At 39.8% G+C, this 116,681-nt stretch overlaps 1 protein-coding gene across 1 annotated transcript; it reads left to right on the forward strand.

Moving 5' to 3' along the window:
- Positions 1 to 49,876: 49,876 nt before the first annotated feature.
- Positions 49,877 to 98,670, forward strand: LOC126457937 (ribosome biogenesis protein BRX1 homolog). The gene is made up of 7 exons (XM_050094657.1): positions 49,877 to 50,119; positions 50,198 to 50,353; positions 57,561 to 57,681; positions 67,035 to 67,159; positions 84,320 to 84,455; positions 91,918 to 92,012; positions 98,198 to 98,670. The coding sequence occupies exons 1-7, from the start codon at positions 50,018 to 50,020 to the stop codon at positions 98,486 to 98,488; spliced, it is 1,026 nt and encodes a 341-aa protein (XP_049950614.1). The 5' UTR covers positions 49,877 to 50,017; the 3' UTR covers positions 98,489 to 98,670.
- The last annotated feature ends 18,011 nt before the right edge of the window (positions 98,671 to 116,681 follow it).

Consider the following 116,681-nt stretch of genomic DNA (forward strand, 5'->3'; position numbering starts at 1 on the left):
ATTGGTGATAAATCTCAAAAATCTTCTGTATGAGGGCAGTATGGAATCATTTGTTTATCAACTTCTCTATTTCGTTCAAATGCTTTAAGTATATTATCACTTAGTCCTTCGATTCCTTGTTTCACTTGTTCAATAACATTGGTAACAGAATGATCTTCCTTTTCGTGTTTCTCATATTCTATTTTCATATTTTTCATATTCATTTCATGGTTATTCTTTGAAAAGCCTTAATTGTCCTTTCAGTTCTTCAGTTTTCTTTTGTTTCTTTTAGCTTTCTTAACAACCTCTGGGTCGTATTTTGGAAACATATCGTACAGAAGAAAAAACAATAATGGATTCTTTTAATAGTTTCACATTTATGTTTAGTTTTTTTAACATTCAAGACGAGCTACTCGCAAATGTTATGTTGTTATGAAATTCGGTATTCTATTTGTGAACTTGTCATCATTCTGATTGTTAGTCATATCTATCATAAAATATCTAAATTAATTATTCCAAAATTTACTACTCATTTCTATAAAACCATCAAATTTTAAATCACCACCAACAAATATGATTTACATGTGTGCAACTTGGCCAAATATTTAAAGAATTAAGGTTGTTTTGGAATTGTTAAGTTATCTTGTGCTAAGTAAAATCTATCTATTCCCTTACATCTTCCTCTTGTATAATATTCTTTAACGATATCTTAATTTTCAAGAATGAAGTCATCAGATTGGGCTACTGAATTATCTAGACATTGCTATAATGGAATGATTTCTTAATTATTATCAGTAATCTTCCATTTTCTTTCACCTTTTTATAAATTCTGAGTATTTTGGTTGATCCAAACTTTTGGAGTAAACATACTAATGATTAGTAAAATTCCAGTTCAACCATCCTTGAGTTAGAATATAATTATCAATCATTAGTTTAGTTTTTCTACAACCGTCCTGTTATCGCACTAGGAATAGAATTTGGTAAAAGTTTTCATTGTTCTGTTTTATTTCTTTTCTGGAATCCTTGCTTTTGGTTTCCAATTTGTCATTTATTTAAATAAATTTTTCTTAGTATAAATGATTCATCTATTTCAGTTGTGTGATATGTCCTGTTCTTGAAGAAGGATTAACTGTTCCAATAACATAAAATTCTGATATCAGTTGGTTTTTATGCAATTTCATTACCTCCAAATATTACATCAAAAAATAATAAACTACATTGTGGATGGAGAATTTGAAATGGGAAAGATGTTTGAAATCCTCAGATAAAATATGTATCAAGAAAGATGGGTTATTGACAATATGCATAAGAATGAAGAAGCAACAAATAGAATGGAAGAGAGAATATGTACAAGAACGAAGAATAGGGATAAAAGATTGTGAGAGAAGACTCAGATTAAAAAGACTGGTATATAGTGATACAGTCTTTGTCCTGCACTACTCAACTTTGACACTGAAGAAGCAATGAAGGAAATAAAAGAGAGATTCAGATGTGGGATTAAAAGTATGTCAATGATAAGATTCACTGATTACATTATTATACTCATTGAAAGTGAGTGAGGATTACAGGATCTGTTGAAGATTGCATTGATATACTCTGTCGAGAGGAAGGTTCGATAAGTATCATTGGCTCTGGCAGGAGACTTAATGTTAATGGCTACTGTCATGTCATTTTTCAATGCCTATATTCACAGTTATGTTGTTAGTTGACCAAGCCAACAAATGTTAAGTAAGAGGAGGGGAGGGATGTGGGGGTAACTTTTTATAGTGACACATAATCTGTAGCTTAGCCCAAGGTATAGCCTAGGTCGGAAGATTTTAGTTTGATTGTGAGTTTGTGAAGTCAACGAGTATATTACTAAAAAAACCTGGTTGCAGTGATTGATTTATAGCTTTATCCAATATCTAGATTAGATTGGAAGGTGACTGTCTGCTTGTGAGTTGGCGAAGCCAATGACTCTGATACTTGAAAAAAACTTGGTTGTAGAGGTAGACTGATCTGTAACTTAGCCCATTTGTAACTGTAAGCAACATGTCATTTGCAGCACAGCTAAAAAACCTAAGGGTGGAATCATGTGAGTAAAGCAAGAAATCTGTTCTTCGTATTAAAAAAACAGGTTTTGAATATTGAACTATACAGATTGCATATGGAACGAGCAAATCACATAAAGTATCCACCATTTTTTTGATGAATTAATGTACAGATTTGGAACATACATAGATACCATAATAGGCAGGAAACATACATCCAGGAAAAGAAACTCACCAAAATGATAAACCACGAAAACACCTACAAATCCCATCACAAATACAACAAACACACATTTCACAAAAGAGTGATAATCTAAGAGACATAAAATTATCTGACTAAGAAAGCAGCCTGCTTGAAAAGCGTCCCAAACATAACATAAATACAATGGTGTCACACAGGACAATAGAAAATATGATAACAGAAATTGAACACATCATAAAGCAACAAGAAAAATAAAACACACCTGAATTCAGTGCAAATCTAACAAGAGAATTGTTGCTGAGGAAGTAAGAAACATAATCAAAGAGAACAACCTTAAAAGGAAACACCGCTGAAGAAAATACCTATAGAAAACTACACAACTAATTAACACATGAAAGTGCCATTATCACAAAATACGAAAAGGGTAGTTCGATCATAGTCATAAACAAACAGGAATTCATTGTGAAAACATTAGAATTCATCGAAAGCAACATCAGAGCTTAAGAAGTGATCCAACAAACCGATACCAAAGTAACTTACAGAAAGCTCTGAAAAACATACACTCAATTTTTACAGAAGCACAGAGTGACAAATGATACAGACAAGTCCCAAGGCCCCCACGCTAAAATCACTGCCTAAAGTTTACAAACCTGGAATACCTATACATCCATAGATAAACTGTACCAAGACATCAACATACTACTTAGCAAAACACACACACACTCTGCTACAGACAGCATACAAATACAATGAAAACAGAAGTCTAAAGAACTCAAGTGACTTAATGGATAAAATAAGAAATGAAAACATACCAAACACAGCAACATTAATTTCATTTTACATCATTTCCATGTACACACACATCCCATAAGAAGACACCATCAAGTTCAGAGAAAGTAACCTCCAAATATAAGGAAACATACCCACAACAAACGTACAAGAAATATAAGCCACACTCAAGCTCATCACAGAGGTAAACTAATTCACATTTAACAACACATTTTACTACAAATGAGGTGGACTACCCGTGGGATCCCCAATCAGTGGCGTCCTAGCTGACATTTTCCTCGACAAATAGAAAAAGAAATCTTTGACGAAATAGTAATACCAAAACAGTACCAAATAATATATGGGGAGAGTATTGTAGACAATATAATTTACTTAAAAGATTAAGCACAGCCTCGCATAAAAGAACTTCATGACAACATCCACCCACAAATACAGTTCACCAATAAAACACAAAAGATGGTGAACTTAATTACTTAGATCTCACCATATACAAGAGAAACAACAAATATGAATTCACACTTTACAGGAAACTCACAATCATCAGCGCTATTACTCATAACCAACCCAGTCACCCCATAACTCACAAAGAAGCCAGCTTCAGATAGTTACTACACAGACTAAACAAAAGACCCATCAACAAACATGATCACACACAAGAACTCAACACAATAAAATAATATAAAGATGGTATTTGTTCCCGAAAGAACAGATCCCACTGATAACTGTGCAGCTTTTCTAGAACGAAATGATAATTAAATCTAAAACCTTAGCTGCCAACAGGTGTTGTTGATACACATCGATGGGGACAGGTGAAAATGTGTGCCCTGACCGGGACTCAACAACACGTGTCGGCAGCTAAGGGTTTCGATTTAATTATCATTTCATTCTAGAAAAGCTGCACAGTCTTCAATGGTATCTGTTCTTTCGGGAACAGATGCCATCTTTGTATAGTTAAAGGTTACCCAGTCATTGACCTTCTTCCGTGCGAATGCGCAAGCTTTGCCCAAACTCTTTTGGGACTCATCAGCGTAGTCTGGCGCAAGTACTGAGTGAATGGTCAAATATCTATTAGGAACTCTACGAATGTAGGTTGTGGACAGTTGAGAACGTGGGTCTCACGAGAAGCGTGCAAGGGATAAGTCCCTGCAGTCGCACTATCCTCTGTGCCCTCGGTGGCTCAGATGGATACAGCGTCTGCCAAGTAAGCAGGAGATCCCGGGTTCGAGTCCTGGTTGGGGCACACATTTTCAGCTGTCCCCATCTATGTGTATCAACAACACCTGTCGGCAGCTAAGGGTTTCGATTTAATTATCATTTCATTCTAGAAAATCTGCACGGTCTTCAATGGTATCTGTTCTTTCGAGAACAGATACCATCTTCATAGAGTTAAAGGCTACCCCGCCATTGACTTTCTGTGCGAATGAGCACGCTTTGCCCGAACTCTTACGAGACTCCTCATCTTAGTCTAGTGCAAGTAATGAATGAATGGGCAAATATCTATTGGGAACACTACAAATGTAGGTTGTGGACTTTTGGGAATTTGGGTCTAAGGGGAAGCGTGCAAGAAATAAGTCCCTGCAGTCTCACTATCCTCTGTGCCCTCGGGTGCTCAGATGGATAGAGCGTCTGCCATGTAAGCAGGACATCCTGGGTTTGAGTCCCAGCCAGGGCACACATTTTCAGCTGTCCCCATCGATATGTATCAACAACACCTGTCAGCAGCTAAGGGTTTCGATTTAATTATCATTACAGTAAAACAAACTGCACAGGAGAATGGATATGATGCAAAGAGAGTAGCAAAAATAAATCACAAAATACATAAACAAGCAACACAAACCATGAAACACACACACAAACGAACACAACACAATACATAACAAATCGTCAGACAGTAAGCAAGAAATGGCACATTATGACTTACAACAACAAAGTCACACACAGGGTGGGTAGTATACTGAAGAAACAAGGACTCAGCATAGCATGCAGAACTAACACAATACAAAGCAGGCTGGGAAGAAATACCACCAACACTGACAAATACAGCCAGTCCGCTATACACCAACATACTTCCAACTGCCATCAATCTGTATATGTGGGTCAGACATGCAGGAATTTCAGAATCAGTTATACAAAACTTTTCAGAGCACTGAAAAGCAATAGCTCACGCTCAACATTAACAGATCACCTGATAGCACACAATCACCACCCAACAAACATTGAAACTGACTTACAAATCCTAAAAACTAGTAGCAGCTTATACCAAAAATTAATTATAGAAGAAAACTTTCACATCCAAAAAGCAATAACCCAAGTAAAGAAACTACTAAATGAATACACATCACTGTGCAATAAAACCCTCTTTGTCTCAATTGAAGGACTATACAAATAACACACACACCAAAACAACTCATGAAAAAAAACCTTTTCTCTCTCTCTCTCTCTCTCTTTGCCCCAGTTCTGGACACACACACACACACACACACACACACACACACACACACACACACACACACACATACACACACAAACACACACACACACACACACACACACACACACACACACACACACACACACACACACACACACATAAACCAAACGCCACAAATGACAAGAGCCTCATCCCACCACGCCATCAAACAAATTAATACTCCACACCTACAACAACTCATAATGGTGGCGATAACTCTGCCCATGTTTGAAAATTCGCAGAAAATGCGTTCTCAATGACCATAAGTCACAGAAATCAGCCAAAACATATCATGAAACACTATAACGTCAAAGCCATAAGATATATACTCATTTCCGTTCCTTAAATGCATAATAAACGTAAAAATTACGTTTTGCTGTTAGCAGATGGCAAGTTGTAAATTGTGTAGCAGACTAGCTACCAACATAAATACCCAATAGCTTCATGTAAGGTTTGTCAATTAACCCATAATTCACTCTTTTCCCAGTTGATCAATAACTAGAACTTTAGACATAATGTAATAAACAACATACAGTGCCTCAGGTCGTTAATACATATCTCAACTGTGACCTGTAAACAAATTTTGTATAATTTTTTCTACAATTATTCATTCACAGTTGTAAATATTTTCCATCAACAATTTCTACATATTTTAATATGTAACAAGACTTTTACAGTAAGAGAATAAAAAATATCCAGTGAAGATAATACAAAACGGGTAAAAACGAAACGAAATTAGTGTCTTGCATAAGGCGAACTACCTCGTCCCATTTTAATAACAAACACTGACATAGAACTGCAACACCACAAGATGATTATAAAATATTCTTTTCAAGTCTTATTTTGAGTGTTGTAAAGGAAAAAATACACGTTATTTACATTTCATGAAATACGAAAATGTGAAGAAAATAATTTATTCGCAACTTAAATAAACTGATTAAAATAACAAAGCATGTGCTTTGTCATTGAGATTCCAACTGTGTATACAAACTGCGATTGAATACATTTGCTCCTGGAGTACCCCAGCCCGGGTGTGGGCTGGCCACACAAGCAATGTGGATCATCTATCATCAAGTCACTGCTAGTCGAGCTCTAGCCACTCAATTAATGATGATGGGATCATATGCAAGAAGGATAGCTACCTGGACTTCGAGATGGACTTCGAAAAACCCCAGAGAGTAAAATGAAATAAAGAGAGTAACATCAAGAAAAACCCCTTTAGGTTTTGTTCATATGCCACTGAAGGTTTTTGGATTTTTGAGAACGAATTTTTTATTTAAATTAATTCTAACTGCCCAGTTAAATAATAAAATATACTGAACTGGACTGCCAGTAAAATTTTAATATGAATTATTCTTTGTGAGAATGAATTAAATTTTTTTCTTACAGGCTTGTTTTATTAAAAAAAATATTTAATTATATTCTTACATTCACTTTTTGTATAAAAAATAATTATTTTACAATAAGTGAATGTGAGAAAAAATATATTCACTTCTATTTATTTTCTAAATAATTTAATATAAAACTGAAGTTGTTTTAATGAAATTATGTGAGTTAGACCTGAAAAAGTGGACTATAGTATGTATATTTGGTAGGTTCCGGGTAACTTGGGTCGGTTCTGGCGTGAGCCAGGACTGAGCCAATTGAACTAGAACCTGCTGAATGTTCCTACTAACAGCCTTCTGTGCCGTGATGACTGAGCGAGGTGGAGCAGTGGTTAGCTCAATGGTCTCGCATTTGGGAGGATGATAGTTCGAACCCGAGTCGAGTCATCTCGATTTAGGTTTTCTGTGGTTTCCCTAAATTGCTTCAGGCACATGCTAGGATGTTTCCTTTGAAAGGGCATGGCTAATGTCCTTCCCCATTCTTCCCTAATCTGACGGGACCGATGAGTTCGCTGTTTGGTTCCCTCCCTCAATCAACCAACTGTACTTCACATGTCGCATCTTATACACATTCCGTTCAGTTCTAGCAACCTTTATAGTTATGTCATGTACATTCATTTCAGTTCCATCAACCATTACAGCTAAGTCAATAACTTTCTTTCTCAGAATGATCTGGATGTATGTATCTAGTTTCTTAACCTGAGCATCTAAGTCGTTGCTCAGTCCCAGGAGGTTCTGGGCATACGTCTCTAAGTCCTTAACTTTATGTTCGTTAGGCTGAAATTTTCCATTTATCTATAGATGCTTTCTCTGTCTATGCACACCTTTATCTTGGGCAGAGTACCTGACATACATGCGAACTTGTCCATTGTGTGATGAAAATACCGTACTCACCACTTTTCTCGCATCTGTATATAAAGAAACTCCTGAAAATTCCGTCTACACATACTGTCATCAGTTTTCTTGATTTATCAATAACGAGAAACCCATACTGTATGTAATTCCAGCAATCTGCATATATCTGTACGAAATAATTGAATGATATATTGGTTCCTACATGCATCAGCTAAATGTGTTTTAAAGTGTAATTGTATTGTTTGAAAGATATAATGAGATCTGCACTATCTCTCGCCAAATTTTTCAGTGTTCTGGAACATCTTGACTCAAATAAAACACAGCAACACACATATTATGCCCAAACAGAAGCATTGTAGAATTTTATCCCAGTTTTCCATGGCAACATCATCAAACATGAACATGGTGTTTAGCTTTATTTTGTTTGATGGAGGGATTTGGCTGTTTTGACTGAAAATTGTGTTTGTTGTACCATCTATACCTTGCATTATCTTTTACAGTAACTGCAACATGGGCTGAAACACCGTTTTTGAAAACACCCCTAAGTGATCAAAGCAGGCTCCTTCCAGGTATGTCAGCAATGACATGAGAATATTTGCCTTGCTGCAGTTGGATGGACCTACCTTTATCGTTCGTATTTTGTCAGGTAAGAGTATCTCTTCCTTCTCTTCTCCTTCTGGTCTTCTTCCACTCCATCACAGGACCAGTCACTTAACAATGAAGTCCAGAGGTTTCACCACCTTGCCATGATACCAACGATATCGGTATTTGGTATGAAATGGGCTTTTATAGAAAAATGAAATTTGTAATAATAATAATAATAATAATATAGTAATATGTGTAGCTGCTATAGCGCTATCATCTTACTGATTGAGGTGCAATGGCTACACCTTAAATTATGTAATGATGCGGTAGTTAAATAAGAAAAATAACAAAGATTTGCAATAATATTTTTATTTACACATCAGCAGTGGTATACATTAGTACAAATTTACTGCTTCAGTCTTCACAACAGTGTAGTATGTAGCACAATAGAACTTACTTGTATGCACAGAATTCAGTATTATTTCTCTCAAACTGATGGATATTTCTTTTGTTTCTTCTTTTGACACCACATTATTGCAGTGTTCTAAATCGTTTTCATGTGTGCTGTATGTTGGAGATAATTCATAATGTCCTTAGACACAGTTTCAACATACAGCAACCCATGATTTAGTCTTTCCAACACAAGAGACAGCACCATCCATAGGGCAAACCAGTTCATAACAGAGCTCACCAGAGTGTCACGCCATCGGACAATGATATTATAGGCAGCACCAGGCCAGCACAGTAAATGTTGTGGGGTGGACAACATGGAGAATACTTAGAGGCCATCTTTTGACTGAGGTAATTTTCTGCACGACACAGTTCATCACGTTCCAACCCAGTAAACAGCACTTTAACACTTGTTGATACATTTTCAATCTCTAACATTCACTGGTGCTACTACATCAATATTTAAGCGCTTTGAACCATTTTTTTGTTAGTTATAACTTAAAATAACAAGCACTAAAGCAGTGGGAGGAAACGGCAGCTTCTCATCCACCACATCAACACCCCTGCAGTAAAACCAGAACGTTCTGGGATGGTGCACATATTCGAGACCAGTACTGTCCTCCACTGGGTGGTGCAGGGACCCCAGCACAGTTCTTCTGAGTGCCGCTGTCTGGCTGGGTGTCTTCATTACACAAATCGATGAACAGAATGGAATAGCAGCTCGTTGTCCTGTTCCAGTGTGTTGGTAAGGTGCGCTATAGGATCCTTTAGTGCTGCTGCTGGCCACTGCAGGCCAGAGGTTGCTGCGGGTCTGGGCTTGCTAGTGGGAGCTGCCAGTCTGATCATGCTGGAGGTCACTGAATGAAGAGGAAGAAACAATAAGCATCCACAGACAGCGACATGTAGTTGAGCAAAGACAAGGAACTAAACCACCCGTACATCTATGCTTCTTCTGTGAGACAGAGGCAGATGAGACCTCAGCTGCTGTTGTCACTTCATGGTTCTTCCAACTGACTGATTGACTGACTGCAACTGAGAACACATCCGTTTTGTATCCCCTGACATCGTAACGACATGCCTGGATGTAGGTTTCAAAGACTGCTATTCTCCCTCATCAATTTTCAGTTAGGGGGTGGGGGATTCTGCATTCCTGTTGGTTCGTGAGAGAAGTGGTGGGGGAAAAAGAACCCATTTAAAATGTCCTCTGTGGCAGTTTTGTGTACTAGCTCAGTCGAGGCCCATGCACCAAGGTGAACACTTCTGGTTCTTTCTGTCTGGGATAATGGAGTAAGACAATGTTGTTTCTTGCACTGTGGATTGATCGACCATTTCAAAAAACACGATCAGTTCCAGCCCAGGCAGTAGTCTCTATGAGTTGTGAAATGCATATTTAGCCCATCCTGCTGCATCATCATTATTTGCTGAAAAGTATTCATCCCACCCTCATTCATTATCACCCCTTCCATTCATCTTGCAAGAGGAACATAGTTCTGAAGTGACCTACAATATCCAGCAAAATGTATACTATACCACAATATCTTACAGTTTTTTTCATCATGATCACACGAATCCTCCATAATGAGATCCTTCCTTTCTGACACCTCAACACAGACTGTGTGATTTAGGGGTGGGAACTAATTGGAAAGCTGCTGTCACCTGGCAGTAGTGCATGACCTCCACAGTGTGCGGATTCAGCATCCAGACAACAGACACATGTATGGATGACCCAAAACGGTGGCTGATACACCACACTTCAGTCCATTCCTCAGTACTTACAGTTATTACGTCATGGAAAGTGGGGTTGAGGGTGCAGACATGCGCTGTAACCAAGTGGGGGAGTCCTGTCTCCCATAGACTGATTAAACAGAGGATATGCAGCAATAAATTATTGACATTGATTTGTATTTCATGTCATGAGATCCTTTCTCTCCAGAACAGGCAGTCTTTTTTATGACAATTTCCAGATGGTTGAGGGGATGGGGAATTGGGGGAGGGGAGGGCTGGGGATTGCCCAGGAAGGGGAAATATGGCCCTGAACGGAATTGGAGAGGGGTGACAAAGCAACATGTCCCTTTTCCGAAAGGGGGGGGGGGGAGAGGAGGAGGGCGAGGAGAAATGGGTTTCTCAGAATTAACTAACAGGGGCTCGTAAATCAACTAATTCAACAATAGAGTAAAGAGTAATGGAGGGCGAAAATTTGTCCCAAAATCTATGCATGCCCCTCATTGTATGCTACCCGAACAAACAATATGCACTAGAAGCGGCTTTAACCTGCAACTTAAGTCAACTATGATATATTTGCCTTTGGTGCTCAAACAGCACTTGCCTAAAGAAAAGTAATTAACATCCTTTTCTTGGAAAAACTCTATGCCAAACAATCATTCTGCTAGGAGACCCTTCAAAATTAGGATCAGACATAACATAACTCTATTTTAAATTACGTTATTTACTTGCATTTGCCACTTGACAGATTACGACTTGGCATCTAAAGCTCCAGTTATACGGCAGTTTTCTGTTGGGTATGTTGGCACTTTGTATATCTCCTGAATCAACTTAAACAGAGTCAGCTGCGTAGAAGAACTGAAGTAGGAATTTTCCTTGCTATGGCCTTGATTCAAGATTGAACTATTATCTGCAGGTTATTAGAACATATGTTTTGAACAATAGTTTATTTGTCTATTATTTCAGTTCCTTCATTTTAACTTAACAGGCCACCACGATTGCCTTGATTGCCTCAAACCCATAAAATGACCATCACTGGAGGGCTTAATGATGTCAGAATTAGTTTGCTGAAGCTTCGTTATTGTTTTCAGGCTATGGCTCATTTTTGACCTCAGTCATAATTATTGACAGGCACTGATTCTGCCAGTTACAGTCCAGAGTACCACTGGGCATCCGATCATTTCTTTATGTGAATAACATTTTCATATTTCCTTGTTTCTGATTTGCATTACATGAATTCCAGTAACCATTGCTGTTACACCTATAGATCTGTTCGCCTCTGTTACCCTGGTAACCAGGATGATACCGTTTGTTGTATTTTCTTCTTTTCTTATTATTCTGTTTCGGCAGGCGCCTGTCAACATGCCATACGTCACACCTTGGTGTGATTTATGCTGACCATTAAATTACTCTTGCTATTTAGTGCACTGTTCTTGCACAAAAGTGTCAATTATTTTTTCTAACTGTAATTGCTTTTAAATTTTTTTACTATGAAACATCACCTGCTAAACTATTATAATGCACTGAAAAATTGTAGAAATTAGCAGTCGCTAAATCATTGGGTTGTTCTTAAAAATCATTGGATTGTTTATATTACTCATTGTACTGCTTTGTAATTTTTCTTTTTGCACTGATTGCTTCAGCAATGCCACTGATAAGTTGTTTTCAATTGGTTTAAAGTTTTATGACAATAAACAAATTGGATCAGTTGGCTGATCTCTTATTAGCACGTTAGGTACATGTGAAGTATCATTCTATGGAATATTTACTTTACTGGAAATGTCACCTTGTTGAACAATACACTATGTGAAGAACTGTCTAAGTCAACATCAACTTCATATAAAAATAATCAGTTAAAATATTTGCATCACTTTAAGTGTGTAACTCTAGTTTTGTCTCATAGATAGATACTGTGGTATCGATAGCTACGATGCCACGGCGTAGGTACAAGTTCTTAGGTTGGCACTACATACACCGACACCTATGACAGCGCCCTCTAGCCGGCGCTGGGCAGCTCTGCAAGCGAAGCTTCAGATTCAGCCCAGTTGATCAAGATCAGACGATCAAGCAACTTAGCTTCTACTTCATAGGGGGGCTAGCCATGACAGACTTTGCCTTTGTTACTTCAATGATAGTTTATCCAACTATTATTAACTGTTAGCTTTGATACATTAACGGCTTCGCACCTACACACTTATCTCATCAAGTTAAGTAATACTATAATTTGTATTGTTCATACACCACTAGAAGAACTTTAAACTATACACAGTACCGGAGTACTTCACCTTGTCCTGCTCCTACTCTCGTCCTTCACTCACAGCCTATTTTGCAGAAGCAGTTCACAGGAGCAGATCTACGCACCTCTGATCTTGGCAGGATACAAAAACTGGCGATGAGGTTGTGTCTTTTTTGCACAGTACTGCTTTAGCTTTGTCAATTTGCCTGTGTGAACCAGTGTATGAATGCTCCCACCATTCGCTATAAGGTTCCCTTTTGTGTAAACCATGGCTTCGCCACAGGAACAGGCTTCACTGTCCGATCTTGTACGTTTTCAAGCTCAGAAAATAACACAGCTGCTTGCTGCCATATATGGACTGGTCACATTACAAACTGCAGCTACTTCGGCACCTCCGACGTCTCCGTCTGTACCACCGCCGCCGACGATTCCGGCGCCGCCATTTCGTGCCTTCAATGCTGACGTTGAACACTGGCCAGTATACATCGTCCAGCTCGTCGCACACTTCGCAGTATACAACATACCAGGTACAGAGCTGCTTGCCTTTTTCATTGCCAATGTGGGTGTTGTGTTATACCGTGTGCTCGTAAAATTGTTTCCCACCATCCACCTAGAAACTAAAACTTACGACAAAGTGATTGATGGTTTGAAATCCCACTATCGTGACAGTGTAAAAGTGGTAGCTGCACGCTACAGTCTCCGGCGTGGTCCTACTCAGTCGAATAAATCTTGATTAGCGGACCTTCAGGGACTAACGTCTGATTGTGACTTCAATTGCTCATGTGGACGCTCATATGCGGATATAATGATTAGAGACACTATTGCGCAGAATGTGGCAGATCACCGCATCCACAAGGAAATCCTCAAATTTAAAAACCCATCTTTGCAGGAAGTAGTGGACTTGCTATACAGACAAGATATATTAGTCATGGCTACTTCCGCGTTCGACATGACTCTGGGTGTGTGTACTGTTAGAGCAGCACAACACATGCCCTCCCGCCCGGCCCCAGCACAGCAGGCCATGCCACGCCGCAAGCGCTCAAGTAAACAATTTTCAAGCCAGGCACCCACTAACAAACTGAAATCATGTCTGAACTGTTTTCGTGCCCACTCATGAGACAGTTGCCCTTCCCGTCAAGCACAGTATTATATTTGTAATAAGAAAGGCCATGTGCAAGCTGTGTGTAGTAAGACATTCTAATTCACAACTTGTCTTACGTTCGCGTGACTAGCATGGGCGTCACCACAATGGAAACCGCCGTGATCATGATTCACATCAGCCTATGGAAATTAATGCCATTTATTTGAAAGGTGGCTTTCAGTTGTGACGTTCATTTCGCAGATTATTCTGCATGTTTGAAGTAAATAAAGCCATATAATGGTTAATTAGTCTTATTAGGTGCATTAGAAAAAGAGATACGTGATGATTACACACTTGTCTGAAATAATACAGGCTTTGGTAATGCCAATATTTAGTTGCATGCTGTAGGTGTAAGCAAAGTAAATTTGCCAGTGGAGGCGAGGAGGGGATGGGCGACGCCGGGGAGGCGAAGTATGGCGAGCGCCGGAAGAGCATTGTGCAGGGGCCGGGGGTCCCAGGGGATGGGGCCAGTGACCGGCAAACATCAAAAGGAACACCGCCAAGTGCCAGGTGAGAGAGAGAGAGAGAGAGGGGGGAAATGTCGAGCAGACAGAGAGCATCCAATGTACGCGCTGGCGCCGCGCGGTCCCGCGCTGTTTTAGCGGCAAATGGCGTGAGCTCTGATTGGGCAGTTCATAAGAAAGTGCGGAAAACGCTGAGGGTCAACGCCCGCTGTTTGAACAGAGAAATTTTTGGATAGGTGGGGAAATTGTATCACTCCGCGAGGCAGATGTGGGAGGCCTTTGCAGCATCGGGATTGGCTGATCAGAGTTTGGCGGCAAGATTGTCGCAAGAGCATCGTGCAGAGAGCGACAGGTAGGAGAGCGTCTTGTGCCGTGAAAGTGGACAGTCGCAAAGTTCGGTAGCTCTGAGATAGGGACTTAGATTCTGAATACTGTGCTGTGTAGGATCTTGAGTCTGCAGCTACAGTAGGACATCAGCATCCACGATAGGCATTGCATTGACTACTAGTATAATTGCAGTTGATTCCGCCTTATAGGCTGGCAATCACCATTGAACTTAGTCAACCAGTGCACAGAGCTATCATACTGATATTGCACGTTAGTACAAGACGCACTGGGCTGCACCTTAAAGGTTGTTGAGCCAGTCTTGAAAGCGTTGTATACCATTTAGAGAAAATATAGGGCTTGTGGTCTTAGCAGTTTCTGAGTGGTTTATTCTGCTCAAGATATTTGAGAGACTTATCTTAATTCAGCGACTTTGCAGCTGCAGTCGTCGCCCCAGCAGTATCGATGGAGCCTGCACGCTGGTAGACGGTATTGTGAAGCTTGCAGCAGCGGCAGTAAAGTTCAGAAATAGTTGTTGGGTCGTGTTCTTGCCATCCACTGAGCACCCGTGCAGTTTTGCTTACGATTCGTTATTGGTTATTTCTCTTTTTGCATGTTGTTTAGTTTGTTCCTCAGTGGTGGTGTCCGAAGTGCGTATTATTTCAGACACAAAAGAGATTATAGGAGCGCAGTCAGATTGCATTTACCATTTGCTTATACAGGGGCATAATTAAATCTAACTTCACATCAACTTAACATTAAGAGTTGAGAGCCAATCTTAACAGTGTAGTATATCTAAGAACAGTGCACAATTTGTTTAATTTGTTTTCATTCATGATTTGTTCAATATGATCTAATTTCTATTTGGTAGGACGGTGTGGGAATGACATGGAGACTTTTAAAAGCATTGTACGGGAATTGAAATTTGCATTTAGAGAGCAGCAAGTTCAGGAGAAAAGAACAGCAAAGGAGGCTCAAAAAGAGAGAAGTAATGAAAACGAAAGTAATAATCAGAGTCAAAATTGGCCAGCCAGTGCAGAAAATAGGCAAAACAACTTTGGCGGAAACAGAATACGGAGATAGTCAAAATTGGGACTGGAGGAATAATAATAGATGTAGAAATCAAGAGCCACAGAACCGTGGGTGGCAGCAACAAAATAATTTCCCATCACGAAACTTCAACAGAGGATAGGCCGCAAGTCGAGCAGAATTGGAGATCAAAGGCACACCAGAATGTATATGAACTGGAAGCAATCAAAAGTGGCAAATCACTAGGGGTGCATCATGTCAGTCAAATGGCTCTGAGCACTACGGGACTTAACATCTGAGGTCATGAGTCCCCTAGAACTTAGAACTACTTAAACCTACCTAACCTAAGGACATCCCACACATCCATGCCCGAGGCACGATTCGAATCTGCGACCATAGCAGTCCCGCAGTTCCGGACTGCAGCACCTAGAACCGCACGGCCACCGCGGCCGGCTCATGTCAGTCATCTCAAGCCGTTTGTGGGGTAGGTTTGGATGACAAGACACTGGCACAAATGAACATATAGAGTAATTAAGTGTAAGTAAAATAAGATGTTACGTGTAGATTTCTTTAAAATAATATGGTATTGAATAATATATGTCTTGCTGAGGGGAATTCTTAATAAACATTTTGAATTGAGTCATAATTTAACATAAAATTACTGGAATTGTAGCGTAACATATGTTAACCATTTAAATTGTTTGTCATGTGGTGAATTGAGGTAGTGGGGTGAGTGTTAATTGTGGTTGGCGTGCATTGCGTCTCACCGTAATTGTGGGTTTGATTTGCGTCTGTAGAGACGATTTTAGGTGGCCTGTCTTACCGCTGTGTAATGACGCACCAGTTCGAGGATGTTCGTTTGATTTATGTTACCGTCCTTAGAGACGTAGGTGGCCAGTTTCAAGCAAGAGCGAAGAAACGCACCATTTTCGAGGGTATTTTGAGTGTGTTGTTGCGTCCACAGAGACCTTCGGTGATCTGTCTAGTATGGAATGTCTGGACGCACCGAATTCGAGGCTTTAATATAGTGATGTGGGTTGTAGTGCCCAGTGGTTTATTTGTATTTGTCTGGTATGTTCCACGTGTGCTCATGTGAACGCCGACAAGGTTGAAAGAGTAGGTTATCGAGATAATCACAAGACAAACATTCTCAAGGGTGCACAAGGCTGAAGAACTTGATTACAAATATGTAACAACTGTAAACATGAATATTAAAAATTTAATGCAATTTTTCAGGAATCAGCGTTATTAAAATTTTTTACTGTACAAAAAGCATAAATACTAAGGAAGATTGGGCATGAAGAAAATAAGCAATGGAAAGGTATCAGGAAGAAAAGCAGAGATGTTGGTAATTAATAACTGTAACTAATCTGGGAAAGAATCTTTTTTTTTTTTTTTTTTTTTTGTTCACAGGAAATGTGGGGTGTCCAACGTTGACAGCAAGGATGATGGAACGAAAGATAACTTCCCTTCCATTTTCCTTAGTCCTAGTTGGCCAACAATTCCCAAACACATCCTAGAAACACTATATTATGTCTGCTTGATGAAGTATTGAAGTAGAAACTAAAAGTCATTTATATAGTATCCATAGTAGAAAGTGAAACGTTGTAGTAAGAACTGGTGGTGGTAAATATTCTAACGAAATGTTTTCTTTCTCTACAGCAAAACGAAAAAAGGAGAATGATGTTTTTTGTTTAAATGAGTTAAATTGATACATTTGGGAGATATTAATATTGACAAGAGTAAATGTATGTAAAATATGTAATTTATGTCTAGAGTAGAGAGAGTAAACTTTGTAAAGGATCCTATAAAATGTAATGTTTTACTTTACATAAAACTAAAAAGGATGGAAATTGTTGTAAACAGATGGACGTGGATGTTAGGTCTCAGGGGACTGGGACGCAGAAGAGGGAGAGTGTTTGGCATAAGTGGAGTACCGGCCGCAGTGGGACGACAGCGAGGAGAAATCACTGTCACTTTCCGTGGCCAAAGTAGGTAGCCAGCCAGCGGGCTGAGGGCACAGGGAAGGCACCCCTTCCACGGCCGGCGTGGCGAGAAGTAGGATCCGTGCGGCGGCCTGCCGTCACAACAAGCGGCGGGCGACACGACAGCTGTCCGTCATAGTGGGGAGTCCAAAGCTTGAATGGCCCAGCGGAGAGGAGGGCGGCTCAAGGCCGACTGACCATTCTCTCGGTGCAGACAACGAGGTTGTAGTGGGCGAACACTGACTGAGAGGCAGCAGTAAACACAGCTCGTGTGGATGCATCCAAAGCCTTCTACACTATGGTATTGCAGCTGTATACATAAGAATATTAACATCACCTGATCCTAACTGTCACAAAAATTCCCTATACAAAAACAATAGTCGATGAAACGTAACATGAAGAAAGAAGACTAGGTACACATTTGAGATTGGAAGAACATGAAGAATGAAATAGGAAACAGTGACACAAGTCCTTAGTCGCCGAAGAAGAGTATAGGTTCCTAAAGCCCTGTCAGTACACAGCACAACATCTGTGCACTACTAATTAAATCGTCATCTTACACCTCTTGTACCAGCTATAGTTCTGGCAGTTCTGCAGCTAATTGAAGAGGCCTATTGCACGTCAGAGCAGATTCTTGAATGATTACCACTGTTGCTGAACCACCATCGAGCCATGGGTCCGGAGGTCCATCAGCACCTTTCAACAACGCCACAAATGCATTAAGCTACAAATGCATTAATCTACAAGTGTTGTGATAGTGCCAGTAAAAACAACATGGTTAGGTTGGTGAATATCAATGCCTTTCTGTAACTAAATTTAACTGATGTGTGTTCTAAAACTTTTTCAGGATCAGCAAAAGAATTATAAAAACGACAATAATTTATCCATGAAATAACATTTATGTCTTATTGTATTTTGTATTTTATCTTTTGCTTTCATATTATTATAGATGTATTTTTCTATTATGTTTTGTGTCTTAATATTTCATTATGCAGTGTCTATGTATGTTTTATATGTTTATTTTTGTGTGATTCGATAATGATTTAATGATGTGTGTTCATGATAGTAGAGCAGCCATGAAGTATTAAATTGATATTTATCTTGTATTTCACATGTCTACACACGATACAGGTACTGGGCCTGTTCAGAACATATTAAAAAGTATTGTATGTTTGAATTTCAACACAAACATCAGAACAGAAAAACGCCCAGAAACAATAACAGGTTTTCTTGAAGTTAACTCAAATGAGAATGTAACTACTTGTTCAAAATAATTAAATGCAGGTGGCCACTATAAAAAAAATTTACTTGCGTAGGGAAGGATAAATGAAGAGTGAGAAGACCTAAAGTCTAATACTAAGATCTGCCGTTTCATAAGGAGTTAAATTTCGTAACCATTGTTTGCTTGCTTTTTCTTGATCATTTTTGTCATGTTTGATGCAAGTCGTAACTCGATATTGTGAAAGAAAGAGAGGCGACTTTAAATGTAAATGTTCTCATGCCAAATATTAAAATCTACTCATGATTGAATGGAGGAATGAATGAGATTAGGAATGAGATGGGCTCATAATTGTTCTTTGCTCGGGAAAATGAGAATTTTTCCAGGAAGGAAGGGGTTATGAAAGGTGGCTTTCATTTGTGACGTTCATTTTGCAGATTATTCTGCATGTTTGAAGTAAATAAACCCATATAATGGTTAATTAGTCTTATTAGGTGCATTAGAAAAAGACATATGTGATGATTACACACATGTCTGAAATAATACAAGCTTTGGTAATTACAATATTTAGTTGCATGCTGTAGGTGTAAGCAAAGTAAATTTGCCAGTGGAGGCGAGGAGTGGATGGGCGCAGCCGGGGAGGCGAAGGATGGCGAGCGCCGGAAGAGCATTGTGCAGGGGCCGGGGGTCCCAGGGGATGGGGCCAGTGACCGTTAAGCATCAAAAGGAACACCGCCAAGTGCCAGGTGAGAGAGAGAGAGAGAGAGAGAGAGAGAGAGAGAGAGGGGGGGGGGGGGGGAATGTCGAGCAGACACAGCATCCAATGTGCGCGCTGGCGACGCCCGGTCGCGCGCTGTTTTAGCGGCAAATGGCCTGAGCTCTGATTGGGCAGTTCATAAGAAAGTGCGGAAAACGCTGAGGGTCAACGCCCGCTGTTTGAACAGAGAAATTTTTGGATAGGTGGGGAAATTGTATCACTCCGCGAGGCAGATGTGGGAGGCCTTTGCAGCATCGGGATTGGCTGATTAGAGTTTGGCGGCAAGATTGTCGCAAGAGCATCGTGCAGAGAGCGACAGGTAGGAGAGTGTCTTGTGCCGTGAAAGTGGACAGTCGCAAAGTTCGGTAGCTCTGAGATAGGGACTTAGATTCTGAATACTGTGCTGTGTAGGATCTTGAGTCTGCAGCTACAGTAGGACATCAGCTCCCACGATAGGCATTGCATTGACTACTAGTATAATTGCAGTTGATTCCGCCTTATAGGCTGGCAGTCACCATTGAACTTAGTCAACCAGTGCACAGAGATATCACACTGGTATTGCACGTTAGTACAAGACACACTGGGTTGCACCTTAAAGGTTGTTGAGCCAGTCTTGAAAGCGTTGTATACCATTTAGAGGAAATATAGGGCTTGTGGTCTTAGCAGTTTCTGAGTGGTCTATTCTGCTCAAGATATTTGAGACTTATCTTAATTCAGCGACTTTGCAGCTGCAGTCGTCGCCCCAGCAGTATCGATGGAGCCTGTACGCTGGTAGACGGTATTGTGAAGTTTGCAGCAGCGGCAGTAAAGTTCAGAAATAGTTGTTGGATCGTGTTCTTGCCATCCACTGAGCATCTGTGCAGTTTTGCTTACGATTCGTTATTGGTTATTTCTCTCTTTGCATGTTTGGTTTGTTCTTCGGTGGTGGTGTCCGAAGTGCATATTATTTCAGACACAAGAGATTATGGGAATGCAGTCAGATCGCATTTTTACCATTTGCTTATCCAGGGACATAATTAAATCTAACTTTGCATCAACTTAACATTAAGAGCTGAGAGCCAATCTTACCAGTGTAGTATATCTAAGAACAGTGTACAATTTGTTTAATTTGTTTTCATTCATGATTTGTTCAATATGATCTAGTTTCTATCGTGAAAAGCAGTAGTGGTAGTTAGCCGTCACTGTCACATTAATATATTTTATTCCTGTTTAATATCGGCCACTACCCCAATATGAACCCCTCCATATTCAAAGCCTTCTGCTTCACGTGCTTCTACAGATCGTGGTTTGAATCAAGTTTTGCCAGACACTTCCTCTCGCATTCAGCGCGATGCGAGGAAACTTTTTGTGACTTTGAACATTTGTGGACGTTCTGTTCGCATGCAGCTGAACACTGGTGCGTCAGTTTCTGCACTGAACAACTCTACATATGACTTGCTTGGTTCGTCCCCGCTTCGCCGTTCGCATTAACTGCATTTACTGTACAGGAAATCAGTGCTCGACGTGTGTAGTTTGCAAGCCACGTACAGTGTCTTTCCATGTGCTTCGCTCTAGTGATGCTACGAACATTATTGGCATGGACGCTTTTGAACTTTTTGGCCTCGCAATTCAGGACAATGTACTTTGCATCAGCGCTGGTGACCATGCAGACAGTGTTGCCTGACTATGTGCTGATTTTGCTGAACTCTTTTCTGATGTCCCTGGTTGCGCCAAGGACTTTGCAGCGCATGTTGTAGTCAAATACAATGACAAGCCTATTTTCCGGTGCGCACGCCTGGTACCCCACGCAGTGCGCGACGCCGTAGCTGCTGAACTTACGCATTTGCAAGACAGTGGTGTCATTGAACCTGTTTCTGCTTCGCAATTGGTTTCACCTTTCGTGTGTGTGAGAAACCCAAACGGTCGTCTCCGTATTTGTGCTGACTTCAAGTCAACAGTGGTAGCTACGTTTCCCTTACCGCGTCCTGAAGACATTTTTGATAAGCTTGAGGCGGAATAATTGTTTTCCACGATTGACTTCAAATTCCGCTCGACGAACTGTCTCAGCGCTATTTTGTGATCAACACACACCTTGGATTGTTCAAGTTTCGCCACCTTCCGTTCGGTTGTGCTTCGGCTCCTGTTATTTTTCAGTCTTACTTGCAGCAGTTGTGTGCCACTCTCTCTGGCCGCTCAAATTATCTGGACGATATAGTTGTGTTGGGTCGAACGCCTGACGAACATTTGCAGAATTTGTGTGCCTTATTTACTGTACTTTGGCATGCAGGACTCAAGTGTAACAGAGAAAAGTGCAAATTTTTTCAAACTGAGGTTCAGTATTTAGGACATATGATTAACGGACAGGGTATCCACCCCTCGCCGTCACATCTCAGTACGAGTACGATTAGAGACTTGCCAGCACCCAGGAACTTGAAGGGACTTAAGTCGGTTTTGGGCAAAATTACATACTACACTCCTGGAAATTGAAATAAGAACACCGTGAATTCATTGTCCCAGGAAGGGGAAACTTTATTGACACATTCCTGGGGCCAGATACATCACATGATCACACTGACAGAACCACAGGCACATAGACACAGGCAACAGAGCATGCACAATGTCGGCACTAGCACAGTGTATATCCACCTTTCGCAGCAATGCAGGCTGCTATTCTCCCATGGAGACGATCGTAGAGATGCTGGATGTAGTCCTGTGGAACGGCTTGCCATGCCATTTCCACCTGGCGCCTCAGTTGGACCAGCGTTCGTGCTGGACGTGCAGACCGCGTGAGACGACGCTTCATCCAGTCCCAAACATGCTCAATGGGGGACAGATCCGGAGATCTTGCTGGCCAGGGTAGTTGACTTACACCTTCTAGAGCACGTTGGGTGGCACGGGATACATGCGGACGTGCATTGTCCTGTTGGAACAGCAAGTTCCCTTGCCGATCTAGGAATTGTAGAACGATGGGTTCGATGACGGTTTGGATGTACCGTGCACTATTCAGTGTCCCCTCGACGATCACCAGTGGTGTACGGCCAGTGTAGGAGATCGCTCCCCACACCATGATGCCGGGTGTTGGCCCTGTGTGCCTCGGTCGTATGCAGTCCTGATTGTGGCGCTCACCTGCACGGCGCCAAACACGCATACGACCATCATTGGCACCAAGGCAGAAGCGACTCTCATCGCTGAAGACGACACGTCTCCATTCGTCCCTCCATTCACGCCTGTCGCGACACCGCTGGAGGCGGGCTGCACGATGTTGGGGCGTGAGCGGAAGACGGCCTAACGGTGTGCGGGACCGTAGCCCAGCTTCATGGAGACGGTTGCGAATGGTCCTCGCCGATACCCCAGGAGCAACAGTGTCCCTAATTTGCTGGGAAGTGGCGGTGCGGTCCCCTACGGCACTGCGTAGGATCCTACGGTCTTGGCGTGCATCCGTGCGTCGCTGCGGTCCGGTCCCAGGTCGACGGGCACGTGCACCTTCCGCCGACCACTGGCGACAACATCGATGTACTTTGGAGACCTCACGCCCCACGTGTTGAGCAATTCGGCGGTACGCCCACCCGGCCTCTCGCATGCCCACTATACGCCCTCGCTCAAAGTCCGTCAACTGCACATACGGTTCACGTCCACGCTGTCGCGGCATGCTACCAGTGTTAAAGACTGCGATGGAGCTCCGTATGCCACGGCAAACTGGCTGACACTGACGGCGGCGGTGCACAAATGCTGCGCAGCTAGCGCCATTCGACGGCCAACACTGCGGTTCCTGGTGTGTCCGCTGTGCCGTGCGTGTGATCATTGCTTGTACAGCCCTCTCGCAGTGTCCGGAGCAAGTATGGTGGGTCTGACACACCGGTGTCAATGTGTTCTTTTTTCCATTTCCAGGAGTGTATATTCGGTTTATACCAAATGCAGTGCAGATTGCAGTGCCATTCCATTGCCTTCAGTGTAAGAATGTTCCTTTTGTTTGGTCTTCTTCCCAGCAATATTCTCAACTCGAGGAAGAAGCCTTAGCTATTTTACATGGAGTGACAAAATTTCATAATTTTTTTTTGTACGGTCGCAATTTCTATTTGGTCATTGACCATTAGCCTTTGACGTCGTTGTTTCACCCATCAAATCCAGTTCCAGCCTGTAATGCACAAAAGTTGCTACATTGGTCCTTCTTTTTGTCTAACTACAATTACGAAATTTTTTCGGCCTACAGCCCAGCATGGCAATGCTGATGCTTTGTCTCGTCTACCTATCGGTCCTGACGAAGTGTTTGATTCTTCCTAATTGTCATGCATGTTTATTGATTCACAAGATAAGGAATTAGGTGATGGTTTTCCGGTGGATTTTCGTCGCATTGCTTCTGAGACAGTCGCCGATGCTTCTTTGCAGATTCTTTTGCAGTATATTCGTTCTCAATGGCCTCCATCTGCTACCCAGATTAGTGATCCTCTTGTCTGGCGTTACTTTGCGCAACGTCACAACCTGTCTGTACACCTTGGTGTTATTTTGTTACGAACTGAAAATGATCAATCTCGTGTGGTTGTACCTAATTCGTTGCTGTAGGAAATCCTCCGATTACTGCACGCTGGTCACTGGGGTATAGTGCGGACGAAGAAATTAACACATTGTCACTGCACTTGGGTCGGCATTGATAGAAAAATTGAGAATTTGCTTGCTTATTGTCGCTCTTGCGCGGAGCATCATTCCGGTCTTTGCATGACCGGCTCTTACTGCGCCTCCATATTGATTTTGCAGGTCCTTTCTGGGACACCCGCTGGTTGATAGTCATTGATGCGTTCAGCATCTTTCCTTTTGTTGTACCTATGTCTTCTACTATATCTGTCAGTGCTATTCGAGCTTTGACATCTATACAGGGCTATTACAAATGTTTGAAGCGATTTCATAAATTCACTGTAGCTCCATTCATTGACATATGGTCACGACATACTACAGATACGTAGAAAAACTCATAAACTTTTGTTTGGCTGAAGCCGCACTTCAGATTTCTGCCGCCAGAGCGTTCGAGAGCGCAGTGAGACAAAATGGCGACAGGAGCCGAGAGAGCGTATGTCGTGCTTGAAATGCACTCACATCAGTCAGTCATAACAGTGCAACGACACTTCAGGACGAAGTTCAACAAAGATCCACCAACTGCTATCTCCATTCGGCGATGGTATGCGCAGTTTAAAGCTTCTGGATGCCTCTGTAAGGGGAAATCAGCGGGTCGGCCTGCAGTGAGAGAAGAAACAGTTGAACGCGTGCGGGCAAGTTCCACGCGTAGCCTGCGGAAGTCGACGAATAAAGCAAGCAGGGAGCTAAACGTACCACAGCCGACGGTTTGGAAAATCTTACGGAAAAGACTAAAGCAGAAGTCTTACCGTTTACAATTGCTACAAGCCCTGACACCCGATGACAAAGTCAAATGCTTTGAATTTTCGGCGCTGTTGCAACAGCTCATGGAAGAGGATGCGTTCAGTGCGAAACTTGTTTTCAGTGATGAAGCAACATTTTTTCTTAATGAAGTGAACAGACACAATGCGCAAATATGGGCGGTAGGAATCCTCACGCATTCGTGCAGCAAATTCGCAATTCACCAAAAGTTAACGTGTTTTGTGCAATCTCACGGTTTAAAGTTTACGGCCCCTTTTTGTTCTGCAAAAAAAACGTTACAGGACACGTGTATCTGGACATGCTGGAAAATTGGGTCATGCCACAACTGGAGACCGACAGCGCCGACTTCATCTTTCAGCAGGATGGTGCTCCACCGCACTTCCATCATGATGTTCGGCATTTCTTAAAAAGGAGATTGGGAAACCGATGGATCGGTTGTGGTGGAGATCTCCCGACTTAACCCCATGCGATTTATTTCTGTGGGGTTATGTGAAAGATTCAGTGTTTAAACCTCCTCTACCAAGAAACGTGCCAGAACTGTGAGCTCGCATCAACGATGCTTTCGAACTCATTGATGGGGACATGCTGTGCCGAGTGTGGGAGGAACTTGATTATTGGCTTGATGTCTGCCGAATCACTAAAGGGGCACATATCGAACATTTGTGAATGCCTAAAAACACTTTTTGAGTTTTTGTATGTGTGTGCAAAGCATTGTGAAAGTATCTCAAATAATAAAGTTATTGTAGAGCTGTGAAATCGCTTCAATCATTTGTAATAACCCTGTATTTTGCATTGAGGGCCTTCCTGAAGTTATTGTCTCTGACAATGGCCCCCAATTTATGTCCTCAGAGTTTGCTACGTTCTGTGCTGCTAATGTCATTCGCCACCTGACCTCAGCCCTGTTCCACTCCCAGTCGAACGGCGAGGCTGAACACTTTGTGCATACGTATAAATCGCAGATGAGCAAGTTGCGCGCCACTCACTCCCACGGCCATGCACTATGGATTTTCCTTGTTTCCTATCACTCCCAGCTGCACGGCACCCGTTCCCCAGCGGAATTGCTACACAGCTGCACCCATCGGTCGCTCCTGCAGGTATTGCACTCGCCGCCGCGCGCTCCCGCTGCTTCGCCTCGATCTGGCTTGGTGCCGCATGATTTGGTGTTCTATCGCGTTTTCTTTGGCAGGCAGCGCTGGGAGTAGGGGCGCATTCTTCGCTGCGCCTTATTTGTCATTTCTGATCTCTCCAGCACTGTCGAGTGACTCCGGAACCAGATCCGTTTGTGCCCCCCCCCCCCCCCCCCGGTTTTCTGTAGCTGGTTCTTTTCCGGCAGAATTGGATGCTTCCCAGCTTCCGACGCCTCAGCCCACGACTCCACTGACGGCGCCTCCGCCACTCGCGCATCTGCCAAGGGCGCTCCTGCCGCTGCCGCTGCCGCTATTGCCAATGGGGGTTGTTGCTCCGCCTCCTCATCCGAGCATATCCAGTGCCAGCGCGCGTCCTGGGTAGGTTTTCCACAGGGAGTTTTCCTCGCTCCCTCGTGAGCAATTCAGGGACGTGGGTGGGCAGCACGCCCTGGCAGCTCCGCTGACCACCCCCCTCAGTTGCGCCGCCCCTGCATTCCTCCATCCGCCGTAGGAAGCCCTACTCAACGACTGTGCGCCGTTTCATGGGGAGGGGTGTGGTATCGTTAGCTAGGATGCCACGCCCTAGTACTGAAGTACTTCACCTTTTCCTGCTCCTAATCATGTCCTTCACTCTCGGGCTATTTTGTAGAAGTAGTTCACAGGAACAGATCCATGCACCGCCTATCCAGGCAGGATACAACAGATACAATTTTTTAACTTGTAATGATTGAAGATCTCGGTGTCAAAAGTTCCATCCACTTTAAGATAAAGAGAATAATTCGACTATCTTTACTTTAATTAGTGGGGTTGCTGTAATTTTTAATTAGAGTTGTTGCTAATTTTTCTTGTTTTCCTTTCAGTACTTCCATTTTCCTGTTATGGAGTGATTCTCCCATTTCTGTTGTGAAAGTTTTCTTGGCTCCATTTATCTGTATTGGACACAAAACACAAAAGAAACAGTGTAAGACATTAACAAGCTGTGTTGCAGCCTCACAATTATAATTCTATCTCTCTTTCATAAATAATTAAGTGTTGTTTGCTCCATATGATTATCAAAAAGAGAAGACAATTATCTTCTTGATGGGAATGAGCTTACAAATAAGCACAATCTGTGATTGTTCATCTGCGTAGTTCTGCTGTGTAACTAATAATTTTAAGGATAGTAATGGAAATTTGCTAGCACCCCACAAGGGGTGCAACAATAGTGAATTTGCTCAAGAGCGTATGTCTCAGCTAATGTATGCACAGTGACGCACACTCCAAACAGTTAGGCTTGTGATTTTTCGTATACACGAAAAATTTGTAAGATACAATGTTGTATTGGTAGTTGATATTTGTGCTAGTCTTGAAATTATTCACCTCCTCTTTTATAAAGACAATGTTACAGCGTCCAGCTTGCTGTGCTGAAATTAGTTCCTTCTCCAAAGTAGTATATGTACCATTGACACAGATAGGTAGGTCAAGTTAAATAGTGACATAAGTGATATTGACTTCCTGCCATAAAAATTAACGTATTTCACACTATTAGCAAACTAAACAGAAATCCGTGTCCTCTCTCTATCATGGATGGGAAAAGACATAGCACAAGATCGATGAAACATCCAGTATAAAATGTAAGAAAATTAATATTCTCAATTTTTTTCTCACCAGTTCCACAGACTTCGTTGCTATGAGCATACCTCATTTTAATCATTGCCTTAAACTACTTAGGCGAATAAATGGATAAAAATAAACAGAGAAAAATAAAACATACACCATATAGATAAACCATCATAAGTCCCAATACAACGCCCCCCCATACTTTATACTAGTGTGGTCCACGCTTACTGGATGATAATATACAGTAAAGGTGCCATTTCTGCATACTATCATAACATATTACAATTTATTTTTAGTTATAACTTATATTGTATCTTTTTCCTGACCAGGGTTTAACATAACTTTATTGATGGCCAATATTGTTTTAACGTCTACCATAGACATGCCAGTTCTCTCTTATTTTACTGTTTTATTTACATATTCTGAAAGTTTAATTTTCCAAGTCCATGACAAGACAAAGGACATGTTCAAAGTCAGAGTCTGCAGCTCCATTATTGTGGAGTAACTGCTACACACATTTTCCAGGGCTAGGCTCACACATGTTAAGCAATGTTTGTTGTGCACGCACCTCAGAAGTCCGCTGATGCAACATGGCTAAGAAGTATGCTTTGTTTCCACATTTTTTACATAACGACGAATTTCATGTCGTCAAAATGTCTGTGCAGCTGCTCCATGGGATAATGAGTATAGGCAAATCCGTGATTGAGAGTTTCCAATGCTTCCATGGGAGGGTCTGTCATTTCTGACCTGTGGTCCAAGATCAGCCCATACATTCAGCATCACGTCAAAATCTCACCAAATTTATTTCAAAGGTGTTCACAAATGTTTCCGCCCTATATGGTCCCTTGTAGCAAGGTCTAGCGTCCCCCACCACTACAAACTAAAAACATATGGGTCATTGTATGCACTCAACTTCCCAACAGGTGCAAGTTTAACCCTCTTAAAACACACAGCAAGCATTTGATAACTGAATAGTTCCTCTTGATGTCTATTTTGTCAATACATATTAGGTTTCACATAACATACAACATAAGTGTTACAGTTCAACAGCATTTGATTTGACCTATGCATATATAGCCCTATATCTACATCTTGCTGAAACATCGCGTATATATATGGTACAATTTATACATATTCACTTCTAGATTCATTATAAAATTTATAACTTGGGCTGAAAACAACACTGCAATACCACTGTCTGTTAAGATTTTACTTTCGCCCTTAGGACGCATATAACATCATCTTACAGTTTCAATACACAGTACTTAATATGTTCTTTGATCATTCAACGGCTGTCTCTTGCTGATCTGCCATGAGCAGGTAAATCTCTTAATCTTTGAGCTCATGGAATAGTATTACCTTATCTAGAATATCTGGCAGCGCAGGGATTGAGGAGGGGAACGGGAGGGGTCGACCTTGTACCGCTGGTTAAAAAGGAGGGCACCCTCCTTCAGGAGACGGTCAATGGAGGGGGCGTGCTCAGAAAAAACCCGCATAAGGCGGGTGGGGCCGGCAGCGTTATGTATGCGGCGAACCGCACGCACCTCCAAATGGGGATGCGCCTTGAGCTCCGCCAACACCTCCTCCTCCGTGATCACTGGACTAAACCGAGTGATCACGGCGGTGAGAGTGGGCGGGCGACGCGGAGGTTGGGGTTGGCGGGAGGGAGGTGGTGAAGGAGCAGGAGTGAGAGAGGCATGAGGGCCAAAGCGGGTGACAGGGATGCGGGAAAGGAGGTATGTGTGGAGGGTGGGGCTGGGGGAGGAGATGAGGACCGAATCATGGCGAGGAGTGAGGAGGGAGATGGGGGCACCAGGACAATGCTGGCGAAGGAAGAGGGTGAGGTTCCGGGCTTCAAGGAGAGAGGGATCAGGACGGGAGAGGAGGTAGCGGTAGGAGGAGGGGGTAGAGGAGGAGGATGAGGGGGCAGGGACAGGCGGGGAGACATCCATGGCATCATGGGTGGGGGAAGGAGGACGAGGCGAAGCCTTTTTGGAAGTAGAGGGAGCAGGGGTGCCACTGGGGCGCTTGACGGCGGTGGAGGAGGTGTGGGGGATGGGAACAACGGGAATGTGGCGGGGAGGGGCAGGTCCCGGGGCCGGAGTCGGCGCCGGAGATGGTGACGGTGACGGTGAAGGCGAAGGCGACGGCGACGATGACGATGACGGTGGCAGTGGCGGCGGTGATGGTGAAGGTGACGGGGAGAGCTGGGCGTGGACAGTGGCCCGACGGGCCACCACCTGAGCCGGAGCTGCAGTGACAGGCAGGGGAAGTGGGGGGAAAGGATCAGAACGAGAGGAGCGAGAGGAAGAAGCGGGAGAGGGGGCGACAAAGATAGAGGGTGAAGGGAGAGTGAGGAGAGGTGGGATGGAAGAAGGGGGGTGGGACTGGGCACACCAAGTTATAGTGGTGGAGGCGGCGGTAGGGGAAGTATAAACTATGGCGGTGGTGGTAGTAGTGACGGTGGTGGTGGGGGCGGACATGACGGTAGAGAGAAGCAATAACGAACAGAACGAAGAGGAAGGGACAGAAACTGGGGACAGACAAAGACGAAGACGGATGAAGACGAAGACGGCCGTAGACCAGGGTCAGGACGGCGGCGATGGCGGCGACCAGGCGGCACCGGATGGCGGCGGCGGCGGGCACCGGCGGCGGCGGCGGGCACCGGCTGACGGCGGCGGCGGCGGCGAACAGACGGACGGACGGACAGCAGACGGCAGCGAACAGGCAGACGGACGGACGGACGGACGGACGGACAGCGACAGCAGGAAGCGACGGGCAGGCAGACAGACAGACAGACAGACACAACCGCCGAAGACGGAGATCACAACCTGAGAGCAGCCCAGGCGTTGCAACCTGACGTCGTCGACTGAGGGGATCCAACCCTCTGATGCTTCACTAATATGGTAATATAACTTTTATATTTTGGCTATATAGACCACTGCATGTAACTCACGGCGGAAGCGCCACCTGTCTTTTTGATGTATGTATCTACGTTATTGTTCCTATACCTCCCACAATGTCATAACGGGAGTTAAATGCTTGCCATTTTATTTACTATCACTCTATTTAAGAACGCATTTAATATTGATGTTTCAAATGTTACTTCAGTACGCCTATCGGCACATAGTTCGCGACATGAGCGCCACCTGCCCTGGCCGTTGTGCTACTACGCTGGCCGATTTTACTCAGTCGCTTAGGCGCTCTGCAACTTCTATGTACCTATTTTATTTGTCTGACAAACCCTGTTTTCAGTGCTATATTTTATATGATTAATGTAACTATGCAGATGTTTGCCTAAACGATAAGGACATATCACTTCATGTTGTTATAATACTGTAAGTACCAAGAATCTTTCTCACATCTTGTAATACAATATTTTCCTAATATATGTTAAACTTCATTCTTGACTCATGTTTCATACCTTAATATATATTACGATGTTCATTGTCCCCAGGCTGTCTTCTGAAGAAGATAGATTTATATCTATTGAAACCTAGGTAAAGATTACTTTATCCTTTGCAACTGGTCGGCTGCTCTTAGTCTGATTTACTTAAATATGTTACTACAAAGGTTGTGCTGAGAAAATATCGTAGAAGAATATTCAGATAAGTCATAATCCTATGTAAATGCATCATGTATCCTCATATTTGGCGCTCATATCAGTAGGTTGCGCTTTCTAATACGCAGTCTGGCCACTTTTTGTTGTTTAGGTCTACTAGTAGTAGTCCTAAACGTCATTAGATAATATTCTACATACTGCAGTCTCTTCATATACACTCATTTACTCTGTCACATTCATACACAATATGTACATAAGATTACTCACATTATGCTGTGGCCTGCTTTCCTTGGTACCACCTACCTAAATTCTCCCTGTCTTTAGCAGCACGTGTCCTTCTATCCTTACCTGAAAAAGCTACTTAATGGTAACAAATTAAGAACGTAGACACTCCATGGCCAACATTATTTTTCTTCTGACATACATATCTTTTTACTTTAAGTAGGCAGACGTGTAAATTAATCAACTACTTTTTAATTCTCAAAACCAGTCCTTTTATAAGAGAGCAAATATTCAGAGTATGTCTGTAGTTTTGATTTACCTTTTTCAACCCTTCCCTATTCATACTACAGTTGCACCTTCAATTAATAAGTGTTGTAGATGGGCACCACCATATTATCATTTGTAGTTCGTTCAGAATGTGATCATAGTCCGGCACTTATTCTTTTTTTTTAGTTGTATATAGATACTTTCCTTATACTGTGTTATACATTGAGTATAAACTACCATGAAAATTTGTATATACTGTAAACAGTGGTGTAATGTACAGATAGTCTTCTGTAGTTAGTATTCTTTCTTCTTCTGTAAATTTTCTTTCTTCTAAACTTCCTTACAGTATTAGTTTTATCCTTACAGCGTAGGTTCCTCCACGTTAATAGTAATTAACTTTTATGAAAACCTCCAGAATATAGCTTTTGTGGGAGCTAGGTGCCAAGTTTTCATGGCATCCAATGTGCAAAGCACTGTTGGACACAAGTATTTCTCCACATGCACTAAGGTTGCTGACGTTTGTGTTAGCTCCTATGCCTGCACATCCTCTCTCTCTCTCGTGATGTTGCTTCAAGTTTTACATCTCAAGCACATTGTCATGTTTTATTTGGGAAATGTACATATTGTAGAATGAACTGACACCACTATGATGATGTTTGACTTTCATGTTTCATATAGCCTTTTGACATTAAACAGAATCTCGAATTACTATAAATCACCTTGCTTCCATTTAAGAATATATAAATAAAGTGAAATTTTTTTCTTAAAACCAAGTAAACAATTGTTATATACATATTACATTGAAATATTTCATTTGATCATGTACAGTACTTCAAGTACTGCAGAAATGAAGACACCTGTAGTCATGCTCGAACTGAACAGCAAAACAACATTCATAGCTCCGGCCCCCACAGAAAAAGGCTGCATGCTTCCCACTATCTTCATGTAATGCTACTTGCCAATACGAAGTCTTTAAATCAATTATAATGCGATATTTAACATTGTTAAATTTTAGTGACTGTTCTTCAATGCTGTCAAGGCTTGTCCTAACAGGAACAATGAGTGTTTATGATTCGAGAGTCAAGCACAAGCCTGATGCCACCATTGGGCTTAGTGATTGGTAACATAGGACTACAATATGGAGAGTAAGATTGTGTATGATCTTCCAATTTATCATCCTTTCAATTTCTTTCCTTACAGCATCTCTGTGCCCAAGGAAGTGGATATTAAGAAAACTAAATATCACATGTGGGTAAACGTCCATTCTATACTCATAAGCCTTTATTATCATGGGGCACTTTCTAAATACTTGCACATACCGAGATAATACTATTTGCAAGTCCTTCTGATCCTCTGTCAAACAAGCAGATTAACTTACTTTGGCTAGGAGAGTCTTCAGTTTCATGTCTTCAGTCAGCTGCTCTCCCCTCTGTGTATCAGGAAACAGAACATTTGGATATGACAATTGTACTCCGACCTCAGTACTCACTGAGTGTATTTTCGGTTGTGCTGGTTTTAATTAAATTTACTGATAACCTCTGTTGACTGCAAAGAAACATTTTCTTTGCCCTATGTAAATCGTAGTCTTGCAGTAGCTTTCTCACTTCCTGTGCACAGGTTCGATTCCCAGTGGGCTCAGGGATTTTCCCTGCCTCGAGATGCCTGGGTGATGTTGGGCTGTCTTCATCATCATTCATCCCCATTATGGTTGGAGGAAGGCAATGGCAAACCACCCCCGCTACGACCTTGCCTAGTCGTCAGTGCAGGTCTCCCGCATCGTTCGCTACACTCCTCTGGGTATGTGACATGTCAGTCTGTACTACGTATTGTCTAAAGGTATCCATCCCAAGACAATTTACTCCAAGTTTTTCCACAATCAGAAAAATACACCTTAGAGGAAAATTGCTGATGATAATGGTTACTAATGCCTGAAGTTTAGCTCCTTTTAACTTGGTCCCACTGTGGTCAGAATATGACAATTCTGCACTGGAAAAGTTGGTAAATACCATCGTCTTTATAGCTCATTAAACCGACCTTGTGATATTACGTTTGTCGATGCAGCGTTATCAAGTACCACAGGTACATCTAGATCACATATCCAGGCATGAATTATGGCTTACACTGACTCCTCATTATCCTTGTCTGATTTGTTTACATCTTCCTGAGACAGCTCTTCTTTCATATCTATCCCTTGGTCACATCTGAAGAAGTAATTTGGAATAAATTGCATGCCCCATCCCTTTTATTGGTTGGCGAACCGGGGCTTATCGTGACCTGTTCGAGTTTTCCTGATTGGTCGGGAGGTTAGCCTCTGCTTTGTGCTTAACTTCAACTACCTGCACATTGTGAATTTGACTTCAGCAGTTCATGTCCTGTATTCCCCTGGAATCAAATTCTCCTTACCTTGCCCCCACTGGATATGTAGTTGTTCGTCAGGAGTTTTGTATCCCACCTGGAAGGCGGCGCGTGGGTAGGAGTGGGAAAAGGTAATAAAAGTCAGTACTGTAAGAAAATGGTTTACTGGTGCAAAAACAAGGTGATAAACGATTACATAACTTTGTACATAGGTGCGAAGCTGAAGCGAAGTGTCCTGGCTGGCTGCACCTGATGAAATGGGCGAGACTGTAGCGATGCTCGTAGAGCTCTCCAACTCCGGCTAGAGGGCGCTGTCGTCGGTGTCTGTCGTAATGCCAACCTAAGCACTGGCATCGTAGCTATCGATACCACAAGGAGGATAACAGATGGATGGTCTATTTGCCGTTTGTTCCTGCCAGTTACTGTCTTGGTTATTGCCAGCTGTGGGGGGGTGCATTGTGAACTTGTTAGCCACAGTCCCTTTGTTTGACAGAAGTCAGTCTATTGTAATTCTGTTCGCGATTTCCTGCATCTGAGTCTACACATCACTCACGATCTTTACTATACCTGCCATTTCCTCTTGTGCCTTGTCTGTAAATGACACTTTCTGATGTAGGTTATTTGTCTCCTGAGACAAATCAGTGAATAGTTTCACCTTTAATTTCTTCTCCATATCTGCAAGTTTGCATGTTAAATCACTAGAAAGGTTAAAGTGTAGATTTGACTTAAAATAATTAACCTCCGTGATACGTCGTTCTTAAAAACATCAAATGTTTGCTTTCGTTCATTTTTAAAATCACGAAATTTTTCATCAAGTTTTTCGGTTTATTGTGCAGAAAAATTATTAAATAAATTCTTCATTAGTTCAGTAAGGTCTTTATACATGATTTACATTGAATGCATTGATGACACATTAGTGTCTTGTTTTGTCATATTTGAAACAAATTCTTGTGACATGATACTCCATACAACCGCACTTTTGATAGTAAGTGTAGATGTGGTACTGAACCAAATACGCTTTCAGTATGTCACGTGACAAAAGTGCGAACTGGGTTTCACATGATCGATTTTTTTGGACTTGATTGCGAAATTTGCGACTGGATTGAGGATTTCTTAGCAGGGAGGGCGCAGACGCTATCTGGAATCTAGAGTCATCGACAGATGTAGATGTACCATCAGATGTACCCCAGGAAGTGTGTTGAGATCCTTGAAGTCATATTGTATATTAATGATCTTGCAAACAATATGAATAGTAACCTCAGACTTTCTGGAGATGATCAGTTATCTGCAATGAAAAACTGTCTGAAGGAAGGTACATAAATCAGCCAGATCTTGGTAAGATTTCAAAGGGGTGCGAAGACTGACAACTTGCCGTAAATGTTTAGTAATATAAAATTGTGCACATCACAAGAAGGAAAAAACGTTGTGCCACACTTCTGCTTCCAGTGTCAATTGCAATGTTAGAACACCCTGTCTGGTGCCTTTACCTTTCCTAAAGCCAAACTGGACATCCTGTAACAGATCCTAAATTTTCTTTTCATTTCTTCTGTATATTGTTATTGTCAGCAATTCGGATTCATGAGCTGATGGTGCGATAATTTTGGCATTTGTCGGCGCTTTCCATTCGGAATTGTATGGAAGATGTTTTTCTGAAAGTCTGATGGTATATCTCCAGTTTCATACATTCTACCCATCAATGTGAATAATCGTATTGTTGATACTTCTCCCAAATATTTAAGAAATCCATGGAATCTTATCTATACTTTCTGCTTTATTTGATCCTAAGCATTTCAAAGCTGTTCAATAAAAGTTCGTGCGTGCAGCTGCATAAATTCAACTTCTTCTTCTAATATTTCGGCTGAATACCCTCCAGCCATCTTCGGAGTGAGCCAAGGTGATAGATGGTCCAACACTTGCTCCATCGTTTTAAACCCACGGACCGAAGCACTGCGCATGTGACCACAGATACAGAAGGCGCCAGAGACGCTGATCGGCGGCAAAGAGGTATGACATACGTACAGAATTAGATCTATGGCTGCAGAGTCGATCCACACAGTGATATCGATGTATCACTGTGAGCTGCACTATCGCAACGTCTTTGTGACGTTACAGAAATTGCCGGATTCCATGGTTTGTCCAAGCTGAAGCTGCTATCTCTATTAATTAAATGAATGGAAGAATAAGCCGCCAGCGCGCTACTGCAACACGAGCCATCGCTGCATCAATGGTCACCAGAACCTGCATGTTACAACTCCACCGCTCCGCTGTTGCGAGGAATTGAGCGAGTTAAAACACGATGCATTACTCTGTTTGTTTAAAGAGTGTTATGTCTCAATAAATGACTGTTAGTGGAACCAACAATGTCTCACTCACACCTCACCCTCTGAGACAGGCAAAGAGCCCACTCCGTCACCCACAAAGTGTCGTTTTTCCTCTAGCCATCTCTGACAAAACAATGACCTTTGCTCCCCCCTGTCACTGACTCTCAATGTCTAGTGTTACTAAACACTGGCCCACTACAATATGGTATCCACACTTTGTTTGTTTGTATAATACTCCATCATCAAAACGAAACTGAGTTCTCATTGTTAACTGCTTTTTGTCATTGGCCTGAGCCTTTCTCCCATTATCTGCAGAAATGCCACCACATTCCATCACATACACCATTTGCATTTCTGTATATTTTCTGGGGCAGTGTATTACTCCGAAATAAAATTGAATATCTTGTAAAGCCAATCAGGTTGAACAGCTAGTTGGATCTTTGAAGCTCATTAACCATTTTAATGCTGTGCCATCCATTACAAATTTGAAGTCCCTCATCTCATAAATCAAGCTAAGCATCATCTTTCTTGGTTCAGTAATTCTTTTCTACCTAATTTAGATGCATAGAACCATAGCTATTAGGAGCTCTATTCCATCTATTTCCTAGCTTAGAGCACCCAGTATGATAGCTGTCATCACAAGATAAAATGAATTGTATCTGATAATCTGCGAAAGTGAGGAGGGGACCAGTGGTCAGTAATTCCATTAATTGCACAAAGACTTTTTCAAACCAGGTGTTTGTTGTGGAGCTCATAGTCGACTTTTCACATGTTACTGGATGTAATTGGAAAAGAATTCGTGTAAGTATATCACACATTATCTTAGTTTTAGATCTTGTAATATACCAGCTAATAGGCATTCGTATATTGACAAAGCATTGTTCAGTCTAAATGGCCTTTGGCAGTATTGGTAATGGCCAAAAAGAACTTGAAATGTGGTCTTGGGTTCGAACCGCTGGCACAAACTCCAACTGATGATACCCACTTTGCAAGCCCATGGCCATAAAATAATCACATTGCCCCTAGATATCTAAAGTTTCTGTGATGTTTGGCATTGGGTACACATACACATATTGATTTGTTGTTTTAAATACCAATACTCACAACAGACGTATATGCCTTACTAGCATATGAGCTATTTTGTACAATTACTACTGGCACACCTCACAGGTTGGTAATCGCTTCTGTTATCCCATCACAGGGTTGTAGACTGATAAATTCCTACCTCAGCAGTTGGAGATTAAGTGGAACTCAGAATAATTTCCTGTACACAAGCGGTTCATTGTCAGCAGGAATCCTATGCTACGTTATCAGTGTAGCTGGCAATGTTCCTGGAGGGTCACAAAATTGTGTGTATTCCACTAATAAATTTTCCTCTCCTCCCTATAATTTTCTTGCATAAGTGACACTATTCCCCCCCAGCACATGGCTAAATTGGCAGACTGTTTCAGCTTAGAGCATTTTATATTGAAATCCATAGTCAGTTCTTCATCTTTCACCACTTACAGGTTATCAATGCCCTTCATGATAGCTCCACTTCCACTGAACCAAAATTATCTATTCTGATGCGCACTACCTGGCTTCCATCATCCTCTTGCGTGTATAATGAACTATAGGACACAAAAGAATGTGCTTTATACAGTTCCTCATTTTCCACTAAGTGTTCAAGTACACACAAAGAATTAACTGGTAAATCCACTCCTTTGTCTACCCAAACTCGTTCCCTGTAGCTTTTGGTGTCATATCACACCAGTCGATTCTAAGGGGCAATGCAGGAAATTTAGGTAGCTTTCCTGGCTGATGGGACATGCCTTAGGGAATTCCGATCTTTCTGGCAGTAGGCCTAAGCAGAACGATGTTCTGTCCAGCTCTATCATGCCCCATCCCACATCGACTCTGGCATCATGTTTTCTAAGAAAATCCAGCCCAAGTATGATACAGAGTGTCCCACACGAAACCTGTATGCCTCACGGCCGAGATTCAAGTAACGACGAACTGTTGTTGTGGTCTTCAGTCCAGAGAGTGGTTTGATGGAGCCCTCCATGCTACTCTATCCTGAGCAAGCCTCTTCATCTCCAAGTAACTACTGCAGCCCACATCCTTCTGAATCTGCTTACTGTATTCATCTCTTGGTCTCCCTCTACGATTTTTACCCTCTATGCTGCCCTCCAATGCTAAATTGGTGATCCCTTGATGCCTCAGGACATGTCCTACCAGCCGGTCCCTTCTTCAAGTTCGTGCACAAATTCCTCTTCTCCCCAATTCTGTTCAGTACCTTCTCATTAGTTATGTGATCTACCCATCTAACCTTCAGCATTCTTCTGTAGCACCACATTTAGAAAGCTTCCAATCTCTTCTTGTCTAAACTATTTATCGTCCAAGTTTCACTTCCGTACATGGCTACACGTCATTCAAATACTTTCAGTAAAGGTTTCCTGACAATTAAATCGATACTCGATGTTAACAAATTTCTCTTCTTCAGAAACGCTTTCCTTGCTATTGCCAGGCTACATTTTATATCCTCTCTACTTCGACCATCATCCGTTATTCTGCTCGCCAAATAGCAAACTCATGTACTACTTTAAGTGTCTCATTTCATAATCTAATTCCTTCAGCATCACCTGATTTAATCCATTATCCATTATCCTCAATTTGATTTTGATAATGTTCATCTTATATCCTCCTTTCAGGACACTATCCATTCCGTTCAACTGTACTTCCAAGTCCTTTGCTGTCTCTGACAGAATTATGTCATTGGCAAACCTCAAAGTTTTTATTACTCCTCCAGGGATTTTAATTTGTACTCCAAATTTTTCTTTTGTTTCCTCTACTGCTTGCTCAATATACGAATTGAATAACATCAGGGATAGGCTACAACCACTGTCTCCCTTTCACGCCCCTCGACTCTTATAACTGCCATTTGGTTTCTGTATAAATCGCAAATAGCCTTTTGCTCCCTGTATTTGACCCCTGCCCCCTACAGAATTTGAAAGAGGGTATTCCAGTCAACATTGTCAAAAGCTTTCTCTAAGTCTACAAATGCTAGAAACGTAGGTTTGCCATTCCTTAATCTACCTTCTAAGATAAATCGTAGGGTCAGTATTGCTTCGCATATTCCAACATTTCTACAGAATCCAACCTGATCTTCCCAAAGTCTGCTTCTACTAGTATTTCCATTCATCTGTAAATCATTCATCTTAGTATTTTGCAGCTGTGACTTATTAAACGGATAGTTCGGTATTTTTCACATCGATCAACACCTGTTTTCTTTGGAATTGGAATTATTATATTTTTCTTGAAATCTAAGGATATTTCACCTGTCTCAAAATTCTGTTCACAAGATGGTAGCCTTTTGTTAGTCTGGCTCTTCCATGGCTATCAGTGGCTCTAATGGAATGCAGTCTACCCCTGGGGTCTTGCTTAGTTTTTGGTCTTTCAGAGCTCTGTCAAATTCTTGACGCAATATCGTATCTCCCATTTCATCTTCATCTGCATTCTCTTCCATTTCTATAATATTATCCTCTTGTATGGACCCTTTGTACACTTCTTCCACCTTACTGCTTTCCCCTCTTTGCTTAGAACTGGGTTTCCATCTGAACTCTTGATATTTATACAAGTGGTTCTCTTTTCTCCAAAGCACCATTTAATTTTCCTGTTGGGAGAAACTCTCTTACCCCTAATGATATATGCCTCGACATAGTTACATTTGTCCTCTAGGCATCCCTGCTCAGACATTTTGCACTTCCTGTCGATCTCATTTTTGAGACGTTTGCATTCCTTTTTGCCTGGTTCTTTTACTGTATTTTTATATTTTCTCCTTTCATCAATTAAATTCAGTATTTCTTGTTACCCAAGGATTTCTACTAGCCCTCGTCTTTTTATCTACTTGATCCTCTGCTGCCTTTACTATTTCATCTCTCAAAGCTACCTATTCTTCTTCTACTCTATTTCTTTCCCCCGTTCTTGTCAATCGTTTCTTAATGCTTCCTTAAATCCGCACCTATTTGCAGTTTCTTCAGTTTTAATCAACAGATCATGACCAATAGATTGTAGTCAGAGTCCACATCTGCCCCTGAAAATGTCTTACAATTTAAAACCTGGTCCCAAAATCTTTGACTTACCATTGTATAATCTGTCTGATACCTTCCAGTGTCTCCAGCCTCCTCCATGCATACAACCTTCTTTCATTATTCATAGTGTTAACTATGATTAAATTATGCTCTGTGCAAAATTCTACCAGGCAGCTTCCTCTTTCATTCCTTACCTCCATTCCATATTCAACTGCTACTTTTCCTTATCTTCGTTTTCCCACTACCGAATTCCAGTCCCCTATGACTACTAAATTTTCAACTCCCGTGACTATCTGAATAATTTCTTTTATCTCATGAAACATTTCTTCAATATCTTCGTCATCGCGGAGCTACTTGGCACATAAACTTATACTACTGTGGTAGGCATGTGCTTTGTGTCTATCTTGGCTTCAATAATGCATTCAATATGCTGTTTGTAGTTCCTTATCTGTGCTCCTTTTTTTTATTCATTATTAAACCTACTCCTGCATAACCCCTATTTGATTTTGAATTTATAACCCTGTATTCACCTGACCAAAAGTCTTGTTCCTCCTGCATCCGGCGTTCATTAATTCCCACTGTATCTAACTTTAACCTGTCCTTTTCCCTTCCTAAATTTTCTAATCTGCCTACCCAATTAAGGGATCTGACATACCCTGCTCCGATCTGTAGAACGCCAGTTTTGTTTCTCTTGATAATGATGTCCTCCTGAGTAGTCCCCACCCAGAGATCCAAATGGGGGACTATTTTGCCTCCTGAATATTTTACCCAAGAGGACGTCATCATCATTTAACAATACAGTAAAGCAGCATGCTCTCGGGAAAAATTACGACTGTAGTTTCGCCTTGCATTGAGCCATTCGCAGTACCAGCACAGCAAGACCGTTTTTGTTAATGTTACAAGGGCAGATCAGTCAATCATCCAGACTGTTGCTCCTGCAACAACTGAAAAGGCTGCTCCCCCTCTTCAGGAATCACACGTTTGTCTGGTCTCTCAACAGATACCCTTCTGTTGTGGTTGCACCTACAGTTCAGCTATTTGTATCGCTGAGGCGCACAAGCCTACCCACCAATGGCAAGGTCCATGGTTCATGGAGAGACTATGAGCTAACTAAAAAAAATATATCAGTAACGTATGGTTACCTGTTAATAAGAGATGCTCTAAGTGGTGACCATGGGTATCCAGGAATCGTTGACTCCTTACTACCAGCAACACACTGTAATTCTGCAGGTGTGATGCTGTTAAAGTCTCTAGTAATTTTTCATTTAAGACCGACTATTGTATGAGGGCTGTTAGAGTACAGTTTGCTTTATGTAGTGCCCATAAATAAAAATCACATGATGTTAAGTCGAGAGACCTTAAGGGTCAGAGACCTCTAGTGACAAGTCGGTCTTGAGGGAACACATTGGTGATGAGGGCCATACTTTGGTTGAATGTGTGAGTGGCTTTTCCACTTTTTTCCAATACTGCACACAGCTTCTTTGTGTATGGTAGTTGTTCATAGAAAGAGTTGAGGATCTCTAGATATCTAGCACTGTTTAAGGTGTAATTAAAAATATGGGGCCAATAATGCACATGCTGTACAATGCACACCAAACACCTACCTTCTCTGAGTGAAGAAGTTCTTCATCCAGAATATATGGGTTGTCCTGTGACCAGTATCACCAATTCTGGAAGATTACATAACCTGACAAATGAAACCAGGCCTCATCTGGAATGAAGTAAAGCAAGTGGTCCAAGTAGCTTTTGAAAGCCAGATGTACAAGATACACAACCTTCTGTGATAACTTCCTTGCCGACTTGCACAAACTTCTCGTAAGTCCATGTGAATTCTGTCTATAGTTTGGGGCGTCCCCATTGTAATTGGCCTATTCTTCTGCCCTTTCTGAACAGATTCTACAGCCCTCCATTTCTTGTACAGGTCTTGAATAATTCTTTTCATGGGGAGTTTTCTACCAGGATAATTCAGATGAAACATTTTTTGTTACGTCTTGATGAAGCCTGTCTTTATGTAACACTCCATAATATCAATCGCTGTTCTAACACAAACAGCCCCACTTCTGTAACAACTCACAATACGATCTTTTCACAATAGCTGATGTATAGGCACACAGCTACACTCAACTTTCCGATAAGTGCACTGTAGCCAACTTTCGAGACAGTCTGTGAGGCGTATCAGTTTTATGTGGAACTTCCTGCACCATAGCTATCGCCATTCCGAGAGAGTACTTCCACAGAAGCCTGGAACTCTTCCCCTTCCTCTTGGAATGTCATCAATGCCAAATTGAATGTATGAATACGAACACTACATACGCCACTTACTTTGCAATAAGGCGGATTCAAATTCCTTACACCAAGTCCCTCCTGACTTGCTGTACATATCTGTGAACTCGTATCCAGTAAAAATTTACACACACTTCTTCCTACACAGCCGGCTAAACAATCTTCTGCCTTTGATTCTGCACACAGGTATCCTGTGATCACATTTAGTAGGAACGCTGCACAGTGTTAGCACAGTTCCTTGTCACTTTTAGGACCAAGTCTGAGGTCTAACCCACGTCCACCTTCCCGTTGCCCTTGGACATTCCCATTCCCATTCCAAGTGCCCAGTTCGCTTACACCTGTATCAATGAAGATTTCTACAGTTTCACCCACCAAATGTGATCAGGCTGACCACATCGATAGCACACGATATCTGCATTAAGAATTAACTAATTTTCACTAGTTATGGACACCACATCTGTTTCTGCTAAAGCTGATGTAGTATCGACAATTTCGTTTAAACACTTTGGAAATTCTACCCACACTTCATGGAAAATTTCTGCTGGTAGTCCCCGAAAATACACATCTAGCACCCTGTGCTATGTCTCTTGACGAATTGCTTTGTTGCAGTTGTCGTTATTCATCATCTCATAAGTATAAATAGTTAACTTTCTAATTCAGTCAAGAAAATTTTCCACGAACTCTTGTTGCCTTTGATTTATACTACTGTCCACAATAATACCTAGAGGTATTTTTTTCTGCTACACAGTTCCAATACTCCTTCCTGTTGGTCCTGGATAGATCAGGGACTTTGTAACTTTTCATGGGACATCACATACATCGTAGCATTACCTGTCAACCTTAACCACCCCATAGCTCCAACTTGCGACCATTCTATCCTCCCCAACCTTGCAACTAAACTACTTACAAAAATCAAAATAGCTTTTCTTGATTTTTCTGAAAAAGGAATTACCAACGATGGTGTGCTGGTGTCTAGGAAAAGCAGGGAGAAGTTGGTAGACGACCGTTCCTTTCTCTCCTCCCATAACCTATAGTGTTCTCTTGTAATTGTACGTTATGAGCTCATATTTGACTAGTCTAATGAAGCAAGTGATGAGTTGTTTCTTGACTTGATACCTTTACACATGGTGCCATTCTGCTTAACATCTATGACTACCAGAAGTACAAAATAAAAATATCACCAGGTATAGAAAAGGGAAAGGAAAGTAATAACAATAGAGGACGATACAAAAGCTTAAATTTGGCACTTCTATCGCCCTGCTGATCTTCGCTGCTGAAATGTAACTACCATTGTTGCCCTTCACTGACGCCGACATGAGACCACCTCTGTAGCCACCACCAGTAGTTCTGACAGCAGTTGTAGATATGTAACTGTTCTCTAGTGAAGGTTGGTGCGCAGGATAAGTCACAGGCACCTTGAAGACTTTTGAAACTTTATTTATTTCCCTATAGTTTCTTTCAGTACACGTGTCCAAGTCAGGTTGGTAGTCGAACCTACTGAACACAGTACCCAATGGTCAGTCTTGTTAATGTCAACAGAAACTACACCTAATGTGGCTTGGGACTGGAACGGTCTTGAGATGTATACGTTCAAAGGCAGCAGTGTCTGAACTGTTTAGGTGCTTATGTGGTGGCTTGGCCCACCTAGGCTGCTAGCAAGGTGACTGGAAGACTTACCCAGTTATGGCGAGTGATGAAAGTGTAACCGTATGGGATGCAAACCCCAGTCTCAACTTCTGGATAGTGGCATATGGTATTCGCAGATACCAGTGGCTTGGTTACTAGGAAGGCCTGAGTTTGACTGTCAGTCTATTAAAGCTGCGGCTGGACCCTCAGGCAGGAAGTACTGCCAGATTGACAGGTGTGCAGTGGCAGTCTCACGGTAGAATCACATACTTCAGTGGATTCTGACTTAATGACTCACCAACAGCCTGGTCCATACATATGTATTTATATGTGTAAGGGCAGGCTTGTCGTTGAGTGTTTTCTGCAGGTGTCATGTTCACCACTTTTCGCAACACACTGGAGCAACCCAGATTACTGTATCTTGTTCACTGACTGGACAGTAGTGCTGGGCTCCTAGAAGAGCAGCAGGGCGTAATGCTGCACCAAGAGGTTACGACAAGTAATATGAGTGTGGCATATTCTAGAACTGGTGGCATGCATGATTTGGAAGCAATTTCCTTTGTAGACGGATTGCACTTCCCCAGTACTCTGCCAGTAAAATGAAACCCACCACCTGATTTACCCACAACTGAGACTATGTGATCATTTCATTTCATATCCCTACAAAGTGTTACTCCCAGGTATATGTTTGAGTTGGTCAATTCCAACAGTGACTCTTTGATGTTGTAGTCATAATATACTACATTTTTTTCGTTTTTTAAAGTGCGCAATTTTAATATATGAACATTTAAAGCAAGTTGCCAATCATTTGCACCACTCTGTCCTCTTATCGTAATCTGACTGAATATTTATACAGCTTCTTTTGCTAGCATTTAATTCTAGATAACTGCATCATCTGAAAAAAGTCTGAAGTTACTACTGATATTTTGACCAAGACCATTAATATACAACATGATTTCAAGGGTTCCACCATACTTCCCAGGGGCACACCTGAAGTTACTTTTACATCTGACAATGACTCTCCAGCCCAGATAGCATGTTATGTCCTCAATACTAAAAAGTTCTCAGTCAAGTCAGAAATTTCACTTGATACCCCATATGATCGTTCTTTTGACAATAAGTGTAATTGTGGTACTGAGTAAAAAGTTCTTCAGAAATCAAAAAACACTGGATCTACCATATGGCATTTATCCAAAGCTTTTAGTATGTCATGTGAGGAAACTGCGAGTTGGCTTTCACATGATCGATGTTTCTGGAATCGATATTGGCTGGCACTGTAGAGTTCATTCTGTTCAAGATACCTCATTATATTTTAGCTTAGAATATGTTCTAAGATTATACAAGAAATCGAGGTCAAGGATATTTGGCGGTAGTTTTGTGTATCACTTCCACTATTCTACTCGTGCAAGGGTGTGATCTTCGCTTTTTTCGAAGAATTGGGCACGGTTTTTTGTTTGAGGGATCTACAACAGATTATAATTAGAAGAATGGCTAACTCAGTCGCAACTTCATTATGGAATCTGACAGGGATTTCATTGGCCCCTGGAACTTTGTTCAATTTCAACGATTCTAGCTGTTTTTCAACACCACTAACACAAATACTTATTTAATTCATCTATTGACTGGTACAATGATTAAAATGGAGCCATTCTTCTACATTTTGCTTCTCAAAGGAACATTCGAAAATTGAGTTAAGCATTTCAGCTTTTGGTTTGCTACCCTCGGTTTCAGTTTCTGTCTCATCCAATACCGACTTTTATGTTACTAACAGCTTTCACATGAGAACATTGGGTTTTTTGAAAAATAATTTGACAATATTCTGCTATAATTGTTATTAAAGGCACCACACATTCCTTTTTAGACAGACAAATGCGTCCCATTCAGCATCTCTCTGTTTAAAGACATATGATTTGCTTTACACCTGTCATGCAGTAATCTCTGTTTCTCGAGAAATTTCATTAAGTTACCATATACCATGGAGGTTCCCTCCCATTATGAACATTTCTGCTGTGTACATATCTATCCAGTGCATGATCACTTTTCTTTTAAACTTCAGTCATAGCTCTTCTACATGCTCCTGCCCTCTGCTGAAAGTTTCATGTTCCTTTTTGAGGTATAACAATACTGATTTTGTTTGCCTTTGTTGCTGCACATATATTTCTTTCTGCTTGTTTTAGCTGATGTTCGTGCTTTGGTAATCATTGTTCCCATAACGGTGTCCTGGACACTGATACCAGCTTCGATGTGGATATCCTCAAAGAGGTCAGGTGTATTTGTTGCCATTTTATCCAATATATTTTCATCATGAGTGGGGTTCCTAACTATCGTTCTAGATAGTTTTCAGAAAAGGTATTTAGTTCTGTTTCACGGGGTGTCTTATCACGCCCACCAGTAACAAGATTGTAATTTTACTAGTTACTTGTTGTGTGAGTAAAGTCTCCACTGATGATTACAGTGTAATTGGGGAACTTAGGTACAAATGAACTGAGGTTTTATCTAAAGTTCTCGGTTATGTCAAGAGATGAATCTAATGAACGATATAAGGATCCAGTTATATTTTTAGGTCCATCCCTGATACTGAGTCTTGTCCAGACAATTTCACATGCAGCTTCAATTTCTATCTCAGTGGATCTGAGTTTCTTGTCTGCTGTGACAAATACACCACCTTAATTTCCCATTTGCCTATCTTTTCGATATACACTTAAATTTTCTTCAAAAATCATTGTGATCAGTTTCAGGTTTCAACCACCTTTCTGTACCTAGTTTTATGTGAGCTTCACTGATTTTCATAAGCGCTTTTAACTGTGGCAATTTGTTGCAAACGTTTCAGCAACTTGCTATAAAGATTTTAATACACTTATTGGTGGGCGGTATTTCTTTCTATCACATACTGATACTTCTGGGTTTCCTACAGCTATAATTATTTGTATTGGATGGATAGTCACCTAATCTAAAAAAAAAAAAAACTTTGTGTGCACCCCACACACAGTAAGCTACCTGAGTAGCAGCCTTTGAGGTGCAGTGCACACTTGACCCACATAGGGGGATCCTACAGTTCTCAACACTATGGCGCAAGGCCAGGAAGTCACAGCATAGCTTCTTACAGAACCTTCGAAGTCTCTGGTTTGGTCCTTCCACTCAACTCATTGCTGAAGGACCACAATCAGTTCGGCCATCAATGCTGCAAATTGTGAGCTTTATTGAAACTGCATGCACAAGGCTGGGCCTCTCAATTTTCTCTGCCAGTCGCTGGTGTGACCAAAGTGTAATCTTGGAGCCCAGACGACAGGTATCATTTGTTCCAATGTGCTCCTCAGTCTGCATTTGGTTGCACCCTGTTCCATCAATGGCTGCTGGAATAACCTCTTCAAAATGTAGAATGAGGCCCCCAGGTACACACACTGGTATCCTTTTCTGTCCCTTGGTGCTATTTCCCTAAGATGTATCATAATTCACTATACATATAGACCCCTTCTATTCTTCTGCATCTCCCTCCTCTTAACACCAGACAAAACAGGTTTCCCCAAGATAGGTGAAGTGAGTCCCACAGGATTAGTTTCAGTTTCAGAGAAAGAGAGAATTTCAAACTTACTGATTAGGGGGATCAGTGCAACACCTTGAGTCATACCTAGTCCTTGTCCACCCTGCACACGCATCACAGTCTAGTGGACGAATAATGACAGATCCCATACTTTTTGCAGAGGAGACAGAATTCACAGGAAAGTATAGTACTTGAGATACCTCTAGTACCAGTATTACAGGAGCACAACTCTTGGGAGCTCTTCCAACTCACCAATTTGTGGTAGCTACCAATAGTCTGATAGTAGTCTGGGCGATTCCCAGTGGTGTACAAACGTCAACCAACTCGTACTGTGTTCGAGATCAGCATTCACAGTACGGCTATATTTTGCTTGGTGCAAGTTATTGCAAGAAGAACAAATAACTTTAAAATAAACCCACTGACTGTCATTTAATTTGTTGAACTAAATTATTGCTAATTCCCTTTAAAAATGGAGACAAATACACAAAATGAGTTTTCTATTAAAAGAAAACAAAAACCTGTGATTAAAGTTACTAATTTCCTGAAACGTTTTGGGGCAGATTATAGTTGTTAGCAATTCGAAAACAGTGTTAATTTACAATAAATGTAGATAATATATAGGGCTACCCCTCTTTAAGGAAACACAATATGTTTATTAGAATATCTACTACAGTAACTAAATCACAAAGGACGATTTACTGCAGATTGCTCGTAGGTTATCCAAAGGGTGATGGCAGGCTCCAAAATTCTCAAAATCGCACGTTTATGTGCCTTGATATACTGTGAATTTCAGAGATCATGTATTCTTTGACAGAAATGTTAACCAAAGACGCTGATTTGCTACGAAACAACTTACATATCCAAAACACTCGTACTGGTAACTTACATAAATATAGTTTTGTAAGCGTCCCAAAATTCTCAGAAATAGCATATTTCTCACGTAATTGCACAATGAAATTGTTTTGAACGTGGATGGGCCTACTGTTCTCAAAACTGTTAAAAGAGAACAATTAAGTAAAAGCCTATAATTGATGATGAAAATACTAATATTTTTCGAAATTTCACAATATATTGTAATAAAAATGAGTACTGATAGAATCAGTGAAAGATTATGCAGAAGCGACGCGAACAGTAAAATATACGAATGTATCGGCCCACGAATCTCGCACACACGGTCTCACACAAAGGGAAACTCCGAAGTCGGCTTTTATATATAAATGAAAGTGTGTATTACACGAATTTTTCATTTATCCCTTTCTGCGCACAATTCTACACTGGTATGCCAAAGAAGATCGCTGCAGCGTGCGTTAATCTCGGTCAAAGTCGCTAAAATGTACAACACCAAAGAAGGACATCTTCTGCCTGTTGCAGCTAACAGTGCACCTGAACTAATTTCTTCTCTTGTAACATTGTTTGATATTTGATCTCTGAGGATACATTTCTATATTTGAAGGCGTCATTTATAAATATCTTCTTTTATTCTCTATCGTTATAAAATTCATCTCTCGATTTCTCAAGGCACCATTTTTTTGTATCAATAAGCCAAACAGCGCTGACGAAGCACGCTTTTATACATTCCAGTGAAGAGTGGACCGACAACTATGAAAGTCAACGAAAGAAACAAATTACTTAATGGATGCTACTTGCTGCTAGGTAAAGGTTATGAGTACTCTTGGGGAAATGACATAACTCCAGTAAGACGAAGGCTTTTAACTTTTCAGACTGTCGTATTAGTCCGGATAGTATGTTATTTCCGCGTTGTTTAGGTTCAACCACAGTCTAACATGTTAGACACTCGTACTGGTTAGACTGTTAGACTATTGTTCAACTTTCAATACATGTAAACCTATTCATCACAATTTTTTGCTATAGTTTATATGCTGGTATCGATTGTCGATAGGCATTTTCTATAACGTATATTTCGCCTCGATAATGCGTGTGATTAGTAAATCATCTTTCAGTTGTATGAATCTTTGCGTTTGTTTTCAATTTGTCAGTGTTTAAGTCAAGGCGTGAGTGTTGTACGCACGTGGTTTGTTTGGAACATTCGGAGTAATGGTGAAGCGGACCTGGCAGGAAACAGCGAATGACAAAGAGGAATCAGATGGAATTGCGCTGCCTACTACACGATATTCAGACGAACCTGTGCCGAAGAAGGTTTTAAAATTTATTGTATCTGACATTTCAGGAGTTTTATGTTTCTGAGTTCTCATTGCAATATTTCCTTTTGTCCAGGTGAAATGGATTAACAAGCAACGCGTGCTCGTGTTCGCAACACGGCGCATTTCACATAGGGACAGGCATCTCATGGAAGATATTAAAACGTTGATGCCACACTGTAAAACTGAAAGTAAAATGGAAAGAACAGAAAATTTGTTCGTCGTGAACGAGGTAAAACTTTGAATTGCAGTTCTCACAAATAAGTCCCATTCGAGAAATATTAGAATTATGGCCATGTCTTTTTTTGTGTAACATCATGAATGTCACTATAGTCGCAAATTTATTGGGGAGGTGGTTGGTCAATTGCACTTAGGGCATCCCCTCATACACTTCTGAAATGACATTAGTGCAGAAATTATCCGGTAGCCGAGAAACTATTACACTGTAGTTGGCATAGTCCATATCACTTCTGGCAGGCTAGCAAAAAAAAAATCGTACCTTCATCGTCTCGGATGTTATAGAATGTAGCATATGCTGAAATGGACTAGGTAAGGAACACGTATTTTTTTGGTTTCTGCAAAAAAATTTCTGCTCAGAGATACAGCCCTTCGAAGATGACATTGCGCTTATCATTTTGAAGATTCGAATTATGGAAATTTTTTTTAATGATTTATCTCTGTAACAGTTCTTGATATTTTGTTGGTCTTATATTTGAAAAGTAATTGCTTTATGATTACAAAGAAATCTTCCATTTGGACTTGTCTGTCAAAGTTCTTTTACTATAGCATTCTGAACTTTATTATTATTATTATTATTATTATTATTATTTTCGATTATTCTCATTTAAAGAGAGCGTTTGAACTTGAATTCCTTTATGATGATTGTTTATGTTTTTTCTGAGCCCAAATTTTCTTCATGTGTTCACTGTGTTGTTTCTTTCGCTCCGCTGTCCATTTGCATTCTGGTCTCTTCTGTGTTGTGGTGTCAAATTTATGTTTTTTCATGATGTTCCTGAATTCAGTTCTATTTTCTGCATTGTTTACTGTTATGTGTGCTTGTCTGTGGTCCTCTTCAACTTCTTTTATCCATTTTGTTTTTCCCCTGCCTGAGTTGATGAATTGCTTTGAAATTCTGTTTTCATTCATCCTGTGGATATGTCCATAGAACTGCACTCTTCTTTTCCTTATTGTATCTGTAATCATGTCTATGTATTTATATAATCCTGATGTTGGTCTGTTCTTCCAGATTCCTTGCTCTTGTATCGGGCCAAAAATTTTCCTGAGAATTTTCCTTTCTTGTTTCTCTATTTCTTTGATTTTAGTTTGCCCACTTATTTGTGTTGTTTCAGATGCATAAAGTGCCTCCGGAAGTACGACAGTGTTGTAGTGCGTCAATTTTGCATTAATGGATATGGACTTTTTGTTATAATAGTTTCACGTGAGTTTATATGCTTTCTGTAGTTTTTTAGTCTTTCCTCATTGGCCTTTAAGTTGATCCCTGATGGCTGGATGATTTCTCCCAGGTACTTAAAGTGTGGTACTTGTACGATTTTCCCATGGATTGTCACAATAGGCAATTTGTCTTGTGGCACTCTTTCTATGTACTGGGTTTTCTCATATGAGATTTGCAGGCCAGTTCTTTGTGCAATTTCGTGTAACTTCTCTATGGCGTTAGTGGCTTCTTTTCTATTATTTGTGAGTATTGCAATATCATCTGCAATAGCTAAACACTTCACATTGAATCTATTATCTTTTCTAATGCCAATTTGGATTCCTTTGACTTCTTTCTCCCATGGCCTGATAATTTTTTCAAGAATATTAAAGAGTAATGGTGAAAGTCCGTTACCCTGTCGCACTCCAGGTTGGATTTCAAATGGTTCAGAAATATCCCCCATAAATTTGACCTTGGAGACTGTGTCAGTTAATGTTTGCCGAATGATTGCTCTTGTCTTTCTGTCAATGCTGAGTTCTTCCAGCATGTTGCAGAGCGCTACTCTGTCTATTGAGTCGTAGGCCTATTTAAAATCTACAAAAGTGACCACTGTGTTTCGGGTGTTTCTCATCTGAAGAATCATTTTCAGATTCCAGATCTGTTCTATGCAGGATCATCCCTTGCGAAAACCAGCCTGGTATTCTCCTATTTGTGGGTCATCTTGTTCTAATCTATTCATGAGAACTTTTGATAGGATTTTATATGTGACCGACACGAGTGAGATACCCCTGTAATTATTTGGTTCAGTTTTGTCCCTTTTTTGTGGAGTGGATGGATGAGTGCGCATTTCCATTCAGAAGGGATCTGTTCTGTTTCCCAAATGTTTAATATGATTTTGTGGATTATTCCTGTTAATCTTTCATCATTTAACTTCCATAGTTCTGCAATAATTCCATCTTCTCCTGGGGCTCTATTGTTTTTCAGTGTCTTGATAATTTTTGCTATTTCGTTGATGGTTGGTGGTTTAGCGTCGGGATTTGGTGTAGATGTCTGGTAGTGAATATCCTCAGTAGGTCTTTCGCAGTTGAGAAGTTTGTTGAAATAGTCTGCGAGGATTTGGCTGTTATTCTTCGTGTTAGTTTCTAGTGAACCATCTGGTTTCTTGATGCAAAGATTGCGTGGCTGGTATCCTGCAATATGTTCTTTAAACGTCTTATAAAAATTCCTGGTGTTGTTCTTCTTAAAGTCTTGTTCTATCTCATCTAGTCGCCGTTTGTTGTCATTTCTTTTTTCCCTCCGAATTGTTTTCGATGTTTGTTTTCGGATTACTAGAAATTGTTGCCATTTTTCTGATGTTCTGTGACTATTGAAGTTTTTTCAGGCATTGGTCCTTTCTTCTATTGCTTGCTCACATATTATATTCCACCACCTGTGTTTTCTCCTTCTCGGGGGTTGACCCAATTTCATCGCGGATTTGAGGATGACCACAAGTTCTGTCCAGTTTGTGGTGTTTGTCTGACTGATTTCCTGTAAGATGTTTTCCTTGTTGAGTTTTATGTATTCGGGGTCTGGTCTCACCACTTTGTTTAGTTTTGGCTTTTTTTTATTAGGTTCTAATCTGGTCTTTACCTGTAGAAGATGGTGGTCTGATTCAAAAAATCCTCTTCTCGTTTTCACATTCAGAATTTCTGTTGTGTAACTCTTGGAGATGGCCACATGGTCTATCTGGAATTCACCCAACATTGTGTTGGGCGACTTCCAAGTATACAATTTCTTGTTGGGTTTTTTAAATTGTGTTGACATAATTACGAGGCCGAAATTTTCGCAAAAGTTTATCAATCTTTCCCCATTCTTGTTAGTTCTCTTGTGAGCTGTATGGATTCCGATGATTTTCCTGTATTTTTTCTCTTTGCCTAATTGTGCGTTAAAGTCGCCTAACAAGATTATTACATTGTGTTTGGCAATTTTGTTTGTCGTCTCTTCAAGGTCATTCCAGAAGTCATCCGCTTTCTGGGGGTTCTTCTTGTTATAGTTATTTGTGGGTGCGTGTGCGTTGATCAAGGTATATGCTTTGTTGGCCGATGTGACGGAGAGCGTTGATATACATTCTGAGGCAGACTGGAAGTCAATGACAGAGTCACTGATAGATTTGTGGACTACAATTTATTATTATTTTTATTATTACAAAACTGCCAATCCATAGAGTTTTTTATTCATACCATATAGTTCTACATTCCCTGAAAAGGAGAGCTTCCACTTTTAGGTTGAACAGGTTTTATAAACAGGTGAAGATTTTTGCCATACATAAAACCTGTTTTATTGCTTCATTGTCACATAACAGGTTCATAAAAATCAAAACCTAGTCTTATTTAACATAAGTTTAATTTTGAAAGATGAGTAGGAGACTCATTTTTCAAGCATTTTAAATGATTCCAAAATGTATGTGAAAGGCCCAAAGACTTAAAAGGATTCAATTTATACAACTTCTGCACACTCTGTTTTGTACTGGAATTAGCCAGTCAATGATGTAAAAAGTTTATTCCCCTAGGAAGGTTTGCATCCCTACACCTTTTTGAGTCGTCCCTGCCCTATGTTGTGAGACACACTTTACCTAGCTCTTGTCTCCAGCCTTGGTGACCCTGTTGATAGCTATGCTACCATCGGCGCAGCCCTTGACTTTGTAGGAGCAGGCAAACTTTCCTGCCTTGCACTGAAGGTGCCTTTGATAAGCTGGTGTCCCATGGGAGGGAAAGTAGTTCAATAGAAACAGGTTGAAAAAAAGTAGGCAACCAGTTGGAAAATGAAGGTTTATTAGCCCTTGACCTAGGTTTCAATATTTCTAAAAATATCTTCTTCAGAAGGTATGGGCCCTAAAATGCATACAACCAATTACATAAATTATTTTTACAAACATAACAAAATATTAATAGAAAAATATTTGCAAGGTAAGCGTACTCACTTGTTAAATCACATGATGGTACATTAGATTAACTGATGCTGAGTGGGTTTTGTCATATATAAAACTGATAAAACAAGATTGATCCCAAGGCATATTACATTTAGTGTACTTCAGAATGAATGCTCACTGGTAAATGCCCACTGGTAGAGGCTCTTGTCAACATAAAATTATAACAGGAATAAGGGAGATTTCCTTGGAGTCGAGATAGGATTAAAATTTTTATATATCAGTATCCGATTTTCAGACACTGCAGCAGAACAAACCACACGGCAAAAGATGTGCCTTGGCAAGATCTTCTAATGAACTGTATCATAGAAACTGCATATTTTTGTAATACTTAAGTATCCACAAAATATGGTCGCCAGCTTCCGAAACACTGAATATAGTATGAGGCCATTAAGGGAGACACCCCAAAGTAAATATCTAATGTATAAATGTATTAAGGTGCAGTGACGTACACAAGTAATTTTTAATGTTAATTGTTGCTGAATTAGGTCAATTACTTTCTGGTAAAAGTTGCGTAGTGGTCATCCTTGCATTTTTTGTAGTTTATGTATCATATATGTCATAATATGCATCAAATGAATTGTCTGAGACTTGTTCATTGTGTAATATAGGTTTATTGTTAATCTCATTTCTGACACCTCCATTACTTTTGTCTGTTCTTGTTTGGCAATCTGTACACACTAAAATATTCATGCCATTTGTACGCACCTCATTGTATTGTGCATTTACTTGCTTTGTGCCAAGTGGAGAGATATTGGCACATCCTTTTTGTATAAATATGTATTATGTATTCTTGCTTTGACATGTTCTGCATCTTTGAGGGTCTCCTCACTATGGATCATTGAAATGCCAAATATAATGGATGTACAGGAATGTTTGATATGGATGTCAGCTTTGAGCAATGACATAGGAAACGTGCAACAAACTTTGTAAAAAGTGCAGTGACTGTAACAGGGTATTATTGGAAACATTTTTCAAATGGGCTAAGTTACAGATCAGTCTCTCACAACAACCAAGTTTTATTTAAGTATCAGATTCTTTGGCTTCGCCAGCTCACAACCAGACTGTTATCTTCCAGTCTAACCTAGATGTTGGTTAGAGCTACAGATCAGTCACCACAACCAGATTTTTCTAGTATCACATTCGTTGACTTTGCAAACTCACAATCAAACTGTTATCTTGCAACCTAACCTATACCTCGGGCTAAGCTACAGATTAATGTGTCACTATAAAGTCACCGCCACCGCCCTCCCCCCCTTCTTCTTAAACATTTGTTGGCTTCGGCAACTAACAACAAAACTGTGAGTATAAGCACTGAAAGGTGACATGACAGCAGCCATTAACATAGTCACCTGCCAGAGCCAATTATTCTTATCGAACCTTCCTCTCGACACAGTATAACAATGTAATCTTCAACAGATCCCGTGATTCTCCTTCACTTTCACTGAGGATAAAGATGTCATCAGTGAATCTTATCATCGATATACTTTTAATCCCACATCTGAATCTCTCTTTTATTTCCTTCATTGCTGCTTCAACGTCCAAGTTGAGCAGTACAAGAGAAAGAATGCGTCCCCACCTAACCATTCTTTTTAATCTGAGTGCTTCTCATAATCTTTTATCCTTATTGTTTTTTCTTGTACATATTCCCTCTTAATCTTCCATTCTTATTGTTGCTTCTTCATTCTTGTGCATATTGTGAATAACCCATCTTTCTTGACACATATTTTGTCTTGGGATTTCAAACATCTTTCCCGTTTCACACTCAAATAATTTTTATATGTCAACTAATCTTATGTAATTTGCAAGGTTACTGCCCTATCTTAGATGCCTCTTAAGTCTCATGGCTGTTCATATTTACCAGTATTCTTCAGATGATTATTGGGGAAACAATAAATCCTAATTTATTGCAACACTGCTGAAGATTCTTTTTAGTTAACCTTTATTGCTTTGATCAGATTTTAAGTAGCAGTACTGAAGGCTAATACTGAAGAGGTCAGAACCAACATCTCAGCTGTCCAAACAACTACTGAACGAAGTAGATGAGTTATATAGCAGTTGCACTGACTGGCTGACATAGAAAATTACAAAATGATTACTCATTGCAGTGTAGAGTTTGTATCCCTAACTGAGTCTGACTTTGTGCACAGTATAGAAGTGACAAAATGGTAAAATACAAAATTATGAAAGGGAGAGTTGTTAATCGCCATATAGCGGAGATGCTGAGTCGCAGATAGTTGCCTGTCTGTGACTCAGCATCTCCGCTAGATTGTTATATTTCAGATGGGAACATAAAAGACAATAAAAGTAAAAAAACAAAAACAGTAAATACAAAAATGGCAAAATGATGGGATGCATTTTATGATGTGGAAATGTTAATATGCAGTAAGATTTCCAAAGCTCATTGAGAATTTTCTGGAACTTTAATTTTCTAATTTGAGTACGTTTTAAGTAACATTCTATTCTAGGAAAGTTATACTTTTTTAGGATTGGGAAAATCAGGGCTACAAAACTATAACACTGGAATTTGGACAGGGTCATGTTTTAAGATTTGAACATTGTGGAATGCAATAATTATTAACAAGTATTTACTTTTTAAATACACAGTTACTGGAAGAAGTAAGATGTTTACTGCAAAGTAGAGAATGAGAGCTTCTGATTAACATACATCAATTGTAAAACAAATAATTATTATAACTGTGTAGGCTTCTATCGCCAGTCAGTTGAAAGAAAAGTTTTCTGGGGATGGTACCACATAGTATATGTTCTTAGATGTCTTATAGGTATAGTAGGAATGTTTTTCATTGTGTTAGAAGTATTGAATTTCTGTGACAGTTAGCGAAATTGATGTACACAGAAAATAAAACAGTTGCCTTTTACCTTATAGCTTATATTTTGCTGCAAAATTACCTCTTTCAGGCTTCTCTTAGTGGGTTAATAGTATTTGTGTTTTATCAGAACAAGCGTTCTATGTTTTTGTATGTAACAACATTTTTAAAGGCTAACTGTAACTCTTTGTAATATATTTATGTATTTTTACAGATATGCGAAATGAAGAACTGCAATAAGTGCATACTGTTTGAGGGCCGCCATAAGCGTGATTTATATTTGTGGATATCAAATGTACCAACAGGACCCTGTGCAAAATTTTTAGTTGAGAACAGTAAGTACAAAATTAAAAAGAACAGTAAAAGTCATGAATGGAGTCAGTACCAATTGTACATAGGTTGGCAGTGCATCAGTTTCTTGCCGCCAATGGAAACACATTTATTGATAACCAGTAAGAAGCAATAAAAATTTATAAACTACTTTGAATGCTCAGATTGCAACCATTTTATATTACTTAGAGATTTGAGGTACTATTGAGGCATTTAAGGTTGCCTTAAATTGTGGCTGCTGTAACTGATTTTTTTTAACTACATTTTTGCAATGAAAGTTGTGGTGACTGCCCTATCTGTAGCATAACACAAGGTCTTGGTTAGGTTGCAAGGGAATATTTTGGTTCCAAATTGGAGTCAACAAATTTAGTATCAAAGAGAAGCAGCTCCAATACAGTCACTGAACAATTCAAGTACCACAGTGATTTAAATGACAGTCATCAGAGGTTATAAAGGTCTCTCATTATTTGTATTGTAATTTTGGCAGTATATTGTACCACAAAATTATTTATAATTCTATTGCTATGGCAAATATCATGGCTTTAGGTTTTATGACCACTACCTGTTTGATAAAACTGCGCATTCTCGGATCGTAAGTATTCTTTGATTTGACAAAATTATTTCAAGTCATTACTGTGAGACGTTGCATGCCTGTTGAATTTTCATTGGATACTTATGGTCAGCTATTGACACAATCCCCTCGGTTCCCAACACAGAAAGCTCTACCACAAACATTGCTCAACAGAACAAATAAGAAATGCCATTGACCCTATTGTGGACTGTTTATTAGAATTTCCTTTCTATAATAATAATAATACCAGACAATAGATAACACACACATTAAAATAGACAATCCACCAAACATAACAGACATGGAACACTGCTGGAGCAACATATGGTCAAACCTGGTACAACATAACAGGCATGCACGGTGGATACAAGCAGAAACAGATACATATAAGATGATACCACAAATGCCTGAAGTGATAATTTTGCAACATGAAGTCACCCAAGCAATTAATTCTACTCACAATTGGAAAGCCCCTGGAAAAGATAAAATAGCAAATTTCTGGCTAAAGTAGTTCACCTCAACACATTCACATCTAACTAAATTATTTAACAGTTACATTGCAGACCCATACACATTCCCTGATACACATGGAATAACTTATCTGAAACCTAAAGATCAAGCAGACACAGCAAACCCAGCTAAATATCGCCCCATAACATGCCTACCAACAATATACAAAATATTAACTTCAGTCATTACACAGAAATTAATGACACATACAACACAGAACAAAATTATAAATGAAGAACAAAAAGGCTGTTGCAAAGGAGCACGGGGATGTAAAGAGCAACTGATAATAGATGCAGAGGTGACATATCAAGCTAAAACTAAACAAAGGTCGCTACACTACGCATACATTGATTACCAAAAAGCTTAATGTACACCACTCATGGATACTACAAATATTGGAAATATACAAAGTAGATCCTAAATTGATACAGTTCGTAAACATAGTAATGAAAAATTGGAAAACCACACTTAATATCCAAATAAATTCAAATAATATCACATCACAGCCAATAAAGATTAAGCGTGGAATATACCAGGGAGACTCATTAAGTCCTTTCTGGTTCTGCCTTGCTCTGAACCCATTATCCAACATGCTAAATAATACAAATTATGGATACAATATTACTGAAACATACCCACACAAAACCACACATTTGCTATACATGGATGATCTAGAACTACTAGCAGCAACAAATCAACAACTCAACCAATTACTAAAGATAACAGAAGTATTCAGCAATGATATAAATATGGCTTTTGGAACAGACAAATGTAAGAAAAATAGCATAGTCAAGGGAAAACACACTAAACAGGAAGATTACATATTGGATAACCACAGCGACTGCATAGAAGCGATGGAAAAAACAGGTGCCTGTAAATATCTAGGATACAGACAAAAAATAGGAATAGATAATACAAATATTAAAGAAGAACCAAAAGAAAAATATAGACAAAGACTAACAAAAATACTGAAAACAGAATTGACAGCAAGAAACAAGACAAAAGCTATAAATACTTATGCTATACCAATATTTACCTACTCATTTGGAGTAGTGAAATGGAGTAACACAGACCTAGAAGCACTCAATACATTTACATGATCACAATGCCACAAATATAGAATACATCACATACATTCAGCAACTGAAAGATTCACATTAAGCAGAAAGGAAGGAGGAAGGGGGTTTATCGACATAAAAAACCTACGTTATGGACAGGTAGACAATTTAAGAAAATTCTTTCTAGAACGAGCAGAAACTAGCAAAATACACAAAGCAATCACTCATATAAATACATTGGCTACACCACTGCAATTTCATAGCCACTTCTACAACCCTTTAGATCACATAACATCAACAGATACGAAGAAAGTAAATTGGAAAAAGAAAACACTACACGGCAAGCACCCGTATCATCTAACACAGCCACACATCGATCAAGACGCATCCAACACATGGCTAAGAAAAGGCAATATATACAGTGAGACGGAAGGATTCATGATTGCAATACAGGATCAAACAATAAACACCAGGTATTACAGCAAGCATATTATTAAAGATCCCAATACCACAACAGATAAATGCAGACTTTGCAAACAACAAATAGAAACAGTAGATCACATCACAAGCGGGTGTACAATACTAGCAAATACAGAATACCCCAGAAGACATGACAATGTAGCAAAAATAATACATCAACAGCTTGCCTTACAACATAAACTTATAAAGTGACACGTTCCCACATACAAGTATGCACCACAAAATGTACCGGAGAGTGATGAATACAAAATATACTGGAACAGAACCATTATAACAGATAAAACACCACCACATAACAAACCTGACATCATACTCACCAATAAAAAGAAGAAATTAACACAACTAATCGAAATATCCATACCCAATACAACAAATATACAAAAGAAAACAGGAGAAAAAATTGAAAAATACGTCCAACTGGCTGAGGAAGTCAAGGACATGTGGCATCAGGATAAAGTTGACATTATACCAATTACACTATCAACTACAGGAGTCATACCACACAATATCCACCAGTACATCAATGCAATACAGCTACATCCAAACGTATATATACAACTACAGAAATCTGTAATTATTGATACATGTTCAATTACCTGAAAGTTCCTAAGTGCAATGTAACTGTGGTGTGACGAAGCCTTTCTCTCATTTGCCGTGAGACAGTTAGAATAGCCTTCAGCTAAGTCCATGGCTACGACCTAGCAAGGCGCCATTAACCGTATCTGAAGATAGTCTTATTTGTATTATCAAGAGCGATGTACCACAAGGATAGAATAAAGTTAAGTATTCGAGGAGCTGCATACTTTTCTTATTAGAATTCACTACTTATCCTGTTCCAGAATTCATGCCCGTCTGCGTTAGATAGCGTGCATTTAGGTCGCCTCTATCTACAAGGTGTTCGTACATTTGCCAACACATCAGTAACACATACCATACAGTTAAAAGGAAGTGACGCTTGATCAAGGTCCGCGTCACTTTCCATTTTTAACCAGACTTTAACATCTGAGAAAGTAAAGAAATAATAATAATATTAATAGTTAATAATAATAATAAATTGTTATTATTATTATTACAAGAAGCAAATAACATGTCAGCTGTGACTTTTCTGAACCTGTTTTGTTTTAGTGGAGGTATAGATTTTGAATGGCAGGTAAGTTGTCTGTTCTATCTCTGTAAAATATTGTGCACGTTAGATAACCATTCGCTTGTGAATTCAGTCATTTACAGTTTAGTTAAGGTATGTATGTAATAGATGAGACAGAAGTAATTTGGATGTACATAATGGCGTTAGTGACTCTGCAACTTTTTGTTGTGTGGCACACAGTAACATTTAATGACTATTCACCATTTTCTATTATGGTAATGTCTCAGGGAATGAGGGGGGGGGGGGGGGGGACCAGATGCAGGAACCCTGCATTGTCATTCTAGGCAAAGACCTAGTGTAAGCGGTTTGCCATTTTGCCTTCCTTTGACCTGTTATGAAGTGTTAAGTTTTTATCTGTGTCATGTTGATAACTGTGATGAGTGCTTATACAGCATAGTGTTGGTGTTTGTATTGTTATGGATGAAGGGAAGCTAGAGGGTTAAACCTGTTGCCAGCACCAAAGGATCTTCAGAGTTCAATATCTCCAGCTGAAGGTTTGGAGTTGAAGAGCAGTTGCGACAGTTTTTAGATTCCAGCTTTTTGTCCCTTTATAAAACTTTCCAATATCTATATAAGTTATATATAAATATGTTAAAATTGTGTAGGAATTGTGTGTATATCTGCACCTGCTTAAAATGTTAAAAATTATATGTGCGTTTCTTCAAGATCAAATAAAGTTGGTAACTTTCATGAAGAAGGCTGTGGATTGCAGTCTGGGTGGTCATGGTCAGGAGGAGGCTGGGGTTGGGAGGGGGGAGGGATAGCAGGATAGGATGGAGGATGGTAGAGTGCTGCTTGTGGGAGCATACAGAGATGAGGTGGAAAGAGGATAGGGCAGCTAGGTGCAGTCTGGAGGCTAGGTGGAGGCCAACGAGAGGGTTGCGGGGAGTGGAAGAGGAGAGAAGCAAAAAGATGGTGACTGAATTGGTGGAATAGGCGGCTGTGTATGCTGGAGTGGGAACAGGAAAGGACAATGACTGATGAAGGTTGAGGCCAGCAGGGTTTGAGAACGTAAGATAAATTGAAAGCAGAGTTCCCATTTATGCAACTCAGAAATGCTGATGTTGGTAGGTAGGATACAGATGACACAGGCTGTGAAGCAGCCATTAAAATGAAGACCATGTTTTCCCTGTTGTTTTGAAAGCAGAACCTTTCACATGGGCATTTACAGCTCTGCTGCTGTGACATGACAAAGAAAAAAGTGCACAAACATACAGTGTTATTGTAGTTGGTTAGCAACAACTAATGATGTAATTGTGCTTGAAACAGCTTTTGATCATGAATAACATTTAAATGAAAATATGTCTTACTGAAAATTTGTATACTGTGGTTCACTTACGCGCGCGCGTGTGTGTGTGTGTGTGTGTGTGTGTGTGTGTGTGTGTGTGTGTGTGTGTGTCAATACAGAGAGTATCAGACAGTTTTGTAATTGGATTGAAGAATTCCCAGTGAATAGAACATAGCATATGCTGTTCATAATGAAGATAGATCTCCAAATGTAAAAGTTAATTTGGACACACCCCAAAGGAGTGTTAGACAGCCATTATGGTTCACAACGTATATGAAATATATATTTACTACCCAATAAGGCAATTCTTCGCAATTACTAAGTATTTATGCAGTTGAATATACATTCTAATATGGGGTACCTGTAGGAATTGTGCCAGCACACAAATTTTGGCTCTATATTGCAACTTCGCACGCTTCGAAGGTATGGAAAATAATTTTAATAAATCATATAGAAAATGAATGAAAAAGATCTTGAAAAGCTCATCGCCAACATACTTCGAATCTTAGATGATGCATTAATAAATATCCAGGTAGATATAGGCAATATATTTTTTTAAAAAAGCCAATGTACAGGTTTTCTATTTAAATCATATGCGAGACATAAAATTCTGTGGATTAGACAAATTGTTTATTGCATATGTATTGTTTCTCTGTATATGTAACTTTAAACAAAAGTTGTGTACACAACATTGTGCTGTTTTGTTTTCTTCCTTGCAATTGATTTTAAAAGGAAAGCTGATATTAGAATAGTCGTATTTATGGCTTATCTGCCTACTGTTAGGATGCTACTACTCAATCTGATACATGTGAAACCTTTTAATGCTACCTGTTCAAGTATTAAAACTACACAAAATAATGTTATTGAGGCTACTTTCCTCACAGATCCACAGCTGGAGGAGTCTCTCTCTCTCTCTCTCTCTCTCTCTCTCTCTCTCTCTCATATACCTTGTATACCAATGATCCCAACTGATTTACACATTCAGTTTAAGCTTTCATAGTTAAAACTGACTGTGAGAAAGAAATGAAACTGCATGTTTTAAGAACACAGCTTTCTCTTTCTCACAGTTGATTTTAACAGAAAACCTGCACGTTGTTTTAAAAAATGTGTAGTGTACAATTGTTCGAATGTTTATTAGAGTGAATTTTCTCATGTTGAGAAATTATGAGGAGTGCTCTGTGTTTTATGTGACAAAACTTTCAGTAGCTAATCTTTAAAGAACATCCAAAAGAGTTTGTAATTTTTAAATTTAAAATGAGAATAATTTATGCTCTGATTTTACGATACCTGTGAAAGAGCCATATAGTGGTTGTAATATGCTGTACATGGTTTATCTAAGATATATGGAACATGTCACACAGATGTAGACAGATGTGCATATATGCATTTTACTGTGGTTTTTAAAACTTGACAATCAGCTGTGGACACTACATATATGAATATGGCCATGTGCACAAGGTACTTTGTATAGTGTATTGTATTTTATTCACCGTAGTGACAACATGGCATATGGTTCAAACTGACAATGAACACATTTTGTGATAACAATTTTTTTCTCAAATATTACATCATAAATCATGATGGGACATATATTTCATGTATATGCATATGTTACAGACCAGAAGATAATTACCTGTCGAAACAAGTTGTCAAAAATAAAGACGAATCTATACAGTCCTGGCTATTAAAGATTTTTACCAAATTTATTAGAGCATTGTGTAAAAATTTGTTGAAGTAAATCAAACAGGAACATTCTGCGATTTTTACTTGTAACATTTCCTCTTCACATATTGGTATTTATATGTTGGAACCTCACACGAGTGTGTTCGCAAATGACACTGTTGTATATGAGGAAGTTGCAACACTAGAAAATTGTAATGAAATGCTTGGACACCTGCAGATAGTTGACACTTGGTGTAAGGATTGGCAGTTAGAGTAAGAAGGCAGTTAGAGATAGAAGGCCCATTACCGTATGATTACATGATCACCAAAGAATTTGTGGAAGCTGTCATATCTATTGCATATCTGGGAGTATGCATATGGAGCAATTTACAGTGGAACCACCACATAAAATTGATAGTAGGGAAGACAAATTGATTCATTGGAAAAATCCTGAGGAAGTATGGTCCTCCTGCAAAGGAGGTAGCTAACAAAATGCTCATTCAACCAATACTTGAATAGTGCTCAACAGTTTGGGACCATTATCAGATAGGATTGTTGAGGAAATAGAGAAGATCCAAAAAAGAGGGGCCACAGGGTTATTTGTAAGTGCAAAAGTGTCACGGAGCTGCTCATCCAACTTCAATGACAGGTCTACAAGGGAGGCACTGTGCATTGCTGTATGGTTTAGTGTTAAAACTCTGAGAGCATATGTTCCTAGAACAGTGAACCAATATATATATCACAGAAAGATCACAAAGGTAAAATTAAGAGAGATGTTGGCTCACATGCAAGCTTACTGATGAACGTGCTTCCCAGACACTATTTGCAACTGTAACAGGAAAGTAAGGAAGTGATGCAGGCATACGAAGAACCATCTACCATATGTCATAAAGTGGCTTGGAGGATGTAGATGTAGAACCACCATCCTTGTATTTACTTTAAATGATTTAGGACAATGACAGAGAACCAAAATCTGGCAGACTATCTGGGGATTTCAACTGCTGCCATCTGTAACGAGTCTAATGCCTTACCACATCACAACCTCACTCACTGAACTGATCATGGATCAGTTGACCTCTCTGGTAAAACTGAGCTTTGGTCTTTAGTTTGCTTGTTTTTGTATGATCAGTAATCATTGTGGTTTTTGAACTGTCTGTTGGTCATTTACAGATAATTTGTGCAGTTTATTGGGAATGGAGCCAGCAGTGACTGTCATGCAACTAAATATTTTATATTCCCCCATCCTGTGTTCAGTTTTGTCCCTGTGGTGTAACTTTCGATGTGATCCTGTGGTTTCCATTTGTGAAAGTTAGATGTGAATCATCATAAAGTGATATCATTAATGCTATAACATTCTAGTTTACAAACTGGAAGTTGTTGGTACAGAGGTCTTGAAAAGGTCACAGAATACACCAACAGGATGGCAGTACTTTCTTTCTTTGTCAGGATATCATCTATTTTGTTGTACATAGCTTAGTTCATAGATAATTCTTTGCAGGAACCAGCTTGGAATTTAGTTACGTTATGATGTGAAAATGGATCTGTGTTCTATTGTAGGCCACTTATTTTGAAAAGATTAGTACTAAAATTGGTCTGTAATTAGAGGTTAATAGATTGTGTTTTTGCACATGTATATCAATCACTAGTACATAATCAAATCTGCCAGGAATCATCCAAAGTGTCATAGATTGAATACAAAGACAGCTACGCTGGTTAGATTGAATACAAAGATAGCTGTCTATAAACTCAGTACAAGGGTTTTGTACTATAAGGCTACCATCGTAAGCAGAAGAATGGTACTGCGTAATGCCATCATGATTTTTGTAATCCCTTTAGGGTCTAAAAGTGTCTGCTGGGTAAATGGAACCCAATATACTAGGTAAAAAAAGGTGGATTCTTATTAATAGGTGCAATGTTTGCCGGCATTGTAATTAAAAGTCAATTAAATTTTGTGGCAATGATTTCATGGTGTCATATTTCTGCCACAGCAATTATCTGAAGGAAAATCCTGTTTGTCTTGCACCAGTTTGGAATAAAGATTCCAGACACACTTTTTCTCTCCAAAAGGATCTATAAATGTTCTTCAGTTGACCAAATTTTGTTCAGAAAAAGAGCCATAAAAAAAAATGCAATAGTGTGTTCAAAATAAAAGCTACATTTTCTCCTTCACTATCCACGCGTTGTGTTTTATACTGGCAAGCATCTTTATTATGCTTTATTCAGCTGCTTTGCAAATCTGACAGCTTTCATTGAGCAATAACTTTAAAATTCCTAACTTTCCATCTTTTTTATGCTTGGGTATCATTGATCTGATGTGTTGGTTAAATGAAGGAGATTTGAAACTTGAGTTTTTGTGTCAGAAAAATGTACCTTCCACAGTACAGAATAAGTAATGACCAATAATGTAATGGTTTAACTGAACATATTGAAAATTTTTTGGCATCTGGATGGCACCTGCAGAAAAAGAGATCAAAATTAAATTTAAAAATAAATATCTTTTCATGTTGACTTACCAACAGATTTTAGCCATACTTAAAAATTAGTGGTTTTGCTGAGAGTACATTTTTTCCTCTTTGTTCATTTATTAAGAGAATTGTTTTTTCCTTAAGTTATCTTGGTCTTAATGCTGTTATTTTGTTTTCCAGCATACACAATGGCAGAACTGAAGTTCACAGGAAATTGCTTGAAAGGATCAAGACCACTACTCTCATTTGATGAAAATTTCACTAAATATCCACATTATGCTCTTCTGAAAGAGCTCTTTGTACAGGTACAATAAAAATTTATTTAGTGGGCCTCATGAAATTCATTGTGACAGGAGAAACATGCTCGATTATAGGAAAAACAATAAACTTTGTTTTGTTGGCTTTTCAGGTAAATTTGCTCCCAACAAGAAACTATCAACAATGTATACACTGCTAATTGCCAGAATTTTTATTGCATATTACTGAAACAGTTGAACACATCAATTGTGACTTATTCACTGGATCAAGAAAACTAATTCAATAGAAAGAGATAAAATTTTTAACAAGATATACTGGTATCATGTGAGCACAGTAACATGTAACAGAAAACAGCATTCACACTAGCTTTTGAGCACTAGCTCTTTTTCTAGCAATTATACCCATATTCACACACACACACACACACACACACACACACACACACACACACACACACACACACACACATCCATCCCAATGTACACTCTTGTGGCCATGGCAAGACTAATTATTGATACTTGATTACTGAAAGCAGTTGCCTGAGCTGATGTTGGGGATGGGGCAGTGAAGGATGGAAGGAAGGGGGTAAAGGAAAAGAGATAGGTCTTTGAACAGATAACTGGAAGGTTTTTTAATTCTTTTTATTTACACTTCAAGTTCCGTAGGACCAAATTGCCAAGAGAGTTACATGATTCCCTGCAGAAACTAAATTTTTATTTAATTCACCAGCAATGCTCAGAAAATAATTGTTAAATATTGTATATGTATCTGATTTATCAGTAACAGAAATATTTTTATTACGAACTGACTTCACATCGTCAATCTTATGCTGCTGACCAGACACTTGCTTCACAACTGACCATGCGGTTTTAATTTTACCCTGTGAATTAGCTATTCTGTTTACGTACCTCATACTCTTTGCCTTCCAAATAACATTTGTAAGCCCCTTACAATACTTTTTGTAATGGACTACAGTAGCTTGGTTGTGACTTCTCCTAACATTTTGATATAATTCCCGATTTGTTCTACATCATATCCTTATCCCACTAGTCAGCCACCCAGGCTGCCTTTTACTGCTAGTATCCCATTTAGAATATTCTAATGAAAAGCAACTCTCAAAGAGAGTGAGAAACGTGTTAAGGAAAGCATTATATTTGTCATTCATGTTAACAGCACTATAAGCAGCCCACCACTCTTGTTCCTTGACAAGGTTTAAAAAACTCTCTATTGCCATTGGATTAACTTGCATACATAGTTCATAATTGTATGTGACATTTGTTTGAGTACAAAATCCTTTTAGTGTTAAAATTTGTGCATCATGGTCTGAAAGGCCTTTCACCCTTTTACTAACAGAATACCCATCTAGTAATTAAGAATGAATAAAAATATTGTCTGTGGATGTGCTACTGTTCCCTTGCACCCACGTTGGAAATAACACAGTCTCCATCAGATGATATGTGTTAAGGAGATCTACCAACATCCTTCTTCTTGCACAGTCATATACAAAATTAATACTTAAGTCACCACATATAACTAATTTCTGTACTTCCTACAAAGTGAATCAAGAACCCTCTCTAGCTTGAACGAAAATGCTCTGAAGTCGGAGTTAGGGGACCTATGAACAACAAAAATTAGAAGTTTAGTTTCACTAAATTCAACTGCCCCTGCACAACATTCAAATATCTGTTCAGTGCAGTGCCATGATACGTCTATGTACTCTAATGGAATACTGTTTTTTATGTACATAGCCACTCCGTCACTCCGCAAGGAACTCCTTGAAAAAAAACAGCCATCTAATCTGTAGCCGAAAAAACAGCCTGCTAATCTGTAGCCTGGTAAAGGAAGCCTCTGAGTTGTCAAATTATTTAAGTGGTGTTCTGATATACCAGTAATTTCAGAGTCAACATCTATAAGCAGTTCACTAAGTTTATCTCTAATACCTCTTATATTTTGATGAAATATTCTTAGTCCTTCTCTACTATGAAACAGGATGTCCTCTGAAGGTGATTCCTTCGTTAGAAAGACTTCCTTTAAACAGGTATACCTGTCAGCTGACTTAAATCTAAAAAAGGTTCAAAATCTAAAAAAGGTTCAAAATCTAAAAAAGGTTCAGCTCTAACACCAACTACTACAGGAACTTTTCCACGAGTGATCCCACCACCGCCCACTACAATGTCACCTACAAGCTTTGCCAGCCTCCCCTTCCCATACCTATTGAGGTGCAGGCCATGCCTAGTGAAACCTGATCTACTGGTAGACTCAACTGGCACCACTGCAGTGTGACCCATGCCCTCTGCCATCAGTGTCTTCTCCAGCCCCATGTTAACGCGCCTGATAGCTGCATTAAGATGAGACCAATCATGACACTGAAACAGTTGCACGAAATGCACACTAGTGCTACCAGTTTGAGTAGCTGTCTTTACCAGGTCACCACCTACATCATATTCCCCGTCCCTGTCAAGACTATTTCCTGCTCCAACCACTATCACTACCTGATCCTCCTTTGTAAAATTCCTACATAACTCCCCTATGCTGTCAGTCACCTGAGCCAACCCTGCACTAGGCTTCACTATGCTGTTGACCTAGTACTCAATCCCAAACACTTCCTGCAACTGCTGACCCACACCTCTACTATGCGAACTACCTAGCACCAGAACCTTCTTCTTTCTGTTAGACTTTGCAGCTGACTTTAGCCTCCTTATTGCTGAAGACTGCTGCATGTTTCCTACACCTACAGCTACAAGAGGCTCCTCTCCACTCAACTCTGACAGTTGGTCAAATCTATTGCATATACACAAAGTACAACTGTCCGAATACCTCCTGCTCCTGTCTGCCTTCTTGCCAGCTGCCAGTTCCCATACCCCAGCACCCTTCACCCTCCTCAACCTATCTAGTTCCTCCTTTCTGTATTGTAACTGCACCTGAAGGGCACAGATCTCACACTCCTGTTCTTCTATCAACTTACTTCTACTGCAGATTCTGCATTCCCAGGAGAAGATATCGCTAGAATGTCCACTGGCTTCCCCACTGCATGGCCCCCAATGAAAATACTTTGAACAAATCCCACACCATAACCCACTACTCACAAACCTATGACAAAGCCCACACTTCTCACCCGTGTAAATTTTTACAGTTACTGAAAAAAAACTATATGTCTGCATTGTCTAAGTTCATTTACACCAGTAGAACTATTTACAGAACTAACAATAGCGGTCTTGGAGTTGTCTCTCTACTAAGAAAGCAACAACTTTTATTAATACTACTAAACCACAACTAATACCAATACCAACAAAACTTCACAAAATTTATTAGCTAAACCCAAATGACCACTGGAACACTCAACAAAGTTAAAACAGTGAATGAAAATTTACTGAACTATTTCATAGAAACAATAAGAAATGTCAACTGAAAACTAAAGCACGAAATTTACTAAATGACTTCAACGCACAGAAAATTCTAAAAAAAAAACACGAGCAAACATTTCCAAAAGTTTATTAAATAGTTACCCCCATAACCTTTGGTTATGGGGGGGAAATGAGGTTGGAAGGGGAGGGGGGGGGGAGATGAGAAAAAATGAAGAGGGAGAAAGGAAGTGGAGAGAGAAGGGAGATGGGTTGATATTGGAGTAGAGGAGATGGAGACTTTTCACATGGGGGGGGGGGGGGGGGGAGGAAGAGTGATGGGAGAAGGCAATGCATGAGCTGGATGGAGTAGGGTAGGAGTGGTGTGGAAAGAAGAGACAGGAAAAAGCAAGGTGAGATGTTGGAAACAGGTTAGTGGAGGTTTCGGCCAGGGGGAATGTGAAAGTGATGGATGTGTATGACAGACCATTCCCATCTATGTAGTTCAGAGGACCTTTTGCTCGAAGGAAGTATCCAAGTGACCCACTTAGTGAAGCAGCTGTTGAAGTCATTTGTGTTGTTGTGTGCAGCATATTTGGCATCTGGATAGACAACTTTCGTTTTGCTATAATATTTTGGTGGCCATTCATGTAAGTAGCACTGTATTAGGCATGCCCAACTTTCTGCTTGCACCAGGAATTTCCATTATTGTTAGACATTTTATGTTATTGGGAATATGATCAAAAATTTTTGTTGCTCTGTATTGAACTCCTTTCTGAGGTACTGTCAGCTTTAACAGTTGATAATAAAGATCAGCTTTCCTCTAGTGTTGTGGGTATGAACATCACTGTTCTTCTCAAATTGTGATGCATTATTTATGACAAATTTCGTTAGTGAATATATGTATTGTGATGGTGCAGTTAAAAAGTCGAACTCCTTGAAGACGTACCCAGATGACAACTGCAGATGAACACAATGTATAATTCTTACTGCTCACTTTTGTCCAACCAGTACTTTCTTTCTCAGTGATGAACATAAAAGCATAGCCTTTTGTTATAAATCGCCTGATCTGCATATTAGCTACCACATTGTCTTAATTTGTTAGTTTCTTCTCAATTTGCTCCTGCAGACTCTTATAATTTGCTTTTCAATGCTTTTTTTTATTTTATTCATTTTATATTGTTTCTGTAATAGTATCTGCAACCAATCTTCATATTTTCCTCCCTGGAATTTCCACTATCATACCATCTTTTTGTTTTATGGTAGTTGAAATATCAAGATGAAAGTAATAAACAGCTGTGAGGAGAGACAACCACTCATATATAGGCAACTAATACACGGGTAATTTTAATTTTTCTACTTTAAATGACCAATGGAAACTCCAGGTAGGAATATCAACATTGTAGGAAAAGATACATTACTATTTACTGTGAAGATGACACATTAAGTTGCAGGCAGGCATAGGTTTCAGTTGCCTGAGAATGCAGTCGTGTGTGTGTGTGGGGGGGGGGGGGGGGGGGGGCGAGCATTTGTCGTCTATTGTTGACGAAGGCCTTACTGGCCGAAAGCTTTATCTGTGACAGTCTTTTTGTTGTGCCTATCTGCAACTCAGCATGTCTGCTATATGAAATGAAATGTCGATCTTTAAGATCGACCAAAGCGTTCAGATTTTAGCATTCAGGTCTTTGTTACGAAACGTGTTAATTTCACTTTAACAGTAAATCCTAAACTATTATAGATATGGTCAATATTCAAGTTTTATTGGTATCACCATGAAAATATATGGAGGATGGCAGATTAAAATGACTGTGGCTTGATTCCCTGAATTAATACAGAATTAAATAATTTCCATAAATATTTCCCTTTATGGCCAATCTTAGGTCCGTCATATTTAACACTGCTACGTCTCCTAGCTTCCCACCCCCCTCCTCCATCCATGAACCATGGACCTTGCCCTTGTTGGGGAGGCTTGCTTGCCTCAGCGATACAGATAGCTGTACCATAGGTGCGACCACAACAGAGGGGTATCTGTTGAGAGGCCAGACAAATGTGTGGTTCCTGAAGAGGGTCAGCAGCCTTTCCAGTAGTTGCAGGGGCAACAGTCTGGATGATTGACTGATGTGGCCTTGCAACACTAACCAAAACGGTCTTCTTCTGCTGGTAATGCGAACGGCTGAAAGCAAGGGGAAACTACAGCCATAATTTTTCATGTGGGCATGCAGCTTTACTGTATGATTAAATGATGGGTAAAATATTCCGGAGGTAAAATAGTCCCTAGGTGGGGACTACTCAGGATGACGTCGTTATCAGGAGAAAACTGACGTTCTACGGGTCGGAGTGTGGAATGTCAGGTCCCTTAATCAGGCAGGTAGGTTAGAAAATTTAAAAAGGGAAATGGATAGGTTAAAGTTAGATATAGTGGAAATTAGTGAAGTTCGGTGGCAGGAGGATCAAGACTTTTGGTCAGGTGAATACAGGGTTATAAATACAAAATCAAATTGGGTTATGCAGGAGTAGGTTTAATAATGAATAAAAAAATAGGAGTGTGGGTAAGCTACTACAAACAGCATAGTGAACGCATTAATGTGACCAAGATAGATACGAAGCCCACACCTACTACAGTAGTGCAATTTTATATGCCAACTACCTCTGCAGATGACGAAGAAATTGATGAAATGTATGATAAGATGAAAGAAATTATTCAGATAGTGAAGGGAGACGAAAATTTAATAGTCATGGGTGACTGGAATTCGATAGTAGGGAAAGGAAGAGAAGGAAACGTAGTAGGTGAATATGGATTGGGGCTAAGAAATGAAAGAGGAAGCCGCCTGGTAGAATTTTGCACAGAGCATAACTTAATCACAGCTAACACTTGGTTCAAGAATCATAAAAGAAGGTTGTATACATGGAAGAAGCATGTAGATACTGGAAGGTGTCAGATTATATAATGGTAAGACAGAGATTTAGGAACCAGGTTTTAAATTGTAAGACATTTCCAGGGGCAGATGTGGACTCTGACCACAATCTATTGGTTATGAACTGTAGATTAAAATGGAAGAAATTGCGAAAAGGTGGGAATTTAAGGAGGCGAGACCTGGATAAATTGAAAGAACCAGAGGTTGTACAGAGTTTCAGGGAGAGCATTAGGGAACAATTGACAAGAATGGGGAAAAGAAATACAGTAGAAGAAGAATGGGTAGCTTTGAGAGATGAAATAGTGAAAGTAGCAGAGGATCAAGTAGGTAAAAAGACGAGGACTAGTAGAAATCCTTGGGTAACAGAAGGGATATTGAATTTAATTGATGAAAGGAGAAAATACAAAAATGCAGTAAATGAAGCAGGCAAAAAGGAATACAAATGTCTCAAAAATGAGATCGACAGGAAGTGCAAAGTGGCTAAGCAGGGTTGGGTAGATGACAAATGTAAGGATGTAGAAGCATGTATCACTAAGGGTAAGATAGATACTGCCTACAGGAAAATTAGAGAGACCTTTGGAGAAAAGAGAACCACTTGCATGAATATCAAGAGCTCAGATGGAAACCCAGTTCTAAGCAAAGAGGGAAAAGCAGAAAGGTGGAAGGAGTATATAGAGGGTCTATACAAGGGCGTTGTACTTGGGGACAATATTATGGAAATAGAAGAGGATGTAGATGAAGGCGAAATGGGAAATATGATACTGCGTGAAGAGCTTGACAGAGCACTGAAATACCTGAGTTGAAACAAGGCCCCGGGAGTAGACAACATTCCATTAGAACTACTGACAGCATTGGGAGAGCAGTCCTGACAAAACTCTACCATCTGGTGAGCAAGATGTATGAGACAGGCGAAATTCCCTCGGACTCCAATATGAATATAATAATTCCAGTCCCAAAGGAATCAGGTGTTGACAGATGTGAGAATTATCTATCAGTTTAATAAGTCACTGCTGCAAAATACTAATCCGAATTCGTTACAGTCGAATGGAAAAACTGGTAGAAACCGATCTCGGGGAAGATCAGTTTGGATTCCATAGAAATATTGGAACACGTGAGGCAATATTGACCCTACAACTTATCTTAGAAGATAGATTAAGGAAAGGCAGATCTATGTTCCTAGCATTTGTTGACTTAGAAAAAGCTTTTGATGATGTTGACTGGAATACTCTCTCTCAAATTCTGAAGGTGGCAGGGATAAAATACAGGGAGCGAAAGGCTATTTACAATTCGTACAGAAACCAGATGGCAGTTATAAGAGTCGAGGGACATGAAAGGGAAGCAGTGGTCGGGAAGGGAGTGAGACAGGGTTGTAGCCTATCCCCAATGTTATTCAATCTAAATATTGAGCAGGCAGTGAAGGAAACAAAAGAACAATTCAGAGTAGGAATTAAAATCCACGGAGAAGAAATAAAAACTTTGAGGTTTGCCGATGATATTATTATAATGTTAGAGACAGCAAAGGACTTAGAAGAGCAGCTGAATGGGATGGACAGTGTCTTGAAAGGAGGATATAAGATGAACATCAACAACAGCAAAACGAAGATAATGGAATGTAGTCGAATTAAGTCGGGTGATGCTGAGGGAATTAAAATTAGGAAATGAGACACTTAAAGTTGTAAAGGAGTTTTGCTATTTGGGGAGCAAAATAACTGATGATGATCGAGGTAGAGAGAATATAAAATGTAGACTGGTAAGGGCAAGGAAAGCGTTTCTGAAGAAGAGAAATTTGTTAACATCGAGTATAGATTTAAGTGTTAGGAAGTCGTTTCTGAAAGTATTTGTATGGATTGTAGCCATGTATGGAAGTTAATCATGGACGATAAATAGTTGGGACAGGAAGAGAATAGAAGTTTTCAAAATGTAGTTCTACAGAAGAATGCTGAAAATTAGATGGGTAGATCACATAACTAATGAGGAGGTACTGAACAGAATTGGGGAGAAGAGGAATTTGTGGCGCAACTTGACTAGAAGAAGGGATCGGTTGGTAGGGCATATTCTGTGGCATCAAGGGATCACCAATTTAGTATTGGAGGGCAGCATGGAGGGTAAAAATTGTAGAGGGAGACTAGTAGATGAATACACTAAGCAGATTCAGAAGGATGTAGGTTGCAGTAGTTACTGGGAGATGAAGCAGCTTGGATAGGATAGAGTAGCGTGGAGCGCTGCATCAAACCTGTCTCAGGACTGAAGACCACAACAACAACAACGTCTCCTCAGCCACAAATGGCTTCTACTGGGTTTCCCTATGACATAGGTTCTCATCTGTCTCACTCCCACACAACAACACTTCAGCATCAATAGACAATAGACACTTGTGATTCCCATCTCGTGGTTAATCTGCACCCTTTGTGGCACATGGTCCTTGACGACAGGGTTCGTTTCACAATTCTGCGTGATAAATTATATTTGGGTGTGTGGTTTTTTTAAGCATTTTTCTCCCTCTCCACCCTTTCTTCTGTATGTAATGGACCCATGTGTATGTTGGAGGGATGGAAAGATATTCCGTTGCTGAATGGATACTACCCATCCCCATCATTGTGTGTACTTTCTGCTATATTACTTGTCCCATCTCAAGTTCAGCTTGGATAGAAGTGGCCTGTTGTGTGCTGTTCAATAGCATATGAATTCATTTACTTTCATTTGTCCTTAGCGATCCCTGAACAGAAGAGTGTCTTTTTTGCTGTTGTCATAAAACAAAGTTATACACTTGTCAAATCTTGAGTCTGTTATCATTTTAAAGTGAATAGTTTTGGATGTGGAAGAAATGAGAAGTTGCTTCAGCACATGTGCATTTTCTTTTTTGAATACATGCAAATTCCATTCCTCTAATAGAACTCAGAACTTTCTGTGGGTTGGATATGAATACCCCACAAAACTGAATTTGAGACCACTGTCTCTCTCTGTATTCACTACACTAATCCTTATACAGACACATAAAATTTAATAATCGTAATTCTGTTTCAACGTAAATGTAACGATAGTGACTGGGCACTTTAGGAATCAGTTAGCTTCATTTTTAAACCCTGTCTGGTTTCAATAACTTTTTGTCTTGGGGTGTTTTCATACCACCTCGTGTTTCATAGGAGTCACAGTCATAACCTAAAACCATGCTGTTTAATGGCACACTCTCTTCCATGCAGTTGGCTTTTTAAGACTTCCAAAAATCAGTGTAACCATTAATGTAGTTTCCCTTCTAAACCCATGTTTCCAGAGCTCACGTGTTGCAAATAATTGCTCTAATTGTTTTTGTGATTAGATTACACATGTAGGCACTTTTGCTTTTTAATACATTTTAATTAAGTCACTTTCTTGGCTGTTTGTCTTTTTGGTACAAATTTTGCAATTGATTTCAAACTAACTTCCCATTGAACTAGAGACTTGAAACTTTCAACATAGCACAGAACTAGATTACAAAGCAATATTAATTCACTTTCTTGTCTGGTGTATGGCGGAAGGGACTTTGTGTAGCAGTATTACTTCTCCCTTTAGCTGTCTTTGTCGCAAATGGTTCGCAGGAAGAACGATTGCGTGTAAGTCTCCGTGTGAGCTCCAGTCTCTCCAGTTTTTACCTCCCTGGTCTTTTTGCAAGATAAACTTATGAGGATATGGGTTGAATCAGGTGAACAGAAAATGAAATATTCCAGAAATTTACCACATATCTCTGTTGCAATCTCATCAAAATGTTCGAAATCGATCGAAAAATTTCACACACACAAGACTAAAAAGCAGAAAATAATTATTTTAGTAAACAACTTTTTAATAAAACACAGGAATGAAGTCCCATACAGATTCGTAGTGCTGTGCAGATAGACCAGAAAATGTGTGCTTGTGAATTTTTAATAACTATTACAATACTTGTAAAATTTAAAACAAAAAATGTGGGGTGTACGCAGTAGGTAATTCATGCTTGAATAATTTCCTAAGTCACTGACAGTTTTATTGCACTGCAACTGATATGAATTGTTGTGTTGTTTTTCTCAATGACAGCTGCTGTATGTACTCCTTACTATTTTGTATTGTGTGCACCCCACATTTTTAATTTTTAATTTTACGTGTATTGTCATAGTTATTAAAAATTCACAAGCAAAAATTGTTAGAACTAGGAAGCTGTATGGGACTAAGAGACACTATTTTATGCTTCATACAGTATTATGAAAACGATAGTTGCTACTAACCACACAGTGAAGATGCTGATCGCAGACGGGCACAACAAAAAAATTATCAGAAAGTGAACTTTCAGCCAACAAGGCCTTTGTCCAAAGTAGACAACATACACACGCATACTCATGCAAATGTGTGTGGTAGGGAGGGGGGGGGGAGGTGTCATCTATTTCCGACGAAGGCCTTGTTGGTTGAAAGCTTACTTTGACAGTCTTTTTGTTGTACCTATCTGCAACTCAGCATCTCTGCTACATTGTGAGTAACAACTATCTTTTTCATAATATTGTTACATTTCATCCTCAATTTTCCATTGTTTTATTTTATGCTTTATAGTTAGTTTTAAAAATGTGTTACATTAAAAAGTTTTTTATTTAAACAATTATTTTCTAGTTATGTTAGAACACATTCCGAAATGATTGTCCTTGTTTTGGAGACATGTAGAGAACTGTATGTCATCTTTTTATTCCCTGACACTTTTCCTGTATTTGTTGTTTTCTATTCTTTTACATTTTTTCACATTTCTCGTTCATAGAAATGTCTTCATTGTCTATTTTACCAAAAAAAGTAGTGAAAGAAATTCATTTTAGCAACAGAAATTGACAGTGGTCTGTGCCATACTATGCAGTCGCCTAGTTTTATAAAAATGTGTGCATAGTTTAGACACGAAGCCCATGCCTACTACGGTAGTACAAGTTTATATGCCAACTAGCTCTGCAGATGACGAAAAAATTGAAGAAATGTATGGTGAGATAAAAGAAATTATTCAGGTAGTGAAGGGAGACGAAAATTTAATAGTCATGGGTGACTGGAATTCGACAGTATGAAAAGGGAGAGAAGGAAACATAGTAGGTGAATATGGATTGGGGCTAAGAAATGAAAGAGGAAGCCGTCTGTTACAATTTTGCACAGAGCATAACTTAATCATAGCTAACACTTGGTTCAAGAATCATAAAAGAAGGTTGTATACATGGAAGAAGCATGTAGATACTGGAAGGTGTCAGATTATATAATGGTAAGACAGAGATTTAGGAACCAGGTTTTAAATTGTAGGACATTTCCAGGGGCAGATGTGGACTCTGACCACAATCTATTGGTTATGAACTGTAGATTAAAACTGAAGAAATTGCAAAAAGGTGGGAATTTAAGGAGATGGGACCTGGATAAACTGACTAAACCAGAGGTTGTACAGAGTTTCAGGGAGAGCATAAGGGAACAATTGACAGGAATGGGGGAAAGAAATACAGTAGAAGACGAATGGGTAGCTCTGAGGGATGAAGTAGTGAAGGCAGCAGAGGATCAAATAGGTAAAAAGACGATGGCTAGTAGAAATCCTTGGGTAACAGAAGAAATATTGAATTTAATTGATGAAAGGAGAAAATATAAAAATGCAGTAAATGAAGCAGGCAAAAAGGAATACAAACGTCTCAAAAATGAGATCGACAGGAAGTGCAAAATGGCTAAGCAGGCATGGCTAGAGGACAAATGTAAGGATGTGGAGGCTTATCTCACTAGGGGTAAGATAGATACAGCCTACAGGAAAATTAAAGAGACCTTTGGAGAAAAAAGAACCACTTGCATGAATATCAAGAGCTCAGATGGAAACCCAGTTCTAAGCAAAGAGGGAAAAGCAGAAAGGTGGAAGGAGTATATAGAGGGTCTATACAAGGGCGTTGTACTTGGGGACAATATTATGGAAATGGAAGATGATGTAGATGAAGATGAAATGGGAGATAAGATACTGCGTGAAGAGTTTGACAGAGCACTGAAAGATCTGAGTTGAAACAAGGCCCCGGGAGTAGACAACATTCCATTAGAACTACTGACGGCCTTGGGAGAGCCAGTCGTGACAAAACTCTTCCCTCTGATGAGCAAGATGTACAAGACAGCCGAAATACCCTCAGACTTCAAGAAGAATATAATAATTCCAATCCCAAAGAAACCAAGTGTTGACAGATGTGAAAATTACCGAACTATCAGTTTAATAAGTCACAGCTGCAAAATACTAACACGAATTATTTACAGACGAATGGAAAAACTGATAGAAGCCGACCTCGGAGAAGATCAGTTTGGATTCTGTAGAAATGTTGGAACACGTGAGGCAATACTGACCTTACGACTTATCTTAGAAGAAAGATTAAGGAAAGGCAAACCTATGTTTCTAGCATTTGTAGACTTAGAGAAAGCTTTTGACAATGTTGACTGGAATACTCTCTTTCAAATTCTAAAGGTGGCAGGGGTAAAATACAGGGAGCAAAAGGCTATTTACAATTTGTACAGAAACCAGATGGCAGTTATAAGAGTCGAGGGGCATGAAAGGGAAGCAGTGGTTGGGAAGGGAGTGAGACAGGGTTGTAGCCTCTCCCCGATGTTATTCAATCTGTATATTGAGCAAGCAGTAAAGGAAACAAAAGAAAAATTCGGAGTAGGTATTATAATCCAGGGAGGAGAAATAAAAACTTTGAGGTTCGCTGATGACATTGTAATTCTGTCAGAGACAGCAAAGGACTTGGAAGAGCAGTTGAATGGAATGGACAGTGTCTTGAAAGGAGGATGGAAGAGCAGTTGAATTGAATGGACAGTGTCTTGAAAGGAGGATATAAGATGAACATCAAGAAAAGCAAAACAAGGATAATGGAATGTAGTCGAATTAAGTCGGGTGATGCTGAGGGAATTAGATTAGGAAATGAGACACTTAAAGTAGTAAAGGAGTTTTGCTATTTGGGGAGCAAAATAACTGATGATGGTCGAAGTAGAGAGGATATAAAATGTAGACTGGCAATGGCAAGGAAAGTGTTTCTGAAGAAGAGAAATTTCTTAACATCGAGTATAGATTTAAATGTCAGGAAGTCGTTTCTGAAAGTATTTGTATGGATTGTAGCCATGTATGGAAGTGAAACATGGTCAATAAATAGTTTGGACAAGAAGAGAATATAAGCTTTCGAAATGTGGTGCTACAGAAGAATGTTGAAGATTAGATGGGTAGATCACATAACTAATGAGGAGGTATTGAATAGGATTGGGGAGAAGAGAAGTTTGTGGTACAACTGGACCAGAAGAAGGGATCGGTTGGTAGGACATGTGTTGAGGCATCAAGGGATCACCAATTTAGTATTGGAGGGCAGTGTGGAGGGTAAAAATCGTAGAGGGGGACCAAGAGATGAATACACTAAGCAGATTCAGAAGGATGTAGGTTGCAGTAGGTACTGGGAGATGAAGGGGCTTGCACAGGATAGATTAGCATGGAGAGCTGCATCAAACCAGTCTCAGGCTGAAGACCACAGCAACAACGTGCATAGTTAGTTTGGCTGGAGATGTGACATCCTTGCATAGAGAAAGAGGATTCATTTGCTGCAATTTAATATGACTCATTAGTTTGTGTAATCTGAATTTTGTCTCTCTGTCCATTGTGACTACAAAATTCCTTACTTCACTTTGTCTGCAGTAAGGCCTTTTCCTGGGTGAGCGACAGAAGTGAGCGACAGCAAGCGACTTCTGGATACGCGACACTCCAGCAACAAGCAGCAGCATTGGGTAAAAAGCTTGGGTGTCCTGTGTGCAAGCGACTATGTTGCGCTACAAGATGGCTGCTTAAGATCACCAGACAAATTCTTCAAATACATGTGAATGAGCAGAGGAGCATTAGACTGTCTCATCAATATATTAAATACAATTTTTTGACATGATGAAGTACTTTTAACAGTCAATAGATATGGAGGAATGACTACTACACGACTAACTACGCTAAATACAAACATAAGTACACAGATTGAGAGCAATACACAACAGTTAGCTGTGGTGGAGGGGTAGCGTCTACAGTTTGTGATTAGGTGATAGGAAAAGGTCCTGTGTTCGATTCCGGATCATTCTTACATTTTTACTGACTGAGTTACAATTCTGTATACAAAGTTTTCTGTATACTATTTACATTGCATCACTAAGTATATTTTTAAGGTCTTGCTAAAGAACTTGATCTTCACACCTTTCCCAGTATATCACGCACATTCAGTTCTTAATAAATTACAGTGAACCATGAAATTTTACAGATATTTGATGTTGCGAACATAATTCATCAGCAGTGAGTGTTAAGTCAAAGTGTTTCAATTACTCTAAATAGTCTGTAAAAGTAAAGTTTACAAAATATTTGAAAAGAAAGTCAAACATTTTGTGTAATGATTTGTCTAAAAGTATGAAATAAAAAATGTTTGGGAAACGTATGGTGCACCTCATTTTCTGTTCATGATCTCAAGCATCATTCAAAGGCACGTAGAACGTTTCTCTGATCTTCTTATTTCTTTTACAAAAATCATTTCATGAAATATTTGACTGATTTCTTTCATTTTTTAATTTCAAGTTTTATTCAGAAAGCATGATCTTACTGACTCCTCGTTTGCCTTCCTACCGTACTTGATTCGAAGGAAGCCTTTTCGACATTTAAATACTGCACCAATGTATCTTTTTATGTGAAAAATAGCTAGGTCCTGAACAGATGAAATTTCTGACTCTTCATTTACATAGCTTGGCAGCAGATTTTCGTGAAATATTTCAATTTTTCCTCAGTTTATTTAAAATTAAGTTTTTGTTAATTACTCTGATTACTTTCAAGCATTTAAATATTTTCTGCCAAACTAGAGATCCTGCGGTCACTTTGATATCCTGTTTACCTGTGTCTCTCCCTTTGTTGGGCTATGAGAGTTTGGACAAAGCTTCATGTTGTAAGTTATAGGGTGTCTTGTTTTGGCTCTGCTTATGCGTTTACAAAAACGTATTGAGTGTTAATCACATGATAAAAAAGTCCTTTCTGCATGCTGTCATTTCCAAAATTCGTCGTTTTGATGTCTTGAACTGTTTATGAGATATGACGATTTTTACGACCACTTGATTTGTGAAGCACAGGAAAAGTTCGGAAGCGCCATGAGCGACCTGTCCGCAGATATAACAACCAATATCTCAAGAATGAATGGAGATATTGTACTGGTCTCAACTTTAAACACAATTTAGATACATTGGTTACATTTCGTACGCAATAATTTATGGCCTTAAATGAACTATACGGAAAGTCTACACAATGTGATTTTACCCCTGCAAATTCTTAAAAATTTTGTGCAGCTATGTACTCAATTTCGTGCAGCACAGTAACTATGACGAATAACGGAAATAAATTCAGAACTTTATCATTTAAGGATATCAAGCTATAGGTTTTGGAAGAATCAATTTTTTTCACCGAATAGTTTTCGTTAAATCGGATGTTAAGTAACTCATAGTTGCCGTCACGTTCGCTCCACTGCTTTGCTGAGAAGACATGTGGCTGTCACTATCTGTTGTGCGTCCTGCAGCGACAAGATTCAAACACATTTGAATTCAAATGTTGCCAGTTGCAGCGGGAGACAGGCAGCGACACAGATGTCGCTCACATAGGACACTTCCGTAACTACACCTGCGGTTGTGTTTTGTCACCTGAAGCTGTCGCGCGCTGTTGCTCGCTTCTGTCGCTCATGTATATCACAGACTAGGAAAAAAAAGTTGTTGTTCCATCCAACACCAATAACAATAATCTTTGTTCTTCTAATGCCTGTCTGCTGTCAGGTGACAAAAATAACAATTTAAATTTCCAAACACTAAAGTCATTACCATCTTTTTAATTTGCATGTATGAGCTCTGCTTCAGTTCATGTTTTAAGTATTCTCTTCATCCTCAAAGATATATAGAAAGAAGAATGTGTTAAGATATGAAAGGGAAAGAATTGGAGAAAGATGTTGCTACACTTAGTATATTGATGCTGTGAATGCAAAAAGTGACATGGGACTTCCTGCATAATAGTTGCTATTGTCTATGATTTTGTGACAGAGGACATTTTGTGATGTATGACCGTTCATTAGAACATGGAGTCTTTTGGAGGTAACTGTTCGTGAGCAAGTAGTTTTCTGTTGTGTGGTCTCCACAAAAGGCACGAGTTTATCATAATAATGTTGTGTGGCTGATTTGCATGAGTGGATTCTGTTAGGAGTTGCTTCATGTTTGATAGGTACTTGAAGTTGGGAGAAGAGGGAGTGCAGGGAGGGCAAGAGCTCTTTTGGGCCATGGACCATTGCACAGAAATGAGTAATGACATTTGTGATGTAGAAGGAAAGTGGGTTGTAAGGACGTCTCTGGACAAGGGATGCAGTTAACTTGTGTGATGTCTGCCCATGGATAGTGAACATGAAATGTGATCTGAGGAATGTGGAGAATTGTGTTCTTATTTGTCATTCATTCAGCTGTCGATTTTTTTCCCCGATCATCTTCAATGCTAGGGTCACTTAAAAAGAGAAGAAGAAGAAAGAATTGATCAGCCAGGCAGCCATATGTCTGGCATTGTGAAACTGGAATCATCTCAATCATACAAAAAGTGTCTTCCTGTTTGAAACTATCGAAAATTTGTACAGACACAGGATAAAAAAACATTACTATTATGTATGTCTAAGGAAAATATGACCTATAATACAGAATCTTGTAGATATGATCCCAAATACAGGTATGTCTGTTATGTAATCTACTGAGCGATCTGGACCACAGTTTTTGCAACATTCCATTGAAATATTTTGTAGTTGTTGTATGGTCCTTCATACCATCTGTTAGGAGCAGAACATGTCATGCAATGTGTACATGATACTGAATTAAATTACTGCATTTAACTTCATGATATTGTATTGGCTGAGTTTACAGTTTTAAAATTGTATGTACTAATTTTTAGGTATTCGGGACTCCAAACAAACATCCAAGAAGTCAGCCATTCATTGACCATGTCTTCACGTTCTCTGTTCTTGACAATCGAATATGGTTTAGAAATTTTCAGATTCTCTCTGAAGATGGTGCTCTTACTGAAATAGGTATGTACAAGTTGCTTAAAATGTAACAAGTGTGTGTTGATGTTTGAATTAATTCTGTAAAACAAGATACGAAGTATTATTCCAGACTGAGAATATTATGAGCAGTAGCACATTGTAGACTGATAAATGAGTATATTCTGGTAGGTATACAAACTTTTAATAGCTAATGAGATAGATGCCTTTCCACTGAGCACTTAACTTCACTAAATGTTATGACATTATGTGACATCAGATGTGTTAATTCCAGAATTGCTGTAATAGTTGTGACATAACAGTGCTAAAGAATTGAAAACTATTGTTGCATATTGTAGCAGAAATGTTGCTTGTTTCAATATTTAAAAATAAATTCCTCAGTATAACCTGAGTACAATGAAGTTGGGATGTACACATTATACATTTCACTACACTAATTTATCCATATGTTAAATCTGGATCAAGGGAAGGTGTGTTTCAATTGAGAGAGTATAAGGTGCAGGATGAGAAGATGGTGGGAAGATAATGGAAGATGTGACAGAGAGGAAGACAGTTGCTTTTCAGTGACAATAACACAATAGGAGTTGAAGGAAAAAAAGTGAAATTTCCTAAAGTGACAGTGATTGTATTTGGGAGGGGAGGTAAATACAGCATTTTAGCAGGGAAGGTATAGTGTGGAAAATGGCAGAAGAAGAAAAGTGTGGCTAGGGAAAGGGGGGGGGGGGCTACACAAGAACAGATCATATGGTGGAAGTACAGTTACCACTATATGTGGTGAAGAAGATACTCTTTCTCTGAAGGGAAAGAGTAAAGCAAAGCAGGTTAAAACTGAGCTTGACCTAAAAAATAAAACATTTTGAAAGGACTGAGGTGCGTGTGTAGGAATAATGTATTTGGAAGAGTGATTGTTGATAATGCTATACTTCTGGGTAAGGTTTTTGGGAAACGTAGTGTTCTGTGGGGGATGAGATGTGAGAGCTGTAGTAGATCAGCAAGGGAGGTTCTGGGGGTAAAAGGGGTTAGAGAGGATCTGGTGATAGGTTCTTTGTTGGATAGATAGAGGTAGTCCCAGGCGCAAAAAAAAGTGCAAGTGGCTGAGGTACCATCTTCAGATTTTGTTCAAGAAGGTAATCCACTTATTGGAGGACAACAGTCTCTATTTCAGAACTGGGTGGCAGGAAATTATTGACAAAGGGTGAATGGATTTTGCAAGTGGAGCAAAATCAGCAAATTATTCTCTGTGATGGAGTGGTGTGATGATCTAGAGACAGAGTTGTGAGGTACACAGATTTTGGAATCAGAAAAGTGTTTGTATGAAAGGATGGATGGCAGTCAGACATGTTGTTGTTGTGGTCTTCAGTCCAGAGACTGGTTTGATGCAGCTCTCCATGCTACTCTATCCTGTGCAAGCTTCTTCATCTCCCAGTACCTACTGCAACCTACATCCTTCTGAATCCACTTAGTGTATTCATCTCTTGGTCTCTCTCTACCGATTTTACCCTCCACGCTGCCTTCCAATACTAAATTGGTGATCCCTTGATGCCTCAGAATATGCCCTACCAACTGATCCTTTCTTCTAGTCAAGTTGTGCCACAAATTCCTATTCTCCCCAATTCTGTTCAGTACCTCCTCATTAGTTATGTGATCTACCCATCTAATCTTCAGCATTCTTCTGTAGCACCACATTTCTAAAGCTTCTATTCTCTTCTTGTGCAAACTATTAATTATCCATGTTTCACTTCCATACATGGCTACACTCCATACAAATACTTTCAGAAACAACTTCCTGACACTTAAATACTTGATGTTAACAAATTCCTCTTCTTCAGAAATGCTTGCATTGCCATTGCCAGTCTACATTTTATATCCTCCCCAAATAGCAAAACTCATTTACTGCCTTAAGTGTCTCATTTCGTAATCTAATTCCCGCAGCATCACCCGATTTAATTAGACTACATTCCATTATCTTCGTTTTGCTTTTGTTGATGTTCATCTTATATCCTCCTTTCAATACACTGTCCATTCCATTCAGCTGCTCTTCCAGGTCCTTTGCTGTCTCCGACAGAATTACAATGTCATCGGCGAACCTCAAAGTTTTTATTTCATCTCCGTGGATTTTAATTCCTATTCTGAATTGTTCTTTTGTTTCCTTTACTGCTTGCTCAATGTTTAGATTGAATAACATCGGGGATAGGCTACAACCCTGTCTCACTCCCTTCCCAACCACTGCTTCCCTTTCATGCCCCTAGACTCTTATAACTGCCATCTGGTTTCTGTACAAATTGTAAATAGCCTTTCGCTCCCTCTATTTTACCCCTGCCACCTTCAGAATTTGAGAGAGAGTATTCCAATCAACATTGTCAAAAGCTTTCTCTAAGTCTACAAATGCTAGCAATGTAGGTTTGCCTTTCCTTAATCTAGCTTCTAAGATAAGTCGTAGGGTTAGTATTGCCTCACGTGTTCCAACATTTCTACATAATCCAAACTGTCAACACTTGCTTGCTTTGGGATTGGAATTATTATATTCTTCTTGAAGTCTGAGGATGCCTGTCTCATACATCTTGCTCACCAGATGGTAGAGTTTTGTCAGGACTGGCTCTCCCAATGCTGTCAGTAGTTCTAATGGAATGTTGTCTACTCCCGGGGCCTTGTTTCAACTCAGGTCTTTCAGTGCTCTGTCAAACTCTTCACGCAATATCATATTCCCCATTTCATCTTCATCTACATCCTCTTCCATTTCCATAATATTGTCCTCAAGAACATCGCCCTTGTATAGACCCTCTATATACTTCTTCCACCTTTCTGCTTTCCCTTCTTTGCTTAGAACTGGGTTTCCATCTGAGCCTTGATATTCATGCAAGTGGTTCTTTTTTCTCCAAAGGTCTCTCTAATTTTCCTGTAGGCAGTATCTATCTTACCCTTAGTGATACATGCTTCTACATCCTTACATTTGTCATCTACCCAACCCTGTTTAGCCACTTTGCACTTCCTGTCGATCTCATTTTTGAGACATTTGTATTCCTTTTTGCCTGCTTCATTTACTGCATTTCTCCTTTCATCAATTAAATTCAGTATCTCTTCTGTTACCCAAGGATTTCTACTAGTCCTCGTCTTTTTACCTACTTGATCCTCTGCTACTTTCACTATTTCATCTCTCAAAGCTACAAATTCTTCTTCTACTGTATTTCTTTTCCCCATTCTTGTCAATTGTTCCCTTATGCTCTCCCTGAAACTCTGTACAACCTCTGGTTCTTTCAATTTATCCAGGTCTCGCCTCCTGAAATTCCCACCTTTTTGCAGTTTCTTCCATTTTAATCTACAGTTCATAACCAATAGATTGTGGTCAGAGTCCACATCTGCCCCTGGAAATGTCTTACAATTTAAAACCTGGTTCCTAAATCTCTGTCTTACCATTATATAATCTGACACCTTCCAGTATCTACATGCTTCTTCCATGTATACAACCTTCTTTTATGATTCTTGAACCAAGTGTTAGCTGTGATTAAGTTATGCTCTGTGCAAAATTCTACCAGGCGGCTTCCTCTTTCATTTCTTAGCCCCAATCCATATTCACCTACTACGTTTCCTTCTCTTCCTTTCCCTACTATCGAATTCCAGTCACCCATGACTATTAAATTTTCGTCTCCCTTCACTATCTGAATAATTTCTTTTATCTTATCATACATTTCATCAATTTCTTCGTCATCTGCAGAGGTAGTTGGCATATAAAATTGCACTACTGTAGTAGGTGTGGGCTTCGTATCTATCTTGGTCACATTAATGCGTTCACTATGCTGTTTGTAGTAGCTTACCCACACTCCTATTTTTTTATTCATTATTAAACCTACTCCTGCATAACCCAATTTGATTTTGTATTTATAACCCTGTATTCACCTGACCAAAAGTCTTGATCCTCCTGCCACCGAACTTCACTAATTTCCACTATATCTAACTTTAACCTATCCATTTCCCTTTTTAAATTTTCTAACCTACCTGCCTGATTAAGGGATCTGACATTCCACACTCCGATCTGTAGAATGCCAGTTTTCTTTCTCCTGATAACGACATCCCCGTGAGTAGTCCCCGCCCGGAGATCCGAATGGGGACTATTTTACTTCTGGAATATTTTACCCAAGAGGACACCATCATTTAACCATACGGTAAAGGTAAAGCTGCATGCCCTTGGGAAAAATTACGGCTGTAGTTTCCCCTTGCTTTCAGCCGTTTGCAGTACCAGCACAGCAAGGCCGTTGTGGTTAGTGTTACAAGGCCAGATCAGTCAATCATCCAGACTGTTGCCCCTGCAACTACTGAAAAGCCTGCTGCCCCTCTTCAGGAACCACACGTTTGTCTGGCCTCTCAACAGATACCCCTCCGTTGTGGTTGCACCTATGGTACGACTATCTGTATCGCTGAGGCACAAGCCTCCCCACCGACGACAAGGTCCATGGTTCATGGGGGGGCAGTCAGATATCAGTGCTAATATTAAGTCCATTAGGAAGAATATCAAGTGCCAGGAAAGATTTCAAGAGAAGTGTATAGGTCAGGCTAAGATGAGGGTGAATTTTCTCAACTGACGCAAGGTACAATGTGCTAAAATTCTTTGACTGTTGTAAGCCCACAGAAAGAACAAAAATAAAAAGCAAGAATGAACATTATTCGACAAAAGTGATTGTAGCAGTGATAGGAAGAGACGGGCCTCAAATGAGTTGTCTGCTGCACTTTTAAAAGCTCAAAGGAAGGAATTAAAGATCTGTTTGAAGATGGATTCTTGAAAAGCTGCAAGAAGCTGAGGTTGACACAGTTATGTTTAGTGCCTACCATCAGTTGAAAGTGAAAAGGAAATAAATAGAAAGAAATGGTGCATAATAAACAGATTTAAGTGTTGAAATAAGTTTTGTGATTAGGAGAGCGGATGTTGCAGTATGGTAACTCTAGGTGTAATAGGCCAGTACAACAGCTGTCATTCAAACTGCAGGACCTAGGTGACTGGTGTGCATGTGGGAAGCAGATTTGATGGGGGGGGGGAAGTAGAGAAATAAGAAGTAATGAAGAACAGATGATTGAATTCTAGATAAGGAAAGAAAGACACCTACAAAGCTGTGATAAAATTAGGTGCAGGGATGAGAGAGAACGAACTGGAATATATATTACAGTAATGGTGATTCCAGGAATAAACCAAAAGTCAGGAAAGGCAGCCACACAACTTTTGAGCTCACGTTATTTTTCTAGTTTTAAAAACAAACTCGCATCATTGTTTTCATTCATGACTGTATCACAATTTTGGAAAGTAGAACATGTCTGTCGTACTACAGTGTCGCTTTGTAAACTGAAGCAGAAAATAAGTACCATCAAACGGGGCTATTTTGGACACGGGGGCGAATTCAGACAGTATGGCTTATTTGCTCTTTGCCTCTGCATGGAAACAAAGAGTTACTTATTTTAACGTCCGTGCGCCAGTTATTTTAAGCGCAAGGTTGCATTTATCACTTCCCACAACTTTTATTTTGCATTAATTGTTTCCCTAGGTGAATAATTGATGAACAGTCTCAATGTTAAAAATCCATGCTTTATCACAAAATGGAAACTTTCTATTGTTGCGCCGAGTGGGAAGTTATTGTCACTGTAATTGTCGATGCGCTCAGTAGCTAACAGCATTGAGACAATTTCTGTACAAGTTTGTCGAGTTTCTTATGCAAGGTTATAAAATAACAACGGTTTTTGTAAAACTGTGTACTGTGTGGGGCGATGTTGGACAATGCCAAGAACGTATAAGAGCAGGAGAGGTGCTAAAGTACGGTGTAATTATGATCCATAACTTTTAGATAAAGCTGTTCGTGACATTCAGAGTGGTAAATTATCGTACAGAAAAGCGTGAGATTTGTATGGTATACCTAAATCAACCCTACAAAATAAAGTGCAGAAAGCAAATCTGAAAAAAAAAATAATGGGAGGACAGCCAGTGCTAAATGAAGAAGAAGGAGAAATAATGTTGAAGCAAGGTATCTTGAGGGCTGCACATTGGGGATTTCCCTTCACTAAATTGGATATTAGATATTTAGTTAAAGGCTACCTTGTTAAATCTGGCTGAAAAGAGAAGAAATTTCATAATAATTTGCCAGGAGAAGAATGGGTGCATTTATTCCTCAAACGACAGTCAGAAGATCGTTCTGTTCGCTTAAGCGAAAATATTAAACGAGCTCGTGCAGAACTTATCTGTAATATATAAAAATCATTATATCATTCCATGTCTCTTATTCATAACAAAGGGCTACTTTAAAATGTGTAAAATGTCACCAAAATCAAATAAAAAGCATGTTGAATTTTAAAAAAAGGCAGTAGCTGTCCGAATTCGCCCTCTATATACTGTAACTTTGGACAGTCCATGGGGTGACTTCGGACACTTTAGTTAAGTGCCTCAGATAAATATACCTACGCATACACTTTCTGGTTCTGGGATATTTTATTCATTACGCATATACCCTACCACTTCCATAACAATCAAAATAATGACAAAACCATCCAAAATCATCCTGTTTGACGGTACCAAGATGTGAAGAGGGTGACTAGAGATGGAAATTGATAGTCTGGTGACAATTTCTGTCATCATAGCCTAGAATAAAAGAAACAAAACCACTTTTTTTGTTCCCATCTGTATTATATGTGCATTATTTGTATTATTTGAGCTTTGTCACAAATGATATCTCGTAGGTTGCATTGTGTCCTGACTTTAGCATTCTTATTCCCCTCCCATTAGTAATTCATCAGCATTTGTGAAAGAGAAAGAGAGAAATCAATAATCACGTAATGCCATATATCTCTTTCTTTCTTTCTTTCTTTCCCCTGTTTAGATAGGGCAAAGATACTTTTATTGGAACCACACCAGGATTTTGCCTTGTATCACTTAATTTTATATTGGCTTCTAAATTCACTTGTGTGCTGGTTTTGAGTACATGGGTTTCAGTAGTTATTTTAACTGAATCTTATTTCTTTACAGTAAGAGGGGCATTTTTCTCAATTACAAATATACAGGGATCTATCTATTTTTTAGGTTATGATTAGATGAATTTAAGTTCTGTATGTTGTGTCTTAGATGTTTTGGTCATTATTTGCAGCTATTCTCATATGATAAATGGTTTTCAAGTTAACTTTTTTCATGTCTACAAAATAAGTTTATGTTAAGACAGTATCCCAAAAGTTTGTTGTGGCCCGCAAATGAGTGTAAGTGTGCAGGCTTGTGCAGATAACAATATGAAGATGTTTTGTGGTTTTTGCATCGTCATGTTATCCATTTTTTTTGTTAAATATTCAACATTTAGTATCAAGTTTTGAAGAGGAAACACTCATTAGATATCTTGACAGAAAAATTTGTATTCTTTCAGTAGAAAGTACATATAAACCTATTTGCTTATGTAATTCTTATTTTTTTTGTTTTAATTGTTGTGTAAACAGAAATAGGGAATTTTATAGGTCTTATATCTTTTTTTAGGGCCACGATTTGTGTTGAATCCTGTCAAGATATTTGGTTCAAGTTTTGGTGGGCAGACACTGTGGGAGAATGCCTCGTATATTTCTCCTGCTAAGGTACGTTTTCTATACTTTGACTTCTGTTGGTGCTGGTATTCTGTCGATTGTGTCTCTCTTCTTTTTTTTTTTTACCTTTTCAGTGATTCCTTTGTTCTGCAAATGGTGCTTTCAGCTACATTAAAATATATTTTTCTCTTATTACACTGTAAGTCACTGTACAGTGTGCCTGAGAAATCCCTAAGTGTATAGTCGAAACAGTATATTGTATATTCGAGTACTTACATACACTGAAGAGCCAAAGAAACTGGTACATCTGCCTAATACCATTTAGGGCCCCCACAAGCACCCAGAAGTGCTGCAACAAAACATGCATGGACTCAACTAATGTCTGAAGTAGTGCTGGAGAGAATTGACACCATGAATTCTAGGACTGTCTATAAATCCATAAGAGTACTAGGGGGTGGAGATCTCTCCAGAACAGCATATTGCAAGGCATCCCAGACATACTCAATAATGTTCTTGTCTGGAGAGTTTGGTGACCAGCAGAAGTGTTTAAACTCAGAAGAGTGTTCCTGGAGCCACTCCATAGCAATACTGGATGTGTGGGTGTCACATTGTACTGCTGGAATAGCCCAAGTCCGTAGGACACAAGGAACATGAATGGATTCAGGTGATGAGACAGGATGCTTATGTTCGTGTCATCTGTCAGAGACGTATCTAGACATATCACGGGTCCCATATCACTCCAGCTGCACACATCCCACACCATTACAGAGCCTCCACCAACTTGAACAGTCCCTTGCTGACACGCAGGGTCCATGGATTCATGAGGTTGTCTCCATACCCTTACAAGTCCATCTGTAATACAATTTGAAACAAGACTCATCCGACCTGGCAACATGTTTCCAGTCATCAACAGTCCATTGTCAGTGTTGATGGGCCCAGGCGAGGCATAAAGCTTTGTGTCGTGGAGTCAAGGGTACACGAGTGGACCTTTGGCTAGCTCGGAGGTGCTGTGTCCCATCGCCCTTGCACCGATTATAACACCACATTCATACTCACTCACATCTTGATAACTTGCCATTGTAGCAGCAGTAACTGATCTAACAACTGCACCAGACACTTGTAGTTTTTTATGGGCATTGCTGGCCACAGTCCTGTATTCTGCCTGTTTACGTTTCTCTGTATTTGAATATGCATGCCTATACCAGTTTCTTTGGCACATCAGTGTATAAAAACCACGTATCCAGCCCATCATTTTAGTTCTTTTTACTTTTATTTGTGTCTATTGGCAGTACTGCACATTTTTCCCCATAAAGTCACTTTTATGACAAAGTATGAATACCTGCTAAGTTAGTAATCATTTTTTAAAGAATAATCGTGAAATTTTTAAAAATTGAGACAGAGTTAATGAAACTGGCACACCAGCAGTAAAATTTTTAGCCAGCACAGTACAGCTAGGCAAAAGTTGTGTATAATCTGTCACATGGAACTCATAAGAAATTGGTTTCCTCAGGTTCATCTGCTGAAGATATGCAGATGGAAATGTGTGAAAATTATAAGAGCAATTTTATGTTCTCTTGGAGCTTCAAAGAGTCGGTAAACGCGATATAAACACAATTTCAAAAGCACAAACTTTAATAAGCAAACAAATAGTAACTGCTAGTGGTTTGAACTGTGATGAGTTACATCAGCAAGCAGCTTCAGGCAAACAAGAGTGTATGGATTACCAGATGGTATTCAGCTATTGTCAAACGTAAAAGAAGAACTTCACATTTCTACTCGTGTTTCGAAAATTCAGATTTTCGAGGGTGCCAAGGCGTTGGTCCATTAACGCTTTGGAGACCAGCCCCTTAGGAAAATCTCAGGCCTAGGAAACTGTGCCTTTATTTAAAGTGTTACTGGCACATATGTAATTGATATATCTTCAAAAGATCAAGCTTCAAGGTCTCTTTTTCATATTTACTTTGGTTCTTTGATAAATTACGAATTTTAAAATAATGATGACAGAAAGTATAATTATCCTTAAAAAAGTAAAAAAGGGAGTTATTGAGAAATTTTTTCCTCTTGAGCTTCCAAAATTTTTTGCTCACTCAACAAACAGCACAATTGCAGAACAGTGCGAAACCTAATGAGTACACACATGGTATTACATCAGTGCGGTCATATTTGTGAGAGCAGCTATTATGTTCGCTAATGTTTCTTTCGAGATAATTCTAGAAATTGACAACAAAAGGCAGCATCAGTCAAGGGACAGGTAGTGAGACATATGTACAGTGTTCTAATATGCAATGCGTCCAGTTTTCAATGGTAGGTGACTCGTCGATGAAATTGCAGCCTGACCTACACTCAGGCTTGGTCTACAAAGTGCTAGAAATTAACAGAATGAGGAGGATGCTTAAAAGAGTTAGAAAGTTGAAAAGTGATTTTAGCATGGTTAGTTCAGTAGCTTTCAAATAAATAGTGAGATCTTACAACAAGGTGCATAGACATCACTGGATAATTGTAGACTTCCTGGGGGGAAAAAAGGCATTCATAGAAATTTCATGTTCTGTAAAGAAAGTAATGTTATTCCAAGTAGTGGTCAGTGCATGGATTGTATGTCACTTTTGTGATAGGTTGTTTATTTTTGCAGCAGATTTTCAGTCTACTTCAGCTCCCACGTGTCTCAAAAACTATAAATCCAAAAGTGATGAAACTTGTAGCAGTTATAAACAAGCTTTGTAATCAAATTAAGTGGAGAGATCGAGATTCTCAAACCTGGAAAAAATTTGTCGTGACAAAATTTGACACTTTTGAGTGTTACCAAACATAGTGAACCAGTGCCATCAAACTTAAAATAAAGAACTTCAAATTTGGGCAAAATTTTTGAAATATCACCACGCCAGTTTTGTGATTCTTCATTTAAAAGACTGCTACTCACAAAGCTAATGAGATTGGCTAAAATTTTGCAGCTTCTCCTGTAATCATTTAGCCAGCTTGCACACACAATATGAGATGGTTCAGTGGTGAACTTCTCTAAAATTGGACATCATCACCTGAAGTAACCCAATACAAAGCTTCTGTGTATGGATATCCAAGTAAAACATATAATTAGGATTACAAATGAAGTCCTACACTTAATCATAATGTTTTAGTTAAGGACCTATTTTTTATGAATCCAACCCAGAGAATCTTGTTATATTTTATTGTTAGTGTTTTGAAGTCCATTGGCTGTAATAAATGCAATAATAAACACAGCAGGCAACACTGCAGTGATATAATATGAAGGTTTCCACAACCAATGTCAGTCTCATTAAAATTCTTCTGTAGATACTGTTGTGTGTCATCATATAAAATACTTAGAGCCCATCTTAGATTAGCACAGAGAATATGCTCAGAAATCACCATGAATTAGGATCATATTTGACTGACATAATTTTGTGAATCAAGTTAAGTTCACAATATAGTAACATTACAAAACAACAGATTTTGTTTTGCACAAATAGAAGTTGAAAATAAGTAAATCATAAATATGATGTTACCACAGAAAATGGCAAATGAATATGTCACTCCCGCACTGCTAAAGTTTGAAATAATGTTTTGATCTGTAGGATTGGTTATTAGCAATATAACTCTTCTGCTTGTTTTGCTCCATCTGTACAACACAAAACATCCAAACGTTCTCTAGGTTCGGATAGCATTACTACACAGTTCATTGAGTTTCTGACCACCAAACATGCTTAAACTGTTATGAACATTACACACACATTCACCAGATATAGTGAGCTCATGTAAATAAATTACAGAAGCGATATTTATCAGCCAGCTCATAAGCACTGGTTGCAAATGGGACTATGGTCGTAAAGGCCTGCAGTTCGATCCCGGGTCAGTTCTCAGTGTTTCTTTATTTATTAATTTATTTATTTTTAAAGTACCACTTCTACATCTCTAGTCATGTTTGTTAACGTAAAAATTGTGAGTTGTATTGTGATTTGGAGTCCATGTTGTACTAAAGGTACCCCCCATATCTCTGAATAGGACTATGCTCGGTAAATCATTTTGGTGGTGAAACCGAAATTCATGTTGATGACAGCTGTACCAAATTGTGCAGTGCAAATATACAGGGTGTGTGAAAATTTAATAGGGCATAGAGGATGCTCCACTGAATAATTTGAGGTAAGGAACCTAAGGTCACGGAAGCCAGCTTAAGGAGGTAATAGGAATAAAATCACATTACTGTGTACTTTTTTTATGTACATTAGTTAACTGCAAATACCATCGTTAACACAATAAACACCCCATTTGTACTGTATTGTACAAAATGTGCTGAAACTGTAATGTTAGTGCAAGCATGACATTGGCGAACAAAAGTCTGACGCACCCTGACAAATATCCCTGGTATGTTTCGAATCACATCACAGGCAGCTACAATTCTGCCTACTAATTCCCTCTCCATATCCACTGTGGTTTCACACACAAGTGACTTTATATATATCCCCAAAGGAAATAATCAAGGGGAATCAGGTCAGGTGACCTTGCAGGCCGTGGAATAGGTCCTCTCCTTCCAAACCAGTGACCAGAAAAGACTGTATCAGTACTTCTCCATTATATTGTACTGTACTTCTCTGAATAGCACTGAGTAATGAATGGATCTGTTGTTGATTCATAGCACATTTTGTCACAAGACAAGGTAAATAAGATACAACAGAGCCACCTTATGGACAAGTAAAGTAAACAAAGCCTGCATTATGATTTCCTAGTATTCAGACTCATCCTCCTTGCTTTCTTGCTGGAAATAAAGAATGTACATGTAAATAAACAGCACAGTAAGAGTATGTGTAAACTTGTATGTGTATGAGCTGTATATAAGCTGCAAAACAGTAATGCTAGATAAACCTGTAGACAAGTTTACTTCCATGTCTCCTTAAGCTGGCTTCGCCAACGTGAGGTTCTGTACCTCAAATTGTTCAGTGGCACATTCTCTATATCCTGTTACATTTTTGTATACTCTTACAGAAGCACCCTGAATGCTTTTGCTGCTCTCTGTGCTGATAATTTGTTTTTTGTGAAATAACAGTGGCTTTAAAACTTGAGAAGTAATGAAACTTTCATCACACAGAAAGCCACCTAAATCTATTGTCAACCTGTTTATGCTTATTTTTATCGCCTTCAGCAAACAGCTGAAATCTGTTAGCAAAGCAGCTGTCGTCTATAGTCAAATCAGCTGCACCATCCAACTACTAATGACAGGATGCAATGTATAATGTATGATACTTGTTATGAAGATAATTATGACAGCATTACATTTTATGACCACACTGCATGACTGTGCCACATGCTGTTTCCCCTAGGGTTCTAGGCTGCTGTGGTGAGCAGCGTTCAGTGTTAGAAAGCATTAGACGCCAATTCTCAATCATTTATTTTTGTGTACTTTACAGAAATCTGACAATTTCAATGTTTTTTGGTTGTGAGGAGTTTCTTGAAGTTCAAGAAGTTTTTTTTTACTTGTTTTCCTCTGCCTGTACAACACAAAAACTGCAGTAATAAATACTGTGTATCTATGATGTATAATTTACATCTGTGGTCGAAGCACGATAATCACGATGTGGCTGATACAGCGATGTTGCCAAGTTTGTATTGTGGTAATTTAGATCAACACTGAACCTTGTTCAGTTAACCCAAGTTGACAAAATAGCGAATTTGGAACTGGGTTTATTTTCTGAACTAGGGCCAAAGTTGATCTGCAGTCAGTGACATTTATACAGTTGGCTCTTAACAAGCTAACATAGCTGACCTTTTGGCCATGTTGACTGGCTTTTGTCAGGGTCTGGACTGATCAACAATATATAAATACTCACTTACCAGCTAACTAGTCTGTGCCATAAGGAAGGACTGAAACATCAGTTGTTTTAGTATTTTGCTTATTAAGAATTTTATAAGATGATGCACAGTATGCCCAGAAGGATTTTAATCAGACCACTACAGTAAGGGACTTGTGAGCAAACATTGATTAATTTCAGGTAGAATTCCACGTACTTTAGATTGCTCAGCATTTTTAAATTACAGTGAAGCTTATTTTTATTTGATTATTATTGGCCTCTGTGCTTAACATTATTTTCCCCCATTAATACCACCCAAGCTTTCAAATTCCATAGCGTGTTTGTATAATACCACCATCTTTCCTGCCCTTAAAAACCTTGTTGAAATGTTTATAGGATGTTGATGTAAACATGCGTATTAAAACACTTTTCTGTTTACAGTACCGTCAGCAAATAGCCAAAGCTGCATCAGGGAAGTACATAAATCGAATTGAGCAGAAAGTGGCATATGAAAAAACAAAGCCTAAAGAATCATACAAGTTAGATGAGACAGATGATATATTCCATGGCGATCCCATAGAAAAAGCAGCCGAAATTGCGAGCAAAGAAGGAAAATCATTGAAACTGAAAGCAAAAGTAAGGAGTCATAAACTTGATAAGAAAAAGAGGTTACTTAAAAAGAATCTGAAGAAAAAGAAGAAGAAAAACAGACCAGCTGAAAATGTACAATAATAATTTAAAATCTGTTCATGTGACACCTGAAATGATCTTATTGCAGATGTTATGAGTTATGTGGATGTGTTATGTATATATAAGTAAAACTGTTGGAAGAAATAAGATATTGCAGTATTTGTAATATTTTTTTCTTAACCCTTATGCTTATAATTTTTTGTGAAATATCCAGAAGATGCTGTGGAAAATAAATTTGCTTAGTCACAGAATTTTCATGTTTACTAATATCATGAAACTAAATATCTTCATCACAGCTTACGAACTGAAATGTACATAAGTTGAAATGATTATTTTAAACTTGTAAACTGGCCCACTTTCATTAAGTGTCAAAAAATTCTACAGAGTGTTTGTATTAATTTCGTAGATAAGAAAATTTAACATCCGGATTCATTTTTCTCTGTGACAAATTTCTGAATAAACTTCTTAACAAAAGTAGGACACAGTTTGCGTGTCAAATGCTTTTCATATTAGGCAGTGACATGAAGGGACATTTGAGAAATCATTTCTCTTCTACATATTAAGGTGTTAGATTACTGGCATGAACCATGCCGTTTTCTCTGTAACAACACCTTCCTGTGAAGACCAACATACCCATTCAGCTAAGAACATCCACAAAAAGTAAGAGAAGTGGGAATATCACTTTGCAGTGAAGTGACAGAAAACCTGAAACCACAGCAAGTGGGAGTGCAATTACTTCGTAATAATTACAGCAGAAGGCCACAGGAAGAATTGGAGAATCACGGTGTCACCAAAATTTTAAATGTAGTGAAGGAAGTCAGAAAATGAATGTCTTTGACTAAAACTATTGCACACACCTGTAAAAGACAAGGAGATTGTGGGAACTGCCTTATTAACGCCCAAGTACAGTGCACAACATTCATCCCTGAAAGTCTGGATTAACAGACTCGGAAAACAAGCTAGAGTACTATCTGCTTCTCAAAGGGGAAAGGATTCAGAAGTTGGAGGCAACAAAGTTTTGTCCTTATATGGAAGTGAAGAATTTTTAAGCCACAACAGCTTTAAACATACGCAGTGTTCTTTACATTATTCCTGGTAAAGTCAGTCAAAAAGATAGCTTTATAGATTATGTGTTCTCGCATTTGCCTGTCTACTGTTTCAGCTAATAATTTGTGCACTTCCCTCAATAAATTTAATAGGTAATCTTATTGTTCCTAAAGCAATAAGTAGAGATTGACGTGTCTATAAATGCCTTTTTTTCACAGCTGTTTTCATGTATCTTTGTGTCAGTCTAGAAATAATTTTAAAACACATTTATTCTGTGCAAAAAAGTTGGAGTTACTTATCTCCAGTGCGTGCGGAAGCTTTGCATTTCACTGCTTTATCTTGTTAAGTTTAAAAACTCTCAAATTCCTGATGTCAAGTCCTGCCAAATCTAAGCAGTTCTAGGCACGCAACAAGATATTAGTTTCCCCAATGCCATTACCTTCACAGAAAAAATTATAAATCCACAAGCTACGAGTATAAAAATTGACTGCAGTCATTTCAAAACCAAATCTATATTTACTCAGTACTTAGTTGTAGTTGTCACACTCTCACTATATTGCACTGTCCCTGTTCCACAAAGGCATTGTTATTCATGAGAAAGTTCATTACAGTATGGTGCAAACCGTATTTTATGTTGCACGTGGAAGAACAAGCTAAAAGTCTCACTGCTAACAGCAGTAGACAAAAAAAAAGTAAATGGTCTGTTAAATCCACAATTCTACTAACAGCTAACTTTATATACATGGTGGCCTGTGCACAGTACTGTTTTGAGACATACCATTGACTTTACAGAGCTCTAGGCGGCACATATTTTAGGTTCAGAGGCTATTGCCCCCCCTCCCACCGAGAAACATAACATACCCAAGTTGTCTTACGTTCTAGAACATAGGGTCATTCAACTATTGATTGTTTAATAGTAGCACACACTTGTACAAGCCAGTCAGCAGAAAATCTGGTTCTTCCACTGATCAGCCAGGTCTTGTTACAGTTAACTAATTCCAAAATTTAAGAGAAACAAATTAATATCAAACTGTCCTTATATGCTGTTTTCTGAAGGAAAATAGTCAAATCCTTTTGTCAGAGACAAAATTGGTTGTTTTAAAATCAGCATTCACACCAGTTCCAGTACTTACTACACAATTGCATAATATTTATTTGCATACATTCACACCATTTTGTTTTTTTAGTCATCAGTCTCCTGACAGGTTTGATGCAGCCTGCCCTGAATTCCTCTCCTGTGCCAACCTCTTCATCTCAGAGTTGCACTTGTAACATATGTTCCCAATTATGTGGTGGATGTATTCGAGTCACTGTCTTCCTCTAGAGTTTTTGCCCTCTACAGCTCCCTCTAGCACCATGGAAGTCATTCCTTGATGTTTTAACAGGTGTTCTACCATCATATCCCTTCTCCTTGTCAGTGTTTCCCACACATTCCTTTCCTCTCTGATTCTGCATAGAACCTCCTCATTTCTTACCTTATCAGTCCACCTGACCCTCAACATTCATCTGTAGCATATCTTAAATGCTTCGATTCTCTTCTGTTCCGATGTTTGCTATTAGTAGTCTTTTCTTAGCATGGAATGCCCTTTTTGCCAGTGCTAATCTGGTGTTGGTCTCTTCCTTGCTCCATCTGTCATAGGATATTTTACTGCCTAGGTAGCAGAAGTCTTCAACATCTACTTTGTGACCATGAATCCTGATGTTAAGTTTCTCGCTGTTCTCATTCTGCTCTACTCATCATTACTTTTGTCTATTCTGTATTCATTAGGTTGTTCATACCATTCAACATATCATGTAATTCTTCTTCACTTTCACTTAGGATAGCAATGTTATCAGCGAATCGTATCATTGATATTCTTTCACCTTGAATCTTAATTCCGCTCATGGATCTCTCTTTTATTTCCATCATTTTCATTGATGTAGAGATTTAACAGTAGAGGGGGAAAGACTACATCCCTGTCTTACACCCTCTTTAATCCAAGTGCTTCGTTCTTGGTTTTTCACTCTTATTTTTTCCTCTTGACTCTTGTGCATATGGTATATTACCTATCTCTCCCTATACCTCACACCTGTTTTTCTCAGAATTTCGAATGTCATGCCCCATTTTACATTGTTGAACACGTTTTCCAGGTTGACAGATCCTCTGAATGTATCTTGATTTCTCTTTAGTCGTGCTTCCGTTATCAACTGCAATGTGAGAATTGCCTTTCTGGTGCCTTTACCGCCCCGATAGCTGAGTGGTGAGTGTGACGGATTGCCGTCCTATGGGGCTCGGGTTCGATTCCCGGCTGGGTCGGGGATTTTCTCTGCTCAGGGTTTTCTCTGTTCAGGGACTGGGTGTTGTGCTGCCTTCATCACATCATCCCCATCCGGCGCGCAGGTCACCCAGTGTGGCGTCGAATGTAATAAGACCTGCACCAAGGCGGCCGGACCTGCTCCATAAGGGGCCTCCCGACCAATGACACCAAACGCTCATTTCACTTTTACCTTTCCAAAAACCGAACTGACCATCATCTAACACATCCTCAATTTTCTTTTCCATTCTTCTGTATATTATTCTTGTCAGTAACTTGGATGCATGTGCTGTTCAGCTGATTGTGTGATAATTCTCACAATAGTAAATTCATGGAGTCATAAATACCAGAGCTCAGTGCGTTTTTGTCAGTATCACCTTAAGATGGCCAGAAGACTCTGTGCCGAAATATCGTGACAGGAAGTTACAAACATCCAGCAGTTCTCCCGAAATATTGGGGAACAATATGTATCTCGGGAAAGTTTTAAATCTCACTTGTCACTGCTTAATCTAATGTAGGTGGTGCTGAGATCCCTCTTTTGTAACGTTATTGGTCTACAGAAATTGTGGCTCTAATATTGTAACCATACCAGATACACAATCGTGTACTTTGCCAGAATGTTTACAAACAACTTCTGCAGCCACTGCTGCTGCAAGTGATGAGGTACATCACCTAGTGCTCTTACAAAAGCAGCTTAATCAAATGGCATGTGACAAATTAGAGTTACAAGGACAGCTTGAGGAAGCTTTATGTGAGCCCTGCTGTGAAACCCGACAGATGTCAATACAGACTGTTGCAAGCTCTTCCAAAGCTGCTACCGTGGATCCTATCATGTATGTGCCAGATGTTACCAGTACTCTCCCTGCAGTTAATTTTGCACCTTCATTTTCTGGAAAACCAGGTGACAGTGTCACCATGCTCCTCCAAAATGTCTGTGATGTAGGGCAAACATGTTCCTGGCCTAATACCTTGCTTTTAAATGTAACCAAATTAAAACTTTTGATGCATGCATGTATTTAGAGTCAGTCGATGTGTTGTGTTATGCAATCCCTTTTGATGATATAGTCAAGGAGTTAAAAGTGCTACTCCAATAAGAGAGGTCTTAGCTACTACCGTGATCAATTGTCTATACTCCAACAAAAAAATTGGTGAAAATTTTGAGGCATTTGCTGACTAGATACGAGTGGTACCCTGTTGAACATACACTCTGGGAAGGGAGAATGCCCGTAATGAGATATTAATTGAAGATCCATGTTAAGAACTATTGGCATATTCATAAGGGGAATTAAGCCACAAATTGGGAGCGAAGTGAAAGCTTCCCCAACCCATCTGCCCAAAGCAGTTAGATTAGCCTTGCTGCACAAAGAAGCAGGACGGTTTGCAGCCTCTGCGTGCACTAATGAAGCACAACATGAAAACCAAATCACACAGTCAAGTGTTTTTGTTCTCCATGCTGCTCAAATTATCACACAATTGGACACAACACTGACAAATGACCCAAAAATCAACGGTGAAGTTACACACAAAGGGCTGCGCTACAAAATAGGAGGAGAAATGAATGGTTACAGAGGGGCAACAGGAGATGGGGAAACGAGCAAGTGGTGGGCCCTGCCACTCACCCTCACCACTGTAAAAATTGTGAACCCAATACAGGAGACACCTCAGAGGTGGCAAACTTAGCTGTAGGTGATAAGCTCAGAGAGGAAGACTGTCAGGATATTTATCAACACTGGAGCTCAGATTAGCGTATTATTTGTTGGACATACTGATAAGTGCATGCTTAAATCGCCACATTTCAACATAAGTAGATTGGGTGAAAAGTAATTATTTCTGCAGGAACTTGTCAGTAAAAAGCACATTGATAGAAAATCATACACATTTGATGCATAATTAGTAATTAAGGGCAGATGGGATTTTTATGTCATCCGGTGAAAGGATTCCCTGACCTGTTACCAGGCGGTGATAGACTATAAGATGCCAACTGTTCGATGCAACGCACTGTTTTGACAATAAGCACATGCTGCAGTCACAAGGGACTTGTTGGGAGCGGCCTCCCCCCACAGACTCCAACACCTGGGCATTAACGACTACCACACCTGTTAGAATCACTGGAAGAATGGGAAAAGTCCTCTGGATCAATGTAAAGACTGGATATCGCCAAGATTGGACTTCCTGGTTGACCCACTCGCCCATAATGATGATTTCGATCAATTGCAGATCCTTGTCAAAAGGGGTTTAACTACACCAGAAGTACTAGGAAAGAAATTTTGAGTACTGGTGTGAGTTAACAATTCTGGTCAACAGGAGATAGAAATTCCACGTGTAACTACGTTAGCAAGTGGTACGGGAGTATTACAAGCAGAGAATCAGCCAGAAGCAGTTTAAGAGAAAGGTAAAGAAACAGTTACCAACGAGGAATGTTTGCAATCACACCTTTGCTAATAAATCAATTAAGGGAGAAGTTGGCACATTTGCGAGAGTCAGAGCAGAATCTTTCATATGCAGTTTTGGAGGAATATGTGTGGTTATTTGAGGAAAGGCAGTACTTGCCAGCAACTGACCTTGTGCAGCATGAAATTCCAATGGGAGATGCCTGACCCATCGCTCAGAAACCATATAGATTACCAAATCATTTACAATCTGTTGTTGAAGGAACTATTCAATAGTAGCTTGCTGCAGAGATAATTCAACCCTCTGCAAGCACATAGTCATCCCCAGTGGTCGTCATTCCCAAAAAAATCATTAAATGGAGGGCAATCCTATCGTCTGTGTTTCAATATGAGTGCAATAAACAAAGTCATTACCCCTGACACTACCCTCTACCTGGTATCCACAAAACATTGAACCAATTAGGGAATTGTAAGTATTTTATCACCCTTGACATAAATGGTGATTACCACCAAATTCCTATTGCTGCACAAGACTGACCCAAAATTGGTTTTGTGGTTCCAACTGGATGATATGAGTTTCTCCATGTGCCTTGTGGTCAAAAGAATGTGCCTGCCACTTTTCAAAGGTTTGCTGACTTACTATTGAGAGGTTTGAAGCCTACTATGTGTCTCATGTAGCTGGATGACATAATAATTTTTTCAAGGACAGTTGAGGAACGCACAGAGAGACTGATGAGTGTGTTGTCTAGGTTGCAAAATATACACCTTAGTTTGAAGATAGAGAAGTGTTCATTTGTTAAGTCACAGATCCAGTACCCGGGACATATTATTGGTACAGATGGAGTTAAGCAAAACCCTAGGTTGATAGAAGCTGTAGACAGCTTTCCAGTACCTACAAACATTAAAGAGTTGCAATTGTTTCTGGGATTAGCAAATTATTATTGCCATTTTGCGGAGGATTATGCTATGATAGTCAAGCCATTGACAAAGTTGTTAAAGAAGGGTGTTAAATGTGAGTGGACAGAGGAATGTGGTATTTCTATGGGAAAAATTAATGACGTTTTAACAAGTTCACCTTTGTTAATCTACCCAGATTTTGAAAAACCATTTATTCTTTCCACAGATGCATCTGATTATGCTGCGGGTGCAGTTCTTTCCCAGGAATACCATGTTACGCCTCTAGGCAGATCAATTCAGTTGAGATTAATAATAGCACTACCGAGAAAGAGCTCTTAGCCGTTATGTTTGGAGCTAATATTTAAATGCTACCTTTTTGGTGTGGTCATTGACTGCCGTCCTTGTTTGGACCCCAGTAGTTACTTAACTCAATGGGCATTGAAGTCAGCAGAGTATTTTCACATAGTACATCACAAAACGGCTGTCTCCACCAAAATGCAGATGGGTTAAGCCACAAAGTTAGAATTGTTCAGACAGACAATGCTTCAATAGAGGAGTTAAAGAAAGCACAAGAGAGAAATGTAGAATGTCACCAGTACACTTCTCATCCAGAGTTTGTCACTAAAGACAGTATTCCATATTGCAAGACACCCTTGGGTAACAGAGTGGTAATACCTAAAGAATTACAGCAGTGCATTTATGGCACAATGTCATGACAGTTTGCAGGTCTCCCATAATGGGCAATGTGCCCCAAATGCTGGGATAGCCTCTCACTTTTGACGGAAATGCAGACAAAGACTGGAATAAATGTGTTGCTTATGTCGCTTCGGCATATAACAGCTGTATGCACATATTGACTGGGTATTCTCCCTACAAGGCAGTCTATGGAAGGCCATGAACTCCCCGTGTGAACTCAGTAAACTCCAACCTGGAGTAGATATGAGTGAAGTAAAAGTATCGGCCCTGTGCCTCAAGTCAATTTGGAAATGAGTTAACTAGAGTAATGACAAAAGTACTCAAAGACAGTTGCAGTGTTGTAACAAAGGGGGCTATTCTCCCTTGGTATAAACCCGTTGATCTTCTATTGCTCCAAACTCCTATAGTTAAGACAGGAAGAACAAAGTGCACACCCCCGTATGAGGGCCCATATCCTATTTTATGGGTGACCTCTCCAGTAAATGAGAAATTCAGTTGTATGATCGCACTGTAATAGTTAATTTTGAGCAGTTTTAACTGTATTGTGGCCAGCTGTGCTGCCACCAGCGGCAGTGCTTACTCCTGCCTCAAAAGTTGAATCGACAAGTAAAGGTGTTACTAGAAAAAAGAAAAAAAGAAGCAGGATAAGCTGTTGCCGGCCTGTCCTCACTATGCTCTGAGAAATGGGTGCCCATATGCTCACTTGTAAACGGTGTTGGTCGGACAGGACTATTAGCAACAAATAAGGAACACTGTCCCTGTGGATACTATAAGAAGATGCTTGCAGTACTCTAAGGTACAGTTGCGACTTTCTATATTATAAGTTATAGTCTTAAGAATCAGTAACTAGAGCAGAGAAATATGGCAAATGTAATGTCTGAGACGGTAAATGCTTATGGTGGTGATCCACTAAGCAGTAAAAGCTGCTCCAATTGTGGCAAAGTTGTGCCAGTCACTGAGATGTAACGTGAAGGTACTAATAGCTCTATTGACACACTTAACCACTGAGCTGAACAGGTTAGTTGTGCCTACCATCTACTACTTAAATTGTGCCCAACAAAGTTTTGTGCTAAAAGGAATAGATTCTTATGAGCTTTAATGCATTTCGCCATTTGACTGAACTGTTGAGTCATGTGGGTCAGTATAAGATCTCATGATAGACATGTATTAAGCATAGTTAATTTCCAGAACATGAGTAAACTGAGCATAGATGTAAAAAATTGGAAGGGCTCTTAGATGCTTACTGCTAGCTAATTTCACAGAAACATACACATCATACGAGGTGCATTCAAGTTCTAAGGCCTCCGATTTTTTTTCTAATTAACTACTCACCAGAAATCGATGAAACTGGCATTACTTCTCGACGTAATCGCCCTGCAGACGTACACATTTTTCACAACGCTGACGCCATGATTCCATGGCAGCGGCGAAGGCTTCTTTAGGAGTCTGTTTTGACCACTGGAAAATCGCTGAGGCAATAGCAGCACGGCTGGTGAATGTGCAGCCACGGAGAGTGTCTTTCATTGTTGGAAAAAGCCAAAAGTCACTAGGAGCCAGGTCAGATGTAGGGAGCATGAGGAACCACTTCAAAGTTGTTATCACGAAGAAACTATTGCGTAACATTAGCTCGATGTGCGGGTGCGTTGTGTTAGTGAAACAGCACACGCGCAGCCCTTCCCGGACGTTTTAGTTGCAGTGCAGGAAGGAATTTGTTCTTCAAAACATTTTCGTAGGATGCACCTGTTACCGTAGTGCCCTTTGGAACGCAATGGGTAATGATTACGCCCTCGCTGTCCCAGAACATGGACACCATCATTTTTTAAGCACTGACGGTTACCCGAAATTTTTTTGGTGGCGGTGAATCTGTGTGCTTCCATTGAGCTGACTGGCGCTTTGTTTCTGGATTGAAAAATGGCATCCATGTCTCATCCATTGTCACAACCGACGAAAAGAAAGTCCCATTCATGCTGTCGTTGCACGTCAACATTGCTTGGCAACATGCCACACGGGCAGCCGTGTGGTTGTCCGTCAGCATTCGTGGCACCCACCTGGATGACACTTTTCGCATTTTCAGGTCGTCATGCAGGATTGTGTGCACAGAACCCACAGAAATGCCAACTCTGGAGGTGATCTGTTCAACAGTCGTTCGGCAATCCCCCAAAACAATTCTCTCCACTTTCTCGATCATGTCGTCAGACCGGCTTGTGCAAACCCGAAGTTGTTTCGGTTTGTTGTCACACGATGTTCTGCCTTCATTAAACTGTCGCACCCACGAACGCACTTTCCACACATCCGTAACTCCATCACCACATGTCTCCTCCAACTGTCCATGAATTTCAATTGGTTTCACACCACGCAAATTCAGAAAACGAATGATTGCACACTGTTCAAGTAAGGAAAACATTGCCATTTTAAGTATTTAAAACAGTTCCCATTCTCGCCGCTGGCGGTAAAATTCCATCTGCCGTACAGTGCTGCCATCTCTGGGACGTATTGACAATGAACGCGGCCTCATTTTAAAACAATGCGCATGTTTCTATCTCTTTCCAGTCCGGAGAAAAAAAATCGGAGGCCTTAGAACTTGAATGCACCTCGTAGAAAACTTTACTTGAATGTCAGTACACATAAGGAATGCGAGTTAATTTGCACTAGAGAATTTATCATCAGAAACACTTACAGGGCTTATGGGTATCACAATAGCATTAAGCATTCACTACACAACTGAGCAACAACTTAGTAGGAAAAAATACTAAACGCGTAAAAGAAGTAAAGGTATATTGTTAACTTCGTGTAGTTTGAACACAAATTTCACATTCTATGAGTAACTGTATCTGCTTACTAATATACACTCCTGGAAATTGAAATAAGAACACCGTGAATTCATTGTCCCAGGAAGGGGAAACTTTATTGACACATTCCTGGGGTCAGATACATCACATGATCACACTGACAGAACCACAGGCACATAGACACAGGCAACAGAGCATGCACAATGTCGGCACTAGTACAGTGTATATCCACCTTTCGCAGCAATGCAGGCTGCTATTCTCCCATGGAGACGATCGTAGAGATGCTGGATGTAGTCCTGTGGAACGGCTTGCCATGCCATTTCCACCTGGCGCCTCAGTTGGACCAGCGTTCGTGCTGGACGTGCAGACCGTGTGAGACGACGCTTCATCCAGTCCCAAACATGCTCAATGGGGGACAGATCCGGAGATCTTGCTGGCCAGGGTAGTTGACTTACACCTTCTAGAGCACGTTGGGTGGCACGGGATACATGCGGACGTGCATTGTCCTGTTGGAACAGCAAGTTCCCTTGCCGGTCTAGGAATGGTAGAACGATGGGTTCGATGACGGTTTGGATGTACCGTGCACTATTCAGTGTCCCCTCGACGATCACCAGTGGTGTACGGCCAGTGTAGGAGATCGCTCCCCACACCATGATGCCGGGTGTTGGCCCTGTGTGCCTCGGTCGTATGCAATCCTGATTGTGGCGCTCACCTGCACGGCGCCAAACACGCATACGATCATCATTGGCACCAAGGCAGAAGCGACTCTCATCGCTGAAGACGACACGTCTCCATTCGTCCCTCCATTCACGCCTGTCGCGACACCACTGGAGGCGGGCTGCACGATGTTGGGGCGTGAGCGGAAGACGGCCTAACGGTGTGCGGGACCGTAGGCCAGCTTCATGGAGACGGTTGCGAATGGTCCTCGCCGATACCCCAGGAGCAACAGTGTCCCTAATTTGCTGGGAAGTGGCGGTGCGGTCCCCTACGGCACTGCGTAGGATCCTACGGTCTTTGCGTGCATCCGTGCATCGCTGCGGTCCGGTCCCAGGTCGACGGGCACGTGCACCTTCCGCCGACCACTGGCGACAACATCGATGTACTGTGGAGACCTCACGCCCCATGTGTTGAGCAATTCGGCGGTACGTCCACCCGGCCTCCCGCATGCCCACTATACGCCCTCGCTCAAAGTCCGTCAACTGCACATACGGTTCACGTCCACGCTGTCGCGGCATGCTACCAGTGTTAAAGACTGCGATGGAGCTCCGTATGCCACGGCAAACTGGCTGACACTGACGGCGGCGGTGCACAAATGCTGCGCAGCTAGCGCCATTCGACGGCCAACACCGCGGTTCCTGGTGTGTCCGCTGTGCCGTGCGTGTGATCATTGCTTGTACAGCCCTCTCGCAGTGTCCGGAGCAAGTATGGTGGGTCTGACACACCGGTGTCAATGTGTTCTTTTTTCCATTTCCCGGAGTGTATAAATTGTTGTATTTCATGTTAAAATGCTTTACACATACTGTCGATCTACCATGCATTGATTACTGTAAATGCTTTGTAACAAATTATTTATATCATCATGAACAAAATTACTACAATTACCGACGCAGAGAGTAGCACATACAAAAGAGAGATAAATTATCACGCATTTGCCTAATGGCTTAAACCAAAGTTCAGTTTTGGAATGTTTAGTGTTCATTTGAAAGTACTGTATACAGTGTCACATATTGCATGAACTAATATTCATGGCTTCTACGTGAGAGAGAAAAACCTCCTTCAATTCCCTATGCAATTTAATTTCATTGTGCTGATCTGTGGATCAATATGCGATGTAATGTAGTCTCTGACTAATTGGAAGTTTCTGTCCTGTTGCATCATCCAGTTGTCACGTGTCTGGCAGTTTTGTGTCATCTTACCTATCACCATAGCAGAGCTGATTGTTGGAGATTTACATTTTAGCAAAGGCGCCTGTTACTATATGCATCTTTGTGGTCTCACCCGCTATGTAGAAGAAAGACAACATATTCAAACCATGATTGATTGACGGCCTTTTGACAAAGGTTTCAATTAAGGGTATAGAAAACAGTAAAATCCCATTTGAAGATGCAAAGTAAACTGTATTTATTGTTGATAATTTTCCGTAAAGTCAGGCCTAAACTAAGCTGAGAAACTGTTCATTTATTAACTATACCCTCCCACTAGGGAACCCTGAACTTCTAAAAGTGAATGCATATAACCGGCCTGCTGAGCAGCAATATTTTAAATCATTTTCTGAGAAATTTCTGAATCTACCAGATCTGCTTACGTACTCTGCCTGGACTGTTGTAGTAAAGAACTTGCAATCATTACAAATCAATATTGATCTCAGTACCGCCCAATCGAGTGAAGTGAATTTGCCAACATTAATGTAGTGTGAATTTTCTTCATGATGGCAGCCAGCTAGACAGTTGCAGAGCCAAGCCGCTGTACAACAGATGTGCTTCCTGACACCGCGGAGTGTTACACACCAATGGAGATACCGCTCAGCGAAGCAGCATAACACAGTTCCTCTGCAGTCCCCAGCGATGTCAGACAAATAATTCAAAAACTTCGCTAACACGGTCTACTATGCACTGTTTAGCACACAAGCTCTACACTGTCCTCCTTCAATACATTGACCCCTAAATATTTAAAATAAACAGGGAGAGCCCACACTAAAATTACTAGCAAAAGAATAACTTTGAAAAGATGACACAAGACAGTCGTGGCTAACAGAGCCTAGCCATAGGCTTGACGTCCTTCTTAGCCTCTACCCCAGGAGGAAATCTCGTTTTGTTAGGACCAATACTTGACCCACAGCTGCATGATGAGGAATAACAGATCCCTCCATCATAAGGACGCACCATCACACTCTTGTGAAGAGCACATTGCTCTAGCCCTCGGCACACAACAAGCTCTCTCTTTCCCAGCCGTAAAGTGTACTGACTTAGATTCGACGAACACGGCGAGCTACATGCAAACATTAGACAGACAAAGTTGCGACAGTGCATATTGATAATGCATTTACACATGAAATAACCACTCAAGGACAAAATGTTTTAATTCATTTAATAATGTATGGATACAAACTACGCATTTATATGCTGATGTTGCTCTGAACTACTATGAGGAAACATCTATTACCCTAAAACTATGTATGTACAATTCACCACAAATAAAACTTCCAGGCTAGAAAGGTAAATTTATCGCCAGAGGACTACTGCCACTGTCTATGGGAAACACCGATGCAGCACATTGATCTATAGGGTTCCACGGTTAGGTTAAATATACCGCAGCACAGTACTGGTTGAGTAGTGCCAGTGATTGTATCACAACTTTACAAAAGCATTTGAGAGAGCCAACAAACCTTCACGCAAATGTTAAGGAATTAACTTCTTAGTAACACCCTATGAGAAATAATGTTAAAGTTCATGTTACAGGGTGAAACATAACAATGTAAAACAGGTCGCATATAAACAACAAATGTCTCTCTTAGTACCTTCATGTGCTTAAGAAGTTAAGAAATGGAAATAAGTGTATCAGTTTGGGAAGAACTGCCTCTTACGCCTCTGCTCTAGCTGCTAAAAGATGTTTTATTGTATTTAGAATGAGGTGGTTGAGCTCCACCATGATGATCTTTTGTGTTGCTATGTGTTGTAATTTATGTATTTTGTATTGAAAGGAATGACAGTCTCCCCCTTCCCTCTGTGCTTGACAGCATTTATAAAATGTATTTTGTATTGTACCATGTGTAGGAATATCTTAATGCAGCCAGCTGCTGCTCAGTATGAGCTAGTATGCAATAACAAAGCACGTTATTTTAGTTTTGTACATTTAAAAATAGCATATGAGGAAAATAATCCCTGCTGTAAATACCTTAATGATAAACTAATCTCGCTTACACAAGTATATACATTATAATCAGTGTGAACATATGACTCGCATGTAGAATATGAAATGAAATATATGCGCTCTGATGCATGTTGCCACACTGAAATGGGCTACCATAGCAATCCCAATGGGACAGGTGGTAGAAGCGGATTATTCCCATAAGAACTGGCAGTAGTTACCTATATTTGAAAACTGTAGAATGATCAATATTGTAATGGCCTGCAAGCTTTGCCCCCAAGTAGACTATTTTCGTCTATGTAAAATTACCTAGTGAGTTGTACATTCTAGTAACAACCGAGCTACTGATGCTTTGTTGGTAGCTATCCTTTGTTAGATGGTATGAACAATATCATCTTCACTAGACTCCCACTGTTTCAATACTCCAGGCCCGTGCACCTGGCACGGTGTTGTAGTGCCCCCAGAATTTTATGCAAGTCTGGAGACACTTGTGTTCCAGCCGTTTCGAACACGCGTTATTTTAAAGCAGGGCATAAGGATGAGCATGGGATACTGCACCCATTTATTGTCTGTGCAGGCGAAACTGGAAGGGAGATAATGCGTCGGCGCTGGCAAGTGTTCAGCTCGACCTGCCAAGAATAATCAAATACGGCCCGGAAGCTCCGTGGCCGGCTGCAAAGAGTAATGTAGCTTTGTATTGTTGAAAAACAAATGGAGTGACTCGAGATAGTGACTGTTTATTAGACGTTGAACTGCTGTTAAGAGTACGTGGACTGGACGTGGATAGTCAGCCACGATAAAAGCTTATGTATTAATTGTGTTCAAATATGTGTAATTAACTGATTCTGGGTGCCTGGTAATGTGTGGGCTTACATCATAAAGTTTAGTTTTTTTTTTTTTTTTTTGCACAAAGTGGAAATAAATATATTCTGGTGCATTGAATGATATTCCAAGAGTAGCGTATTTTTTAAATAAGAAGAGAGAGAGAGAGAGAGAGAACGAGAGAGTGAAAATTTCCCCTTCCTAGCAGTAAAATCTTCGGAGAAGCGTCCGGTGCTAGCAGAAGACATCAGCGCTGCAAGAAAGCAGAACCAGCATTCTTCAACAAGTAAGTCCACGGAAACGCGTAAGCTGTATAGAGAGAGCTTAACATTACACCGGGCCACCGCAGTGTGACTAGCGATCTCCGAGACCATGTACTGGGCATAGTATTCTCTTCCAGTTCATTTTTGTACTATGTTCTGTCTGACCTCTGTCTATCTGCACAGAAACACACATACCTCTCGTGAACAATGAATTACCAATTTTTCAGTATCTTTGATTCACTTATGAAGGGATACAGTAGGTCAGCCAAGCTATTATATCTTAATAGAGTTGGTTCAAGCCTTCTCAAAAGTTGCAAATCAACTACATCAACATATCCTTCATCATTTTGCTTCAGGGAAGCTGATATCATCATCCTTTTTCCTTTTATATACTCCAGTGTTTTGCCTTTGTTTTGTAGGAGGAATTGTTTCATATTTTCAACCAGACTGTCCGAGGACATTTGGCAGCCAATTATGCGATGATCACTAGTACACTTTCAAATACACTTTACACATTGCATGGTACACATATTGCACTTTCATGTGTTCTCTCATTGTTATCTAGATCATTTTATTTACTTTGTGCTTTGGCACACTTTGACATTATGACTATTGATTTCCAAGCACAGTTTCATGCTGCTATTAGCCAATTTTTCCCCCGATGGCTCTATGAGCAGAGGCCCAGTATCAACCTCATGGGGTTCCCTGAGCACTATGTAGCTCTTGAGGGGAATTCTTCTGACAGATATTTCTCTCTTACCTCTACCACAGACATTTGGTATCAAACACATTGAAATGTCTATTGTTTTGCACGAGATAATATTGCAACCATTTATTCTACACATCAATGGATCTGTCATTTAAATAATCTATTATTATACCATTTACTCATGCCCACCCTTACACAATGTGAGTCACTTCGTTTACATGAAAATCTACCTTCCTCCTTGCAACTACTGGATAATCTATTACATAGTTGAACATATACAAATGGAATGTCCTCCTGGACTTTCTCGTTTGCAGTTAAAACAATACTTCACTTAATTTTCATTCGTTGTCACTGTAAGCTAGCACTTGCCAACTTTCAGTCGATTTGTTGACGACTACCTCTGTCACAGACCAGCATTCTCAGTCTCCACATGGGTGCTGACTCCTGTGATAGGAAAGCACTCAGAACAATAGGATGCCTTTTGTTCCCCCTTTTCTTATTATTCTTCGTAACTTATGAAGTTGTCATTGGACTAGGTAACTGCATTGCTTTGCCTCCTTGTAGGGACTCTTATTTAATTTTCATCGATGCTGATAAGTTCACCCTTTTCATTGATGGTATCAATCACCGTCTGAATTCAATACACTACAGATAGCAATACTTCATCCACTTGCAAGTGATGTACAGATAACTATGTACTAACATTTGTCTCTGCTGCTAGTTTCCTTATGTGGAATATATCGTTATGCTGTAAGCAAACAACACCGTGTGTTAATGCCTCTTAACGATCCTACACTATCGCTTAACACTGTGGAAAGGAACTGTTCTTAGAGGAAACTAAAACACCTCCTTGCTCTCATACTGTCCTTGCAATGCACAAACCTTGGTTCATCCCTGTTGGAAACAGTTTGCTGTACTCTACACCACAACCCATTTCAGTGGTTCTAATCTGCTTCCAGCCTAACCTTGTGTCTCAGACCTATCAGGTCACTTTAGCTAACAGGGAATTTTTGTTTAACATTTCTTCTTGTGATGTAGTCACCCCAACTGTTAAGCTCTCTGAACATTTAACAGATGTTCATAACATTAGTCTTAAGCCATTTATGATGTACCAGTCTGGAGTACCGGTGGTGTTGCCACATTTGAAACACCTACCAGTGTTACCTAAAATTTCAAAGACCCACCTCTTCGGTTCCATTAATGAGCTTTTAACAAAACAACATGGGCAGATTACCCTTGATGATGCATATTAGCTTCAGATTATACACACCGAGTGATCATTCCAACTGCTACATCTGTATCTATAGCTCTAGTTATTGTCTGCCTTGTTGTATGGACTCTGTATACTTGTAGATGTTGTAAGCCAAAGCCTCAAGATGTACCAGAACAGCAGCCATCTGACGAATACACAGTTAATGTTTAAATACCCATGAAACTTCTCATGCATGGCCCTCCTCCTAAGATATAGAATTTAAGGACTTTTGTCACAATTCATGTTGTTCAATTTCTACATATAAATCCATCATGGTTACTTATTTGTGAAGAGTAGATTCTATTTATACTTAAAGAGGTTTACTTACCAAGTGTACACCCTAGTTCACAACCCTTCAGCAGGAACAATTAGTCAATAAAGTGAATCAGTGAGATTACTTAAATTGGTCACTTGTGAATTATTCATGTAATAACCTAGCATTCAGGTAACAATACTTGTACCTTTATTACTAGTCCACTCCCTTTGTATACTGCCAACCCCACTCCCACTCCTGATGCGTTCCCCACCAATGAGCGTTCAAAAAATGGTTCAAATGGCTCTGAGCACTATGCGACTTAACTGAGGTCATCAGTCATCTAGAACTTTGAACTATTTAAACCTAACTAACCTAAGGACATTACACACATCCATGTCCGAGGCAGGATTCGAACCTGCGACCGTAGTGGTCACGCGGTTCCAGACTGAAGCGCCTAAAACCGCACGGCCACACCGGCCGGCCCAATGAGTGTTAGTCACTTACAATGGGTGAGGCCGCACATCAGGCTACCTGGCCCTCTCACAACAGACCTCATGGTCCTACTCAGCAGCTCTAAAGGTGACCACCACCGCCACTGCCACCCTTGCGCTGTCGTCCTAGCCGTCACACTCAACCCAGCAACATCACATCAGTGGGCATGTGCCCAAAATTAAATGTAAAGCCACTCATTGTTTAAAATTTTTGTGGCAAAAGACAAAGAATGTGAATAAGTGTGAAATCTTATGGGACTTAACTGCTAAGGTCATCAGTCCCTAAGCTTACACACTACTTAACCTAAATTATCCTAAGGAAACACACACACACACACACACACACACACACACACACACACACACACACACACACCCCCAAGGGAGGACTCGAACCTCCGCCGGGACCAGCCGCATAGTCCATGACTGCAGCACAAAAAATGTGAAATTTTGAAAATGCAT

This window comes from Schistocerca serialis, chromosome 2 (genome assembly GCF_023864345.2).
Source record: "Schistocerca serialis cubense isolate TAMUIC-IGC-003099 chromosome 2, iqSchSeri2.2, whole genome shotgun sequence".
Classification (NCBI taxonomy): domain Eukaryota; kingdom Metazoa; phylum Arthropoda; class Insecta; order Orthoptera; family Acrididae; genus Schistocerca; species Schistocerca serialis.

Excerpts from the sequence above, each read along its gene's own strand:
- LOC126457937 (XM_050094657.1), top strand. The coding sequence starts at position 50,018 with ATGGTGAAGCGGACCTGGCAGGAAACAGCGAATGACAAAGAGGAATCA. Across the intron at positions 50,354-57,560 it reads ATTTGTTCGTCGTGAACGAG|ATATGCGAAATGAAGAACTG; the intron begins GTAAAACTTTGA and ends GTATTTTTACAG. Across the intron at positions 92,013-98,197 it reads CGTATATTTCTCCTGCTAAG|TACCGTCAGCAAATAGCCAA; the intron begins GTACGTTTTCTA and ends TTCTGTTTACAG.